The sequence below is a fragment of the Eleutherodactylus coqui genome, chromosome 4, assembly GCF_035609145.1.
Source record: "Eleutherodactylus coqui strain aEleCoq1 chromosome 4, aEleCoq1.hap1, whole genome shotgun sequence".
In the NCBI taxonomy this organism is placed as follows: Eukaryota; Metazoa; Chordata; class Amphibia; order Anura; family Eleutherodactylidae; genus Eleutherodactylus; species Eleutherodactylus coqui.
Window position 1 is genome coordinate 123991805 of NC_089840.1, and position 144179 is coordinate 124135983.

Sequence of the window (144179 nt, forward strand, 5' to 3'; positions counted from 1 at the left end):
GGGACAGGGCAGGGTTTAGTGTGCTAAGCTCCCGCCCCCTCTCTGCCCCTTGACGGCTGCAAAAAGACGACAAGAGGCGGAGAAGAGGAGGGAAGTGGGTGGGAGTTTAGCAGACATGCTGCTAAACTCCCTCCCACCTCCCTTCTTCGGCAGTTCACATAGGCTCCTATAGGAATCTATGGAAGCCGCCGCTATATTCAGGCCGAAAGATATTTCCTGATCTATCTTTCCTGTCCTGCATAAAAATGCCCAACCAGAATGTGCACCGCATGCATTATCTTTGCCAGCTGTTTTTACACCACCGGAATACGCCCACCACGGAAATATGCCCATTGTAAACCAATGCATCAGATGGGCAGCGTATTTCGGTCGGTGAAAACAGGGCCGATATACGCTCGTGTGAATGAAGCCTTATCACCTGGATTAAAAACTCTGCGGGCTTGGATACTTATAATCCCGCCACTTTATGACTAATAAGACCAGTTCTCAGATATGCCCCCATCTACGCTAATGGAACTATGGGGCAGGCATAGCTCTTCCAACTCTGGATGTAAATCGAGAGAAAATTTAGAGAGATTTTGCAGCTGAGCAAATAGGGATGGCTATCAAATGCTCACCAACCAGGTTGGAATTGCGTAATTGTGGATTTTGTCAATTGATGTGGATTTTATTGCATTTTTAACTGCAGTATATGTTTTGCAGAACATCTTGTGGAATTTCTTGCATTCTTTTAAGCAGACTTTTATTCAGGAATTACGTCTCCTGTATGTTAGAAATCCACAACAACAATTCTACAAGACGTCCTTAATTAAATCTTGTGGTTTTGAAGTAAAGATGCATGAAGTTTAACAAGTGCGGAATTCAAGCCCCATAGGGATAACATTGTGACGCAGAAATGTCCACACTGAATAATTCCCGTTCTGAGTAAAAGATCCCAAGCAAGTACAAGTCCAAGTGCAGCTCTGCAATTAGCGCTGAAACGCAACTGTTAGCAACGGCAGGTATCGCTTGCGTAATAGCACTCTTAATGAAATGTTCTTTATTCAAAAATGACTTTAATTGTATTAATTAAAAGTCTTGTAAAGGATGAGGACACTATTTATTGTGGTTGATAAGAGTATGTCTATAAATACATGTATTTTGTATCTGAAACATCCAGCTCTCTAATGAATTCACCAGAGATTCTAACATCGACATTGGCATCTAAATGCTAATTGAATTGCAAACTGGTTTCAATTAACTAACTAGCCAATTTTAAAATAATTAATTATATGCAAAATTAGCAAGTACACACAAAGATTTGAGGAAGAGAAAAATGAGAGCGAGAGAGAGAAAAGCAAAGCTCTACAGCTTTTTCTCTCCAATATTATTACAGTACAGGGAACTCAGAACAATTTGTGATATTTCTCAGTTGTACCGGGATATTTAACCTGGTAATTAAAGACATTTTACTGTGCAATCAATGGCAATGAGAGAAGAAAAAAATCTTGGAAAAGCTATGTTCCAAATAGCTTTGAATTAATTCTATGCTGTTTGCAAAACAACAAACTCTATGTAATATGCAGCATTTGCTGAGAGTGGCATTTTCTACAAAGGAAAAAAATAGCTGAAGCTGTTGCAAAGATTCAGTAATTGTGGCGAGTCTCAACAGAAGTATAAAAATATATGATTTAACTGAACTCTGTGGACGTTAGCAGCAGATTGAATCTGTAGCTGGAGATACTGAAAAGCAGCAACTGCAGAATGCCATAAAAAAATTTAAAAAATGAGATTCAGTGTGAGATGCATTGATTATGTAGTTGTAAGAAAAAGCCTCATGATCTTGGTTGTATCATGGATCCATGCCATACAAATCTGTAACATGGTGGTCTTAGCTCAAAATAGGTCCATATTTTACTTTGGTTTTAGACTTTATTCACACTATTCACCGGTGAAGACATTTTATTAAAACCTACTAACTTTATTGTAGATCCTTAAAATCAAAAAACTGGACAGACCAACATATATAGGACAAGATAGGGAGACTAGGGGTTTTGATATAGATAAGAATCAGATGCCCCCTAGTTCCAAGTGGTACCTGTTGTTTTGTGACCGTACCCCCTGTCTGGACCCGACCATTCAACCACTAAATTGATTTTTATGTGGTATATGGGATGGTCACCTTCAACCGCTAAATGGGTATGGTCCAATAGATGAGGGCGAGAAAACCTTACTATGCTTCTCTAGGAATCCCCCTCATCTAGGGACCCAGAGAGAAATACTCTTTTATTCAGAAAGTTAAAAAAAATGCGCAGTATGTACTTTTGTTACAGTAAAATATCCCTTGTATTCTTTTTTTTTAAACAATCTTTTTTTTTATTGAAAGTCATTAAAACAAGGGTTGAAGCAGTGGGTGAGAACAGAGTATACTCAGTACAGTGTATCATCAAATATAGGACACGCAGGTCCTGTGAACATTGTGTTTATGCAGTTTGGCAGTCACTAGGCTTATTTGGCTTGAGGCAGTAATAGTCTATGGGGTGTTTCGAATGTGTGTGTGTGTACAATATTATGTGCTCTATTCCATAGAGGGGCTGTGTGAGTAATGGCTCAAGTTGTGTGTACTTGGTGGTTGAGTGAGTTCGGAGTTGCTAAACTAGTAGCTCATATCGCATGAGCTGTGGGGAGTGCCAGGTGGTATGAGGTTGGCATTGACTTTCCAAGTCTTGATCGGTTCCAAACCGTTGATTGTAGATTGCTAGGTTTTGTTTAATGTTGAATGAGGAATCTCTAGTGTAGCCTAGTGTCTCCGTTACTGCCACAAGAAGTCATAGATAGTAAAATAAACAAATCAAATGAGTAGGAAAGGGGAAGAAGGAAAGGGGAGGGAGGGGGTGTAAACGGTGTAGATCTGTCAACGAGAGGTTACTGCTTTCGCTAATTAACTGCGTTACACTATTTAAGTGTGTGGTCTGCGAGCTTAAGTGGAGTAGACCTTTATGGTATGTTCTTTTGGGATAAGATCCATGGTGTCCAGGTCAGTAGGAATTTGTTTCTTGTGCCTGATTCCCATGCAGCGATCTCTTCGAACCGATATATTTGGGATACTTTGTCTTTCCATTGAGATATAGTAGGGACTGTTTTCTTTTTCCAGTGTAGCGGTATAAGAAGTTTTGCTGCCGTAATGAGTGTTGTAGGAAGGTGCCTTTTTGAGGGGATTAGCTGTCTGGAAGGTAGCCATAGTAGCACTTCCTCAGGAGTGAGAGTGAGTGAGGTACCGCATATTTTATTTATGTGAGTAGTGATCTGTTGCCAGAAAGATTTAATGATTGGGCAATGCCACTGTATATGCGTCATATCTCCTTTGTGTGATTCGCATCTCCAACACACATCTGTTGGAGTTAGCTTTGCTTTGAAGAGTGTGACTGGTGTATTATACCAACGAGTGAGAATTTTGTAAGAGTTTTCTTGTATTCTAACGCACTGAGAGAAACCATGTGAGCTATTAAGGACTCTTGTGGTGTCTTCCTTATCCAGGTTGATCCCGAGTTCCTTTTCCCAGGTTCTAAGGAACCATGGTTTGTCAAATGAGGTGTTTAATAACAGGCCCTTATATAGGTGTGTCATGAGCTTCCGGGGTTGTTCAGGTAGTGAAAGGTATGTTTCAAACCACAATGGGTCTCTCAGTCGTTCTCTATGTTGTGTTTGTAATTTTTTTAGTGAGGTGTATAAGCCTAGCCTGTCTAAGGAATTTAGGGGAGTGTTCGGAATGAGTGTGCTGATATGATCTAGGTTTGTGATTTTATCCCCTTTGATAATATCATATATCGTTGTAGTGTTTAGTTTTGTCCAAGGATTTAACATTCTTTTTGGTTTGTTGGCTAATATTGAAGGGGTTAATGCTGTGGGTGTCATTGGTGACAGTTTGGAGTGACCTCCCTTTTCGTTTCTTAGGTGGCATATGACTCTGATTGTTCCCCTTGTTGTTGGTCTAATTAATTTAGTTTTTGGTGATGGTGGGTCATTGGACCAAAGAAGATATTGTCCCTTCTGGTTTATCATGGATCTTTCTATCTCGATTGAGGGAGAGTTTATTTTATTATCTACTAGAGATAACCATCTGTCGATATGTATTGCTTTGTAGTAGTGGGATATATTCGGAAGTCCGAAGCCTCCCTGTGCTTTTTCTTAAATTTAGATACATGAGTGCCAGGCGGGGTTTGCGTTTGTTCTAAATGAAGCTTGTAAAAAGTTGATGTAGTTTGGTAAAGAAATGATGGGGAACATCTATTGGGACCGTCCGCAGAGTGTATAGGATGTATGAGAGAATGTAGGTGGATATTAAATTTTTCCTTCCCATCCAAGATATCAAGGGAACATTGAAGTGTTGCAGTTGGCTTTCAACCTTCTTGAGAAGGGGGATATAGTTTGCTTTGAAAAGTTGGGAGGGGTTCGCGGTTAGAGAAATACCCAAATACTTAATATTAGAAAGGGGCCATTTGAAAGGGTATTGTTTCCGTAAGGGCGTAATTATGTTGGTTGGGGTAGATATATTTAAGGCTTCTGATTTTCCAAGGTTTACTTTAAAATTTGATATCTTGCCGAATTGTTCAAAAATTTTAGATATTTCTGGAAAGGCCGTTTTTGGGTTGGTCATTAGTATGAGTAGGTCATCTGCGAATGCAGCTGTAGTATGAATGGTATTTCCTACTTTCAGACCTTGGATGTTGGGATTTTGTCTGATTTGCTGTAGAAGGGTCTCCATTACTAAAACAAATAAAGTGGGGGATAATGGGCAGCCCTGCCTAGTCCCATTCGTAATCGGGAAAGGATTTGAGAGGGTTCCATTTACTTGAATTCTAGCTGATGGTTTTGAGTAAAGAGTGAGAATGGCTTTAATAAATTGATTGGGAAAGCCAAATTTTATTAGCGTGTTTTCCATGAAGTTCCAACTTACCCTATCGAATGCCTTTTCGGCATCAGTCCCTAATAGTACTAGTGGTATTTTGTTGTTTCTGGCGTAGTGGATTGCATTTATAATGCGAGATGTGTTCAATTTTCCTTCTCTGTGTGGGACAAAGCCCACTTGATCTGGATGTGTAAGCTTATCTAGGAGCAGGGATATGCATTGGGCCAGGATTTTTGCCCAGATTTTAAGGTCTACGTTTAGTAGCGATATGGGGCGATAGTTGCTGCATTGCTCTGAGTCTTTACCCTCTTTTGGGATCAGGGTAATGAAAGCTTCCAGAGCTTGTTTGGGGAGACCTGAACCCGACAGGAGGGAATTACATAAACTCGTGAATTTTGGTAGTAGTTGTCTGGAGAATGTTTTGTAGTAGTTTATTGGTAGGCCGTCTGGACCTGGGCTTTTTCCATTGGGTATGGAATTGAGTACTTTTTCTACTTCGGAGATAGTGATAGGGTTAAGTAGAGTCAGTTTGTCCTCTTCAGTTAGTGTAGGTAGTCTGAGATTTTCCAGAAAAGCCGATGTTGATTTAGCGATATGGTTGTTGTCTTCCATTAAGTTATCAATGGAAAGGTTATATAGGCCTTTGTAGAATTCCTCGAACTCCTTGGCAATTTCCTTTGTTGAAGTTGCAGTGTTGTTTAGTTTCGTTTTTATTTTGTAGATAAAAGTTTTTTCTTTTTGTTTTTTTATTAGTTTTGACATTGTTTTAGAGCCTTTGTCTCCATGCATGTAGATCTTATATTTGGAGGAAAGAAGGGTTTTTGCAGCTTTTATATTAAGGCTATTTTTGAGTTTTTCTCTAAGATCCTTCAAGTCCTGGAGAGTATCTTTATTTAAGGAGTTTCTGTGTAAATTCTCAAGGCTTGCGATCTGCGCTAACAGGGAATCTATTTCCTTATCCCGCTGCTTTTTAACCGCCGATCCCAGGGCTATTAATTCTCCTCTGATGAATGCTTTATGTGATTCCCAAAGGATCGGGGGGGAGATATCTGGGGTGCTGTTTATTTCAAAGAATTCTTCGAATTTACTGGAAAGTTCGGAACAGTGTTTTTTGTTGCTTATTAATGTGTTGTTTAGTCGCCAGGACCACTCTCTGAAGGGGAGATTATGTGTTGGTGCTGATAGAGATATTGGTGCGTGATCGGAGATTGTAGTGGGACTGATAACGGCCTCCCTAACAGATTGAATGTGTTTTCCAGAAATTAACAGGTAATCTATTCTGTGATAAGTTGAATGAACGTGGGAGAAATAAGTATATTCTCTATCTTCAGGGTGTAGAATTCTCCAGGCGTCGTGGAGATTCATTTCCGTTAGAGTGCTTTTTAGTTTGCGGATTTGTCTGTGTGGAATTGTTTGCACAGATGAGGTAGTGTCTCTGGAGGGGTCTATTGCAACATTAAAGTCACCTCCTACAACCATCAGGCCTTCTGCTAGTTCTGAAAATTTACCCAGGGTGCGGATTAGCCACGGGATCTGATTTTGATTTGGTGCATATAAGTTTGCAAAGGATATTTTACTATTGGCTATTGTGCCTTTTAAAAAGATGTATCTGCCTCTAGGGTCGGTTATTTGGAGTGTGGGGGTGAATGGAATATTTTTCCCAATCGCAATGGAGACCCCTCTAGAAGCTGAGGAGTATGTACTGTGGAACCATTGATTGTAAATTTGGGATGGGAGTTTGGGTATGTGATTGTGTCTTAGGTGAGTCTCCTGGAGGAACACTATTTCTGATTTTAATTTTTGTAATAAAGAGAATATTTGGCTCCTTTTTTGAGGTGTATTCATGCCTCTGACGTTGAAGGATGTGTATTTAATGTTAGCCATGTTGAGTGTATGTCAGATGGTTGATGTGTCTTAATTTGCTCACAGACAGTAGTATTAATTGGCAGGTCAGCTCGTTGACAGTGAAAAAAAGAACTATATACAGTACTTGCCTCAAAAGACGGCAAGTAGAACATTGTAGAAAAACTCGAGCAGAGAAAGGTCCACACCGGGGGTAAGAACCTCTCAGCGCCTTTTTTTGCGCCTTAAAAAGAGGGGGCCAGTGAGGGCTCCTCTCCCTGCTCGTGTAAATGGGGGGTGGGTGGGCACACTCCATAACCTTCGAGCATGCCACCGAGACTTGCTTAGAACTATAATATCGTATTGTACTGAAGATTCGAGCTGACGTATGTGTAAGGAAGGGGGTTATCTGCTAACCCTCTCCTAGTCAACAAGACAAAGTCCAGAAGGCGGGTACCAGTGCTCGCTAAGGTGTATGCATCCCTCTCATCAGGGCCCCGACCTCCAGAGTATATAGAGGATTTATGTCCAATCAGGACCTAGGGATCCCAGCGAGAGGAAGGCCAAACAATCCTCCCGCCTAGCGAGGTAAGTCTTTCCCGTTCAGGGGTGAGTGTAGCGGGGTAGAAAAACCAGCAACAATGGAAACACAGCCCCTTGGGGGGGGGTACCCCCAACTCACAGTTCTGTTGGTCACCCGGTCCGTTAGAAGTACAGTGTCTCTCGTTGCTTGAAAAATTCTCCTCTGTAGACTTTCAATCTCTGTCTTGACCGGTGACTGGTAGAGATGGTAAATTAGAAAAAGAAAAGGAGAGAAAAAAGAAGAAATACAAGCGAGGGGATCGTAATAAACTTTTGAGAGTAGGATACTCCCATGTAGTATCTCGATCTTGAGTCGTAGTTACTCGCCGGGGGAGTTATGAGAGATTCCCAAACTCGCATCAGGCAGGATTCAGGTTTTTCTGGGCGTCTTGGCTTTTGATTTGAGGTTCCATCCCTCTGTTCTTGAGAGTTGAGGTATCTGTTGTTGTATGTGGACGGGCATCCAGGAGGGGATCTCTATGGGAGGGATTCCCATCTTTTTCCATGCAGCTTCCAGGTCTTTTGGGGATCTAATCGTGATCTGCTGTCCTTCTTTAAAAGTGGCCAGACCGAAGGGGTAGAGCCACTTAATGGGTAATTTCTTTGCTCTCATGGCGTCTGTGACGGGTTTTAGAATGCGTCTCTTGGCCAGAGTGCTGGGAGCTAAGTCCTGGAAGAGTTGGATTTTGTTATTTTCGAAAAGAATCTCTGATGTCTCTCTTGATTTTTGAAGAATAGCAGCTGTGTCCACGTAGCTCAGTAGTCCGCAGATCACATCCCGAGGGGGAGCCGATGGTGTAGGTCGTGGGCGGAGAGCTCTATGGATGCGCTCGATTACTATGCTGTCTAACCTTTCTTTACCTAGCAGGGATTGGTAAATCTGCATGGCGGTTGATTTAAGGGCTTCATTTAATATAGATTCAGGTAGGCCTCTCAGTCTAATATTCTTTCTCCTAGTTCTGTTTTCTTGATCTTCTACCATCAAAAGGGCTTGATTTAGGTGTTCTTGTTGGGTTAGAAGATTTTTTTGGACTGCTTCACTATGTTGAGTTAATTCTTGGTAGGAGGTTTCAAGGTCCTCTACTCTATGTCCAATATGCTTTACTTCGGATTTGATATCGGCGAGATCTTTAAGGACCGGTGAGAGCGACTGTGTCAAAATCTTTTTAAGAAAGGATAGGGAGATCGGGCCTCGGTCTTGGTCTTCGCCCTGGTCAGAGTTTACTGATGCACACTCAGCGTCGGAGTCTGTTGCGTCTTGATCCGGGGGGTTTGCGCATAATTTTAATTTTTGTGCAGCTGGAGAGAAATGTCTTTTTTAAGTATTTATCTATTTCTGATTGGCTTTTGCTTCTTTTTGGTGTGTCTTCAGCGTCTCTGCACTTATCACTTCCAGGTTTGCCCATCTTTTCTTTGTTTATGTTTAAGCTACGCTAGAATCTCTTTGTCTCGGTGGTCGTCGCAGGATGATTACTTGTGCATGTTGATTACTGCATTATTTCTCCCTGAGGAGGGTGTTTTTGGCTCCTTTTTGTTCTTTGTTGTTGTTTTTTTGTAATGAAGCTGGGTCTCAAATGGACCAAGGGCCTCCGGGGCCACGATGGCGGAGAGTATTATGGTGTTCTTGTTTTGTTTTTGTTTTTTTTCTTTTTCAGAGTATAATACTCTCTTGTCTGGTGTAATGGAGGGCAGGAGGAGGTGGGAGGGATTGTGATGAGGACGGACCCTCTGCAGGAGGGTCCTGAAAAATTTGTTGTATGGTAGAGCTTATTCTACTGGAGATTGCTTGCTTAGAAGAAAGAAAAGTTAAAGGCAAAATTGTTTGTTTAGAACTCCAATTCTGGAGTTCAGGAAAAATTAGAGCTAGGCTCTACAGATTCTTTCTTTATATCTTCTCCTACCTCTCACACCTCCCCGGGTGATGGCGGGAAAGAGAGCTCTAGAGGTGAAAGGTGGGGGGAGAAGGAGGGGGGTGTAGTATGGAGGATCAGTGCAGCTATGTCAGCCTGCACCTTGTTATAAACTAAGCAGTTTGTCCAGCCTATTCCTCCTCTTGTTTTAATCTTTATGATATTCTCTTTTATTCACTGCTTTCTTATTCTCCCCTCTCTCCTAGCTGCTGACTTCTCTGTAAATGCTGTGATTGTGTCTGCTCTCAGGGTCCTGAGTGTGATAGACTCAGTGCTTCTCAGCACACTTCTGTGAGGAGGGGGGCAGTGGGGAGCGTCGGAGCTTATCTTATCAAGCCTGCTTTGCAGATCTTAATGGCAGTGCACTTTCCCTTGCTCTCCCTCACAGCAGTCAGCTCCGTTCTCCCTTCTGTCAGCCCCCCTGCTGTGTGAAGTTCACTTATCTTGAGTGAGTTTGCCGGCAGCAGCACTTCTGTGTAGTGACCGCACTCTGTGCTCCTGGGGCTTCAGTGCAGTGCAGGGGTTCACGGACACCACTTCCAGCCTCCTTACCTCTACCTGATGTCAGTGCCCGGACAGGAGGCTCTGTTTCTCCCTCAGTAAGCTGCCTCTCCTATCCGCAGCCCAGCGCTCGCTACACAGCTTGTTTTCAGCTTTTTCTTTTGCAGTCTCCTCTGCCTCCTCCAAAATTTAGCCCCCGGCTTCCTGCCACGCTGGGCCCGCAAAGCTGCGAGTGTTCTGAGCAGCCGGGGAAGGTTTTAAGACTCTCTCCCTGTAGCTTGGCAAACTCTGGAGATCTTCTACCTTATCCTCAGTAGTAATTAGAGTCTGGGATACCTCTAAATATCAAGTTCCAGAGAGTCCAGTTGAGGTGCTCATTCCCTGCACACCTGACCTCCTTGCAGGCTTAGCCACGCCCCCCCCATATCCCTTGTATTCTGATAATTAGTCCACTCTTTATATTCAGAGATAGAAAACTGGGTATATAATGTTAGCCTTTTGAGTGTTATTATCAGTATGTAATAGAGTTTATAGAATTTCAGGGGCCAAATATGCATATAGAAAGCCTGCAGTCCAATGACACGGTTTGGTGGGGAAGGGGTTAAACTGCAAGTGGGGCCGCTAATGTATGTATAAACCTCGCATAGTCTCAATGTTGTGTATTTTCTGCAATTTTGCAAATGTAGCTTAAAGGGGTCCAGTACCCAGGGGGTTAATATTCCCTGTGCGTTAAAATACAGTAGATGTTGGTATATTTAGGAATCAGCCGGCTTCTAAACCCCACTGGTGATATATTTCCCTGACTTTTACTGAGATTGTAAAATATAGATGTATGATTATGCACAACTATATCCCACCAATTTCAGACAATTATGCAAGCCTCCAGTTTTTAGTAGACCCGAACTCTGAGTGAAAGGGTTAATTTACAAAAAGGACCTCTATGATAGGCACATGCATGGCCCAGTCAGGGATCCATGTTCAAGTCCAGTGCTTTAACAGTTGCACACTGTCAGTTTCTTAGGGCCAGCACACCAAGGGTTAATAATCCCCGTGTTCCCAAATCTCCATTTGGTATGCTTCTCCCTCACAGTTTGGAGTTAAAGTGTGTAATAGTAAGCTAGGTGATGGTCCCTGCCAGCTGTCATGATGCTAACCACCGTGATACTGGACTACCTATATCGGCATCATTGTAGCTGCCCAACAGATGGTATTGGACAGCCGGGTAACACTGCACAAACTGACAAAGTAATATATCTCACTGGTCTAATTCATCTACGCGTTTCCACAGTCCGTTAAAATCAGACTGCTTCATCAGGATGATTTTAAAATAAAGGATGAGGAAGAGAGCAGCCGTGATAGCTGGCGGCTCCCCAGTAGTGAGTGCCGCGCGCGTCTGGTTCTGGCAGCGCTTATATATGAGAAGTCCCTCCTTTCCTCTTTCCCCTTTAACCAATCCCAGATCCTGTTTGGGATTTATCTAGTCCTTCTGCTCTCACGATATGTCCTGCCTGTCTGTCAGCGTCTGCTGATAGCTTATTCAGAACTGGACAGCTCCTTGTAGTTGCGATCCTATTCAGCCATATCTCAGTACAGGGATCAGCACTGGACAGCTCCCTCCACATATCCAGGTGCTGTATCTCCTTTGAAAGCACCAGTTCTCCTGCAGGGGGTATTGTCAATGAAAGATCACTTCTAAATCTCTTCAGGATCAGTCCCAGGTTATATCCACAGGGGGAGGTATATGCCAAAGAGGGATCATTTTCAGTTAGTAATATTGGAAGCATTGAACTTCATGTGTATATCTCAGTGTTTGGTCAAAAGTAGCATGCAAAGTTCACATGTCCAGATCTCATAGGAGGAAGGTGGGGGTGTACCCCCTTCCCTGTGTTTTACCATCAGGACAAAATTCAAATGAATGAGGTGTAAGAGATCTGTTCGTTTAGGCCCATGGGGGAGCAGGTCCATAATCTATGGATCCAAATACATTCTTTTTGGAGTAATTTTTTATCAATGTTCCCCCTTCTACCATTATATCTAATCAATTCTATGCCCTGGAATTTGAGAACACTGAGATCATTGTCGTGATAGTCTTTCATATGGTTGGCCAAGCTAGTATGTTCATTTCATCGAACATTCCCCACATGGGCTAATATCCTTCTCTTCAGCTGTTGTTTTGTCTTGCCCACATATTCCAAAGGGCACGGACAGGTTGTTAAAAACACCACCCCTGGGGGCGTGGCCTGGCAGAGCAAGAAGATGGCAGCCTAAATCTTGTGCTCTGTTCCAGAACCCACCTAGAAGCGACCACACAGCATACAACGGGTCCCTTTCTTTCCCAGCAGTGTCGGAGGATTACCTAGTCCCTGAGCTATGTCCTGACGCAGAGCCTCCCGCTCACAGCCGAAGCACTTGGATGATTTCTTCTCATCATCCGGGTTCCGGCGCCGTCCTGCAGAGCACGCTCCAGCTTTCCCCGCTTCCGTAACAGAGCCTGATGAAGAAGCAGCTCCCCTCAGCACAGCTGACAGCTCTCCACCGGGACATCTTCAGCATGGACGGGTGAGTGTAAATACAACGCCCCCACCACACTCTCAGCTAGGAGGGAAGAGACACAATCCCCACTCACAACATGTCTCTAAAATGGCGCTGCCACCCTCCCCGCACATGTCACAGACCTCTTCTCCATCTGAAAGCCCCCTAAAGCAAAAACCAAAGTCTGACTCTACAATTCCTCCAAGCACCCAAATCTCCTCCCTGAGAGAATATGTCACTTCTCTGCCATCATCTTCACAGCCAGCGTCTGAATCTTTTATAAAGGACATGGTGGTAGCTTTGAGTGACTCTATCCAATCCAGCTTTAAATCTCTAAATTCCTCTCTTAAAGCTACTATTGAAGAGATAGGAGAAAGAGTATCACATACGGAAAACAAAATGGGCAAATTCTCTCAGTCCCATAATGCCCTAATTGACGCGCACTATGAGCTAGTAGATGAAGTGGATCAGCTCAAAACAAAGATTGTGGACATGGAAGACAGGAATAGACGCAATAATATTAAATTTCGTGGCATTCCTGAATCCGTCTCCTCCTCTGAAATCTCAAATTACCTAAAGCAACTCATGGCCACGCTGATTCCTGATGCTAGCACGCAAGACCTAATTATTGACAGAGCACATAGGCTGCCCAAGCCTAGATTTATCGCCGACTCTGTCCCGAGAGATATTATAGCATGCATTTATTTCTATCACACAAAAGATACCGTTATGTCAGCTGCTCGCAAATTAATTCAACTTCCAGCTCCTTATGAAAAAATACGCCTATTTACAGATCTCTCACAAACCACTATGCTGACAAGGAAAAAGTTCTCTACAGTCACTGCTGCTTTACGCCAGGCTTAAATTCCTTACAGATGGGGCTTCCCAACAAAACTCCTGATTCGCAGAGAAGACACTACTCATGTCATTCTCAAACCAGACGAAGCAGTTCAACTACTTAAATCCTGGAGAATTGACACACCTAGTCCCCTCGACCAACACCCATCCTCCAAGAATGCTCGAAATCACGCTCAAGACGGAATCCATGACTGAAGCTCTGGACCTACTAGCTCCTTAACCAGGTGGTCCCGGAAAGATCTATGCCAGACGAACTCTTTCCGCTCCCCACTACTGCTGTTCAGGCCTTCCAGCCTGTAATAGTCATATGCTTATCTTTTTTCACCCTAGCGTTAAATTTTTGAGCTTTATCACTCGCCCACTAAAAATTTCCACAGTTGGAATTTTTTCATCCTATTTAAGATGGAAAGGGCAATTTCTAATATGTTATGTAACTATGTTCTGTTACTTGTTCCCCTTTTACCACCTCAATTTTGGTCTACTGATCTTTATACAATACCACAATTACTCAACAGATTCTTAGTTTTCATAATGTCAATTAAGATATTGTCTATTAATGCAAATAGGCTAAATTCACCATTCAAAAGATCATCCATATGGAAAGAAGCACTCTCTACAAATGCTGATATTATATGTGTACAAGAGACCCACTTCGCAGCATCCGCCTGTCCAAAGTTTTCACACAAAAAATTCCCCCAAATTTTTCTAGCTTGCGCCCCCAGAAAACAAGCAGGGGTTATGATCGCATCCAGAGATTCTTTACAATTAGATATCACATCTCAAGATATAGACCCTAAAGGCAGATATCTCATATTATCTGGCTCCTTAAACAATAAACCCTTCACCTTAGTCAACTTATATGCTCCAAATCATGTCCAACTATGTTTCTTGAACAGAACCATAAAAAGGGCTAGGAGGTGCGAGGTGGGTAATCTTATCATTTGTGGAGACTTCAATGCTGTACCCGACAAATTTCTAGACTCCACAAAAGGTTCATCGAGGACGGCGACTTGTTCCCGTGGATACACAAAGAAGCATTATTTGACGCATTTAGATGCTTAAACGCCTCATCCAAATAATTCTCCTTTTACTCAGCAAGACACAAATCCTTTTCTAGAATTGACCTGATTCTAGTAAACAGAACCACTCTCCCCCTTGTCAAGAAGGCCCAGATAGGATTAGCCACCTGGTCAGACCACTCCCCTGTGTCAATTACCATTTCTCTTGATGTTGAAAAGGAAAGAGCCAAATCCTGGTGGAACAATGTCTTCCTGATGAAACTGTCAGGGAAATTTCTGCGTACAGCACCAATCAGGCCCACCCCAATGCCCCGCTGTCGGCGGTAAAGAAGAGACACCACACACAGAGGTCTGGTATAGTTCCTCACACGAGGACATGACTGTGCACTTTATTACAGATTACATGGGATCTTATACCCTTTGGTCTCATCACTAGGAATGGGTGATGGTCTCATTGGCTCAAATTCACCGCATAACCATATATGTAAAGTCCGGATTTCCGGATGAGGCACTGAAAATCATATACGTAGTTGAACAGTCATTATCTAGATACAGCGTTTCTGGGAAAACAGCCAAACATGCGGCCTTCATGTCCGGTTCTTCCTTGCGGTGTTTAAGATACATTTTGTCTTCGCCTTGCAAGGCCTTTGGAATATCTGATGTAAGGCGACATATTAAGTTTTTCTCATTTTAACTTTGAATAGAACTTGCATACAGGTATAAAAGCATAAAAAACATATGGCAATATACACATATACCCTCACAAACCCCCCTAAAAACTTAATATGGAGATCAAGCACCAGGCCTTGCACTCTTCCTCGGTCGCCTCTCCCTTGCATCAGGGTTTCCCCACTGCCCTTAAGTCCCTACTCCTAGGAGGGGGGATCCCTACCTCACCTCAGAAGGAGGCCATGGATTCCCTGGGCTCATTTCCGGGCATCCATACCCTTTATCTGTACAAGTTAACACCCCACAGGGTGCGCCCTCGCCGGAACCTAAGGTCTTCTGCACTATCCCTAGGCAAATGGGAATTCCACTGACAGTCCATCTTAAGAGATCGGGGCAGGTGCAGTACTGGTACATTTCTCTATTCTTCTGGTAATGTACGTGGTTGGCACTATCGGAACTGGCTCTTCATCTTTTTAAAACAAGGGAAACGTTGGTGTCACATTGTCCAGTCCCTTACTCATACTCTTTGATCAAAGGGATAATACACGTACAGGAAGTTACATACCCCACCTCTTTCTGCTAAAATCATATCCAGGGCCACTCTGTTTTGGAACGCCATGGATGCAGTGGGCCCTAACTGGTCAGCTAACCCTTGCAAAGCATCTCTGATGTAGTTTACAAACCTCTGCTGGTTGTAATAGATATAATTCATCCAATCTACATTATTATTAACAGTGACAATAGCAAATAAGGACTCAAAACCTGCTTTAAACTGATCTCTAGAATTAAATTAATCTGGCACCCTCCTTGGCACTCCTATTGCATCTATGTATACATGTGGATTAAAGTTACCACCTGGAGCGTCAACTTCTCTCTTAGCACGATGCAGTGTTAGATTCTCACCCTCAGTGTAGTCTTTATATTGCACATTTCATTGTATTAATTTGTTCTGATCCCTGAAACAGGGGGCTAGTGTACAGTAGTCAAAGGTGTGTGTTAGAGGAATTGTACCACATTATAGCATGTAAAGGATATGCAGGATCATGAGTTCTGTGCTCCGGGACCCAGGGCCTTTTTGCAGTGCGAGGTATGGATCCAAGTGGGCTTTCCTTCAAGCTTGACTGCAGTTGGGGTGGTGAGCAACATCTGGTAGGGACCTTCAAACTGGGTTTGTCTCTCAAACTTTTTTACATAGACCCTGTCACCTGGTTTCAGATTGTGACACTCATCTGTAGGACCTGGGAGAAAAGCAGAGACTGCAGAATGCGTTACTGACAATTCCTTGGAGAGGCCTATAACAAAATTAACAAGAAAATCATTCCCCAAACTCTGCTACTGTGGCATGTATCCACCTGAAAAAAAACTAATGGAAGACACTCAATTCAAAATTTGCCCGTTTTCTTCATTGCCTTTTGTATCTACTTTCCCACTACTCTGTGGATGGTAGCGTGTGTGAAAGGTCTTGGATATACCCAAAGCAGACATGATGTATTGCATTATTTCACCTGTGAAGTGTGTACCTTTGTTTAACTCCATCACTTCCGGTGCCCCGTATCTGCAGATTACCTCATTCATGAGCTTCTGTGTGGTTACCTGCTTATTTCCTTTGGCAACAGAGTAGGTCTCCAACCTGAAAAACATCATCAACAACAAGCACATATTCATACTTCCCAACAAGTGGGAGCTGAGTGTAGCCAATTTGCAATCCCTGAAATGGGTAGAGTGGCCCCGGCAAGTGTTATGTGGCAAATTTTACTTCTGCCCTGTTGCTTACGGCAAAGATCATGCAAAATTGGACAAATGATGCAGCAGCTACAGAAAACCCAGGAGCCACCCGTCCTTGTTCAAGCATCGACATCATTGCTGCTTTGGGAGGTGCGTCTTTCCGTGCGTCAGCTTGGCCATCATGGGGCACAGGGACCGTGGTAGGCAAGTTCTGTTGACTGTTCACCATACGCCGTCCCGTTTCTGCTGTTCCCATATTTAGTCCATTTGTCTTTTTCTTCCTTGCTGGCTTGTAACTGTTAAGTCTTTAGCATATCAAAGTCCAAAGTTTTTAGTCAAAGTCCAAAGTTTTTAGTCAAAGTCCAAAGTTTTTTAGTCAAAGTCCAAAGTTTTGTCAAAGTCCAAAGTTTTGTCAAAGTCCAAAGTTGTTGTTAAATTCTTCTTTTCTTCCTTGGCTTGAGGTCAGCTGCCTTTGCTGTGTGGTCTGTGATGGCGTTGCCTCTTGCTTCTCCGGTGTAGGAATTGGTGTGAGCTTTCCACTTTGTTGGGTAGAAGTAGGGCCTCCGTGAGACTCTGCACCTCTGCACCATTCTTAATTGGCTGTCCTGCTGAGGTAAAAAACTGTCTGGCCTTCTATATTGGGCCGTAATCATGAGCTATGCCAAATGCATACTGGGAGTAAGTGTAAATGTTTGCCGTCTTACCTTCTGCCACTCTACACGCCTCAGTGAGAGCCTTCAGTTCCGCTTCTTGTACTGAGACATGCGGAGCAGAGCTTTTGCTTTTAGGAAATCTTGTTGTGTGACCACTGCATATCCAGTGTTGAGTCGTCAATCACCCCTGGTACCATCTATGAAAAACAACTCAAAATATGCATTGTTAACAAGGGCTTTTAAAAACTTAAATTTTTTTGTTGCATCAATGCTGGACAATCATGCTGATATTCTATTTCAAAAAGATCAGAATCATGTTGCAAAAACTTTTAAAAATGGCTGATTTGCAATACCTAGATCACCTTTGCCTTCTCCTCCCGCCCTTTGAACCAGGGTACTCAATTGTAAGAAGAGTAGCCGGGTTCAAGGTAGTACAACATTGTAAAAAGATTTGATGGATGCAGATAAGGCCTGTAAGATGGTAGCACCAATAACAGAGACATGAGTTACATCGGGGCAGAATAGTCTACAAACATCTATCCATATTGGAAATGTGATACCCATTAAGCAAATTCATTATTAATCTGATCCTGCCTGCAATGTCAAATTTGAGAGAGAGAGAGAAAAAAAAAAAACTTTTACTAGCTGCTCAAGATTCTCACCCCCTCCCTTGTGGACAAGAGGTTACGTACTTTTACATCATCTAGCTCCACCCCCTCGATAATGGCCACTTGCTTCTTTCTACACACCTTCATTTAAGCTCCACAGTCTAAGCATTCACATCTCAAACAAGCAAAGTCTTATGCATGGGGGGGGGGACTTTTATCCCCAGTCAATATCTGCATCACACATTTTACATTCATCACAGCTAGAGATGAGCAAGCACCAAAATGCTCGGGTGCTCGTTACTCGGGACGAAAATTTCGCGATGCTCGAGGGTTTGTTTCGAATAACGAACCCCATTGAAGTCAATGGGCGACCCAAGCATTTTTGTATATCGCCGATGCTCGCTAAGGTTTCCATTTGTGAAAATCTGGGCAATTCAAGAAAGTGATGGGAACAACACAGCAACGGATAGGGCAGGCGAGGGGCTACATGTTGGGCTGCATCTCAAGTTCCCAGGTCCCACTATTAAGCCACAATAGCGGCAAGAGTGGGCCCCCCCCTCCCATCAATTTTTACTTCTGAAAAGCCCTCATTAGCAATGCATACCTTAGCTAAGCACCACACTACCTCCAACAAAGCACAATCACTGCCTGCATGACACTCCGCTGCCACTTCTCCTGGGTTACATGCTGCCCAACCCCCCCCCCCCCCCGCACGACCCAGTGTCCACAGCGCACACCAAATTGTCCCTGCGCAGCCTTCAGCTGCCCTCATGCCACACGCTGGCCTCATGCCACACCACCCTCATGTCTATTTATAAGTGCGTCTGCCATGAGGAGGAACCGCAGGCACACACTGCAGAGGGTTGGCACAGCTAGGCAGCGACCCTCTTTAAAAGGGGCAGGGCGATAGCCCACAATGCTGTACAGAAACAATCAGAAATATAATCCTGTGCCACCGCCATCAGGAGCTGCACACGTGGGCATAGCAATGGGGAACCTATGTGCCACACACTATTCATTCTGTCAAGGTGTCTGCATGCCCCAGTCAGACCGCGTTTTTTTATAAATAGTCACAGGCAGGTACAACTGGGAATCCCCAACTCCGCAATGGGAATTCCGTGTGCACCCACAGCATGGGTGGCTCCCTGGAACCCACCGGCTGTACATAAATGTATCCCATTGCAGTGCCCTGGACAGCAGAGCTAACGTCAGATTAAATGCAGGTGGGCTTCGGCCCACACTGCATGACCCAACCTGACCGGGCTTTTTAATTCATAGACACAGGCAGGTACAACTCCCTATTGTGAAGTCCCTGTGGACCGACAGCATGGGTGAGTGCCAGGAAGCCACCGGCGGCACATAAATATATCCCATTGCATTGCCCATCACAGCTGAGGTAATGTCATGTTTAATGCAGGTGGGCTTCGGCCCACACTGCATGCCCCAGTCAGACTGGGGTTCTTTAGAAGTGGACACATGTAGTTACAACTCCGTGTGGACCGACAGCATGGGTGGCTCCCTGGAACCCACCGGCGGTACATAAATATATCCCATTGCAGTGCCCAGCACAGCTGATGTAACGTAAGCTGTAATGCAGGTGGGCAAAAAATTAATTGGATTACACTGTAGGCGAGGGCCCCAAAAAATTGGTGTACCAACAGTACTAATGTACCTCAGAAAAATTGCCCATGCCCAACCAAGAGGGCAGGTGAAACCCATTAATCGCTTTGGTTAATGTGGCTTAATTTGTAACTAGGCCTGGAGGCAGCCCAGTTAAAATAAAAATTGGTTGAGGTGCAAGTTTCTACGCTTTAATGAGCATTGAAACGTATAAAAATTGTTTAGAAAAATTATATGACTGAGCCTTGTGGGCCTAAGAAAAATTGCCCGTTCGGCATGATTACGTGAGGTTTCAGGAGGAGGAGCAGGAGGAGGAGGAGGAATATTATACACAGATTGATGAAGCAAAAATGTCCCCGTTTTTGATGGTGATAGAGAACGATGCTTCCATCCGCGGGTGCAGCCTACGTATTGCTTAGGTATCGCTGCTGTCCGCTGGTGGAGAAGAGAAGTCTGGGGAAATCCAGGCTTTGTTCATCTTGATGAGTGTAAGCCTGTCGGCACTGTCGGTTGACAGGCGCGTACGCTTATCTGTGATGATTCCCCCAGCCGCACTAAACACCCTCTCTGACAAGACGCTAGCCGCAGGACAAGCAAGCACCTCCAGGGCATACAGCGCGAGTTCAGGCCACGTGTCCAGCTTCGACACCCAGTAGTTGTAGGGGGCAGAGGCGTCACGGAGGACGGTCGTGCGATCGGCTACGTACTCCCTCACCATCCTTTTACAGTGCTCCCACCGACTCAGCCTTGACTGGGGAGCGGTGACACAGTCTTCCTGGGGAGCCAGAAAGCTGTCAAAGGCCTTAGAGAGTGTTCCCCTGCCTGTGCTGTACATGCTGCCTGATCTCCGCACCTCCCCTGCTGCCTGGCCCTCAGAACTGCGCCAGGGTCCTGTGGTATAGCATCACTCTCGAACCCCTTTCCTCTTCGGGTATCAGAGTGGAAAAGTTCTCCTTATACCGTGGGTCGAGCAATGTGTACACCCAGTAATCCGTTGTGGCCAGAATGCATGTAACACGAGGGTCACGAGAAAGGCATCCTAACATGAAATCCGCCATGTGTGCCAGAGTACCTGTACGCAAAACATGGCTGTCCTCACTAGGAAGATCACTTTCAGGATCCTCCCCCTCCTCCTCAGGCCATACACGCTGAAAGGATGACAGGCAAGCAGCATGGGTACCCTCAGCAGTGGACCAAGCTGTCTCTTCCCCCTCCTCCTCTTCCTCCTCATGCTCCTCCTCCTCCTCCTCAACGTGCTGAGATATAGACAGGAGGGTGCTCTGACTGTCCAGCGACATACTGTCTTCCCCCGCCTCTGTTTCCGAGCGCAAAGCGTCTGCCTTTATGCTTTGCAGGGAACTTCTCAAGAGGCATAGCAGAGGAATGGTGACGCTAATGATTGCAACATCTCCGCTCACCATCTGGGTAGACTCCTCAAAGTTTCCAAGGACCTGGCAGATGTCTGCCAACCAGGCCCACTCTTCTGTAAAGAATTGAGGAGGCTGACTCCCACTGCGCCGCCCATGTTGGAGTTGGTATTCCACTATAGCTCTACGCTGCTCATAGAGCCTGGCCAACATGTGGAGCGTAGAGTTCCACCATGTGGGCACGTCGCACAGCAGTCGGTGCACTGGCAAATGAAACCGATGTTGCAGGGAGCGCAGGGTGGCAGCGTCCGTGTGGGACTTGCGGAAATGTGCGCAGACCCGGCGTACCTTTCCGAGCAGGTCTGACAAGCGTGGGTAGCTTTTCAGAAAGCGCTGAACCACCAAATTAAAGACATGGGCCAGGCATGGCACGTGCGTGAGGCTGCTGAGCTGCAGAGCCGCCACCAGGTTACGGCCGTTGTCACACACGACCATGCCCGGTTGGAGGCTCAGCGGCGCAAGCCAGCGGTCGGTCTGCTCTGTCAGACCCTGCAGCAGTTCGTGGGCCGTGTGCCTCTTCTCTCCTAAGCTGAGTAGTTTCAGCACGGCCTGCTGACGCTTGCCCACCGCTGTGCTGCCACGCCGCGCGACACCAACTGCTGGTGACGTGCTGCTGCTGACACATCTTGATTGCGAGACAGAGGTTGCGTAGGAGGAGGAGGGTGGTTTAGTGGAGGAAGCATACACCGACGCAGATACTACCACCGAGCTGGGGCCCGCAATTTGGGGGGTGGGTAGGACGTGAGTGGTCCCAGGCTCTGACTCTGTCCCAGCCTCCACTAAATTCACCCGTCTGTGCTTGTCCACGTGTCTGTTGTTAAGTGGACCTTGGCAGTAACCGCGTTGGTGAGGGCGCGTACAATGTTGTGGGAGACATGGTCGTGCAGGGCTGGGACGGCACATCGGGAAAAGTAGTGGCGACTGGGAACTGAGTAGCGCGGGGCCGCCGCCGCCATCATACTTTTGAAAGCCTCCGTTTCCACAACCCTATACGGCAGCATCTCCAGGCTGATAAATTTGGCTATGTGCATGTTTAACGCTTGAGCGTGCGGGTGCGTGGCGGCGTACTTGCGCTTGCGCACCAACACTTGCGCTAGCGACAGCTGGACGGTGCGCTGACAGACATCGGTGGATGGGGCCGAGGACAGCGGAGGTGAGGGTGTGGGTGCAGGCCAGGAGACGGTAGTGCCTGTGTCCTGAGAGGGGGGTTGGATCTCAGTGGCAGGTTGGGGCACAGGGGGAGAGGCAGCGGTGCAAACCGGAGGCAGTGAACGGCCTTCGTCCCACCTTGTGGGGTACTTGGCCATCATATGTCTGCGCATGCTGGTGGTGGTGAGGCTGGTGGTGGTGGCTCCCCGGCTGATCTTGGCGCGACTCAGGTTGCACACCACTGTTCGTCGGTCGTCTGCACTCTCAGTGAAAAACTGCCAGACCTTTGAGCACCTCGGCCTCTGCAGGGTGGCATGGCGCGAGGGGGCGCTTTGGGAAACAGTTGGTGGATTATTCAGTCTGGCCCTGCCTCTACCCCTGGACACCGCACTGCCTCTTGCAACCTGCCCTGCTGCTGCCCTTGCCTCCCCCTCTGAAGACCTGTCCTCAGTAGGCGTAGCAAACCTGCTGGGGTCAGTCACCTCATCGTCCTGCTGCTCTTCCTCCGAATCCTCTGTGCGCTCCTCCCTCGGACTTACTGCCCTTACTACTACCTCACTGATAGACAACTGTGTCTCATCATCATCGTCCTCCTCACCCACTGAAAGGTCTTGAGACAGTTGCTGGAAGTCCCAAGCCTCATCCCCCGGACCCTGGGAACTTTCAAAAGGTTGGGCATCGGTCACGACAAACTCCTCCAGTGGGAGAGGATTCGGAACCCTTGCTGCCCATTCTGGGCAGGGGCCCGAGAACTGTTCCTGGGAGTCTGCCTGCTCCTCAGAATGTGTCATTGTAATGGAGTGAGGAGGCTGGGAGGAAGGAGGAGCAGCAACCAGTGGATTCAGAGTTGCAGCAGTGGACGGCGCAGAACTCTGGGTGTTCGATAGATTGCTGGATGAACTTTCTGACATCCACGACAGGACCTGCTCACACTGCTCATTTTCTAATAAAGGTCTACCGCGTGGACCCATTAATTGTGAGATGAATGTGGGGACGCCAGAAACGTGCCTCTCTCCTAATCCCGCAGCAGTCGGCTGCGATACACCTGGATCAGGAGCTCGGCCTGTGCCCACACCCTGACTTGGGCCTCCGCGTCCTCGGCCGTGTCCACGTCCTCTAGGCCTACCCCTACCCCTCAGCATGGTGTATTACCAGTAGTGCAGAAACAGAACGCTGTAATTAAATGTGCCGCTTATTGGCCTGTGGTTGGAGGCTGACTTCGCTTACGGAACGCACAGCAGAGCCAGGAAAGAATTTTGCGCAAGCCTGCTGTAACACTTAGCTGGCTGCGTATGAATTAGGACAACTGCCCCCAGCACAGACCCAGTACACTGAGGACGGTCACAGGCAGCCCAAATAGATTTTTTTTCCCAAATGTTTTTGGAAAGGCCCACTGCCTATATACACTGTATATGTCTTCTCTCTCTGTGTCACCCTACTGGCCCTGGAGTATGTAAAATAACTGCAGACTGTTGCACTGTGGACTGGAATATAGCGGTGATGTAACAGCCAACACAGAGCCAGGAAAGAATTTTGCGCAAGCCTGCTGTAACACTTAGCTGGCTGCGTATGAATTAGGACAACTACCCCCAGCACAGACCCAGTACACTGAGGACGGTCACAGGCAGCCCAAATAGATTTTTTTTTTCCCAAATGTTTTTGGAAAGGCCCACTGCCTATATTCAATAAATATGTCTTCTGTCCCTGCCTCACCACTACTGGCCCTGGACTATGTATAATTACTGCCGGGCGCAATGCTCTGCACGGCTGATATACAAAAAAAAAAAAAGTGCAACACTGCAAAAAGCAGCCTCCACACTACTGCACACGGTTAGATGTGGCCCTAAGAAGGACCGTTGGGGTTCTTGAAGCCTAAAATACTCCTAACACTCTCCCTATAGCAACTCCAGCAAGACAGCACTTTCCCTGATCTCTGTCAGAACGCATCTGTGGCGAGCCGCGGGAGGGGCCGATTTATATACTCGGGTGACACCTGATCTCGCCAGCCACTCACTGCAGGGGGGTCGTATAGGGCTTGAACATCGCAGGGGGAAGTTGTAATGCCTTCCCTGTCTTTCTATTGGCCAGAAAAGCTCGCTAACGTCTCAGAGATGAAAGTGAAAGTAACTCGAACATTGCGTGGTGCTCATTTCGAATAACGAGCATCTCGAACACGCTAATACTCGAATGAGTATCAAGCTCGGACGAGTACGTTTGCTCATCTCTAATCACAGCCTGAACACTGGGCATTAACTCTCATTGATCCATGCGCTCAAGTCTGCCCCGTCACCCCCCATTGAAGGTGTACCAGTACATACAGATGCACAGACAAAAAGTGTGACAAACAAACATACATCAGTTGAAAAACATTGAGGTGAGTGCTATAATGTTATAAAGTACATGATTCTATTGAGATGAGATTGTGAATGAGCGCTATTTTTGACAAAGTATGTGAAAAAAATTTGCTGAGTGACTGAGACATTCTATCTTTCTTATTTACTGAAGCCATTATATGCTATATTGAATGCTGATATATTTTAGAATGCGTGGGTATCTTTCAGCCCCCCTGCCTTTCCTTCTCGGTCTGTGACCCTGAACAAAAAGTGAAGTCTGAAAACCCCCACCTTTGCAAAATAACTGTTATCTCTCTATGAATATGCATTCACCGGCTGAACAGAGTTGTTTTAGTTTAACTATTCCCTGCATTTGAACTCATAAATAACACATATGCTGGGACCTTCTGACAGCGCAACGTGTTCTGCACTTTCAACCCCTGTATTCTTAAAAGCCCCCAGAGGATGTGAGTGGGGTATAACTTTCTTACACCTGTATGAAAGAGACCAAGACATGTCCATTTGTGACCTCAGAACCCAGTAAGAATATACCTTAGAAATTGCTATATTTCCTGCCTTCTAAGACAAATGTTATAATTCATTAGATTCATTACAAGCTTCCATTCCATTACAGCAAGCAAAGATAGTTTTCAGGGTTAGTATTGCATTCTCTCTGCTTTGTTATCTCTTGACCTTGAAAGCTAGACACAAGCTGCAGCTTCAAGTAAACAATCCTTCTCCCACTAAAAGCGAGCTCAGTTAACCATTTGCACATATATACATATATACACACACACACATACATATATATATATATATATATATATATCCACCTAGTATTATACACATTTTCCTCTCTCTCTCTCTCTCTCTCTCTGCCAATACATCACATGCTATGTAACTTTCCTCTCAACTTTGCTTGTTCCCCATACTTCTCTCCCTACCTAACTGCCAATGTAACCTTCAGTAGACACTCTGCCGACACCCTCTTGATCACTTACTGTACTTTCCAACATTTCACTTACAGATACTTTCTTAATACGTGTACATACTTAACTTTCTCTGACTGTCTCTCTGCTCCTCATTTTAGCACTTTCTAGTAAACCTTGGTCTTTCAAGGCGCCCTTCTTGGTCCTAAAGACCTCCTCCCAGCCACCATACTGTAATCTACCGTGCGGGTCCTTGTCATACATTTTCATAAGAGTTTTCTTACATTTTACAAATTGGGACCCTTGTCTCTCCTCCATCAATTCATCCGCACGGCGGTGGCCCTTGAGGGGCTCCGTCTTCTTTAATAAGGTCTTACGCATATTAGAGCAACAACAACAACAATAATAATAACACTCTCCATAGAGTGCATCCTTCTGACCCGAATTGTTAGCCCCTTATATACGGCAAAACAACCAAATGCATCTCCTTCTATGGAACCAGTCCCATAGAATGCATCTCCTCCTCAGCTAAACCATCAACAACTAACTAAACTAAAACTGAGGGTCCCTTCTTCTATGGGACCTATCTCACAGAGTGCATCCCTCTCTGCTAAACCATCAACAACTAACTAAACTAAAACCGAGGGTCCCTTCTTCTGTGAGACGAAATGAAAAGAGAGAGAAAAAAAATTCTGCAGATACAACAAACAACCTCCACTATTGCTAAAACGCTACGGACTTCAGAGTACAAATAGACTACAGACTAGTTCCTGGGTGAGCGATTGGTGCGCTTATCACAGTCAGTGGTCCGTGACGGCAAACCCGAAGCCCACGGGTTACCGTGTAGAACTCTTAACCCAACCCATCCGGTCACAAAACACAGATAGTCCCTCCTGCTGCAAGACTCTCAGCGTAAAACACAACATAAATATATGCCGGTCTTACCTGGAGTTCTGTGAGTTGATCAGGCTCAGTTTGCAGCAGGATGGCTTCCCCGTGGCGTGGATCCGGGTGGACTGCGCTGCACGGCTCCGGTTTTACCGCCCCACATTTGGGCGCCATTTGTCAGGGAAATTCCAAGTACAGCACCAATCAGGCCCACCCCAATGCCCCGCTGCCGGCGGTAAAGAAGAGACACCACACACAGAGGTCTGGTATAGTTCCTCACACGGGGACATGACTGCGCACTTTATTACAGATTACATGGGATCTTATACCCTTTGGTCTCATCACTAGGAATGGGTGATGGTCTCATTGGCTCAAATTCACCGCATAACCATATATGTAAAGTCCGGATTTCCGGATGAGGCACTGAAAATCATATACATAGTTGAACAGTCGTTATCTAGATACGGCGTTTCTGGGAAAACAGCCAAACACGTGGCCTTCGTGTCCGGTTCTTCCTTGCGGTGTTTAAGATACATTTTGTCTTCGCCTTGCAAGGCCTTTGGAATATCTGATGTAAGGCGATAGATTAAGTTTTTCTCATTTTCACTTTGAATAGTACTTGCATACAGGTATAAAAGCATAAAAAACATATGGCAATATATACATATACCCTCACAAACCCCCCTAAATACTACACCAATATTAGACTAGCTTTGCAAGAATACTTCATAAATAATACTACTCCAGACGTTTCCCCTCTGTCTATTTGGAATGCCCATAAGGCTTTCATTAGAGGTGTTCTCATCAAGATTAGTGCTCAACATAAAAAAGAAAAAGCTCGCCAACTCGATACAATTTTATCACAACTTTCCATCATTGAAGGCCAACTAAACAGCAACCCCTCAGATTCTCTACATAACCAACTATTTACCCTTAAATCTTAGATCCACCCTGATGGACAACTATGAGAGAGAAATGAAGGCAATGCGCACAACTCTATATGCCTCAAATAATAAGCCTTCACGCATGATGGCTAATCTTGTAAAGAAAAAAATACAAAAAACCAAGATACCATATATCATATACTCACACAAACCAACCATAAAACTTTATCACCCATCACAAATCACAGAAGTCTTCCTCCAGTACTATAATAAACTTTATAACTTAAAAGATGACGAATCTACCCCTCAACCTACCATCCAATCTATCGAAAACTTTCTAAAAGAGACAAAACCTCCATCTCTTTCACCACCTCAACTTACCTTTCTTAATACCCAAATACAACCAATAGAAATAATAAACACTATCAAAACTCTAAAACCACATAAAGCCCCAGGACCCGACGGCTTTTCCAATGATTATTACAAACTTTTTTCCGGCCCTCTCGCTCCGCATATGTCTCAGGCTTTTAATCAAGGCATAGAACAAAGCTCCTTCCCTAAAGAAATGCTAGAAGCCACAATTATAACAATCCCAAAACCAGGAAAGGACCCAGTGACACCAGCTAACTTCAGGCCTATCTCCCTTTTGAACTGTGACATAAAAATATACGCTAAAGTGTTAGCTGAAAGACTCTTAAAAATCTTGCCTGACATCGTACATTCGGATCAGGTAGGCTTCACAAAGAGGAGACAGGCCTCAGATGGGACTAGAAAAATCCTAAATCTCCTACACAAATCCGAGTCTACACGGGTCCCTTCAATTCTGGTTGCCCTCGATGCTGAAAAGGCATTTGATAGGCTACACTGGGGTTTCGCTTTCTCCACATTAAACAAATTTGGCTTTTCAGGCAACATCTTCAATGCTATCAGAGCCTTATATTCCTCTCCCTCAGCAAGAATCCTGGTGGACGGATTGCTGTCCAATCCCTTCTCCATTTCTAATGGAACCCGCCAAGGCTGTCCTTTATCACCTTTACTATTTACACTAGTAATGGAGCCTTTGGCGGAACTTATAAGAATTCACCCAGACATTCATGGAATAACTGCAGGTCTCCGACAACACAAAATCAGCTTATTCGCTGACGATATCCTACTCACACTCACAAATCCAACCCTTTCTCTGAGAACAGTTCAAAACATATTGTCCAAATTTGCTGCCACATCCTATTACAAACTAAATATTACCAAATCTCAAATTCTAGGCATCAATAATAAAAAAGATCTTAAACAAGATGTAGAAAAAGAATTCCCATTCCAATGGCAGACTAAAAGCATTCCATATCTAGGCATTAACTTATGCTCCCCTACATCCGAACTAATCTCGGTTAATTTCCCCCCACTCCTTGCCGATCTTCAGAAAGAATTAGACTCCTACCAGTCTCACCCTGTTTCGTGGGTAGGACGAATTATCATATACAAAATGCTTATTCTGCCAAAAATTCTTCATTACTTTCGGACTCTCCCAATACCAATTCCGAAACAAACCATCTCAAGCTTTCAAAGACAACTCTCCAAATTCATTTGGCTAAATAAAAGGCCTAGAGTAGCCCTCTCTATTCTATCACTTAATAGATATCAATGAGGTTTGGGTCTTCCTAATTTAGAATCTTATCTTAAATCTACCATATTAAGTCAACTATCATCCTGGACACGCCACAACCAACAAGTAAGCTGGCTAGCAATAGAAACAGAATACAATAATCAGTCACCACTAAAATTTCTGCTGATTGCTCTAGTCGTTGCTATGTCTTCCCCCACACTTATGTCATGCTTTAATACTCCAAATCTTTCACCTCCTATGCTAGCCTCTTTAGAAGCTTGGAAAGACTTAATTCAAAATGCCGATAAAAACACAACAAGATCTCTTAAAAACATTCCTATCAGAATATTAGAATACTTTGTTCCCCATCTACATCTCAACTCATGGGTAAAAAAAGGCATTCACTATGTATCAGATTTTCTCTCTCCGCAAGGTCCCATACCCTTCCAAACATTACAAACCAAATATCACTTGACTAACCTAAAGCTTTTTAAATACACGCAAATGTGTTCCTTTCTCCACAATCATCAGATTCGAGAGCTCAAAATTCCTGAGATAATCTTTAACACACTGAACACCATGCATCCCAAATTGCCCACACGCAGTTTCTAGGATAATATGATGGGTGTACTAAGGCCAGCTGGAAAAAGCCACCTGTTGAACTGGGAAAAAGACCTCAACCAAAAAATCCCCATTGATCTATGGCTTAAAGCTTTCAGATGGGCAGGTCAGGCTTCGCAGGGAGCCAACTTAATCGAAACACACCTAAAAATAATTACACGTTGGTATTTCACTCCAACAATTCTAGCTAGAAGAGGATTGTCCAGCAATAATCAATGCTGGTGAAACTGTGGGCAACAAGGATCCTTGATTCATATTTTTTGGTCATGCCCTCATATTCTCCCTTTTTGGAAAGTCGCTTACAATCTCATACTCAAAGTGACGGGCATAAAGGTTCCATACACTCCAAAAACAGCACTATTACTCTTGGATCCTGGGAAGATTCCCCCCACACGCAAAAAATTAATAGGCCACATCCTCCTATGCGCAAAACTGTTAATAGCCAGAAAATGGAAGTCTAACTCAACGCCTAATCTGAGAGACTTAACACAACTAATCTCTGAACACAGCATATATGAAAATATTCCAGCCCTTCGAAACAACAATATCCTTGAATTTAATGAAACCTGGAATCCGTGGTTACTTCTTTTCCCAAATCTGAAGTAAATCTCAGCCATTGTAGACCTTGTTCAATGTTGTTGCTGTTATGTCATTCTCCTATATTTACTTCCCTTAAGCCCCTCCCCCCTCCCCCCTCCCCTACCATCCCTTCCCTTTCTTTTCCCAACCAAAATCTAGTTCTTCGTCACATACCTATTGAGGAGACTGATTGTGCTGGTTTGTTTTCCTGCGCACTTTATGTTTCTCCAAGCTGTTTCATAATACCACATGTCAAAATATATGTACTTCTGAGATAAATGTTCTAAATCTGTAACTTTTTTCAATGCATAAGAACAATAAAAACTTATTGATAATAAAAAAAAAACACCACCCCTGATATTTTACAATTAATGTAATCCTGGATCTCATAGGTCTTCCCAGTATTCACACTTGCAAACGTTGGGCCTCTCCTTATATACCCACAAGCTCTGCAGTCGGAGCAAGGGTATGTGCCCCTGATTTTTTTGAGGTTAGCCACGTTTCTCTTGGTACTTTGGGGGTGAAATGACTATGAACAAGATGATCCCTTAAGTTTCTACCCCTTCGGTAGGTGATGGAAGGCCTACTTCCCAGGCACTCTACCAGGTTCTTGTCATTCAGTAGGATGTACCAATATTTTTGTAGGATCCTATGCACGTTTCTTGATTGATTATCATAGGTACCTATTATCCTTACTTGGTTTTTGGACTCTGGTTTTTGCTTGACATTCAGTAATTCCTTTCTATCCAGGATTTTGGTCTCCTCAAGTGCCCCTGTCAGTATATTGCTAGGATATCCTCTTTCCTTGAATCTTCTTGTCATGTCACTCGCCTGTGCCTCAAATTCACCTTCCTCAGAGCAGTTTCTTCTAGCTCTGATATATTGTCCCTACGGAATTCTTTTTCTTAGAGGAATTGGGTGATAACTCTCCCAATGCAAGAGACTGTTTGTTGATATCAGTTTCCAGTGAATAGTTGTTTCCAACAGTTTGATCCATGCCATACAAATCTGTAACATGGTGGTCTTAGCTCAAAATAGGCCCATATTTTACTTTTGATTTTAGACTTTATTCACATGAGCATTTTATCGTGGCAATTTTGCCGCAATAAAACGCTGGCTAGAAATTGCGACCATCTGAAGCATTGGATACCACTGCACTTGTTTAGTTGGGTGATTTTTTTTAAAGTGTAAAATTAGCGAGTCAGAAAAGATAACACACACGGTGTGCATTCTGGCCAGACGCTTTTATACTAACATGAAGAGATGGATCTGGAGCTATCTTTTGATTGGAATATGCCATCCAGTCCCATAGACTCCCACGGAAACCTATAAGAGCTGCCAGCAAAGGGAGGTGGTAGGGAGTTTATCACCGACTCTGCTATACTCCCTCCCACTCTCCACCCCTTGCCAGATGCCTGCAAAGGGAGGGGGCAGGAGATTAGCACATTAGCTCCCGCCCTGTCCCACCCCCTCCTTTTGCAGCAGATACCAAGGGGTGGAGAGGGGGAGGGAAGGGGGAGGGAGTTTAGCAGAGCTTAACTCTCTCCCACACGTCCCAATGGTATTCTGGCCTGTGGTGCATAAACACTACAGCCCCGGCTGTCTTAACGGGCAACAAAATGAGAGATGCAGCCATGACTTGGCTCTCGTTCTCGAATCCCCTGTGTGAAGGAGCCCTTTTACGGGATGCTGTCTAAAGCTTCACTCAGACTTAGGCCTCATTCACATGAGCGTTTTTAGCTGTGATAAAACATTGGCCAATAATCATAGCCATGTGAAGAATTGGATTTCAATGCATTCATTTACATTGGTGTTTTTTGGGCATGTGAAAAAAAATCGCACAATCAAAACTTGAAATCAGTCACCGCTTTTTCATGCTGAGTCAAAAGATAGGTCTTGACCTATCTTTTTGCCGAAAAATGCTGGGAGCTCCCGTAGACTCCCATGGGGCTGAAAAAAGGAGGGGGATGGAGTTTACCTGCATTCAACGCTTGGGAAAGTAGACAGCTGGCTCTATTTAAGCATTACAAGTTATTCCGAGGATTTATGCTGACCGACAGAATTCTGTGCTGCAGTATTTTTTTCACACAATACGTCCGAGTGAATGAACGAGAAAACGCTAATTAATCTCGGGACATGATTTCAGCTCTTCTCCATTGTTGCAATTTTTGCCTGCGAGGCAGCCAGCATAAAATTGCATCACCCATGTGAATAAGGCCATAAAGGGAATCTCCAGTTCTGGACAACAAATATGACCACATAGTTTCTCTGACTACCTGATGCACACTGTGCTTTATTATGCATCAGTAGTCTAAGAAACGAAGAGCGGCTTCTGACGAGTATAAGTGCAAATACACTTGCTTCAGGGCAACATATTTGCGCAGTGAACTAGGTTGATTTTCGCGCATAGTACTATACTTTTTGTGCACACATTGCCAGTTCATAAAAGTGCAACACCTCCATTCCATGGTTTAAAAGGCTATTAAGCCTAATGAGGTTCAGATATGTACTATTTTTCCACTGAATTGCGCAGCTTATTGCGCATTTGTGCACATATTGTCTACGTATTTGCCCACCTCCCATAGACTTGTATGGGGCCCTTGGTGTGCAACTATGCAGGAAAATAGAGCAGTCCCTTTTTTGTTTGCACGCGCACGTAATGATTGTGAAAAACATGCTCATTAGTACGTGCCCATATTTTACACTCGCAAAACATGTGCAAATACAGTTGTCCGAAGAAGCCTTTAATGCTGTTAAGACTGGCCACTGCTGCTCACATGAGCAATCCTAGCTGCATGTAGTGTTTTAGATTAATGATGCATACTAATGCACAGTGCGTCAGATAGGCAGAAAAATTGTGCAGCCATTTTTGTTTGTCCAGGAATAGAGGGTCACTTTAATATTTTTATTTTTGTGGTGTTTTTTGAGACTTGAAAAATGTTATGAATTTCACGCATTTTTTGGGTTGTGTGTTTTTAATAGCACATGTCTTTGGGGGCTTCATTTTCCTAGAGAAAAAACAATGGGAAAATGCTGATAAAATACTAACCCTGGATAATGCTGCGTTTTAAAAAGATGCCATGGACCACAAAGAGATAAGTGAAGGTTAACACTAGAAACATAAAAGCATTGTGTGAGATAAGTTTCATGACTTAAAGGGGTTGTCCCGCGAAACAAAGGGGGGGTATACACTTCTGTATGGCCATATTAATGCACTTTGTAATGTACATTGTGCATTAATTATGAGCCATACAGAAGTTATTCACTTACCTGTTCCGTTGCTAGCATCCCCGTCTCCATGGTGCCGTCTAATCTTCAGCGTCTAATCGCCCGATTAGACGCGCTTGCGCAGTCCGGTCTTCTCCCTTCTGAATGGGGCCGCTCGTGCCGGAGAGCGGCTCCTCGTAGCTCCACCCCGTCACGTGTGCCGATTCCAGCCAATCAGGAGGCTGGAATCGGCAATGGACCGCACAGAAGACCTGCGGTCCACCGAGGGTGAAGATCCTGGCGGCCATCTTCGCAAGGTAAGTCAGAAGTCGCCGGAGCGCGAGGATTCGGATAAGTACTGGACGGTTTGTTTTTTTTATGCCTGCATCGGGTTTGTCTCGCGCCGAACGGGGGGGCTATTGAAAAAAAAAAAAACCCGTTTCGGCGCGGGACAACCCCTTTAATATTGGTCTGCAGCTCATCGTTCAGAAAAAAAGACTGTAGACTTCCTTTAGACTTTTTTTTCTGGTATTTTTGGGTGGAAAGAAGGCCAGAGAAATTGCATGGGTTTTTAGTATTTAATCTTTCTACAAAGAAGTCTATGTGGAAGCAGAGAAAATGCTTTTTGTGGAGTAGAGTGTTAAAGCAGCAGAATTGCAGTCCCAAGCTCTTGTTCATGACCTGAAGGTTGCCAAGTTAATCCCCACGTGGGTCAGGTAGCCGGCGCAAGGTTGACTCATCCTTCCGAGGTCGATTACATGAGTAGCCATATAAGCAGAAAATAGAGATGGAGGGGAGCTGCTACCGTTAAAAATTTCCTTCTTTATTGAATAAAATAAAGCATACAGCTCACAAGTGCACGCTGAACGCGTTTCGGCAAACGCCTTTGTCAACAGCCTGTTGACAAAGGCGTTTGCCGAAACGCGTTCAGCGTGCACTTGTGAGCTGTATGCTTTATTTTATTCAATAAAGAAGGAAATTTTTTAACGGTAGCAGCTCCCCTCCATCTCTATTTTCTGCTTATATGGAATCTGGCCGTTTGCCGTCGGCTACTTGAGGATGGAGCTCCTGTTGGATCCCAGATCTTCCTGCAACATTAAAAGTTACTGCTGGTGAGGTGAGCCCACATCTCTCTTTTTTGGCTTATTTACATGAGTAGCCAGCTTGCTGGGGAGGGGGGAGGGTAATAAGTAAATTACCTGAAAGTGGTACAGAATAAAAAGATTTTTTTTCTAAACGCCAGTATGTACAGGAATATGTTTCTGTCTCTGTATATATGTAATAACCTACCACTTATACTTTTATAAAGTTTCCACCATTCATTTACTAGTCCTGGTTTTTCAACCATCGACAGTTATTTGGTCCACTCTTGATTTCATCTTGGTGCTGTTTTCACACTTGGGACACTACGAGCGCAGGAGTTCTATTCTTCTTCACTTTCACAGTTCTTACTGGGAATATTGTGATGAGGCCTACATGCTATGGTGGCCAAGGGCACCCCTCAACACTAATGTACTTATCTATTGAAGACTGGACCTGGAATTGGTGCTGCATAAAAGGTTGGTATATAAAATGAGAATGCTTGGTCTGGGGTCGAGAATGTGTGCAAGTGGGTAAGTAACTGGCTCAGTTATAGAAAGCAGAAGGTGGTTGTAAATGGTAGATACTATGATTGGGTCACTGTTAGTCGTGGGGTACTACAGGGGTCAATTTTGGGCCCCATTCTTTTTAATAAATTTATTAATGATCTCATAGAGGGATTGTACAGCACAATATCAATATTTGTAGATGATACAAAACTATGTAAAGTAATTAAAGAAGGAGGTATACTGACGATGGTCCATTTTTTTTTTCAGATTTCATCCATACACTGCATGGGTGAAAACTGTGAGAATGATGGGACTCCAATCTCAGGGACCCACACCAATGCCGAGAATGGGTGACTCATGTCCCCCCATTTCATAGTTCATAATCAGCGCTCCAATTTCAGTAGTGTAATTGGAAATGCAGCCGTCGGTTGCACATGTGCTGCAGCGGCTCCATTCCTGTCAATTGCGCAGAAAGATTAGGCCCTAACATATCTGATTGTTGCTGGTATCACTGCTGAGACACATGCCCCTTCTCAAGATTGGTGATTGTCCTCATGTTGAGACCACCAACGATCAGATATTTTCCGCTGTTGACAGGGGTTAACTTGTTATCTTGGGACAACCCTTCATAGCATTTACCAGCATTGTTTGGTTAATAGTGATACTTCAGTTAACACCAGCATTCATTTGAATGTGAGAATGTTCTAACTTGGATTTCAATGTCTCTTGAGCAAGCTGGGGTAAACTCATTACAGCACGCATTACGAGTGACCTCGTTTTTTTAAGGTTAGCAGAATTTGACTTTTCTTTCAAACTCATTCTCTCTGATACTGGGTAAATACATTTTGCAATAATTTGAGTTTCTGGCTTTGTACCCTGAAGTAGGGAAACATTCCTCATGTTGTTCATTTATCCTGATAGTTCCTTTTTATATATATATATATATATATATATATATATATATATAATGGAAAAGAAACGATTCCTTAAAATTTGTAAGGCAGGTTGTGAATGTCAATTTGCTAATTTTGTTAATATTTTAAAAATAAAACCAGCGATACCTTTTCACAATGTTTCATTGGCATTTCACGTTTTATGTAGAGTGTTTTCACTAACTTATGATACAGTATCATAGCATGTGTCCACGAATAGCAACCTGGAAAAAATATGTCTTGGAGATACACCATATACTATCTAAAGACCATGTTTATCTGTTAATAACGTATTTTCTCAGCATTGCTGATCCAAGCACGCCCAACTCTAAATACATATGTCACTCCAATACTTGCTGGCTCAGCATATTTCATTTGATAAATGCCTTAACTTTTCAATTGAAATACAGCTGTATTACAAGAGCAAAACACTTTTGCTTTACTCCTGTAAGACGGTGCCAGTCTTTCATAGAAAACAGTTGGTGATGGTATGCATAGCCATGAACGCCTGCTAAGTATGCTTTTAAAATATAGAAATGCAACCATGTTAGACTTATTGTTTCTGTTGTTACTTGATAACCAACTGTTCTCAAAATTACTGATTACTTTGGAAACTTGTTTAAAAATATAGATTATCTAGGTCACCCAAACCTAGAACGCAATAGCCCATGTGACTTAATTCTGACTATAGGTTCCTAATCTTGACTTTTAGCTGAGCTCCCAGGTCTGACTGGCTTTTTCTTGCCTACAGAATGCAGAATGCCAGCTCTCTCCAATTTTAGCTTTCTGTTGAGAGCTGACACTGGTTGATGTGGAGAGTTCACCTACTGGGATCTCTATTTGACAGACTTAGCTGCTACTCCTACTTTGCGAATCTTGGTTTTTTTCCCCTTGACTTTCCAAAAAGAAGTTGAAAGATTGCAAAATTACCAAAAAGGAACAATATATCATGGCTGCTCAAAGTCTTGCACTTTAGCTGCCATTGCTCAAGTGTTAGACATTATGCATGATTAGGTTCTGGCACTCACAGACGTCTGAATCCATAAAGGAATCATTGCTGAGGGATATGAATAGCTGTGTGGTCACGGGAACAATGCATGGCATATATTCACACACTACTTATTCCTAAAGTGGCCACGGTGCACTGGTGATATCACTAAATGTGTCCTTCATCTTGCATATGGACAAAAATGTCATTGGGTGCCTGCATCACAAGGCCTAGCCCTATATAACATAGGCACAGTGTAACTGTCACGTCCATGCGGCACAAACGCCCCACACTCAGCACGGGCGCAGGGTGATGTTTACACTGAATGCAAGTATAATACACCATGTACTGCAGGACAGTGAGCATCACTCCAGGTAGATGGAAAAGAACTTGTCCCTACCAAACAGGGAAGTGAGGAGTCCATGCCTGCAAGCAGAGTTATTGTCCTGATAAGGACAGCTCCACTTTCTTTCTCTGGGCCCTGACTATCCCTATAAGAAACTAAAAGAATAATGAATCCATCAGCCCAAATAAAACCCAAATTATGAGGAGCCTTGTGGGTGCACGCTCACAGATAGATCCAGACTTCCCAAATCAAAGTCCATGCAAATAGAAAAATATAGAGCAGCACATGGATCGTTTCAAAAAAATGTCTTCAGCATCACTACATGCTTCCTTTATTGCATCTCCAACAACATAGCAAAACGACATTTCTGCCTACCAACTTGACAAAGGCTGGGATATGGCCGAAACGTTGTTTTGTTGTTGGATATGCGATAAAGGAAGCATCTAGTGATGCTGAAGACATTTTATTGAAACTATCTCTATCCTGCTCCATATTTTTTTACCCCTATAGGAACCCCTGGAGACATAGACTGCCACAGCAATGCAAACAACAAAGGTAAGCAAAAACAATAGAAATGATAAAGCAGCACTTAACCCCTTAGTAATGAAGCCTGTTTGCGCCTTAGTGACGAAGCCAAATTTTAGAAATCTGACATGCGCGGTTCAACGTAGCATAACTCCGTAAAGGCTTTACATATCCAAGTGATTCTGACACTGTTTTTTCGCCACATGTTGTACTTTATTTAAGTGGTAAAAACAGACCGATAAAATTTGTGTATATTTATTAAAAGTACCAATATTGGAAAAATGTTGAAAAAAATTGTCATTTTTTTACATTTTCAACCGTAATATCTCAAATATGTCCAAACATACTGTACAAATTTTTGATAAGATATATATTTCCATCTGTTTACTTTATTCTGAATGCACATTTAAAAAAATATTGTGTTTTTTTTAACCATTTAGAGAACGTACAAATTTAACATTACTTTTCAGCATTTTGAGGAGCACTTTGTTTTCCAAAGACAGGGGTAATTACGGAGGCTGGTTGGGATGGGTACATGGGGCAATAAAACCGTGTATCCCCCCTCCTCTCATGCTTTTTGGGGGTATTTCGTGACCTCAGTAGCGGGTATGGGGTGTAAAAAGTGGCGCTCTGTGAGTCTCCGTAAGCTTGCTGAGGTGCGGCGGTCTCACACAGAAGGTGCTCAACAAGCTGCTCCTGGAACTGCATGAAGGCGAATGTTCCCGGGGCTTCTTGTAAATTACAGATTACAGGTAGCGGTCTGAATAACGCCGGGCTCACGCAGCCGAAGGCGGAATCCGCTTGCGGAGGCCCACAGCAGATCCCAGCTGTGAGCCGGCCATGACCCTGCATACGGCCATGTAATGTACTGCGCATAACTGCCTACTCACACAGGCGGTCATGCGCAGTATATTTTTTTTGTTGTTTGTATTTCCCGCACCGTCACTTAGTGATGACACAGGTACCTGCAGCCCGTATACAAGGTAGTTGCGTATGGGCTGCGGGTATATCCGCGACCATGGAGCACAATGGGCTCTATGTTGCGGATATCCGCGGTAAAATAGAACATGTTGCGTTCTCTTTTCTGCGAGTGGATTACGCAATTACGACCCGCTAATGTGAGCGGAATTGTGTAATCCAATGCGATTGATCTGCGTAATACTGCGGATCAGACGCATGCGGAATCTGTCATTCCTACCCGGTCATGTGAGACCGGCCAAAGGTAGATCGCTACCTTTTTATCACGTCACTGCTCCAGGCTCTCGGCGACCATTGGTCGCTTGGAGTAAGGAGATTTTAAGTTTCCTGGGCTCCCTGACTCCTGCACATGTGTCCGGTGTTTTGCCGGCGGTCACATGTGCAGAATCCGGGAAAGTTCACGGAGGAGGATCGCGTCGGTGTGCAAATACGGTGGCCTCCGGTTAAAAGTTTCATCTCATCTGACCGATCGCATCGTTGAGGGGAGATGAACCTTCACCTTTTTTTTACTTTTACGTGATCGCCATTATCCATTGGATAATGGCGAACACGTGATCAGGAACCGCTCACCGCGGCCCCCCGTGAAATCTCCAGGCTCTCAGCTAAGTTTTGTAGCCAGGAGCAGGGAGATTTTAAATTACCACAGCTTTTACGCATGCGCTTGCCATTATGGCGACAGGCGTGTGCGTAGAAGCTAGGGGGAGGTCCGTGGATAAATCCACGGGCCTTAGGTACGTCATTTCATCCTCCCTCATGGATATGATCCATGGGGGGAGATGAAACGCAAGCTTTTTTAACTTTTTAAAACTTTTTTAAACTTTTTTTTTTACTTTTTACACTTTTTTTTTTTTTACTTTTTACACTTTTTTTTTACTTTACATGATCACTGTCATCCATTGGATGACAGTGATCATGTCCCCAGTGACATCCCTCTGCTCCTGGCTACACATGGCAGCCTGGAGCAGAGGGATTTTAAATTTCCCGGGGCTCGAGCCCCTCTGTGCACGCGCCCGATGTCAATCATCGGGCGCGCATGCGCAGACGGGGACTTCGGGTCCCGGGACATCGGGGAGGACAGAGGTGAGTATTTTCACCTCCCCTCATGCATCCGATCCATGAGGGGAGGTGAAACTTTACTTTTTTTTAACTTTTTCGCGATCGCTGCTATCCAATGGATAGCGGTGATCGCGAACCCGGGGACCGCTCACAGCGGGGAGCCGGGAGTCAGGAGATTTAAAATTTTCCGGGGGCTCCCGGGCTACTGCGCATGCGCGTGACGTCATTGTCTGGCGCGCATGCGCAGAAGGCCGGAGGCAGGTCCAGGAGGACCAGATCTCCGGGGGACACCGCGGACAAGCCGGGTGAGTATTTTCAGCTGCCCTGATGGATCCGATCCATCAGGGCAGCTTAATATCTGACATTTTACACTGTTTTGTTTACTTTATTGCGATCGGCGCTATCCATTGCACCGACAGCATGGAGCTGTCACGTCCAGGGCCTGCAGGGCTTTAATCCAAAGAGGATGCATAAAACTACATCTTCTAGGATTAAAGCCCACTTTGGCAGGACGTAGTTTCCCGATGGGGCAGTCATTAAGGGGTTAACTGAAATGGGAACTTATCATCCAGGCAAGAGGATCTCACCCACTCCAACCTCTCCTCTAGTGAACTGAATAACCACCAAGGAGGAAAGGACAGGGTATGAATATAAAGCTCTGAGTCTCCACACCTGCCGATAGGAAGAGCAACTAGAGAATCACACCCCGAACCCTCTCCCAGGTATGACTAATAGTCAGCCTGCAACTATGCTACATAAAAATAGATAGCAAAGCAATCTCTGCACAACATGCATTAACCCCCATCCTGCATAGCAATAGGGCAAAAGGTCTGACCCTGCATTGCAGCCACCACGCCATGACACTGTCGCGACCGTCAAGCCACGACAGTAGCCTGCAACCATTTTACAGTTGAAAAAGGACAGAAAAGCTGCATCACATTTATATGCCTATATAGCAAGTGGTCTGTTGTACACAAAAAACAGATATTGTACAGTGAATATAAATTGTTGTTGGTGTGAAAGCTTATTTGCATATTTCCCAGAGGAGCATGAATGACCTTATAAGTCTCCTCACTCACTCACCTTCTAGGTGCTCTTCCTAAGGAGAAAAAATAGCATTCCTGAGCTTGTATACTAGTATAGAACTTGAATGGGGTACTATTGGAGGGAGCAGAGAAAGTTGCTGCATTACATTTATATGCCTATACAAAACATTGTCTGTACATTGAGAGACAATATATTTCTTCTGTTGTCAATGTATATAGTAACAAAACAGACAGACAAAATGTGCTTTGGCATGGGGAATATTGCAGTTCTCTGTTTGCGGACTCAGACGCCAGTTCAGCACTACAAATTATTTCCAGACCTTACAAAGCTGTCAGTGGGGTTTGGGGAATTCAGTTACGCTGCACCAAATAGGCAGCTCAGAAAGATACATGCTATACTATGTGGCCTTCTATTTTCACATATCATGCCTCCCAGGGATTGCGGCTTTTTTAATTGCTTGTGTTTTTTTTGTTGTTAATATAAAACAAAAACAAACAGGGAAATGGCAGATACACACAGTGTGTGCATCAGACGTTGTTCATAGTTACCAGTCCAGCCACTATGAAATATTTGACAGGTAAGCATATATGTTTGGTGGGCGCCTTGCTACACTTACCAGAATAGCTTTAAACTAGAACAATATGGGAAGGCAAGTAAAATGCCAGTCAAAAATATACAGCTAATGACTACAATTGAGAACATTTAGATGTGAAAAGAAAGAACAAGGACAAAAAATTCAGAAGGAAAGTAGAACTAAAATGTTTCTACACAAATGCTCACAGCATGGGAAACAAACAAGTAGAATTGGAGCTCCTAACACAGGAAGAGAAATATGATGTCATAAGCATCACAAAAACTTGGTGGGATGATGCACATGATTGGAATACAAGGCTTGAAGGATACAACTTATTTATAAGAAATAGACTTAATAAAGGGATGAGGTGTTGCATTGTACATTAGAAAAGCATACATCTTCACAGAGATTCAAGCTTCAGAGAATGCTAGTTCTGTAGAAACTGTTTGGGTAAGATTACAAGGAGAGATTAGCAAAAAAAGACACCATTATAGGCATTTGCGAAAGGCAGCCTGGACAAGCAGAAGATATAGATGAACTTTTTCTACATCAGATGGCCAAGTTTTCAAAAACTATTACACAGTGATCATGTCAGATTTTAACTATCCAGCCATTTGTTGGGAATCTCTCTCAGGCAAAAGTAATGGGTCCAACAATTTTTATCCACTCTTGCTTATAACTTAATCTCCCAAAAGGTAGAAGAGAAAACGAGGGGATCAGCTATCTTGGACCTAATTCTTGCCAACAAGGAGAAAATGGTTGAGGAAGTAAGGGTGGCTGGGACCTTAGGAAGAAGCTACCATGTTTTCATTTTGGATAACAAGGGGAAGAAGACCTGAGAAGACTCAAACGTTAAGTTTGGATTTTAGAAAGGCAGATTTTAATGAACTCAGAGAGAGGAGTGGCCAACCTTACCTACAACTTCCTCCTGGACCCAGGTCCAGAGGACCAAGTCACCTACGTCCAAAAACATGCAGGACTATCACTAGACATGTAAATATGTCAGAAAATAATTGTCAGAAATATATAGTGCTTGACATCAGAGAGCACTTTTTACGCCTCGGATGTGTTCTGTTACCTATGGGACTAAGAAACTATATGCATCAAAGTCCTTATTTGGGACTTATTAATTTCATTTCTTTCAGAGTTCTCTGGGTACTCTTCTTTTGATTAAGCATTCTGTATTTCTCCAGCTATATGTTTTTTCCTTTTATGCAAATGGGAAAATGCTCAATTATTATTTGAATATGTTTAAAATATGGCTATAGGAGCTGTTCCGATCTTTCCTTTCCTTTCTCCTTCTCTCCATTCATCTCACACTCATTTCTCTTTCCCCTTTCTGTCCTCCCCTGTTCCCCCACTCCACCCCCATCTATCCCACACCTCCCTTACCTATTTTTGTTATTCTAATGTTTTGCAGATTGTTCTCAGACATGCTATTTTTGTGGTCTGGGGAGGTCTGTAAGATATTTCTAAGGTTCCCAATGATGAAATTATGTTATTGTGTTGAGGTATTGGTTTATTTGTTGCAGATATTATGCAGTGCTTTGACTGATGACGTGGTTCCTCCGAGATGATGAGCCCAACACCAAACTTGGTCTCCTTTAACATCAATGGAGGCAACGCCCCCAAAAAAGAAATGGCATATTTCAATGATTAAATAGAGCGGAAGATGAAATCTTGTTTCTTCAAGAAACACGTTTTTAAAAAAAATCATGTCCCAAACCTGAGCCACTCTAGGTACAACAGGTGGTTCCATGTTACACATGAAGTCTCGGCATCTCGGGGTGTAAGCATCGGCTTTAAGAGAAATATCCCCTTTGTAGATTAGGATTCTGCAATTGACCAGGACGGTTGATACATACTCCTGAAGGGACAAATGGGACAGTGGAAAGTTACTTTTTGTAATTTATGTGCGCCCAACTAAGGTACCATCCAATGGCTGAAATCTCTACTGGGGAAAATTGCAGCATATAGAGAAGGAACCTTATTTGTAGGAGGAGACATGAACACTGCCCTTAACCCTTTAATGGATTCCTCCTGAACCATTAGGTATGACACATCATTTAGGGCCTTGAAAAGTCTACACTAAGTCCTGGCAAATCTCAACTTAGTGGACATCTGACGTACACTCCATGCGGACGATCGAGATTACACCTTTTTCTCAGGTGTGCACAAAATCGACTACATTTAATTATATTCAGAACGTGCTCGACTCTTCAATAGGGAGTATGACTATCGCAGAGCACACACCGGTGTACCTCAAGATGTCATTACAGTTAGAGAATGAATGTACATGGATATTAGGTGAGACTCTTATAAATATTCAAGATACCCTTGACAAACTAAGCAAGAGAAATAATATTTATTTTAAATATAACCAAGATACATCAGTAAGCAGCACAGCTATTTGGGAGGCCCATAGGGCATGTATGCAAGGGGAATTTATCTCTCTGGAAGCACATAAGAAAAAGCTCTGTATGGCGCAAATCTCAGTTATTCTCTCAAAAATAGCACATAAAAAAAACACTAGCTGCAGAGGCACAAATCGAAATAGCAGACCTAAGAAATCAATTCAAAAAACATATTAAACTACCAAGCTGCCAAGGCCTTGCTCCGTTCCAGATGTAAATATTATCCTCATGGAAATAAGAGGAGGAAGGTCATGTCCGCCATAATCAGGAAATCAAAAGCCAAAGCCTCAGAGGGTGGGTCTTTTTCCTCTTTCTATCCCGACCATTAGAACACATGTGGGATTGGGGGGTGGGGATCTGGTTGAAGGAAAAGACAGATCACAAGAAACCCAACTTTTCCTTAACATCACCCTTCCAAAACTAACACTGGAAGAACAAGAGGCATCTCATCAAATAAAATGAAGTTGGTACTTTACTCCATCCCTAGTGGACAAAGTCCTGGACCAGATGGATTCCCCGTCTCGTACTAAAAAATTGCTCCCATAATCTTGCAGCACCCCTGACCATCTTTTTAAACAACCTTTTAGAAGGTACCCCTCTTGCCAATCAATCATTAGAGGCCTGTGTCACCATCATACACAAAGAAGGTGAAGATCCCTCTTTCTGTGGTAATTACAGACCTATATCCCTCCTTAATAATGACATCAAACAATGGTCTAAACAAACAGCCAATCGCATAGCCACATTCTTACCTAAATTAGCACATCCAGATGAGGCAGGCTTTGTTAAGGGTAGGAAGGGAAGAGAAAATGTTTTAAAGGACCTCTCCACTATTCAACATATGAAAAACACTAATTTTAAACTCTAATAAGTACTAACGTGGAAAAGGTTTTTGAGCGAATTAACTGGTCATTCATGTAATCCGCACTACTTCAATTTAATTTCCCACAAATATTCGTGAATCTGATCTCTCTATTCCACACCTCATGCACGACTTAAAGTAAACAAAACTTTTTCCCCCACTTTTCAAATATGGAATGAAGTTAGACAGGGCTGTGCTCTTTCACTGTCTTTGTTTATTTCAATGTTAGAGACTGTAATTCAAAACATACGCCAAAACCCCTTATTTAAAGACAGAGTACGAGACAGACAACACAAAATAGCCGCATCTGCAGATGACCTTCTCTTTTTCCTATGAAAAAGGCAGAGCTTTTCACTCTGTCCTCCAAACATTTGAAACTTTTGGGTTCATCTCTAATTTTAAAATAAACCTATCAAAATGTGGAGTAATCAGAATCTCAATTATTCCAACAGATTGATGGTGGATGGAAAACAAATTCCTGTTTAGGTGGCAACATACTTCTCTGACATATCTGAGAAACAAAGGCACCTGTACTCTGGCGACTTCACACTTGCAATCTCTCTAGAGAGATCGACGAAGCTCTGCTGTGACACTTGGTCATAGCAGCAAGGCGCTCGGAACAGTTAATCTGGGACAAATCGGTACAGAGGCGGAATCTGACGGGTCTTCCCTCTAAAATCCATGACAAGCAGCACACTTGCTGTCTTATATGAAATTTCTGGTGGCTCTACAGTTGTCCCTTGAAATAAGCCCCTGCTTGAGTGTTTTGTTCATCTTGCAGAGTTTCTCTTTGCAAAATTTATGACATTGCTTTTAAAACAAGCAACATACCTGGTGTCTTCTTTTATGCAATTTGTGATGTAGAAGACTCTACGCGGGTCTTTTTTTGTTTTCAGTGACACCACTGTACTATGTTTGACCCTTACACTACTGTATACTATTTTGACCAATTCTTAGGAGGAGCACAGTGTTCCCTAGATGTGTGGCTATAGTTCCATGCATGCAATCTGAGGAGCTTTGGCTGCATTGTGGATCTCCTAAGGGCAAATCACTGAACCCAATTTTTACTCCAATTTACCTTACTTGATGATTTATTGAAACCGGCCTGATTCTGACGCAAACCAATTATTCCACTAATCACTCATCACAAATTTTAAGTCATGATTGCAAGAAGTTTCTGAACATTTTGACCAAGGATATTCTTCAAGTTATACTATATAAATGATGCGTGGTAGCACACAAAATGTTGTTCCAATTACCCTTACAGTTGTAAGTACAAACTTAGTGCACATGTTCCTGCGTGATCCTGTACTTAGTCAATCTAAGCAGCGTAACCTGTTATATAATTAGATTTCTGTTTAAAAAGCCTTGTTGCTAGTTATAGAGAAAAAAACAGTTTTACACATTATGTATGATTTCCATCAGTACTGCGATGAAATCTTTTTTATAAAAATGATATATCCGGAAGTCTCATGCTGATAATGTTTATTATTTAAAAAAATTATACCTAATAACAATATACATGTTTTCAAAAGAGACGTAACACTATTATATATATATATATATATATATATATATATATATATATATATATATATATATATATATATATATATACTGACATTTTACAGGAAAATAAAATCCAGTTCTTGTTTTTCAAAATGTCAATCTTCAGAGCGATGAAGATCGTACAACATGCTCAAATGCAGAACAGCAGGCAGAAGAGGATGACAAAAGCTGCAGTCAAGGCTGCAAACCACCAAAACAGGAGTATTACTAAGGCATCCTCACACGAGTGTGATTTTAGCGCAGTATAGGCGCGTGAAAGGACTGCGGCTATACTGCACTAAAAATAGCATGAATGGGCGATTTCCAGCTATTTAGTCTCATGCTTAATTTGCATTGAAATTGCCCGTTCACACTATCAGGAGCTGAGTGTAGCATGTTATCCATCTCCTATTGGAGTCTATGGAAACTCCTGCGCAGCACACACCAAAGATAGGTCAGGTCCTATCTTTTCTCACAGCACAGACCTTAGATGCGATCTTTGCACACGAATATCATACCTTTGCTAGGTGCGAGTTTTTTGTGCATCTAAAATTCCTTCATCTGAATGTTTCTATAGGCAACCATTGGTTTTATTAGATGCAATCTTTTCATGTGCCTATACTGTGCTAAAACAACGTTTGTGGAAACGAGTCCTAAGACACGGCACCTTCATAACTTGTGAAATCAGCTTAATACTCTCACATAGTTACCCTAAGCGGTGGGATGGTCTGGACCCCAGTTGATGGTTGTGTCAAAGGCAGAATGTGGTATCCCCACATCTACCTCCGAATTATATTTCCAAAGGTAGTTGTGGTGAACCCAACTTGCCTTGACAAACACATCAACTGTGGGCATCTCCACCTGGATGGGCATGGTCAAGACCCTCCATTGACTTAGCATGATTCCGACGGCACATGCCAACCACTCTAAGTGCCAAGCTCAGCCTAAAATTAAAAATGTTCTTCCAGACATTGAGTCCTCCTCACATGTGTGGATGCAGCAGGTCTGGTATTAGAGGAAAAGCTTCATCTGATACCATCATGAAGGGAATTGGATGTGTGGTTCCCGGAAGAGTATAGATAGGGAACAGCACTTCCAATATAAGTCCAAAAATGCACTTACAGGCTTTCAAAGGTGCACGATCCAAAGCAAAAGTCTGGACCCAGAGACCAGAAATAGCAGGACATCTATATAGGTTGTGTTGAATCAGCACTCCAACCCTTGGAGTGCTGATTCAACACAACCTATATAGATGGTTCCTGGAAGAGGTCTGGTGGCTGGGAGCATCACGCCATCTTTCAAAATTTGCATCTAAATCTGAAATTTGCATCACCCAAGAGTCCCCAGTGCTGCCATAAGCATTGACATCTTTGCAAACAAATTTGTAATGTGCATTAGCCACCATCATCAGGACCCCCACAAAAAACTTCTTTAATTGTAGAAGCATAATCTTGAATGGGGTGGCTGAAGCACCATTACATGTTTGCCATCGACTGTGCCCAAGTAATTGGGGAATTTGGCTACTTCCTGAAATCCTACTATGACACATAGCAATGTCTCGTTGGTAGGTCAAGGCACTAGGATGGGCTACAACTTCTGCAAGATGACATTGCATATACATCTCACAATTTTTAGAGATGGTAGAATTGCAAACCCAAAATTAAAGATGCAGTGATGCATAGCTCTCTCTTGTTGCCAGAAATTTGGAAAAAAATGAAAAAACTGAACTGCAATGGGGCATATTGGTATATTTAGCTTTATGTCACATATTAACCCCTTAGTGACGAAGCCTGTTTGCGCCTTAGTGACGGAGCCAAATTTTGGAAATCTGACATGCGTCGGTCAACGTAGCATAACTCCGTAAAGGCTTTACATATCCAAGTGATTCTGACATTGTTTTTTCGGCAAATGTTGTACTTCATTTTGGTTGTAAAAAGAGACCGATATAATTTGTGTATATTTATTGAAAGCGCCAAAATTGGGAAAATTTTGAAAAAATCAACATTTTTTTCACATTTTCAACTGTAATATCTCAAATATGTCCAAAAATACTGTACAAATTTTTGATAAGATATATATTTCCATCTGTTTACTTTATTCTGAATGCACATTTGAAAAACTTTTGTGTTTTTTTAACCATTTAGATGACGTACAAACTTAACATTACTTTTCAGCATTTTGAGGAACACTTTGTTTTCCTGCACCAAGCCATGTTTGCCAAGGCTCATGAGTGTCAGAATAATAGATACCCCCCCAAATGACTCCATTTTAAAAACTACACCCCTTAATGTATCCACTGAGGGCTGTCATGAGTATTTTGACCCCACCGTTTTTTTTCAGGAATTAATTAAATTTAGAGGAGAAAAAATACAATTCCATATTTTTGCAAATATGTCATTTTAAAGACATATTTTTTTCCTATAGTGCCCATGAAAATGATGATTTACACCACAAAATGGATACCCCCATTTCTCCCGTGTTCAGAAACATACCTATTTTGGCCCTAATCTTATGTCTGGATGCACAACAAGGCCTAAAATGAAAGGAGTAGTTGGTGTCTTTCAGAACATAAATTTTGCTTGAAGACATTTTAGGCCCCATAGCACTTTTGTAGAGCTCTTGAGCGGCCAAAACCATAGAGAACCCCCACAAATGACCCCATTTTGAAAAGTAGACCCCTAACGAATTTATCTAGGGGTGTACTACCTATTTTGATCCCACAGTTTTTGAATGAATTCTAGCAAAGCAAAAGGAAAAAATTGTGATTTTCGTTTTTTTGTCAATTCTGTCATTTTAAAAACAGCTTTTTTTGTACAGCACACACATGAATGAAGCCTTGCACCCCAAAATGGATACCCCTCTTTCTCCCGTGTTCAGAGACATACCCATTGTGGCCCTAATCTTATGTCTGGATGCACAACGGGGCCCAAAATGAAAGGCGTAGCCAGTGGTTTTCAGAACTGAAATTTTCCTTGAAGGCGTTTTAATCCTCATAGCACTTTTGTAGAGCTCTTCAGTGGCCAAAACCAAAGAGAACCCCCACAAATGACCCCATTTTGAAAACTAGACTCCTTAACGAATTTATCTAGAGGTGTACTGACCATTTTGACCCCACTGTTTTTGAATGAATTCAAGCAAAGCAAAGGGGAAAAATTTGATTTTCGTTTTTTTGCCAATTCAATCATTTTAGAAACTGCTTTTTTTGTACAGCACACACATGAATGAAGACTTGAACCCCAAAATGGATACCCCTCTTTCTCCTGTGTTCAGAGACATACCCATTGTGGCCCTAATCTTTTGTCTGGATGCACAACAGGGCCCAAAATGTAAGGAGTAGTCGGTGGCTTTCAGAACTGAAATTTTCCTTGAAGGCGTTTTAGGCCCCTTAGCACATTTGTAGACCTCTTGAGCGGCCAAAACCAAAGAGAACCCCAACAAGTGACCCCATTTTGAAAACTAGACCCCTTAACAAATTTATCTAGGGGCGTACTGCCCATTTTGACCCCACAGTTTTTGAATGAATTCAAGCAAAGCAAAGGGAAAAAAATGTGCTTTTCGTTTTTTTGGCAATTCAATAATTTTAAAAACTGCTTTTTTTGTACAGCACACACATGAATGAAGACTTGCACCCCAAAATGGATACCCCTATTTCTCCCGTGTTCAGAGACATACCCATTGTGGCCCTAATCTTTCGTTTGGATGCACAATGGAGCCCAAAATGAAAGGAGTAATCGGTGGCTTTCAGAACTGAAATTTAGCATGAAGGTGATTTAGGCCCCATTGCCCACTTGTAGAGCCCTTGAGCGTCCAAAACGACAGAGAACCCCAACAAATGATCCCATTTTAAAAACTAGACTCCTTAACGAATTTATCTAGGGGTGTACTGTGTATTTTTACCCTACAATTTTTGAATAAATCTAAGCAAAGCAGTAGGAAAAAATTAAAATTTTCATTTTTTTGGCAGTTGTATCAATTTAAAAAGTGCTTATTTTGAACAGCACACATAGGAATGAAGACTTTCACCCCAAAATGGATACCCCTGTTTGTCCCGTGTTCAGAAACATACCCCTTGTGGCCCTAATCTACTTAAAGGACACATGGCTAGGCCTATAATGGAAGGAGCACCCGCTGGATTTCAGGGTACAACGGAATAAATTCCAGGCCCCATTGCCCACTTATAGAGCCATTGAGCATCTAAAACGATAAAGAACCCCCTCAGATGACCCCATTTTAAAAACTAGCCCCTTAATGAATTCATCTAGGGGTGTATTGCATATTTTGACCCCACAGTATTTGAATGAATCTAAGCAAAGCAGAAGGAAAAAATTACAATTTTCATTTTTTTGGCAATTTTGTCAATTTAAAAACAGTTTTTTTTGTACAGTGAACATAGGAATAAAGACGTTCACCCCAAAATGGATCCCCCCGTTTGTCCCATGTTCAAAAAAATTCCTGTTATGGCCCTAATCTACTTATAGCACACATGGCTAGGCCTATAATGGAGGGAACACCTGTTGGATTTCTGGGCACAACTGAATAAATTCCAGGACCCATTGCCCACTTGTACGGAATAAAAATTGACTCCCTAAAAATATTTTCCCCCCCCCTCGCCCACACACACTCCGTGCCCTTTTCGGCGTTGCCCAAATCTTAGATAAAAGTAATAATGTGAACTGTGTAGTATTTCCGAAGACAGGGGTAACAGAGGCTCGTTGGGATGGGCCTATGGGGCAATAAAACCGGGTATCCTACCTCCTCTCATGCTTTTTGGGGGTATTTCGTGACCTCAGTATCGGGTATGGGGTGTAAAAAGTGGCGGTTTGTGAGTCTCCGTAAGCTTGCTGAGGTGCGGCGGTCTTACACAGAAGACGCTCAACAAGCTGCTCCTGGAACTGCATGAAGGCGAGCGTTCCCAGGGCTTCTTGTAAATGACGTATTACAGGTAGCGGTCTGAATAACGCCAGGCTCACACGGCCGTAGGTGGAAGCCGCTTGCGGAGGCCCGCAGCGGATCCCATCTGTGAGCCTGTCTGTGACCCTGAGTACGGCCGCGTAATGTACTGCGCATAACTGCCTACTCATGCAGGCGGTCACGCGCAGTATATATTGTTTTTGTTGTTTGTATTTCCCGCACCGTCGCTTAGCGATGACACGGTTACCCGCAGCCCGTATACAACGTAGTTGCGTATGGGCAGCGGGTATATCCGCGACCACGGAGCACAATGGGCTCTATGTTGCGGATATCCGCGGTAAAATAGAACATCCTGCGTTCTCTTTTCTGCGAGTGGATTACACAATTCCAAGCGGAATTGTGTAATCCAATGCGATTGATCTGCGTATTACCGCGGATCAGACGCATGCGGAATCCGTAATTCCTATCCGGTCATGTGAGACTGACCAAAGGTAGATCGCTACCTTTTTATCACGTGACCGGGGACCGCTCAACGAGGCCACCCGTCACTGCTCCAGGCTCTCGGCGACCGTTGGTCGCCGGGAGCAAGGAGATTTTAAATTTCCTGTGCTCCCCGACTCCTGCGCATGTGTCCGGTGTTTTGCCGGTGGTCGCATGCGCAGAATCCGGGAAAGTTCACGGATGAGGATCGCGTTGGGGTGCAAATACGGAGGCCTCCGTTAAAAAGTTTCATCTCCCCTCACCGATCGCATCAGGGAGTGGAGATGAAGCTTCACTTTTTTTTACTTTTACGTGATTTTCCAATGGATAATGGCGACACGTGACAAGGAACCGCTCATCGCGGCCCTCTGTGAAATCTCCAGGCTCTTGGCTACGTTTTGTAGCCAGGAGCAGGGAGAATTTAAATTATCCTGGCAATCCACTTTGGCGACGGGCGCATGCGCAGAAGCTGGGGTAAGGTCCGCGGATAAATCCAGGGGCCTTAGGTATGTCATTTCATCCTCCCTCATGGATATGAACCGTGGGGGGTGATGAGATGTAAGATTTTTTAACTTTTTTTAAACTTTTTTAACCTTTTTTCTTTTACTTTTTACACTTTTTTTTACTTTACATGATCACTGTTATCCATTGTCCCCGGTGACATCCCTCTGCTCCTGGCTACACATTGCAGCCTAGAGCAGAGGAATTTTAAATTTCCTGGGGCTCGAGCCCCTCTGTGCATGAGCCCGATGTCAATCATCGGGCGCGCATGCGCAAAGGGGGACTTCGGGTCCCTCCATGAGGGGAGGTGAAATGGACACTTTTTAAAAACTTTTTAAAACTTTTTCACGATTGCCGCTATCCAATGGATAGCAGCTATCGCGGGCCCAGGGACACCTCCTGGCTCCCGGCTACCTTCAGGAGCCGGCAGGCAGGAGATTTTAAATTTGCCAGGGGTTCCCGGGCTTCTGCGCATGCGCGTGACATCATCGTCTGGCGCGCATGCGCAGAAGACCACCGGCGGGTCCGGGAGGACCAGATTCATCGGGGGCAGCACGGAGAAAGCAGGTGAGCATTTTCAGCTGCCCTGATGGATCCGATCTGAATCTTTACTTTTTTTTCACTGTTCTATTTTCTTTTTTGCGATCGGCGCTATCCATTGGATAGCGCCGATCGCAATGCCGGGGGGGACTGCCCGCATCCTGGGATGACAGCTCCATGCTGTCGGCTACCTGCAGGCACCGACAGCATGGAGCTGTCACGTCCTCAGGCAAGTGGGCATTAATCCAAAGAGGATGCATAAAACTACCTCCTCTAGGATTAAAGCCCACTTACTGAGGACGTAGTTTCCCGATGGGGCAGTCATTAAGGGGCTAAATAGTCTTCAATGTTAAAGCAGTTGCTTTAGTAGAAAATCAAGTACATAGAAAAGTCCACAGTTATGGACATTTTACTTCAGACAAAACCAATTTGCCAACAGATGTGGCAACAGTACTAAGAAGCAAAACAAAAATATACTGCTGGGCTTCTCCTTCAAATAGCTCCCAAATGTACACTTAGAACATTAATCTGCTCAGTGTACAGAATTCCAAGTGTCTGACCCACACCAATCACTTACCTGGTTCACAGGAAACCAATTTTGTCCAAAAAATACAGAATTGCCAAACATTTCGCCCATTCCCACTGAAGACCATGCTCTTAGGTACGTTATTTAATGACCAACATAGGTAACGTAGAAGAGAGTGTGCAACTTAGCATCTTTGGCAGCTTAAGGGCTCCAACCCACTTGCGTTTTTTTCACGCGTTATAGCTTGCCTTTTTTTCATGCTATATTGCTGCTTTTTTTACGCGATTGTCAATGGGACTTTCTAATGTTAAAAACGCACCAACTTGCAAAGCGTTTTTAACATGAGAAAGTCCCATTGACAATCGTGTAAAAAAAAAAGCAGCAATATAGCATGAAAAAAAGGCAAGCTATAACGCGTGAAAAAAACGCAAGTGTGCAGGAGCCCATATGGCATGAAAAAAAGGCAAGCTATAATGCGTAAAAAAAAAACGCAAGTGGGTTGGAGCCCTTATTCAAAGCACGTTATGTAAACAGTAAATCCCCTTTGAAAATTATTGTGCTATATAGTATTTCCATAATATATAGTTATGTGCTAATTCCTTTTTCTATACTCACCACAATGTGATCAGCAGCCTCTCTTCTATAGATATGGCCCTCCTCATTATCGTATCTGCATAGGTAATATAAGAACGCAAAAAAATTCAAGTAACTGATCATTCTGATTACTCTTTTTTGCACTATGCTCTATTTTTGTGCTCATTTGTGCACAGAAGGTTCCCATAGATACCTATGGAAGGTGCGCAAATGCGCACTCAATACGCGCACAAATATGAAATATGATGTGTAGAGATGAGTGAGCATACTCGTCCGAGCTTTATGCTCGTTCGAGTATTAGGGTACTCGAGATGCTCGTTACTCGAGACGAGCACCACGTGGTACTCGTCTCGATTAAACGAGCACTGACCATTGAATTCAATGGAGCCGGCAATTCAGCCGGCTCCATTGAAAGCAATGGGCTGCCGGCGAGCACGGGATGAATTGTCGGGAAGGGCTTAAATATATAAGCCCTTCCCTGCAATTCATCCAGAAATGTGTAAAAAAAAAAAAAAAATATACTCACCTTGTCCCGGCAGAACGATGTTAGCCCATTGAATTCAATGGAGCCGGCAATATAGCCGACTCCATTGAAAGCAATGGGCTGCCGGCGATCGCGGGATGAATTGTCGGGAAAGGCTTAAATATATAAGCCCTTCCCTGCAATTCATCCAGAAATGTGTAAAAATAAAAAAAATATATATACTCACCTGGTCCCGGCAGACGGAGTTCAGCGCGGCCGGCGGCAGTCCTCCTGAACTGCTCTGAACAGCTGTGAGTAGTATTCAGCAGCCGGGGATTTAAGCCAATGAGAGGCAACAGTCACTCACCCATTCATAAATTCATGAATGGGTGTGTGAGTGAGATCTGCCTCTGATTGGTCAGGCTGTGACCAATCAGAGGCAGCTCATTCAGCAGGCGGGGATTTTAAATCTACTACTCACAGCTGTTCAGAGCAGTTCAGGAGGACTGCCGCCGGCCGCGCTGAACTCCATCTGCCGGGACCAGGTGAGTATATATATATATTTTTTACACATTTCTGGATGAATTGCAGGGAAGGGCTTATATATTTAAGCCCTTCCCGACAATTCATCCCGCGATCGCCGGCAGACCATTGCTTTCAGTGGAGCCAGCTGTATTGCTGGCTCCATTGAATTCAATGGGCTAACATCGTTCTGCCGGGACAAGGTGAGTATATATATTTTTTGTTTTTACACATTTCTGGATGAATTGCAGGGAAGGGCTTATATATTTAAGCCCTTCCCGACAATTCATCCTGCGATCGCCGGCAGCCCATTGCTTTCAATGGAGCCGGCTGTATTGCTGGCTCCATTGAATTCAATGGGCTAACATCATTCTTCTCTGCCACAGCTGTTACAGCTGTGGCAGAGGAGAACGATCTTTATGCTGACAGTGTGGGGGGGGTCTCACTCTTGCCACTATTGTGGCTTAATAGTGGGACCTGGGAACTTGAGATGCAGCCCAACATGTAGCCCCTTGCCTGCCCTATCCGTTTCTGTGTCGTTCCCATCACTTTCTTGAATTTTCCAGGTTTTCACAAATGAAAACCTTAGCGAGTATCGGCGATATACAAAAATGCTCGAGTCGCCCATTGACTTCAATGGGGTTCGTTACTCGAAACGAACTCTCGAGCATCACTGAAAGTTCAACTCGAGTAACGAGCACTCGAGCATTTTGGTGCTCGCTCATCTCTAATGATGTGCAATTCCGTGGTAAAAAGGACGTATTGAGAATTCATTAGGCTTAGTAACCTTTAAAATCATGGAGGTGAGGTGTCCTACATTTATGTGAACTGGCCCTGCAAGCGCAAAAAGTACAGAAATGTGCGCAAAAATGTGTGCAAAAGCTTATCCTTCACAGCGGAAATGGATTTCGCCTAAGTTCTTTTATTAATTAATTGCTATCAATTTCTCCCCTTGTAAATCAGTAGTAATTCTGTGGCAGAATCACATAACAATCCTCATGTAAGGTATATAGATTTTGCGATGGACATCGCCAAAGAAAAAATGCATGTGCAACTAAAGATGAGGTTACAGAAAGAATGCAAAGATCATTCAAAAAAACATGCAATTTCTCTGGCAGTTTTTTCACCCAAACCAAGACCAGTGAGGAACGACAGTTTTAAATGCAGTGGTACAATGCTCCTGGTGCTGTGTATTTTTTTTCTACTGGTTTTTCATAGACCTCTCTGCAAAACTTCAAAAATCTCAGAAAATAATGCATGCTTTAACTATCTAAAAAAGCAACAAAAACTGTAAAGCGGTATTAAAAGAGCTTGAAACTGATGGCTGTCTGAACATTGATTGGTTGCCGTGTTGCTAAAGTTTTTAAAACATTCTTTCTTGACAACCTAGTTGACTTTAGTAAGAGACTATAAAATGAAAGTGTTTCAGTGTAACTGCATTGTCAATATAGGGGTAATTGTGTTCTATGGACTCATTTACAATGTGTGTGTGACCTCTGTCCTTCAAATCAAGAGACTATTTCATTTAATGTAGTCACAGCTGAGTCTTGATGTATTTAAAGAAGCATTGATCAAGACGTGAGCATGTCCCACATCACCTAAGATATGCTTGGCTGTGTATTTTGTTGCCTTCATCCAGGTCTGCAGTATACATACATATTCTCAATAGACAGTCATAGGGGTTGTTTGCATTCATTTACTTCCCAGCAAGAAATACTAATGGTTTTATTTGCACGGAATGCTGTATATTTTGTGCCAAAAACTGGATTGAATGTCATAAAGGAACAAGTAGGTAACCTTTCCCAAATATTTCCTAAAGTATGAAGACATGAAAATATTTGGAGAGAGCTACAAAAATCTACACTATCCTATCAAAAGTAATTGAACACTTGAGCAGGAATCAAAAGTGATATTTACTTACATACAGTATGTTAATACTTTGTGGGACCTCCTATGGCTTTAATGACATTGAATACTCTTCATTCTCCACACCCAGGTACGTTTATCTGATTTGAAGATGGAGTACTGTTATCCAACACTTCATAGAATGTTCTTCCATTGCTCAACTGTCCAATGACGATGCTCCTTGCACCATTACAGATGGGCCAATGCATCTTCTTTGAGAGAACTCAACAGACATTTGCAGATTGAGGGAAATGCCAGCTAAAGTATCCAATGTTATTAGGGCCGAACGAGCCCCAATAAGTCTTAATATATGTAAAGAAATACTACTTTTGATTCCTGCTCAGTTGTCCAATTACTTTTGGTAGGTTAGTGTACCTTTAAGACAATAAAGAGGATATACAGGATTTAAAAAAGGGAATTGAAGTAAATGAGGCTAAACTATAGTACCACATACAATCCGTTGACAGGTTGGCACTACGTTTGAAGAAATCAGCCATGTTTTCTAATTCTGTGCAACTCTTTTAAGGCTTAATATCTACAGGAGATTACAGAGTGATGTGGGATCTATGGGAGAGACATCAGGTGAAAACAAGCTGGTTTGTGCAGAGATTTTGCGACTTTTTGTCAAGTACGTGCCTACCCATAAGGCCACTGTCATACATGCCTTTTTTTTTTAATTGTCAAATGCTACCACTGATTTCAATGGTGCTACTCAGACATGCGCTTAAATGCAGTGTTTTTAGCGCAGAGTTTTTCAAGCGCTGTCCGTTCTATTTTCATGCATTTGTGCATCTTAAAATGCGATGCTTTGCCCACTGAAACAAATTGTGTGTTGATGAAAATAGGGTAGAATGTGATTACCGTGTTTTTGACTGCGTTTTTTTAGTTCTGACATTACCAGCTTGCTTGGCTGTGTTTATAACTGTGCTGAAAACGTAGTCAAACGCTGTAAAAAACGCCTGTCAATGCAGCTAGAAACGTAGTAAACACTGTGTTTTTACAAGCACATGTGTGAGAGTGACCTAAGACTTTCCGGAAATAGGGTATGACTTGTCTGAAGACAATGTAGATTTCTGTGTAGGCACAGGGACTGCATGAGATGCACATAATATATGAAGAGGTGTATGCCTCTTTGTGTATTAGGCGCATTTTGTGTCAGCAGGGACTATATAAAGATTGGCATTTGAAATGCCCTATGCGTCACCCTTCATGGGCATAGTTGGAAGGATTATTTTATCACTTTTTCTGTAGAAAGTAAAAGATCCTACATAATCTGACTTCAGTAGAAATTAGAGATGAGCGAGCACCAAAATGCTCGGGTGCTCGTTACTCGAGTCAAACTTTCAGTGATGCTCGGGAGTTCGTTTCGAGTAACGAACCCCATTGAAGTCAATGGGCGACTCGAGCATTTTTGTATATCGCCGATGCTCGCTAAGGTTTTCATTTGTGAAAACCTGAGAAATTTAAGAAAGTGATGGGAACGACACAGAAACGGATAGGGCAGGCGAGGGGCTACATGTTGGGCTGCATCTCAAGTTCCCAGGTCCCACTATTAAGCCACAATAGTGGCAAGAGTGAGACCCCCCCCTTTAAGCCCTTCCCGACAATTCATCCCGCGCTTGCCGGCAGCCCATTGCTTTCGATGGAGCCGGCTGTATTGCCGGCTACATTGAATTCAATGGTCAGTGCTCGTTTAATCGAGACGAGTACCGCGTGGTGCTCGTCTCGAGTAACGAGCATCTCGAGCACCCTAATACTCGAACGAGCATCAAGCTCAGACGAGTATGCTCGCTCATCTCTAGTAGAAATCTAATTATCAAATAACTGTATTAGCTAAGTGGTTTTCCAGGAGCATACTATTGATGACCTATTGTCAGGATAGGTCATCAATAGTTGATCGGCTGGGGTCAGTCGCTGGGAACCCAGACTGATTAGCTGAGTGAGTGCATGCAGTCAGCGCCGCAAATACACAGAGATCAGAGGGGAAGCCTCTGCGCTGACCCCTGTGTAGTGGCTGGCACTTGTAACTGCAGGCTTGGCTTTCATTGAAATCAACGGAATGAGGTGAGTAGCAGGTGAAGGTACATAAAGGGCATTTGGTGGGAAAGACACATTGACAGATGAAAGGGAAGCAAACACTGTAGGGGCTCAAAGGGGCACATCATCAGTGTATGGGTCCACACATGGGGACATAAATACTGGGGGGGTATGAAAGGGAAAAATGAACATTGTAGGTCACAAAAGAGGACACCAGCACTGAGCAGTAGTACAACGGATGACATAACTACTTTGTGGGGATAAAAATGTTGGCATAAATACTTGGGGTACACAAAGGGAGACATCAGCGCTGTGTTAGGCTCCCCTTTGTGATAGATAGAGAAGGAAAAAGTAAATTAATGACTACAAGGAATGCATCACTCATAACTCATTGGTGTTGCGATGGTTCTGGGATCGCTTCCTTTTAGTATTCTGGTTTTGTATGTGTTTCTCCATCTTCTGGCTCTGGTGAAAGTGGTATTAAGTAAGACTTGTTTGCATGAGTCTTCTGAAAGCTAAGTACAGCGGTTATTATCTTTTACATCTTGTTTTCTGTGGTCTTCTCCTATACTATGTAGGGTCTGCTAGTGACCTAGTTACGTGTTCAGGTTCGCCCTTATTAGGGGCGATTTTTTGTGCATATGCAGGTTCCTTCCTTGGGTAACGGTCTTTAGGGACAGTGTTTTCTTTGTGGCGGTTTTCTTTATTTACCACAGTTTGGTGTGCAATTGCATAGTATTTACGGATCCAGTACATCCATCTTGGACATAACAATTTGCTTTTACTATTCTGTATTAACTGCAGAGTGCCTGTCCAGAGCTAATATTCTTCTAATAGTAACTTTTGTATAGCTTTTTTTAGTAACAGTAAGGTAATCTTATTCAGTCACTGTGGTGTCAATATGTGCTCATGATGTGGTATTAGCAATATTCATCCTTGCACAGTGTTTTTTTTTTTCATTAACAAAATAGTGGTACTATTTGGCCCCTTTAATATTGACATTATGAATTCTTAAAGGTATATTGTATTAGTGCTTTTAAAGAAGAACATTAATTTTAGGTGATGCAGCTATAGATATAGGTACCAGGCACTGCAGTACTCATTATAAAAGTGCACTGTTGAAGTAGTGTATCAAAAAAGATCGTTGTGAAAAAGTGTTATATGAGCAGAAGCTGAGTAGAACGTCAAAAACCAAAAAAAATTGTTATCTTCAGGAGAAAATTCAGGATGCAACAAACTACAGCATGACAAGAAGACGTAACCAGAAGACGGGCCAGAGGTCAAAAGCATGAGCTTGAACTACAAGTACCAGGTGAGAAATCCAAACGCCAAAGGCAGAATCTGTAGACGGGGCTAAGGTCAGGATCAGAGTCAGTGTCAAGCGCAATAAACTAGCCTAATAGAAAGTACCTTTATCCACAGGCAATGGTGCCAGATTAGATTGCTCCTTAAATATATTGGCGGCTGAACATAGAGAAACTGTGACGGTAAACAGGAGATTCTACCTGATTGGGGAGAAATGAGGAACATATACTTTTTACATACATTTTTTTTTAAATTTCTTGCTATTGTAAGTACCATTTCATTTTTTTTACATTGTAGAGTGTTTCTTGCTTATCACATATATCTCAGATATAAGAGGTCTAGGGTTATGAACTACAGCTAAAGAGATAGTAGTAAGCATAAGGTGAAGATGACATGGTAAATGAGAGATGTATATACACATAGGGAAGCAATAACATGTAATTATATGGTAGAGCAAAGAATTAAATCCACTCATGCAGAAACCGCTTCCAGTGAAACAGTTCAGGCAGGTTAAATTAAACTTGGTCTGGTATCCAAAAGGACGAGTGAGATTAAAACATCTGTTGAGGAATTAATTCAGGACAGAGACCATTCTGAATTTCATCGCTGGAAGGATACTCAACCTTTTCCAAATTAAACGGAATGAAAAAATCTCTACCTTTGATTGCAAGACATTTTTTTTCCATGCCTTTTTTATTTCAAAGTACTACTGGTAACTTAATCTTGCTCATTTATTCATCCCGTCAATATTGGTAGCTGGCCATTAAAAGCTCTTCATAATTCATTGGCAGAATCAATCTGTAATTTTGCCTTAAGACCGTTTTCTTTTTTTAACTATTCTTATGTTTTTGATGGTTCAAGTTGTATTTACTTATTTGTGAGACTTTTTTGTATCCAAACTTCAGCAAAATAATGTTGTTTCTATCTATCGAGCGGGTTAAACATCTCTGCATATTCTGCAATGTATTATGCAAAACATTACAGCTAGGTATAATGAAAAGCTATAAAACTGATCAATTTCATTGAGAAGCTAATGTTGTAAAAAGGACACTTCTAGAGAATCTAAACATCCTAGGAATAGTTTCCTCTTGATATATATCCTAAAACAGACTATATCTAATCAATCTTTTCCACAGAAGAATTCATCCCATCTATATACTCCAATTTGCATCTGTTTATGCATACAGTATGTACAGCAGTGGCAAAACTTGAATACATGGGTCTCAATGCAAAATGTGTACCGGGGCCCACATAATAATTATGTGCTATTGTAACAACAACTCTTACAAAAATGTTTTACGCCTTAGTGGCGGCCAATACACCTTTTTACTGACCTCACTAATGGGCTTTAAACCTGCTCTTACAACTTTTTAAGACGGTGGCTTGGCGGACCACTGACAGCCAGGCTCCTGCTCTAACAGCCATGAGCAGAGAAACCTCAGATCCTGGCAGTTGAACCCCTTTCATGCCACAATCAATAGCAACTACAGCAAGTAATCAGATGACAGGGGAAGGGGGCTCTTTCAACCATTGGCACACTGCAGTGTGATTGGAAGGTACCAATGGGTTCCCAAGGCAGCTGGAAGCCCGACAAAGGACTCCATATCTGTCACGTAACTCAGCCACGTAGACCCCAACTTCAGCAGAGTCTAACAGGCTGCTGTTATGGACATAGTAGAATGTAGTGTACTAAAGGAGTAACTTGAAGCTCCTGGGACCCAATGCAAAACCTGTAACATGGCCCCAAACTATATTTGATTTATTTACAGTACTAGGCTCCCTATATGGAGAAGAGAGGCCTTAGGGGCCCCCTAAGGCTCCTGGGCCCGGGTGCAACTGCATCCCCTGCATCCCCTATAGCTACGCCCCTGCAGTGTACTATCCTAGTGATCGAACGACCGCATCTTCAAGTCCCCTTGAGGGACTAAAGAAAGTGAATCCGCGCTAATGCCGGTGGCTTCAAAAAAGATTTTCCTCCCGGAAAACTATTATTCAATAGTGCCCACAGCACATTTATTTAAAAAATACCAAACTGACAATAACAAGGCAGTAATGAAACTGTCATGAATGAGAAATGCAACGCGTTTCGGCGTCTTAATACGCCTTTTTCAAGCATGAACAAACACTATTTGCACCCTCTATAAATAGTAAAATATAAAATATAGGGCTGTACTTACCGTATGGAGCTGGTGACGAGGATGTCCTGTGTCTGGCGCCAGCCCGAGTGTCTGCGTCATTACGCTCAACACGTGCCGACGTCATCACACTAAACGTGTGACACGGCTCTGCGAGGACGTAAACCCTCCTGCGCATGTGTGGGGGAATGACACTCAAGTTGCGTTTCATTCTCCCAAAAGTCCATACTGCGCATGTATGAAAGGTAGACAGTGCTTATAGCAGGACATCCTCGTCACCAGCTCCATACGGTAAGTACAGCCCTATATTTAATATCTTACTATTTATAGAGGGTGCAAATAGTGTTTGTTCATCCTTGAAAAAGGCGTATTAAGACGCCGAAACGCGTTGCATTTCTCATTCATGACAGTTTTGTTACTGCCTTGTTATTGTCAGTTTGGTATTTTTTTAATAAATGTGCTGTGGGCACTATTGAATAATAGCTTTCCTGGAGGAAAATCTTTTTTGAAGCATTAGCGCGGATTCGCTTTCTTTGGTTCCATTTATCCCCCATTTGGTAATTTTTTTCCTTTTGGGGGTACAAACAATTTTTTTCTGCCGCTTACCGGACTTCAGAAGATTTCAAGCACCAGTTACAGGTGAACCAGGACTTCCGGTGCAAGCGGGTTGCCCTTTCCATCCATAGGGCTCCCGACGAGCACCAGGTGAGTTCATTTGATTCTATTTTTCATTTTTATTGTATCTTTCCATGTTGGGTGGCGCGGATCATTCTGCCCCTTTCTTAAGGGACTAAAAAAATAGGCCCAAAAAAGTGCAAAAAAGTTAACATTTAAAGAAAAAAATCCAGTTTATGAAAAAATACCCATTTTTCCAGACAAAAACCCTTTTTAAATGGATAAAATCTAAAACACATCATAGATATTACCACATTCGTAACGACCCAGACAATGAAAATATTTACCTATTTATCTGACATCATAAATACTGTAGAAATCATTTTAAAAAGTAATGCCGAAATTGCTAGTTTTCTTTTGTTCGCCTCCCAAAAAACACAAAATAACAAGCAACCCAAAAGTCAGATGTGCTGAAATACATATTGACTACTTCGAGAAAAAAAGCAAAAACATTGATACGCAACTACACTCTGTATTAGCGAGCGTAGTTGCGCATATGCTGTGTGAAGAAGTCCTCAGGTCGTGCTTAAATGGCTGAGAGTAAGTTGCGCCCAAGATTCTTGGTTACAACTCGCATCGCATGGCACACGGACATCTCATCCATGCGATGTGTGATGTTCTGGAGACTCACATGCTGTGATTTTTCAAACTAGTACTAGCATTAGTGTGAGTGAAAAATGGCTCATGAGCATTAACCCATTCAAAATTATGGGTTATTAAAAGGCACAAGTTCTGTGCGTCTCACAACCCAACAGAAATTGTGCTTTATTTATGGCTGTGTAAATACGGGCTAATGTGTGGATTTGGCCACTGCAGATTTGGTGTGCCTTCACTGCAGATTTTCTACCTGTGAAAGCCCGCAGCGAACGCACCATGTGTGAAAACAGCTTTACAGGGGTTTTTATTTTTTTCCCACTAACATTTCAGCGAATTGTGTATCGTGACTCTCCATCAGGACTGCTGCACATGAGCGTAATCTGCTGCATGTTGCCCACATGTGACAATCGTGTGGCATGCAGTCAATATGCAATGACATTGCATACTGGCTGTGGGCCGCCGCTCACCATGCAGTATCTTGGCATTTATGCTCACGAAAAATGCGCCAAGATAGAGCATGCTGCAATCTTTATTGCACATATATTTGGCACAATGGGTGTGGTTTGCAATCTGGGAGCCTATGGCAGATTGGTACAGCGTATTCCATGTGAAAATCTCACACGCGGAATACGCTGTAACAATACATTTGTGTGAAGGAGCCCTCACAATGCAAACTAGGGCCATAAGAAAGTGAGCTGCTTCATAAGGGAATAGGACATAGGTGAAATAGGAAAAGTAAGAAAACAAATATGCACGGTATTTAAGGAAGGGTAACAAAAGATCAAGGCAACTTAAAGGGCTACTCCAGTATTTTTTTTATTATGTTACCTTGGTCAGTTATTCCTGTCTGTCTGAAAGTTTCTCCTCAGATGGTCATGTGATCTCAGTTCTGAGCAGCTCAGATTTACTTGGGGTTATGTGTTCAGTTTCTAGACAATTTGTCAGTCTGTGTGATGCTGTCACACAGTTATACTGAAAGAGATCACAGCGCATCCTCCTCACTGTATACGTATGGTCTATAGATTATTTAGGTGGATATAGCAGGTAATGAATTAACCCCCTACCACAGCAGGCAGGAAAGGCACAGCCTCTAGCTAATGATGTGCTGATGTGTCATGGGATCAATTGAAAGTAAAAGCAAATTTGTCACCATGAAGATGGTGGTTGATAAGTATCAGAAAGGAGGCTGCACAGCATTAAAGTGGCTGCAATACACAAAGGAGACCAACAGGGTGTGAGAGGCAATCAGGTGAGGAAGGCAAGTATGGGAAAAGGTGTTTTCGCTGGAGTGGCCCTTTAAGATTTAGAGAATTCTTCAGCAGTTTATTACGTAAACAGGAAAACACTGGTATATATTTTGACTTTTTGCATGTAAGTGTTTCATGATATTCAGGATTCTTACTATCTGGACATATTTCTGTTTAATATTAAATGCCCCTCTTTGGACAGATGAGGCAGCAGTAATGTTATATTGCCTGTCAACAATATTACATTTCATGTAAAATGTTGCAACCAAAATTAGTTTGAGACATAACGATCGATACGGCGAAGCAACATAACTGTGCCAAAGTCAGTTCTTTGTTATCTTATATTGCTCCGTGCAGTCATTTCCCAAATTGCTCATTTAAATAAACAAGCAAATTGAATGCAAATTACTTGGGGAGCTGACACTAAGAAGCTGGTTTCCAAATGTCTTTTGGCTTTGATCAAGGAATGAAGTATCTGTTTTAACAGCTTATTACTTTCTTCCGAAAAGAAATATTTCTCATCACCATTTCTTTAAAGCACATTTTAATAACATTTTAGTTTATTATCCAAAACATTTTCTTCTATTTTTTATAAATTTGTAAATAATTTTGTACCTCTTCATAAAACAAACTAGAAGGATAATGGAAATATAATGGAAAGCAAAGTTCATAACTTCATGAAAATTCTCAGTAATTATTAGTTCTGGAGAATAATAGATTCTGTAGATGCTGATAGACGGATAAGATAAATAGAAAGACAGAGAAACAGAAAAAAGTGCAGCAAGTATGGCTGCTAGAGTGACATATTAGTGCCATTAAAATGGTATAATCAGGTTGTGTGCAGCAGAGAAAGAGGCATTTTTCTACATTTGCTTGGAGTTAGAATCCAGATTGGACCAAGTTGTTGGAGTTGGGAGTAGACAAGGGTGGGCTCCTACTCCATTCCATCCATACAGGACAGTTCATGTCTTAGGTTATTTGAGTCTAGTTAGGAGCAGCTGATAGAACTTCTGAAAAGCAATATGAGACAGTCCCCACCTGCATAACCCATGTAATGCCAGCCTGAAGGAGTCAAGAGTTATGGCATGAACTATGTATTGTTTTTTAGCTACTCTGCAGTAAGTCTAGAACCTTGAAAGCTAGAGACACTTCAGCATGTTTAGTTAGAGGGCAGATGGCCTGGAATTTATTTTGATGTCCGAGATGTAATTTTTTCTTCTGTGAAATAAAACTGGCAGAAACTAGTTTTAACTAGTTCCCCTGTGTAAAGTGAAAACTATTCATGTGTCAAACATCCTGGGGCTCTTTGACATGAAATCAATCGCTGGATCGTGAAAATTCGAACGCTAATCGCACAGTTCACTTTCATTCACTGAACAATTATCACTCCTGTATGAAAACACAGCAACAATAATCACTGGGAGTACTTAAGTGCCCAACAATCATCCTGTCTAAAAGGGCCTATAGGCCGATCTTACACAAGAACGCGTTTTCAAACGGGGTGCTCTGCCTTATTTTAAACGCGGTGCTTTGCTGTGATTTTACTTTCGCTTTTTGTGTTTTAGTGCACCCCATCATTGTGATGGGTGATGAGGTGCACTAAACGGACAAATATAGAACTGATTACTTGAAAACTGCGGCGCTGGAAAGCGACGTCCAGCGCCATGATTGAGCACATGCCTGCGAGGCCCCATTGATTCCAAAGGGAATGTTATATTGCAATTAACGCAGGGTTACAAACGCCATGTTAATCATGGTACAAAGCGCCTGTGTGAGAGAGGCCCTACTCAGGAGCTGGGGAATCTCTGAGTTAACTTGCCCCTGAGTTATCACACAAGGTAGTGAGAGAGGTAAAAGACTAGCTTGAAATATAGAGAAATGAGATGTGGCTGCAGTAGCTAGTCATAAAATAGACATAAGCTGGATAGACCTAAATCACACACATATGATAATCAATAATTAAGAAATCAATCCATTGCTTGAACAAATGCTTGAGAAAAGCTGTTGAGATAGTTGAAATGTTACATGAGTTAATAAAGGACCTTACTGGTGGTGTCATGCATGGATCTCTCTTTATTTGCATTGCCATCAATTATTATTGCTCCTAGGCATCTACAATAGCTTTGCAGATAGCCTTGATTAATAATACTGTACTGTTTTGCATATACAACAAACTTGTAATGCAGAACTAGAATCTTGTTGGTTGCATTTTAAAAACAAACCATGCATATAGGTGGATCTTGAGGCAATATGACAATTATAACTACGGGACCTACCATGATTTCTGTAGGTTAGCTAGAAGGAGTCTAACCAAACAATGTTCATCTAAGTTTTCACAGTGAACTACTGTAACTGCTATTTAGCAGAATTTAGATTTTAGCTTTTTCTCTGAACAGAGTTATAATATCTTCAATTAAAGCAATTCAAGCATTTCCTTGGATCCAAAATCAACTGCAATGGAAAATCAGGACCCAAAATAAAACTGACGAATTGCACTGATTTGCAGCGCAATGTTAACCCTTTGCAATCCAATTTTGGATTTAGGGTTTCCTAGGGGGCTTTCTCTTTCTGCCATTATACAATGGTGCTATCTGCTTGCTAGAGCCAGCACTGCGGTGTGGGACATGAGGCCCCCTGACAATAGAGCGTCCAGTAATGTACAGTAAGAATACCTTGCCGGTTGTCTTCCGACATCAGAGCTGTACAGCCTTCAATTAGAATGTCTTCAGACGTCAGACAGTGCATTGGAAAGGGTTAAGTATGGACAAGACCAGGAAAAACAAAGACATAAGCATTGCACCAAAATACCATAATCATCTTCCCAATCACTACAGACGGCTGCAAAGGTTGGACAATGAAGAAAATGGATGGGAGGAAGATTGATGCCTTTCAACTTTGGTGCTGGAGGAAACTCCTACAAATTCCTTGGATTGCCAAGATCATGAACAAAACAGTCCTAGACCGCATCAAACCAAAGAAGTTTTCATTGGAGGACAAAATTATGAAGCAGAGACTCTAATATTTCGGCCATGTGATGCGAGCTAATTCATTAGAAACATCAATAATGCTTGGAGAGGTCAGCAGCAAAAGGAGACCTGGCTGCCAAAGAACATGCTGGCTTGATACTATCAAAGTTAACACCAACATGCAAATGATCGAACTGAAAGAAGACGAACAAAACAGAACCGCATGTAGAGGGTTGATCCATAAAGTGTCCAAGAGTCAGCCTCGACTAAATGGATAAAGATAGATGGAAGAATATCTTCAGTGTGTTGTGTAAAAGTTGACTTTTCTATTATGAGAACATCTTGTGATTGCAAGAAAAATGCACAGGGAGTATGCTACAGGTAAATAGATGACAATAAAGAGTTTTATTAGGTCATGATACATTGTCACTGCAGCCATTTTGGCTCAGCTGCTCCTGTTGCTGCTGCCATGGTTCCTCACCATTCACTCCTCTCCTTTATCGGCAGTTGCAGTCATCTTTTTCAGCTCCTAATCTGTAGTCTCTGTCCATAGGGTGTGCACAGGACTACTCCCATATTTAAAGGGCCAACACTAGAGATGAGCGAGCCTACTCGGTAAGGCAGTTACTCAAGCGAGCATCGCTCTTCTCGAGTAACTGCTTAGTGTTCCGAGCAGGCTCGGGTGGGCTGCGGGGGTAAGCCGGGGAAGCGGAGCGGAAGGAAGAGAGAGATCTCTCTCACTCTTCCTCCTGCTCCGCTCCCCCCTGCCCCCCGCGCCCACCTGAGCCTGCTCGAAACACTAAGCAGTTACTTGTGAAGAGCGATGCTCGCTCGAGTAACTGCCTTACCGAGTAGGCTCGCTCATCTCTAGCCAACACATGTCCTGCTAATCTTTCCCCCAACTATCCCCACACAGTCCTAGCTATATTAAACATCCTCCCCTCTCAGTTGGATGCCTAAGCAATTTGGTTCCATGCTATTTTGTAAGCCTGATCAGTTGTTTGTGGGTTCGCCTGGTTTCCTGACTCCTGCTTGTTCTTGACTATTCACATTTCTCCATCCATGACCTCAGCTTCATTTCTTGGACTACCCAAACTTGGACTGTTTATTACATTGCAGCTATTCTGCCAGCCCTAACCTCTTGCCTGACCCCCGTACTGACATTTATGCTGCCAGAACCCTACCTTGTAGTGATGGGAAACAAAAAAACAGCTGTGTACAGATCAATCACTTGGCTGACATCCTCAGTCATGTGTCAAGACTCTATTATGGCTTGTACATGGGTTACCAGAATATCTACTAGTAGATGACACAAGAGAGCCAACTTGCGTCCTTTTGGAGGGGAGCTACTTTGCATACCTTTCCCAGGGAAGATTCACTGAAAGACACCCTAAACCAACTAGGTTTTCAAGGAGAAAGCAGTACTTTGGAAAGGTATATAATATTTTTATTTTATTGATTTATATAGTGCCAACATACAATATTTTGGAACACTACACAGAGACTGTCATCATTCACATCGGTCCTGGCCCTTATTCATTTCCAACCTAAATTCCACCTTAACTTTATCAGTATATTTTAGAGAGCGCCTAGTACAAAATATAGCATGGGGAACATATTATGTCTGTAGCTTGGAACTATATGAAAGGTTGGAAAACTAGTGATCATATTAATCAAAAAACTCGATTATTGAAACATATACATAGACATAAGAGCAGATCGACTGACTATATCACTGATCGGTGTTCCTTACAGGCAATTTATCTGATTTTACAAAAGGACTCATACTTACTTCATGATATCCATGTGTCCTAATAGGAGATGCCAATATGTCCTAATATAGAAAATACATGAGTTGTTTTCAGGAAGACTCTCCATATGCCCTATTAATGAGATAAAACCTTCAAGAGAAAATAAGGTGTACAGGATTTTTTATTATTACTACTGTACCTAGCACAGCAGATTACCTGATTAAACCTGGTGCTAATTATATGGGTTTCATCTCATCTATAACTTTATGCTGTTTTATTTTATAATTTTCTGATTTACACACAGCATTAATGTATCTACAATTCTACATTTTTTAACGTTGCTCTTCTCAGTGCTGCTCTCACCCATATAATCTCTGCCAACTTTTACTACACTCAGCAATAACCTGGCCGTGAAGGGCAACAGCACATTAAATAGTGATGATTACAGTGTATGCAGGACACCAGTAATAAAAATGTTTGCAATTTAACAATAGTCTTACCTTTCAGGAAAGACTGTCATTTAACTACTCCCTATGATAAACTTTTGGACAGCCATCATTTTGTTTCACTTGAATTGATATTTTGGTTTTGTAGACTGAGCTAGATGTTAAATGAGCCTGTTCTTCTCCACGCTGTAAGCCTACGTTTGTCAGAAAGTCCTTCACGGGCTCTTTAATTTTTCCACTTTGTGATATTTGATTCTGATTTGCAATCACCTTCTGCAACAGGATAGCTTGATGAGCAATCAGTCTGGTTTTCCTTCTCTTTTATTCTGCTCTTCCAAGATTTCCTTTGTTAAATCAATGGCAAATGCTTTTCTCCTTCTTTCTTTAGCTGCCTTAATGAAGAATTTCATATCTCATAGTTTTTACAGTATACAATACGCATTCTGGTAAACATTGCTGGTTAATACTCTACTGAGGTGGACAAACTATATATGCAACCTGGAGAATCACAATTCAAAACATGGACAGCACTTTGTATAAATATTATATGATATGCTAAAAAAAATGATAAGCACTCAGCCGGAGTTTTGATGATACCCACTTGGGGTTCACCCTGTTGCACCCAATAGTCAGTAGAGTCTTCAAAATATCAATATACAGTCACCATCCACTGTATGAAATGGACATCCAACCTGGAGGTTGCTGGTCTGATTCCAAGGTACCCCTAAAGTTATTGGTATACAAAATATTACAGAAGAGAAAAATACCAGCACTCAGGGATGTGCTGAATGTTATGCAGAATAACCAGTGCAGAACTAGGAATTGACTTACTTTAGTTAGGAGGAAGTGGAATTGTCTATGTCCTTCCAGGATCACCTGTCAATATCTGGGACCTACGGGTTTCATCACTTGTATCCCTTTCTTTTACTTATGATTTGTTTGGAGTCTATATGTGGATTGTCCAAGTCATCTACAAATAAAAATAACTGTACTGCAATTGTAGAATGCAAAGTTGTTGTTTTTTAATTGTGTTACAGTAGAGGGCATAAGTAGCAGTCTGTGAGAGAGATGGGGTATTGTCAGCAGTTAGTGTTAGAGGGAATGACCATGGAGAGTCTGAGGCTTTATTCACATGAGCATATAATGGACGCGTTTTCACGCCCGGACGATATAGGCGACCATCTCAGGCATTAGTTTCCAATGCATTCGTTCACATAGGCGAATATGCGGCGCATAAAAATGTTGCACCGTAAAAAATAGAACATATGCGACCGAAATACGCGACAGAGAATATATGGTGAGTAAAAAGATTCTTAGGTTCGATCTTTTGACCAATATACGGCAGTGGCTTCCATAAACTCCTATGGGAGCTGGGAAAAAAAGGGATGGTGAGGCATTTTAGCAGCATCCAACGCTGTAAAAAGCTTACAGGTCCCTCCCTTTGGGCATTTGAAGACATTCCGCGGACTTATGCCAAGCAAGGGCTTTCGGGGTTTGACGTATTTTTTCACTAAAAACGTTGCAGTGGGTCATGTGAATGGACGACAAAAGGCTAATTAAGCATGGGACTTGATCGTGGAAAATCGTTCAATTATGCAAATTTACAGCGCACCTGAGAGAATGTAAAAACGCAGAGGGGAGGTATGTCTATAATCCTCAGGAGACGGGATATGCAACATTAATCCTTTTTTCTTCCATAGACCACTAGGAATACTGACATTAATCCTTTCACTGTCTTCGGCATTTTTCCCATGAGCATATATCGGCTGGAGTTTTCACGGCTGGATGATATACGCTACCATCTGGGGCATAGAAACTCGTGAAGGGGGGCACAAATCTAACGTTTGTGCACCCGTTCACACGGCATGGGCCCTGGCGCATATACGCAGAATCTACCATGCCATCGCCCCTTTCCCCTCCCTCCACCTCGCAGGCTCACCTCTGTTCTCCTCCCTGCTCGCCCCTGTCCTACCCCTTGTCCACAGCCAGCAATTGGAGGAGGCGGGACGGGGCTGCACTTAGCCTCCCTCCCATTGCAAAGAGCGAGCGGGGAGGAGAGCAAAGGGAGAGAGTTTGGCAGCCACGCTGCTAAGCTCCCTCCCACCTTAGGCCACTGTCATGGGCTACCATAGGAGCCCATGCAGCGGCTTACGTATTCCGGCCCAAAAGATAGTTCCAGGACTATCTTTTGGGCCCGACGTAAAAACGCCCATCACTATAGTGGCTGGCCAGGCGCTTTTACATCTCAGGAATACGGCCATGTGAATCCACTGCATCAGATCACAGCATATATCAGCCGGACGTGAAAACAGACGGCTGATATATGCTCGTTGGAAAAAAGCCTTAGACCACTACAATCATTCCTTCTGTCCTAAAGCCCAGGACTGCTACCATAAACCCATTAACTACTTCAGCTAATTCTGGGAAATTATTCTATACTATTTGGCAATATTTATTTGATGCTGATTTGGATTGCCTAGTTTAGAAGGTGAAGCGCCCAGGTCAGATATTTCCTCTGTCACTTGCTACAAAGGCTTATCAGGAACATTTCTCGTCACTAGTTAAAGGTGCCCATGCCCCTTTATTAGCTGTTAGCCGACAACTTTCTTCAGTTTCCCCCAAATACATTAAAACTTTGTTAGACGTTCATGTGTTTTCTATGGATACACATAGAGTGAAGAAAACTAACTAACTAAACTAATGTTGGAGAAAATAAGAGGATGAGGTGTTAATATTCAACTTGCCCAATCTTTGTTTCTCCTGACATCAGCTGTCAGTGGAGAGTCAGAACGCTCCAAAGCAAATATTGCAGTCGGCTGGGCCAGCCAAAATGAGTGGGTATAGATGACTTTTTGCTAATTTGTATTAGGGCCTTATTTATTAAGAACAAGAATCAAACATAACCTAATTTGCCTTATTGATGATAAGTCAACTGTGTGCAATGATAACAACAAAGTTTTTATGATGAAATTAAAAGAAGGACATGCGCATGTTCTGTATAATTAGAGAATCATTTCTGTCGATGGACCCAAGTAACCCCACTCTGACACTGATGCTATACATATGGGATTTCACTGGCCCAAAGTTAACGGAGGCCTTTAAAAATGAATGGCCTGTTATCAGTGGTGGACAATTGCCTGGAACCCCCATCGATCAGCTGATTTAAGGGGCTACAGAGCTGATGTGGGTGCTAGAGCCTCTTCAATGCATATATCAGTCTGGTAATCTGCTCTTAACTGAACACTGTACATTTTGTAGCAGCCTTGACCCATGCACTTCAATAGGATAAGGCTAAAGTACTAGAGTACTCAGAATGCCACTATGAAAAGTACAATGTTATGCATTTGACATGGCCAAGAAACTCGCTTTAGATTTATGCATTGCAAGATGCACAAATATGAACTCCATTCTTTTGAATCGCTGCGTGTCCTATCTCTTTGTATTTCTCAGAAGGTATCGCCCATTGTTTTCAATGGAACCGTAAAACGCATTGCACGGCATGCAACATGTACTCAAGTGCAATGCGAGGATTCCCATTGAAAACAATGGGAAACATTTGCCAATCCTCCGACACAGCTGAAAGAAACTCTGGAGGATCAATGCCTCCAAAGGTAGTGACAGAAGGCGTTTATGCCATAAAGACGTCTTGTGTCTCAGTGAAAATGCACATTGGCGCGCGCCATATCGGAACAAGTTTCTCTGCCTTATATCGCGCTCGCCCGTGTGTAGGTAACTTAACAGTAGCTTACCAGACAGAGGTAAGCATTAAAATGGCCAGAGTACTTACATGAGTGCCTCAGCTCCTTCACTGGAGTGGACTTCCACCGATCAGATATTGATAGCCTATTCTGAGAATAGGCCATCAATTTTTAATAGTCAGATAAGCCCTTTAATACACAATACATGAATACTGAATGTTCTCACATTTCCAATGTAAGGTTATAAGTCACTTTGCAGCATATGCGGCAATCACAGCTGGTCTGTTAATAATGCATACTGTATATGTTTATTGGAAAATATTAATGATACCATTAATTAATGATATCAGTATCGGTACCGAGTTGTAAGGCTGCAAGGCTGATGTTATACCGTAACGCAGAGTGACTTTATGAAAACTACTGTAAATGTATACTATTATTCCCTGCCTATTTAATTCATGAGACATATGAGTAGTCTGATCCGCAGAAAAAAATAACTGAAATAAAAATTACCGCATCTCATGTAAATTGTATTTTGTCCCGAGAGTGTCTTGTCAACTACCTAGAGAAATCAAACAAGAATTGCAAATGAAGGAAGATGCAAGATGGCAATCACTGTGTTGCAAAATTGTAACAAGGTAGGGATTTTTGCATTAAATAAATAAAGTATTGCCAATGAAGAGTTAACTGCATTGTGCCGTACACAGTCTTTATAGAGCAGTAGTGTAGGAGAGATGTAGCAAACGTCACACATTGCAATGAGTTTTCCTCCACATAAATAATTCAAACATTGAAAAAATAATAGTATAAACTACAATAATTACCAAACTATTAAGTAAACTAGCAATATCAATGCTTAGCTAGTAGAGACGAGCGAACGTACTCGTTAAGGGTGATTTCGCAATCGAGCATCGCTATTTTCGAGTACCTGACTACTCGGGTGAAAAGATTCGGGGGGCGCCGGGGGTGAGCAGGGGGTTGCAGAGGTGAGTGCGGGGGAGAGAGAGAGAGCTCCCCACTGCTACCCCCCGCTCCAGCATGCCGCCCCCTGAATCTTTTCACCCGAGTAGCCAGGTACTCAAAAATAGCGATGCTCGATTGCGAAATCGCCCTTAACGAGTACGTTCGCTCATCTCTATTGGCTAGAAGTTAAATTAGTGTACAAATTATGACCAATACTGCTATCCTGCATCACTCTCATTTTGGCCTCCTTGACACGCTGGCCCCATCGCAGGCGAAAATCACGTAAAAAGGAAATAGCTGCAATCAAGCCCCGAGCTTAATTAGCGTTTTCTCGTCCATTCACACGGCTGGGTGCGACATATTAATGAAATAATACGCAGCCCAGAAATCCCTCACTCGGCATAAATCCTCGGAATGACTTCTAATGCTTAAATAGAGGCACCTGTAAGCTTTTCCCTGTGTTGAAAGCAGCTAAACTCCCTCCCCCCTCCCTTTTTTTGCAGCTCCTATAGGAGTCTATGGAAGCCATCAGCATATATTGGCCAAAAGATAGAGCAAGACCAATCTTTTCTGGCAGGGTATAAATTCGGTCACACATGTCTTTTTTTTCTGGCGCAATGCTTTTCTGCGGCTAAAAATTGGTCATCTGAATGAATACATTGAAAACCAATATTTCAGATGGTCGCAATTTTCAGCCAACGCATAAACATGGCTAAATGACTGAGTAAAAATGCTCATGTGAATAACGCTTTTCTTACAGTCAAGCTGGGCTCAAATGGCTGTAATTAGCTATGAACTGTGTGCAACAATGCAGCAAGTATGCAATGACATGTGTACTTGCTGCATGCCGCCAATCCACTGGCACTCTCTTGGTGTGTAAACACATGTAATATGCGCCAAGATAGAACATTTTTTCCACATATGTATTTTGCGCTGCTTATGTGAGTGGCAACATGAAAGTACATGGGAGATTGCCCAAACTGGTCCACATGGATTAGACTCCCAGTTCCTGATGTGACTCCTCTGGCCAACTTTCACTCTGGCTAGCAGCCAGCTTTCTTTCTCCTCTTGAGTGTGACAGGAACAGACTTTTCTGTTGCTTCCGGCCACACCCAGCAGGTGTTAACCCTTTCTTTTAGCACCAGAAGTCCTGTCTGCAACCCTCTGCAGGCCCCTCTATGTACTGCATTGCCACACAGCCCTTGATGTCAAGCTTACATGTTAAAGGGAACCTGTTGAAATGCTATCCATTCTGCAGGCCTCATATTACAGAACAGGAGGAGCTGAGCAAATTGATATATAGTTTTATGGGGAAAGATTTAGTATAAATTGTATTTTATTCATTTATCCCTACTCACTCTGAGCTTAAAGGTCCAGTGGTGTGGTCCCATCAGTGATTGATGGTTATTAAAGATGAGCGAACACCAAAATGTTCGGGTTCGCGTTATTCGTAACGAACTTCCCCCGATGTTCGGGTGTTCGTTTCGAATAACGAACCCCATTGAAGTCAATGGGCGACCGGAACATTTTTGTATTTCGCCGATGCTCGCTAAGGTTTTCATGTGTGAAAATCTTGGCAATTCAAGAAAATGATGGGAACGACACAGCAACGGATAGGGCAGGCGAGGGGCTACATGTTGGGCTGCATCTCAAGTTCACAGGTCCCACTATTAAGCCACAATAGCGGCATGAATGGGTGTGAGTGAGGGCTGGCCTCTGATTGGTCAGGCTGTGACCAATCAGAGGCATCTTATTCAGCAGGCGGGGATTTTAAATCCCCGGCTGCTGAATACTACTCACAGCTGTTCAGAGCAGTTCAGGAGAACTGCAGCCTGCCGCGCTGAACTCCGTCTGCCGGCACCAGGTGAGTATATATATATATTTTTTATTTTTACACATTTCTGGATGAATTGCAGGAAAGGGCTTATATATTTAACCCCTTTCCGACAATTCATCCCGCGATCGCCGGCAGCCCATTGCATTCAGTGGAGTCGGCTGTATTGCCGGTTCCATTGAATTCAATGGGCAAACATCGTTCTTCTCTGTCACAGCTGTTACAGCTGTGGCAGAGAAGAAGGATTTGTCTTCTATATGTTCTCAATGGGGTTGGCGCTGCTGCCGCCGGCCCCATTGAGCGCATATAGAAAAGATTTCTCAGGGAAGAAAGTTAAAGTAACCCGAACATCCGAACATCGTGTGGTGTTCGTTACGAATAACGAACATCCCGAACACCCTAATATTCGCCCGAGCATCAAGCTCGGACGAGTACGTTCGCTCATCTCTAATGGTTATATATTCTGTATAGCGGTCAATCACTGATAGCTCCGCCACTGGACCTTTAAGCTCAAATTGAGTACGGATATAAATGAATAAAATACAGGTTATACTGAATATTTTCCCCATTGAACTATAGTCTGCTCAGCTCCTCCTGCTCTATAACATGACGTCTGCAATTTGGACCGACTCAAGCTGACCGACTCCTTTTAAAGGGTAACTGATTGAGCAACGTATAGGCAGAGTATGCAGCCATACAAACAAGTCAGCATAATAACTTTGGCACGAATTTGTGTCTTTAAATCTAGTTTAGGTGTTTCAGGGCTGCTAACCGAGCCCAACTGACAGGATAGTAGATCACTCAGTTTTCAGCAGCGTACAGTATAAGAGTGCTTCGAGTTTTATTTAATAACCTCCTTCCCACTTGCCTTTGGCAGTTACTGAATCAATCTACCCGGTTTGCTATCTGCATGCTGTTATCTGTCTCTGGTATTATCGTCTCCTGATGATACGTGATTATGACATTGGATTTGCTTAACTTCCTGCTTGCTCACCATATTGTATCTTGTAGTACTCCTGGTTTTTGACCTTGCCCTATACCTGACTCTGATTCTATATCCTGTGACATTCCCTTTAACCTCCTGGTACGAATCCATGGTTTGTTTAACTTTATCGCCTGTTTCCGCCACTAATCAGTGGCTACTCTGGTGATGCACCCCAGGGATTTACAATAGCTGAGGACCACATCTTACTCGGAAGGATTCAAGGGTGAAAACCTGTAGTTTGGTGTTGCTATCCAGAGAAGTTTGTGCCACATCTAATTTAGGACGTGCATTTGCTAGATAGACTATTTCTCTCCTACTGGCAATATTACAACCAATAGCTTAACAGCCCCTAGCAGAGCTGTATTGTTCTGATTGCCCCACTCCCCCATCCCGGTCAAACTGCTCAGACAGAAACTGTTAAAGGGAATTTTGTATTACCTTTTATGCTGCCCTTTCTGAAGGCACCATAAGATAGAGGCAGGCCTGCTAATTGCACCAATATCTGTGAAACATATGGTTAGAAACTTGCATTTTATCAACAGCAGCACACGAATAGAGGACTACAGGAAGTAGTCCTTGATATTCATGAGTTGCAGGCTAGACATGTCCACACTCCAGCCACTGATTGACAACTGCCTGCCCATTACTGTGCATAGAGACACAGCTGTCAATAAATGGCTGGAGAGTGGAACGGATGTGTCTGTCCTGTAGCTCATGACTATCTAGGACTACTTCCTGTAGTCCTCTATGTGTGCGCTGTTACTGATGAAATTGCAGATTTTTTGATAAAATACCTTACAGATACATAAGGGCTCTTTAACACGAGGAACCAATGAACACCTAAATTCAGCAAATTCAGTGCATCAAAAAACCGTGGTTAACTGCACACAAAAACACTGAATGGGTGATTTTTGTGTGCACAAGTACAGAGCTTAATTAGCAGTAAAATCGCCCGTATACAGTGCTGCTTTTCACGAGTTCAGGGACACGAGAGAGAGCAGCCCTGAAGTTCTAAATATCCCACTGTTAGCTCCTGTTAGTATCCATGGGGCTAGAGGGGACTCCCTGAGGAAATCACCCATAGCTGGGAGAGAAAGGGCAGGGCTAGAGGCATGCCCCCCCTCTCTCCTTGCTATAGGGGAATCCCTTGAAGAGTACCCTTTAGCCATGCCCTCTCTCTATCCCCACCCATCTCTCCTTGCTATTTTCCCCATGGGGAGGGGGCCTCCAGCCCTGCTCTCTCTTTCAATGCGGTGGGGAAATTCCCTGTAGCGGGGAGAGAAGGGTTACCCTGCAGGAGGTAATTACACTGACTGTCATTATGCCTTTTAGCCCTTAAACTACCCATTAATGTCTGTGCCACTACTGGGTAGTTTAAGACCTAAGAGGCATAATGATAGTGTAATTACCTCCTGCACGGTAACCCTTCTCTCCTTGCTACAGGGAATCCCTTGTTCTCCCTTTGCTGGCCGACTGGCACAGGAGCATAGGTCAGGTCCTACCTTTTCACACAGCAGGGATTTGAAGCTGCTAAATTTCAGACACTGAGGTCCTTTTTTTTGGTGGAGCGCTTCTTGGGTGTAGCTAAAATTCCTCCATCTGCATGTTTCCATAGGAAGCCATTGGTATAGGAGAATGGCAGCCGATTTTATACGCAGGCGGAAAAGATATGTCTTGTTCTATATTTCAGCCAATATATACTGGCAGCTCCCATAGACCTCTATGGGAGCTGCAAAAAAAGGGAGGGAGTTTAGCAGCATTTAACACTGCAAAAAAATTTTAGCTGGCGTGGGATTTTCAGGCTGCGGCGTATATTTTCGCTAATACGCCACAGCCGCTGCTGTGAATGGGCTTTTTTCCGTTCATGTGGTGTTCGGCTGCAGTGCGGCCAGCGTAACACTCATTACCCGTGTGAAAGAGGCCTAATAGTCACATATTGTTCCTTGACATGTGAAAAAAATGACTGAAGTGCTCCTTTAAAAGACGTTGGCATGTTTGCTTCTGTAAGCACAATTCATATGACAATAAGTGCAATTACTGTGTAATTAAAAAGATAAATATATTAACTACATACACATTATTTTGATATCTTTGTTAAATCTAATTATTTGTTTCCTTTATTCTCTCTTCACATCCAGCCCTAGAGCTACTTCATATTCATTGTAGCTGCCTAATCAAGGATAATATTATGTATCCATGATGTTTTCATACCGTATGGAGTCATTTTAATTAGTAAGGAGGGGTAGACTGCACATTATTTTCATTGTTTGTCATCTCTCTAATGGTTTTGAATTAAGAGATTTTTAAAAGAGGATTTACCAATTATTTAAATATTATATTGGATATAGGTCATTTTAAAATATGCAGTTTAGCTTGGTATTAACATGGACTGAATTAAATTATAATTAAAAATGTGTGTCAGTACATGGGGGAAGGGAGGTGGGGGATTCTGAGATGTTGAACTGACTCAGAAATCCTAAAAAACAATGGATAATAAGTAGATTACTCTATGGGGGTAATACTGTAGTGTTTTTAAATTTGATATGTGTATATAGTATTATATGGTATTTCATGGTGCTCTTTATGGATACATGACCTGGTAAATGAAAACGAGGACAGAAAAATTATCAGTACCTTTGTTTAAAAGATTTTGAAGAATACATGGACTATAGATCTGCGGGGGTCGCCCACATGCAGGTGGAATAAGCACAGAAATCGAAAGCCAACAATAAACTTTTACTTGGCAGCTGTTGCAGTGATACAGTTATATACCTGAATTGGTGGTGGACTAACATGAACTTCAGATGCAGTTCGGAACTCTCTAGCAACTGTGTTATGGCTCACTGACCTTGGAGGAAAAAGTCACAGTTTTTAACACAAATAATGGCCGTTTGAAATTTGTCTTGCTTCTCAAACATGCATAGTCACTTAGTTATGTTGCCAACCTTGAAATATACCCAATCTTGAAATATACCCAATCTTGAAATATACCCAATCATTATCAGGCCTCTTGTTCTTCTGTGGGCAATTAACAAAACACTGAGTGTTTTAAGACCCTTTTTTTGGTCTCACATTCTCACAATGCAATAGTAATTGGCTGGTGCTTCCTAAGCTTCCATGTTTGACCGTCCTGTGACATGTGTAGAATATGACACTGGTTATGAACTGGCTTTACACCAGTTCAGATGAACAAACTATACTCTTTACAAGTCTCTGGTCAGAATATTGTGTACAGTTTTGGGCATCGGTACTCAAGAAGGACATATCAGAGCTTGAGCGGGTTCAAAGGTGGGCATCTAAAGTAATAAATGGAATGGGTGGACTACAATACCCAGAGAGGTTATCAAAGTTGGGGTTATTTACTTTAGAAAAAAGACGGCTGATGAGCACTTTAATAACTATGTATAAATATATCAGGGGACAATACAGAGATCTCTCCCATCATCTATTCATAGCCAGGACTGTGACTGTAATAAAGGGGCGTCCTCTACATCTAGAGAAAAGAAGGTTTCTACACCGACATAGAAGGGGATTTTTTACTGTAAGAGCAGTGAAACTATGGAACTCTCTGTCTGGGGACATGGTACGAGTTTAGGAAGGGCCTAGACACCTTTCTTGAGTGATCCAATATTATATGTTATAAAGGTAAAGTACCCTGGTGCAAGCACTGAGTCATGACCGAGTTATAACTGAGTCATTTTCCGTGTGTAAAAATGGAAGCCGACAACACTCAAATCAAACCTGTTAAGGCGAGGTGGCTTAGCATGCAGAGCCACAATTTAGAGACCTGAACCTTAGGTCTTTAGAACAGTCAAAAAATAATGCAGAAGAAGTGGCAGAAGAGATGGTGAAATTTTGCATTAGAGAGGCTTTCTTTATTCCATATTTAAAAAGTTAAGTTTCAGCCTGTCATGGCCTTTTTCAAGCTTGAAAAAGGCCATGACAGGCCGAAACGTAGCTTCTTTCATAAAGAAAGCCTCGATCCTGCTATTTCTTCTGCATTATTTTTTGACTCCTCGGGTGACGTCACATCATGACATTTTCTTGGCGGACTGTTTTTGTGAGGTGGTTTGCCATTTTCTTCCCCAGTAATCTTTTACCCCCTCAGCAAGCTGGGTACTCATTTTACCGACCTCGGAAGGATGGAAGTCAACCTTGAGCTGGCTACCTGAACCACGTGAGGATAAAGCCCTCAACTTTCAGGTCATGAGTGAAAGCTTAGGACTGCATTTCCACTGCTTTAAAACTCTGAACCACACAAGGGCCTATTACATGTTAAAATCACTTACAATTACGCCAGAAGGGTAGGTAATCCAGGGATTATTCCGGTTGCCAGATTGGATTCGGAAAGGAATTTTTCCCTTAAATGCTTTTGTTTTGCCTTCCTCTGGATCAACATTGGGGGGGAAATAGGCTGAACGGGATGCACATATGTCTTTTTTCGGCATAACATACTATGTCACTATGCACTACTGAATGTACAGTAAAAAATAATATAGCAAAAGTATACAAGAGTATTATTTGGATACAACACAGACAGTTTCTAATGTTCAATTAGCGCTATACCTCAGTCCGTAGTTAACAAATGGGGCACACAATTGTGCACGCAGTGTAGAATTATCACAGTCAATAAATGGTTTACCCTGACCAGATGTTGTTTGAAAATAAAAGTCTCCTCTGCAGTAACTTATTCTTGCACGAACTTTGGTTAACCAAATGACTAAATTCACTAATTGAAATTTGCAGTCACTGTCCTCTGAACAAATTATTAGCACAGTACCTTTGGGGAGGCTGTACAGTGAGGAAGTAAAAAAAAAATCACTTTTACAGGCAATGTGTCTGGGTGATAATACTCATGATTACACACCACCAAGACTTGAATATCTGGATACTAGCTGTAAGACTATTCTCTCTTGCTACTGGTCTCTCTCCCTCTGAAGGCGTACCACTTGCAGTTGGTAATTAGAACTCCTGTTTACTTGGATGATCAGCCGATCTCCCTTTGGCACTCACGTTGCAACAGCTAAGGAGCACATCTCCAGGAATCGGAGTGACACTTTCTCTCCCTCTCTGATACAGGAAAAAAACAGCTCTAAAGCAGCACTGAGGCAGCTAACTCAGCACAAGGCTCTCTGCTATTTGGAAAAAAAATTCCACCATAGCTGCAGAATCTCACAAGCCAAGCAGCAGGTCATTCTGCTCAGCTCTCACTAGCAGAGTCTCTCTTCTCCAAACTCTTTGAAACCTCTTACAGGCTGAACAGGAGGCACCTAGGAACTCTTGCACAGCTCACATGACTTTGCAGCCGATCTCTTGCACGACTTCCAACCTTCCTCCCCTACTTATGCTGCCTTGCACACTTCACTGTAGCAGCAAAACAACCCCAACAGCCATGGCACATATATAATATTCCGTTATTGGGCTTTGCTGCAGCAGACATTGAAAATACGGCATTTTACTATTAACAGTTAACACTTTACATTCTTTCACATTAGATTCTATTAAAAATGACAGCTTTCCTATTTTCAGAGGGTTCAATGGGTTAATGTTTCCCAACCCCCTTAATACAACAATGAAAACAGAGAAGCGAATGAATGACCAAATTAATCATAGTCTTCTAGTTGAAGCAAACATAACAGATAGAATGATAGAGAAATCAACTGTGAAAGACCAACACCTTATGCTGATTCAACCTCTCTACACTCATTGGAAGGGATGAAAGTTGTGAAACTGTAGAAGAGCATGTGCTAGACGTCACATCTAGAGAGTGCTTTCTAATACTTTCTATTCTAGAACATCGGCCCTATTGTACTTACACTACTTTAGCAAGGCTTTCCCGAAAATATCTTCTTCTGCGCCTAAACGTCCCAAACTCTCTTAACCCAATAAGGAACAAGCACTGTTAATTTAAAGTACTTGGTTCTGGGCTTTAATGCCGCCCAATGGTAAATAGAAGAAGTGGAATTAAAGCTCCAGCAATATAGCAATGTTAACAATAGCCGAGGACCCGGAGGACTACATAGCACTCAATGAGGGCTATGTGGTGAAAAGAAAAAGTGCAAGTGCTATTTCCACTATTCAATCCAATGATCACGTGACCACTGGGTGCCCCCTGCCACGGCAGAGCCATAGGATCCTATCAGACCCAGATCAGCCCTTTTAGTGACTACTCTTACTACAGGGAAATGCTTTTTTTATAACTGTGGATCCTCTGGATGCTTCTCCTATGGATGCCCCAGCTACAGTGGAAAAGTGTGAAATAAAAAGACATTGTGAATGTCTTATATAACATCATGGGGTATAAAGATGTTTAAAAAAGTTACAAAAATAAGTAAAAATAATGACAGAATAAAATAAAAAAATAGATATAAATAAAATGACTCACCTTCGATGCCAGCCTAAACCATCACCATATGTGCCCTGTAATCCGAGACAATAAAAGCTATAGATCAAAACGTCTGAAACCATTCCCATACTTTATTTTAGCGTAAATATACTAATTTTAAAAGCAAACAATTTTAAGTTTAAAAAAAATTGTTTTTTACCCCTGCTAAAGCTAAAAAAAGCGAGAAAAAGATTTAAAAAAATAACTCTATATGTCATGGAAAAAGAAAAGCACAGCAAAAAGAATTTTGGTAGCTGAAGAAAAAAAAATAGGACTGTAAAACCATCCCGTGGGTAAAATCTAGAGATGAGCGAACGTACTCGTCCAAACTTGATACTCGTTCGAGTATTAGCGTGTTCGAGATGCTCGTTACTCGTAACGAGTACCACGCGATGTTCGGGTTACTTTCACTTTCATCTCTGAGACGTTAGCGCGCTTTTCTGGCCAATTGAAAGACAGGGAAGGCATTACAACTTCCCCCTGCGACGTTCATGCCCTATACCACCCCCCTGCAGTGAGTGGCTGGCGAGATCAGGTGTCACCCGAGTATAAAAATCGGCCCCTCCCGCGGCTCGCCTCAGATGCGTTGTGACATAGCTGAGGGACAGTGCTGTTGGTGCCGGAGCTGCTATAGGGAGAGTGTTAGGAGTTAGTGTAGGCTTCAAGAACCCCAACGGTCCTTCTTAGGGCCACATCTAACCGTGTGCAGTACTGTGGAGGCTGCTTTTGGCAGTGTTGCACTTTTTTTTTTTTTGGTATATCGGCCGTGCAGAGCATTGCGCCCTGCAGTAATACTACAGGGACAGAAGTGGGGGTTAGGCAGGGAAAGTGTTAGGAGTGATTGTAGGCTTCAAGAATCCCAACGGTCCTTCTTAGGGCCACATCTAACCGTGTGCAGTACTGTGGAGGCTGCTTTTTGCAGTGTTGCACATTTTTTTTTTTTTTTGGTATATCGGCCGTGCAGAGCATTGCGCCCTGCAGTAATACTCCAGGGACAGAATTGTGTAGGCAGGGCCAGAAGACATATATTATTGACTGAATATATGCAGTGGTCCTTTTCAAAAAAATATTGGGCAAAAAATCTATTTGGCCTGCCTGTCACTGTGCTCAGTGTTCTGGGTCCGTGTGTGCTGGGTGTAGTAGTTCTACAAATAAATACGCAGGCAGCTAAGTGTTACAGCAGGCGTGCGCCAAATTGTTTCCTGGCGTTCCGTAAGCGAAGTCAGCCTCCAACCACAGGCCAATAAGTGGCACATTTAATTACAGCGTTCTGTTTCTGCATTACTGGTAATACAGCATGCAGAGGGGTAGGGGTAGGCCTAGAGGACGTGGGCACGGCCGAGGACACGGAGGCCCTAGTCCGGGTGTGGGCACAGGCCGAGCTCCTGATCCAGGTGTATCGCAGCCGACTGCTGCGGGATTAGGATAGAGACACGTTTCTGGCGTCCCCACATTCATAGCACATTTAATGGGTCCACGCGGTAGACCTTTATTAGAAAATGAGCAGTGTGAGCAGGTCCTGTCGTGGCTGGCAGAAAGTGCTTCCAGCAACCTATCGTCCACCCACAGTTCTGCGCCGTCCACTGCTGCAACTCAGAATCCTCTGGCTGCTGCTCCTCCTTCCTCCCAGCCTCCTCACTCCATGAAAATGAGACATTCTGAGGAGCGGGCAGACTCCCAGGAACTGTTCTCGGGCCCCTGCTCAGATTGGGCAGCAGTGGTTCCTCTCCCACCAGAGGAGTTTATCGTGACTGATGCCCAACCATTGGAAAGTTCCCGAGGTCCGGGGGATGAGGCTGGGGACTTCCGCCAACTGTCTCAAGACCTTTCAGTGGGTGAGGAGGACGATGACGTTGAGACACAGTTGTCTATCAGTGAGGTAGTAGTAAGGGCAGTAAGTCCGAGGGAGGAGCGCACAGAGGATTCGGAGAAAGAGCAGCAGGACAATGAGGTGACTGACCCCACCTGGTTTGCTACGCCTACTGAGGACAGGTCTTCAGAGGGGGAGGCAAGGGCAGCAGCAGGGTAGGTTGCAAGAGGCAGTGCGGTGTCCAGGGGTAGAGGCAGGGCCAGACCGAATAATCCACCAACTGTTTCCCAAAGCGCCCCCTCGAGCCATGCCACCCTGCAGAGGCCGAGGTGCTCAAAGGTCTGGCAGTTTTTCACTGAGAGTGCAGACGACCGACGAACAGTGGTGTGCAACCTTTGTCGCGCCAAGATCAGCCGGGGAGCCACCACCACCAGCCTCACCACCACCAGCATGCGCAGACATATGATGGCCAAGCACCCCACAAGGTAGGACGAAGGCCGTTCACCGCCTCCGGTTTGCACCGCTGCCTCTCCCCCTGTGCCCCAACCTGCCACTGAGATCCAACCCCGCTCTGAGGACACAGGCACTACCGTCTCCTGGCCTGCACCCACACCCTCACCTCCGCTGTCCTCGGCCCCATCCACCAATGTCTCTCAGTGCACCGTCCAGCCGTCGCTAGCGCAAGTGTTTGAGCGCAAGCGCAAGTACGCCGCCACGCACCCGCACGCTCAAGCGTTAAACGTGCACGTAGCCAAATTTATCAGCCTGGAGATGCTGCCGTATAGGGTTGTGGAAACGGAGTCCTTCAAAAGTATGATGGCGGCGGCGGCCCGGCGCTACTCAGTTCCTAGTCGCCACTATTTTTCCCGATGTGCCGGCCCAACCCTGCACGACTACGTCTCCCGCAACATTGTATGCGCCCTCACCAACGCGGTTACTGGCAAGGTCCACTTAACAATGGACACGTGGACAAGCACAGGCGGGCAGGGCCACTATATCTCCCTGACGGCACATTGGGTGAATTTAGTGGAGGCTGGGACAGAGTCAGAGCCTGGGACCGCTCACGTCCTACCCACCCCCAGAATTGCGGGCCCCAACTCGGTGGTGGTATCTGCGGCGGTGTATGCTTCCTCCAGTAAACCACCCTCCTCCTCCTCCTCCTCCTCCAACGCAACCTCTGTCTCGCAATCAAGATGTGTCAGCAGCAGCACGACGACAGCAGAAGGTGACGCGCGTCGTGGCAGCACAGCGGTGGGCCAGCGTCAGCAGCCGTGCTGAAACTACTCAGCTTAGGAGAGAAGAGGCACACGGCGCACGAACTGCTGCAGGGTCTGACAGAGCAGACCAACCGCTGGCTTGCGCCGCTGAGCCTCCAACCGGGCATGGTCGTGTGTGACAACGGCCGTAACCTGGTGGCGGCTCTGCAGCTCGGCAGCCTCACGCACGTGCCATGCCTGGCCCACGTCTTTAATTTGGTGGTTCAGCGCTTTCTGAAAACCTACCCACGCTTGTCAGACCTGCTCGGAAAGGTGCGCCGGCTCTGCGCACATTTCCGCAAGTCCCACACGGACGCTGCCACCCTGCGCACCCTGCAACATCGGTTTAATCTGCCAGTGCACCGACTGCTGTGCGACGTGCCCACACGTTGGAACTCTACGCTCCACATGTTGGCCAGGCTCTATGAGCAGCGTAGAGCTATAGTGGAATACCAACTCCAACATGGGCGGCGCAGTGGGAGTCAACCTCCTCAATTATTTTCAGAAGAGTGGGCCTGGTTGGCAGACATCTGCCAGGTCCTTGGAAACTTTGAGGAGTCTACCCAGGTGGTGAGCGGGGATGTTGCAATCATTAGCGTCACCATTCCTCTGCTATGCCTGTTGAGAAGTTCCCTGCAAAGCATAAAGGCAGACGCTTTGCGCTCGGAAACAGAGCTGGGGGAAGACAGTATGTCGCTGGATAGTCAGAGCACCCTCCTGTCTATATCTCAGCGCGGTGAGGAGGAGGAGGAGGAGGAAGATGAGGAGGAGGGGGAAGAGACAGCTTGGCCCACTGGTGAGGGTACACATGCTGCTGGCCTGTCATCCTTTCAGCGTGTATGGCCGGAGGAGGAGGAGGAGGAGGAGGATCCTGAAAGTGATCTTCCTAGTGAGGACAGCCATGTGTTGCATACAGGTACCCTGGCACACATGGCTGACTTCATGTTAGGATGCCTTTCTCATGACCCCCGCGTTACACGCATTCTGGCCACTACGGATTACTGGGTGTACACACTGCTCGACCCACGGTATAAGGAGAACCTTTCCACTCTCATTCCCGAAGAGGAAAGGGGTTCAAGAATGATGCTATACCACAGGGCGCTGGTGGACAAACTGATGGTAAACTTCCCATCTGACAGCGCTAGTGGCAGAAGGCGCAGTTCCGAGGGCCAGGTAGCAGGGGAGGCGTAAAGATCAGGCAGCATGTACAGCGCAGGCAGGGGAACATTCTCCAAGGCCTTTGCCAGCTTTATGGCTCCCCAGCAAGACTGTGTCACCGCTCCCCAGTCAAGGCTGAGTTGGCGGGAGCACTGTAAAAGGATGGTGAGGGAGTACATAGCCGATCGAACGACCGTCCTCGGTGACGCCTCTGCCCCCTACAACTGCTGGGTGTCGAAGCTGGACGCGTGGCCTGAACTCGCGCTGTATGCCCTGGAGGTGCTTGCTTGTCCTGCGGCTAGCGTCTTGTCAGAGAGGGTGTTTAGTGCGGCTGGGGGAATCATCACGGATAAGCGTACCTGCCTGTCAACCGACAGTGCCGACAGGCTTACACTCATCAAGATGAACAAAGCCTGGATTTCCCCAGACTTCTCTTCACCAGCGGACAGCAGCGATACCTAAGCAATACGTAGGCTGCACCCGCGGATGGAAGCATCGTTCTCTATCACCATCAAAAACGGGGACATTTTTGCTTCATCAATCTGTGTATAATATTCCTCCTCCTCCTCCTGCTCCTCCTCCTGAAACCTCACGTAATCACGCCGAACGGGCAATTTTTCTTAGGCCCACAAGGCTCAGTAATATAATTTTTGTAAACAATTTTTATACGTTTCAATGCTCATTAAAGCGTTGAAACTTGCACCTGAACCAATTTTTATTTTAACTGGGCTGCCTCCAGGCCTAGTTACCAATTAAGCCACATTAACCAAAGCGATTAATGGGTTTCACCTGCCCTCTTGGTTGGGCATGGGCAATTTTTCTGAGGAACATTAGTACTGTTGGTACACCAATTTTTTGGGGCCCTCGCCTACAGTGTAATCCAATTAATTTTTTGCCCACCTGCATTACAGCTGACGTTACATCAGCTGTGCTGGGCACTGCAATGGGATATATTTATGTACCGCCGGTGAGTTCCAGGGAGCCACCCATGCTGTCGGTCCACACGGAGTTGTAACTACATGTGTCCACTTCTAAAGAACCCCAGTCTGACTGGGGCACGCAGTGTGGGCCGAAGCCCACCTGCATTAAACATGACATTACCTCAGCTGTGATGGGCAATGCAATGGGATATATTTATGTGCCGCCGGTGCCTTCCTGGCACCCACCCATGCTGTCGGACTTCACAATAGGGAGTTGTACCTGCCTGTGTCTATGAATTAAAAAGCCCGGTCAGGTTGGGGCATGCAGTGTGGGCCGAAGCCCACCTGCATTTAATCTGATGTTAGCTCTGCTGTCCAGGGCACTGCAATGGGATACATTTATGTACAGCCGGTGGGTTCCAGGGAACCACCCATGCTGTGGGTGCACACGGAATTCCCATTGCGGAGTTGGGGATTCCCAATTGTACCTGCCTGTGACTATTTATAAAAAAACGCGGTCTGACTGGGGCATGCAGACACCTTGACAGAATGAATAGTGTGTCGCACATAGGTTCCCCATTGCTATGCCCACGTGTGCAGCTCCTGATGGCGGTGGCACAGGATTATATTTCTCATTGCTTCTGTACAGCATTGTGGGCTATCGCCCCGCCCCTTTTAAAGAGGGTCGCTGCCTAGCCGTGCCAACCCTCTGCAGTGTGTGCCTGCGGTTCCTCCTCATGGCAGACACACTTATAAATAGACATGAGTGTGGCGTGGCATGAGGGCAGCTGAAGGCTGCGCAGGGACAATTTGGTGTGCGCTGTGGACACTGGGTCGTGCAGGGGGGGGGGGTTGGGCAGCATGTAACCCAGGAGAAGTGGCAGCGGAGTCTCATGCAGGCAGTGATTGTGCTTTGTTGGAGGTGGTGTGGTGCTTAGCTAAGGTATGCATTGCTAATGAGGGCTTTTCAGAAGTAAAAATTGTTGGGATGAGGGGGGGCCCACTCTTGCCGCTATTGTGGCTTAATAGTGGGACCTGGGAACTTGAGATGCAGCCCAACATGTAGCCCCTCGCCTGCGCTATCCGTTGCTGTGTTATTCCCATCACTTTCTTGAATTGCCCCGATTTTCACAAATGGAAACCTTAGCGAGCATCGGCGATATACAAAAATGCTCGGGTCGCCCATTGACTTCAATGGGGTTCGTTATTCGAAACGAACCCTCGAGCATCGCGAAATTTTCAACCCGAGTAACGAGCACCCGAGCATTTTGGTGCTCGCTCATCTCTAATCTGAACACCAAGCTGTCAAGTGACCGGTCTCAAATAAGTCTGTGCGTACTTGATGGACCTGTGGCCATGACTAGTTGACCTGCATAGGGCGGTACACACAAGATGCCTTTGCAATCTGATAGATTTGAAGCACTTTTACAAAGGTAGAGTGGGCAAAGATTGCCAGGTCAAGATGTGCCATGCTGATAGACACCTGCCCCAAAAAACTGAATGCTGTCGTATAAATAAATAAATAAATCTGGAATGATTCATCTTTGTTAGACTTTTTACAGGACAAAAACCTGACATTTTAACAGGAGTGTGTAGACTTTTTATAGCCACTCCATATACATTGTTAATTGTGATCAATATAGTTATTTCTTATTTTCAAAAGCTTGTAAAAAATGGAATAATGACAAATACATTGATTCCATAAAATGTATACCAGAATCTATACTAAATGTTTACAGTGGAGTGCTAAACGAATGGAAACACAAGTGGTCTTGACTTTCAGGTTAAACAGGCAGTAGGTAGAGCGCCAATCTATCAACTGTGCTGATAGTCCCTGTCTGCTCTGAATAAACTATGAAATATTGTAGTGTCAATAAAAAATTGGCAGGTCTGCTTTGTTGATTTTATGGCATATTTACCTGCAATGTCCTTTAATCTCAACACAATAGCAACAAGAGAATCCTGGCTTAACAGAGAAAAGGCAGTGATATGTCAATATACTGGAAACTTCTGTTGCACAGTGGTAAAGAAAAGTTACTTTCTTTGCACATTGTTCATGTTCTTGGTTCTATGTTGGTAGTTACATTTATGTAAATATTATATTTTCTTCAAATCTAATGGGGTTAGTGTTACTGCTTGATCCCATGTATGATTTTTGCTAAGAGTGAACAAGTGAAAAATTGAGAAAGTGATTGAGACACAGAGAAATATTAGAATATCTTGTCTCTTGATTGCAATGCATTCTTCCCCAGTAATAGGATAGTCTGCCCTAGAAATTCTACAACTGATACTAGAAAACTATCCAGTTATATTTGGATCAGGTACATCATATGCAAGTGCACTGTGAACAAAGATGGCTTCTTTTGACAGCTAAAAAGTGTGATTTGTTAATGGATGATGATCTTGATAATTCTGAGGATATAGTTGACACGGTCTGTGGTCCACAATGAGGTTGTTGCATGGGTGTCTCAGCATGTAGATGGGCTGGTGGCACTATTCCAATCTGTCCTATAAGTTAATGTTTGTGTTTCTATGGTTTGTCATTTTTGTAGGTATTACTTGGGTCGTCCATCTGTATACCCTCAGTGGTTCCCCCTGTCATTGATTTTGCCCCGGTGTTTGTGGAACTTTGTCTCACCTATTGCATTTCTTTGGCCACTTTATGACCGCTTTTGGGTTTGGTTTGTTGAAATTGTCTCACCTCTGGTGGAGTGAGGTTGTGTTCTTTGGAGCTCTGCTGCTAAGTTAAGAAGCATTCTTTATGTTTATTTCTGCTTTAATACTAAATGGTGCTTTTGTTGTCCACTTATGTTTTCTTTCCGTTAGGTGTAAGAGTCAGTGGCTGAGGCATGGGATTTGGGGTCACCTTTTTTGCTGCAACAGCCTTGCTGTTAGGCAGGGCTATTCCTTCCTAGAAGTGAGGGTGAGGTTATTCCTTCCTTCTTTTGTTTTTATTGTATTGTTTCTTCACTTCCTGCATTGGTCAGTTCATTGTGTGAGTACAGCTACGTGCTTGTTCTGGGTTTTGCATTCATGGCGAACATGAGAAAAGTACAAATCATTTTTGATGTCGAACAAACCTAGCTCGATTCATACATTTAGAAGAAAAAGTAAGGTGTGCAATTACAGTAGATGCTTTAACTCCTTAAAGACTTGGGTGTTTTGGTCCAAAAGGACTAGACACTTTTTAGGGATTTTACCCATGTGGTGGTTGTACTGCTTTATTTTATTTTCTTCAGCTACCTAAATTATTTTTACAGCACTTTTTTTCCATGACATATAGAGCTAATTTTAATATCTTTTTTTTTACTGATTTTCTTTTTACGTTATTTAGTTTAATCAGGGGTAAAAAGCTAAAAAATATTTAATTTTTAGTTGTTCATTTTTAACATTAGTATATTTATGCTAAAATAAAGTACAGGAATGGTTTCCTTATTTTGTTCTGATATATAATTTGTATAGTCACAGATTACAGGGTGCATATAGCGAAGTTTTAGGTTGGCGTTGGTGATGGATTGTTTTATATATACAATTTGTATTTTATTCTGTAATTTTTTTTACTTATCTTTGTAACTTTTTTTAACATCACCGTTCCCCATGACATTATATAAGACATCTGGGGATCATTCATATTGCCTTTTTTTTTCCTAATTCCACACTTTTCCTTTGTAGCTGGGGCACCCGAAGGGCCTGAGTTACATGGGAAATCATCTCCGTGTAGTGACAATAGTCACTAACAGAGCTAATCTAGGCCTGCTAGGATCCTGCAGCTCTGCTGTGGCAGGGGGCATCTGGCAGTCATGTGATAGCTGTGTCAAATACCCAAAGTGACACTTCTGCTTTTTCTATTCACTACATAGTGCTCACTGAGCACTATATAGTCTGCAAAAGAGAAGCCAAAGCAGTTAAAAATTGTTTCTGCCTTCGCCTTCAGGTCCTCCGCTGTGACTAACAGCTGATGAACTGACTTGATCCTGCTACATTGCTACAGAAGCAGGAGATTTAATCAATCAGCCAACTTTAAAGTGCTGCAAATTTATGATGCTTGCTCCTTAAGTGTTCAAAGGAATTTCCTAAGGCCCTTTTACACGAGACAAGTGTCAGGCAAACGATGCCCCACACTCGTCTTTGCATATACTCGCTCCCGTGCTATTACACAGGAGCGAGTATCGCTGGATTGCTCACAGCACGGCCAGCAGGAAGGTGGGGCGGCTGGAGGAGAGCTCTCTCTCCGCTCCACCCCCGCATCTCTCCATTCACTACAAGCAGCGTCCGTTCAATAAAACGGCTGCTGTTTACACTGAACAATGGTTTTCGGATTTTAAGCATGCTTAAAACTGAACGACTGGATGACTCTCATGCAGTCATTCAGTTTCTGCATGCTTTTACATAGGATGATTATAATGCAAACCCCTGCGGGAGCATAAACAACCAGAATGATAATTGTTCCGTGTAAAGGGCCCCTACTACAAAAATATTTTACATATCCTTTATCTATAATAAGCAAAATAGGGTTAGCAATAAGCCCTAAAGATGATTTACTTATCTACCTCCAATGAAATAAAATCTCCATAGTGCTCATGTATGCTACCTTTGTGAACTCTTTCAATTTTAAAGTTCGACTGTTTGTGCTTCACACCTCCACTTTTTCCTGATTCACTAACATGATTACAGATACACTAGAGTTGTAGCCTGGTCATGGTCACTGTTTATAGAAGCCTAATGGCTAACATTACATTTTCCCTCCATTCTTGTACTGCAATGAAAGAAACTGACTGCTTGAATTATTGCTGGTGCAGTAATAGCAGGACTTTGTTGGCTCTCCATTATCCTTTACAAACACAGAGCTTGTAGTTTTCTGCTGTAACACATAGGGGAAACAGCTGAGATCTGTCAAGAGGCAGAGCAGTCTCTTATAGAAGCTGCAGCACTTGCTGTTAACCCTTTAGTGATGGAGCCAAATTTTGGAAATCTGATGTTACACTTTAGCATAGAATAACTCCGTAAAGGTTTTGCATATCCAAGCGATTCTCACACAGTTTTTTCGCCACATATTCTACTTCATTTAGGTGGTAAAAATAGACCAATATAATTTGTGTATATTTACTAAAAGTACCAAAATTGGGAAAATTTTGAGAAACATATAAATTTTTCACATTTTTAACTGTAATATCTCAAATATGTGCAAACATACTGTACAAATTTTAGATAAGATATATATTTCCATGTGTTGACTTTATTCTGAGTGCACATTTGAAAGACGTTCGGTTTTTTTTAACGATTTAGGAGACGTACAAATTTAACATTACTTATAAACATTTTGAGGAACACTTTGTTTTCCTACACCAAGCCAAGATTACAAAGGCTCATAGGTGTCAGAATGATAGATACCCCCACACATGACCCCATTTTAAAAATAACACCCCTTAATGTATTCACTGAGGGTTGTAATGAGTATTCTGACGCTACAGTTTTTTCAGGGGTCAATGCAATTTAGAGGAGAAAACATAAAATGTCATATTTTTGCAAATATGTGATTTTAAAGACATGTTTTTTTCTAAAGTGCATATGAAAATAAGGATTGACACCCCAAAATAGATACGCCTGTTTTCCCGTATTTAGAAACATACCCATTGTGGCCCTAATCTTATATCTGTATGCACAACAGGGCCCAACATGACAGGAGCAGCCGGTAGCTTTCAGAACAAACATTTTGCTTGAAGGTGTTTTAGGCTCCATTGCAGACTTGTAGATCCCTTTAACAACCAAAACTATGGAAAACACCCACAAATAACCTCATTTTGAAAACTAGACCCCTTAACGAATTTGTCTAGGGGTGTGCTGCGCATTTTTAACCCCACAGGTTTTAAATTAATCTAAGCAAAGCAGAAGAAAAAAATTAAAATTTTCATTTTTTTGGCAATTGTTTCATTTTAAAAACTGTTTTTTTATGTACAGCACACATTAATGAAGACTTACGCCCCAAAATGGATTCCCCTGTTTGTCCCATGTTCAGAAACATACCCATTGTGGCCCTAATCTAATGCCTGTAGGCATAATGGGGCCCAAAATGACAGGAGCAGCGGATGGCTTTCAGAACAGACATTTTGCTTGAAGGTGTTTTAGGCCCCATTGCCCACTTGTAGAATCCTTGAGCGGCCAAAACGATGGAGAACCCCCAGAAGTGACCCAATTTTGAAAACTAGACCCCTTTATTCATCTAGGAGTCTTCTGCGTATTTTGACCCCACCATTTTTGAATAAATCTAAGTAAATATGATTTTCATTTTTTTGGTAATTGAGTCATTTTAAAAACAGTTTTTTTTGTACAGCATACATATAAATAAAGACTTGCGCCCCTAAATGGATTCTCCTGTTTGTCCCGTGTTCAGAAATATACCCATTGTGGCCCTATTCTTATGTCCGTATATACAACGGGGCCCAAACTGAAAGGAGCATTTCAACTTAACTGTTTTTAACTTTTACGTGAACGCCATTATCTGTTGGATAACGACAATCACATGACCGGGGACAGCTCACCGCAGCTCTCGGTCACGATTCCAGGCATACAGTGGTCCTCAGTGAAATCTCTCTGCTCCCAGCTACCCATGGTAGCCGGGAGCAGAGGGATTCTACATTTTCTTTGGCACGAGCCCCTCTGAGCACGCGCCCGATGTATGACATCGGGCGTATATGCGCAGGAGGGAAAATCAGGTCCTGGAAGACTGGGACATCGCAGAGGGCGGGGGTGAGTATTTTCACTTCCCCTCATGGATCCAAACCATGAGCTGAGGTGAAACTTTAATTTAATTTTACTTTTTTATACATTTCTGTGATTGCTACTATCCATTGGACAGTGGCGATGACGAACCCAGGGCCCGCTCACTACGGTCTCTGGTTCCCGGCTACGAAGGGAGCAAGGCGATTAAAAATGTCCCACGTCGGTCTTCTCTTCTGCATATTTGCCACCATTTTTCCTTTAGCGCACATGCGCAGAAGACGGCAAGGGATCCGTTCCGGACCAGTTTATCGGGGGGAGGGGGGACATCGCGGAGGATTGGGGTAGGTAGTTTCATGCCCTACTCATGGATGCGATCCGTGAGGAAAGCTGAGACTCTAACTTTTTTAAACGTTTTATTTACTTTAATGCCAATCGCATGACCGGGAAGGGCTCCCCGCCATCCCCCATGACAGCTCAATGTTGTCGGCTGCCTCTAGGAACTGACAGCATGGAGCTGTCATGTCCTCAGCCCATGAGGCTTTAATCCTCAGAGGATGCATGTTTTTACATCCTTTAGGTTTAAAGCCCACTTAGCTAGGACGTAAAAAACCCTGGTGCCGTCACTAAAGGGTTAATCCACTGAAATGTTACAGTAAAATGTAGGTTACTTATGGCTGTACTGCCCAAGCTGTGATATTGTGTGTAGTGCACCTCAATAAAGACCAGGAGAAAGACGTATACACACAAGCGTTGTGTTGCTGGACCTTTTTTACTCAAGGTTATGACTGTGTCTACCACACTACTCAGACCCATGAGCGTAACTATAGGGGATGCAGGGGATGTGGTTGCATCCAGGCCCAGGAGCCTTGGGGGGCCCATAAGGTCTCTCCCCTACATATAGAGAGCCTAGTACTATGAATAAAGCATTATAGTTGCGGCCCAAGAGCTTCAAGTTATGCCTCTGTTCAGACCTTCTCCACACAGCAAGGAACCCTGGTCAGGTCTTTGCTTGCTCTCTGCACTTCACGGAAACTGTTCCCCATGACCTTCTTGCAGAATCACTATGTATGGTCATGTTGAGTACCTGTAGTGTTAGTACCATGCAGCTATTCTTCTGCTCCTGCTCTCACCCATTCTGCCAAACAAGCGGTTGTAAATCTACATTCTGTCTGTTCTGCTCAGATCAATCACTAGGCTGCACTATCTAGCTCTTGCAGGCCAAGTCTGTCTTAGGACAGGTCTCACTACTTATGTAAGCTTACTGTTACGTTCTTGTGGTCAAACAAGCACCAGGCTCACACAAACGTGACCACAGGACAGAGATTAAGGACAACTGACATACCAACAGACTGGGGAAAACGACATAACTGGCATACAAAACATGGACGAGGAAACTGATCCTATGTTGAAGGGAAGATAGCGAGACCCTACCTAACAAGCAGAGCGATCACCTCAATAAAGGCAGCCCCACACTGGAACCTTGGTCCTGGCTCTCCCAGTATAGGTGGTACACGGAACCAGGATAAGAACAGACAAACCAAATTCACAAACACACTTATCACTCAACCTTGCACACTAAAGCTGAATATAAAAGCAAGGGATTAGTTCATACGTTGGCCAATGAACTTAAGCTGCAAGGCTGAAATCAAGGCTCCTCATGTCTTGCAGTCCCTACTCTAGCAAGACACAAAACAGGCAGCACAGGACACCAAACACCCAGCAAGCTGACCAGGCACTACATACACCAAGCTACTAGCTGACATGACACAAACACAGGCAGACAAGACTGAGGAAATACAGCTTTCTCTTGCAGAGGGGCTGGGGTATATATATCTACCCACAAACCCAGGAGATTGGCTGACCAGAACAACCACACCCAGACAGCTTAATTAACCTTCACCTGTGCAGGTGTGCTCCTGGAACCCAGAGTACTACAAGTCCCAGAAGCACAACCTAGCATTTACTCTGTTCTGAGTCTGACATGCAGAGGTGCAAGCTACAGTATGTTATGTTTACTCCACACCCTTCTTTGCATAAAATGCTAGTCAGTCAGGAGGACTTACCTACCAATTCACCTACATGACCTTGAAAAGGTGCAGTACATCGTCCTCATTGGCAGTGAAGAGGAAGCTTCCTATTCGGGAGGACTGTGATGCTGAGAAAAATAAATACTTACGTCCTCTTGTTACATATTGAAGGGCTATTTACAGAAAAGGGTTGTCCAAATGGCACTATCACTCATGCAGAAGAATTCTATTCCAGAGCTGTTAGAGTCTCTCACCTTCTTGCACTATAAAAAAATTTCAAACTGATCTCAACATTCTACTGGCATTGTCTAAAAAGTCCCAGCATGCCATGCTCAACTTCATGTTGTTGTGGTTGTTAGCTGTTTAGTCGTTCACAACCCTTGGCAACCCTGAAGGCGAGCTCCCTCCATGTTCTTTGTTTTTGTACTGCTTCCTTCAGTTGTGTGATATTTATGCCAGTATCAGCTTTTACAGTATCAGCCATCGTGTCCTTTGGTGGCCAGGTCTTCTTTTGCCTCTGATCTGTCCAAGCATTGTAGATTTTTCTAGTGACTCTGCTCGCGTTACATGGCCAAAATAATTGAGTCTGAGTCTGGTCATCTTGCCCTCCAGTGATATATCGGGTCTTATACAATTCAGGACTTCTCTGTTTGTTACTCTCGCCGCCCAGGCATACGCACCAGCTTTCATCAGCACCACAGCTCAAATGCATCTATCCTCCTTCTATCAGCTTTTTTTGCAGTCCAACTTTCACATCCATAAATGGCTATTGGGAAAACGATGGTTTGCACTATCCTGAGTTTAGTTTCTATACTGATATCCCTACTTTTCCCAATTTTGTCCATGTTTAGCATTGCACTTTGCCCCAATGCTATCCTATGTTTTATTTCTGAGATAGATCCTCCAGCCTGGTCAATTTTTGAGCCAAGGAAGATGAACTCTTGCACGCATTCTATGACTTAATTGTCGATTTTGATTTGAATTTGGCCATTTTTTGCAGTTGTAATAATTTTATTTACATTCAGGTAGAGGCCCATTTTTTTACTTTCAGTTTTAATCTTCCAGATCAGCTGCTTCAGACCTGCTTCTGTTTCTGCAAGCAGAGTTGTGTCATCTGCATAATGGAGATTGTTAATGTTTATTCCACCTATTTTCACCCAGATTTCCAATTGTCTAGGTCCATTTTCCGCATGATCACTTCCGCATATAGGTTAAACAAGAAAGGTGAGAGGATGCCCCTGTCAGATGCCTTTGCCGATCCCAAACCAATCTGTGTCCCCATACTGTGTTCTCACAGTATGGGGACACTGTGTTATTCTTGATTGGTATAAAGTGATTTTATTAGCTTGACTAGATGTGCCGATATGCCCAGCTCTTGTACGGCCTGCATAGCTTGTCATGATCACCGCAGAGAAAGGCCCTGATGTAGTTGATGAAGAACATGTGAATATTCTTTTGGTATCCTTGAGCTTTTTCCATGGTCCATCGTAGGTTTGCAATACATCGCGGGTGCCGCGTTCTCACCGGAATCCTGGCTGCGCATCAGGGAGTGTCACTTCAACTATTGATCAGTCTTTCCTGTATAATTTTGAGAAGGATCTTGCTTGAATGCAGAATGAGGGCTATTGTTTACAGTAGTTGGAGTAATTCTAGGGGTTGCCTTTCTATGGTAGAGGGATGAAGACAGATATTTTCCAGTTCTGTGGCTATTGTGTGGGGGCCCATACTTCATGAGAAGTGAGCAATTAATGATGATTATCTGTCAATCTTCGGTCATTTTATGGATCATCGTTCTCCATGCTTTCCTATCCTTGTCTGGCTGTGATCCATGAAGTATTTTGGCAGAAATGGGGGAATAGTTTGCCATTGCTTTCTCCACCCCTCCCTATTTATTCAGGCTTGTGACTCGATTGAGCAAATAATAGGTACTCATTTTCTCCAATAAACTGTATGGCCAATAGTTGAGGATCACTTTAAGAATGCCTGTGACGGGAAATATATTTATTGAAGATTCTAATGGCCATGTAGTCATTTTGCCCCTATACATATTCCGTATGTACCATTTTTGCATAAATCCCACTTGACGATTCTGCTCAAACAAATAGTAGTGGAATGTTTTGAGGTTGACATAAGTTCTTCAAGTAAATAACATACAGCTAATGTAGTTGTAACAGCTCCATGCCCTAGTTCATTGAGTTTTCACTGCGGACATTACTAGGGGACGTATTAAATATTTTGTCTGGAAGGAGTCTAGCGCCAAATCTGCAGGTAAATTGCTTTATGTCTTTTTCTGTAAAAATGATGATGAAGCCCTCATTAGTCAGATAAACAGAAGCCGAAAATAACATGAATTCAGATGAGTCAAATGAAAACAAGCAATTTATTTTTAACAGCGTCTATAGAGAAGTTCTGCTTAATGATTTTACAGGTGCTAGCTTATACTGGACACATTTTCAATGTACTTTTGTTCGTCTGCCTTAGGGCAAATATCCCAGTCATTCCTGATGTCCCCCCCAGCTTTGCCAGCACATAATCACAATGCCATAGCTGTGCCCTCGTTCCTTAATACTATTACAAGCTGTGAGAAAACAAACCAGATGCTTGCTGCAAGGAATTCAGAACGCATGTATGTGTTTCTGTCCACATTTTCTCGATGTGTTACGATACAATAGTGAATTATGATTCTTTCTGGATGTGTAATTAGAGAACAGAGCAGATGGCAGAAGGACGGTTTACAGTGTTGTAATGATAATGAGCAGGGATGGCTGAGCGAGCTGTGGTCTGGATGCTTGTAACACATTTCACACCATTTACATTCTGCAACAGAGAACAGAATTATGTTCTATTCAATGCACTTACAGGTGAATGCCGTAACATGGCTTACTGGAGTTCAGATGTTACACTGGTAGATTTTATTGGCCTCGCATTGAAATGTTACCCCCCAAAGAGACACACAGATTGTAATTTCTGCATTGTATACAAGATAGTAAATGCAAACATATTGAACAGACATGACAAAGAAGCATTTTAGGCAGTACAGGATTCCAAAATTTCAGATTTTCAGTTCACGAATCGATAAATCTTGGATTCATTCTTTCCCCATGGAAGTCCATGAAGTCTAAAGATACAGATCTAAAATTCCATCCATACAGACTATAGAGATCTATATTTTAATTCCATTGCAGATTATTATTTTCCTCATTCAACATTGAGGGCAGTTTTCGACAGCCATATGCGCAACTATGCAAGGCACTATGGAGCAAAGTGGCACCTGACCGATGATCATTCATATTCCTGCTAGATGTGGGCATCTAAACGATTTATTGGCCCGTGTAAAAGGGCTAGCCGGTATGGAGTGTAGTTGTGCATTAGCGAGGTTTTTTTGTTTCCGGTCAGCCGTTTAAACCCTGCGCAATTGTGCAGTTTGAACAAAAATTGCAGGAAGATAGGTCCTGTCCTATTTTTCCAGCACATAGTTAATACTGCATGCAGAAAAGATAGTGAATAGAAAACCACAGAAATCAGTTGTTTCGTTTTGCCCCATTATTAGGCAAAGATTATCACAAGCACATAATGGGACTAAATCATGTTCATTTGATTAAGCCCTAAGGCCAGATTCACACAGACGTATTTGCGATACGCAGCGTATAGAAAGCATAGATTTCATTGGGTTCATTTATATTTCTGTATTCTGACGCGCACAGTTTGGTCACGCAAATACAATTAGCGCATGTTCTATTCTCTGCATATTTACTCACCATAGGTGTCTGTAGATGTCAATGGGGGGAGGTGGGTGGTTGGACCAATGTAGATGCAATACACAAGGCGATGCATGTAATACTGTGTAATTCCACTTGAAGAATAACACATTTGGAACTCGTTTGACAAATTAGCCATCTCAATCAGTGTGCTTATATTTCATTTGCAAAAAAACCAAACCCTGTGGGCAGGAAAAGTCTGTGAAACATGCCAACACGTGCCAAAAAAGCCTCATTCATAGCAAAAGGCATAAAAAGCTAAGGCATGCGCAATTGCACTTATCCTCATGTGAATTGGGACTAAAGGTTCACACACATGGGCGTATGGGGGCTGTGTATAATGTGCATATTTTTCATTCATATAAAGCCCACAGTCCTAAAAGCCCATTGATTTACATTAGGTCAGACAGTCAAACGCAACCTGTCCTATTTTGGTCCGTATTACGCACATAATACACAAGGCAATGGAGGTTTAAAATATACAGTAAATAAGTATGCTGCATGTGTAGTTGACTATGTACTGCGTATTTTGCCCCTGAAACGTGTATGCGTAATATACAAACTCCCATTTTTACCTGTGTGAGCGAGCCCTTAGTATAAAATATAGATCAGTTTTTTTTAAACACTATTGAATTATATGTCTTACATTGGTGCCGGACACAATAATAATTCCTGAAAAGATGATAATATACTCTTTAATACAGACGTATATAACACAAAATGTATAGAACAAAACGGGGATAAAGGGGAACTGACCCTGTTCTCCTAAATACAGAAAAACCCTAGATATTAGGGTAGCCTCATGTCCAGTACTTGGGTGACCCTGACTCTCCCCAGATGGCAAAATAGATTATGGTAACCATTAGATGCAAATATAAGAACTATAATTATCTAGGAGCTAAGATATAACAAACACCCAAAATATAGTAAATGAACAGCAGATTTAGATTTAACTTGAGACCCAGATCAGCCAGAGAACCGCAGACCAGATCAGATAAACCTTCAGACAGAGAGTCTACAGCTGAATCAGACAGGAGTCAGGCACAAGTCAATCATACAGGAATTCACAGTCCAAACCAGATCCTCAATAACGTGATCAGACAGAGAGTCAGGCCAGGCCAAGTGAGTAGACCATACTAAATGAATAAGCATCCCCTGTGATGAGGAACTAGAAGAAATTACATAAACTAATGCCAATTGGTTGGCCAGGTTGGCCCACCTCTCAGTCAAGCAAGCTGTCCACTCACAGGAGGAGAAATATCACTGTTAGCCTTCAACGCTGAAATGACAGTGTGCATGCACCATTATGAGGATTCCATGGGCCACATAGTGATGTCACCCTCGTCCCAAGCCTCGTTAGATTTACTTAAATTAGCATTTTATTCACCAGTCTATGTAAAGTTGGTGCTGGCATGAAATTCACCAAATGTAATAGGAGACATAAGCCGCTTAATGCATTTGTCATATCTTTTAAACATTCAAGTGCCAAATCTGAAATCTATGCCATCTATGAGCTGATGTAGATTTCAGCTATAATTTATGCCAATTTCTGTCATAAATTCAGTAAATTTAATAAACCATAAGTGCCCAAGCCCCCAAAAGCTAAGCTCCACTCAATTTTTTAAAAAGTGATGAGGCCGGTGAAAAGTGGGAAAAAAAATTGCACATTTTTGTGCACAATGTGCCTTGTCCAAAAATGTGCAAATTGTATAGCCAGAAACCTGTTGTAAAAGGTATAATATATGTGCCCCTTTGAGTCTTCTATACGGAGAACAGGAGAATTATGCAGCAAATCTGAAAAATAATAGAGCATGCTGCAGCTTTTAAAATTCAAAGCATGTTCTCAAATCTATTCTGATTTTTTGTGAAGAACCTTAAAATGAATTCATGCTTCATAATATATCAAGCAATTTCTGAGAAACAGAAATCTGATTGATACAAAGCTCCAATGTTATAAAGTGTAAATACAATAGCAAAACTGGGTTCAATAAGGTCCATGTTTAGATATTAAAGGATCAACAAACCTAGCGACAAGTATCCAAAATGTTTAGATTTTACTGAATTCTTTGAGTCTTCTATAGGGAGAATATTATTCTTCAACTCAATGGGAACCATAGCAATCTGTATTTAGTAGATGCTAACCTCAGGCTACTTGAATGTTAACATTTTTAGAAGCAGCTGCATATAGAGCAAACATGAATTGTCAGAGAAACTTAGCCCTGGTTATTGTTAAAATACATTGATCAGAAGAACATGTATCATCCATTTCTGCAAAAAATATGATAGTTACTCTTACAATTAGTGGTCTCCCCCTTTTCCAATTGTTACAAATCTGCTACTCTCATCATTCTCTGACAGCCACATGCCGACTGGTCAAAGTGAAAGTTGTATTTTTTCAAGAGCTAGAGAGTCACGACCTAGACACTACCACTAGAGCTGAGCGAGTATACTCGCTAAGGCACATTACTCGAGCGAGTAGTGTCTTAGCCGAGTATCTCCCCGCTCGTCTCTAAAGATTCGGGCGCGGGTGACAGGCGAGTTGCTACGGGGAGTGGGGGGTAGCCGGGGGGAGAGAGGGAGAGAGAGATCTCCCGTTCGTTCCTCCCCGCTCTCCCCCGCCGCTCCCCACCCCCCGCCGGCCCCCGAATCTTTAGAGACGAGCGGGGAGATACTCGGCTAAGGCACTACTCGCTCGAGTAATGTGCCTTAGCGAGTATACTCGCTCATCTCTAACTACCACTCTTTACATTTACTGGTATTTTTTTTTGAAGTTTGATGAATTTTCATTCAGTGTTTTACATACTTACACATGCATTATTTATTTTCAGCTTGAGAATGAAATTGTAATTTAGAACACATTGCCCTAGTTGAGTTTTCCAGATTCTTATCTGGAATGACACATATTTTGGTGAATCAATGAAATTTTTAGAGATTATCAATTCTATAAATGAATTATCCAAAATAATCGTTGAATAATTGAGTTGAGGTGAAAGAAATATTTTTTTAAGTGGTTAATGGACAAAGGTGACTCAAACTTGGTATATTTGTCTACTCGTATGTAAGAGAGTGTGAGAGGCCCCCATAAACAGTATGTAATAAGCTCGTATTCTAGCTAGTGGTGAGAAATTAGTGGAATGATGGGTTCGGGCCAATTTCACTAAAGTCATCATGAATTGGAATGGCAAATTCCAACTCCCATTAAAATCAATAGGAGTAAAAATCCTATTGAAATTTCAATAAGTTGCCCTCCAGAATGTCCCTAATGCAGTCAAAGCCCCACATATTGCATGGGAATACATCCACATATCTAAGGAACACTGTGCTGCTCCCTAAAATTGGTAAGAAACAGTGTACAGGAGTACATGGATTTGTCACTGAAAAACGAAAGAAGGCCTTCATAGGCTAAGAAAAACTACACCAAAGAAGACAGCATGTGTTGTGCTTGTTTTAAAAGCAATTTCATAAATTTTGCAAAGGACAAAGTCTACCAGGTGAACAGAATACCCAAGCACAGAGCTACTCCAAGGAAAGCTGTAGAGCTACCAAAAATTATGCCAAGCAAGACAACAGGTATGGTGCTTGTTTGCAAAGCAATGCTTTAGATTTTGCAAAGAACAAAAAGTCTACAAGGTGAACTGAACAGCAAAGCACTGCTCTCCACCACCTCCTCCAAGGAAAAGTTGTTGGGTCGCCTGAAATAACACAAGGGTATGAGTGGAGTTTCTCAATAGAATAAACAACCCTTTTTGAAATGCTGGATGACCTGCTTTAGAGGCATTATTGCCATAATTTAACTTTTTTGCTATGACACTGAGTTGGTATGAGTGCCAGTAAAATCACATTACCGCTAACATTTAACATACTTTATTTGCCAGGGAATTAGTAACATAAACATAGAATTTAGTAATTCCCTTGTTGTAGTGCTCAGCAAAACCTGGACATAATATTGTCTTAGAAAAAAAAGACGAAACATTTCTGCAAATCTCCACGGAGCAAAATGTATCACATCCCAAGAGAGAAAGTCATATCCCTGCAGTATTCCTGAGAGTGACCTGCAATAATACTGTATTTATGCAACCATCTGTAACCAACAACTGACAGAAATCCCAGTAGGATTTCATGAAAGAGATAGAGAATGCAATGAAATGATCAGGTATGGATAGACTCCAACTTGCTAAGAACATAAAAACAGGACATGCACGTGCCTGTTTCTATCTATCTACACGCACATATATTATATATATATATATATATATATATATATATATATATATATATATATATATATATCATTTAACCCCTTACACGAGCAAAGTAGTATAATGACACCTTAATAGAGATGAGCGAGCACCAAAATGCTCGGGTGCTCGTTACTCGGGACGAAATTATCGCGATGCTCGAGGATTCATTTCGAGTAACGAACCCCATTGAAGTCAATGGGCGACTCGAGCATTTTTGTATATCGCCGATGCTCGCTAAGGTTTCCATTTGTGAAAATCGGGGCAATTCAAGAAAGTGATGGGAACGACACAGCAACGGATAGGGCAGGCGAGGGGCTACATGTTGGGCTGCATCTCAAGTTCCCAGGTCCCACTATTAAGCCACAATAGCGGCAAGAGTGCCCCCCCCTCCCAACAACTTTTACTTCTGAAAAGCCCTCATTAGCAATGCATACCTTAGCAAAGCACCACACTACCTCCAACAAAGCACAATCACTGCCTGCATGACACTCCGCTGCCACTTCTCCTGGGTTACATGCTGCCCAACCCCCCCACCCCCCACCCGCACGACGCAGTGTCCACAGCGCACACCAAAATGTCCCTGCGCAGCCTTCAGCTGCACTCATGCCAGACCACCCTCATGTCTATTTATAAGTGCGTCTGCCATGAGGAGGAACCGCAGGCACACACTGCAGAGGGTTGGCACGGCTAGGCAGCGACCCTCTTTAAAAGGGGCGGGGCGATAGCCCACAATGCTGTACAGAAGCAATGAGAAATATAATCCTGTGCCACCGCCATCAGGAGCTGCACACGTGGGCATAGCAATGGGGAACCTATGTGCCACACACTATTCATTCTGTCAAGGTGTCTGCATGCCCCAGTCAGACCGCGTTTTTTTATAAATAGTCACAGGCAGGTACAACTCCGCAATGGGAATTCCGTGTGCACCCACAGCATGGGTGGCTCCCTGGAACCCACCGGCTGTACATTAATGTATCCCATTGCAGTGCCCATCACAGCTGAGGTAACGTCCGATTAAATGCAGGTGGGCTTCGGCCCACACTGCATGCCCCAACCTGACCGGGGTTTTTAATTCATAGACACAGGCAGGTACAACTCCCTATTGTGAAGTCCGTGTGGACTCACAGCATGGGTGGGTGCCAGGAAGCCACCGGCGGTACATAAATATATCCCATTGCATTGCCCATCACAGCTGAGGTAATGTCATGTTTAATGCAGGTGGGCTTCGGCCCACACTGCATGGCCCAGTCAGACTGGGGTTCTTTAGAAGTGGACACATGCAGTTACAACCCCCTGTGGACCCACAGCATGGGTGGCTCCCTGGAACCCACCGGCTATACATAAATGTATCCCATTGCAGTGCCCATCACAGCTGAGGTAACGTCCGATTAAAAGCAGGTGGGCTTCGGCCCACACTGCATGCCCCAACCTGACCGGAGTTTTTAATTCATAGACACAGGCAGGTACAACTCCCTATTGTGAAGTCCATGTGGACTCACAGCATGGGTGGGTGCCAGGAAGCCACCGGCGGTACATAAATATATCCCATTGCATTGCCCATCACAGCTGAGGTAATGTCATGTTTAATGCAGGTGGGCTTCGGCCCACACTGCATGGCCCAGTCAGACTGGGGTTCTTTAGAAGTGGACACATGCAGTTACAACCCCCTGTGGACCCACAGCATGGGTGGCTCCCTGGAACCCACCGGCTATACATAAATGTATCCCATTGCAGTGCCCATCACAGCTGAGGTAACGTCTGATTAAAAGCAGGTGGGCTTCGGCCCACACTGCATGCCCCAACCTGACCGGAGTTTTTAATTCATAGACACAGGCAGGTACAACTCCCTATTGTGAAGTCCGTGTGGACTCACAGCATGGGTGGGTGCCAGGAAGCCACCGGCGGTACATAAATATATCCCATTGCAGTGCCCAGCACAGCTGATGTAACGTCAGCTTTAATGCAGGTGGGCAAAAAATTAATTGGATTACACTGTAGGCGAGGGCCCCAAAAAATTGGTGTACCAACAGTACTAATGTACCTCAGAAAAATTGCCCATGCCCAACCAAGAGGGCAGGTGAAACGCATTAATCGCTTTTGTTAATGTGGCTTAATTTGTAACTAGGCCTGGAGGCAGCCCAGTTAAAATAAATATTGGTTCAGGTGAAAGTTTCAACGCTTTAATGAGCATTGAAACGTATAAAAATTGTTTACAAAAATTATATGACTGAGCCTTGTGGGCCTAAGAAAAATTGCCCGTTCGGCGTGATTACGTCAGGTTTCAGGAGGAGGAGTATGAATATTATACACAGATTGATGAAGCTAAAAGGTCCACATTTTTGATGGTGATAGAGAACAATGCTTCTATCCGCGGGTGCAGCCTATGTATTGTTTAGGTATCGCTGCTGTCCGCTGGTGGAGAAGAGAAGTCTGGGGAAATCCAGGCTTTGTTCATCTTGATGAGTGTCAGCCTGTCGGCACTGTCGGTTGACAGGCGGGTACGCTTATCTGTGATGATTCCCCCAGCCGCACTAAACACCCTCTCTGACAAGACGCTAGCCGCAGGACAAGCAAGCACCTCCAGGGCATACAGCGCGAGTTCAGGCCACGTGTCCAGCTTCGACACCCAGTAGTTGTAGGGGGCAGAGGCGTCACGAAGGACGGTCGTGCGATCGGCTACGTACTCCCTCACCATCCTTTTACAGTGCTCCCGCCGACTCAGCCTTGACTGGGGAGCGGTGACACAGTCTTGCTGGGGAGCCAGAAAGCTGTCAAAGGCCTTAGAGAGTGTTCACCTGCCTGTGCTGTACATGCTGCCTGATCTCTGTGCCTCCCCTGCTACCTGGCCCTCGGAAATGCGCCTTCGGCCACTAGCGCTGTCGGATGGGAATTTTACCATCAGTTTGTCCACCAGGGTCCTGTGGTATAGCATCACTCGCGAACCCCTTTCCTCTTCGGGTATGAGAGTGGAAAGGTTCTCCTTATACCGTGGGTCGAGCAGTGTGTACACCCAGTAATCCGTAGTGGCCAGAATGCGTGTAACGCGAGGGTCACGAGAAAGGCATCCTAACATGAAGTCAGCCATGTGTGCCAGGGTACCTGTACGCAACACATGGCTGTCCTCACTAGGAAGATCACTTTCAGGATCCTCCTCCTCCTCCTCCTCAGGCCATACACGCTGAAAGGATGACAGGCAAGCAGCATGGGTACCCTCAGCAGTGGGCCAAGCTGTCTCTTCCCCCTCCTCCTCATGCTCCTCATGCTCCTCCTCCTCCTCCTCAACGCGCTGAGATATAGACAGGAGGGTGCTCTGACTATCCAGCGACATACTGTCTTCCCCCACCTCTGTTTCCGAGCGCAAAGCGTCTGCCTTTATGCTTTGCAGGGAACTTCTCAAGAGGCATAGCAGAGGAATGGTGACGCTAATGATTGCAGCATCGCTGCTCACCATCTGGGTAGACTCCTCAAAGTTTCCAAGGACCTGGCAGATGTCTGCCAACCAGGCCCACTCTTCTTTAAAGAATTGAGGAGGCTGACTCCCACTGCGCCGCCCATGTTGGAGTTGGTATTCCACTGTAGCTCTACACTGCTCATAGAGCCTGGCCAACATGTGGAGCGTAGAGTTCCACTGTGTGGGCACGTCGCACAGCAGTCTGTGCACTGGCAGATGAAACCGATGTTGCAGGGTGCGCAGGGTGGCAGCGTCCGTGTGGGACTTGCGGAAATGTGCGCAGAGCCGGTGCATCTTTCCGAGCAGGTCTGAGAAGCGTGGGTAGCTTTTCAGAAAGCGCTGAACCACCAAATTAAAGACGTGGGCCAGGCATGGCACGTGCGTGAGGCTGCCGAGCTGCAGAGCCGCCACCAGGTTACGGCCGTTGTCACACACGACCATGCCCGGTTGGAGGCTCAGCGGCGCAAGCCAGTGGTCTGTCTGCTCTGTCAGACCCTGCAGCAGTTCGTGGGCCGTGTGCCTCTTCTCTCCTAAGCTGAGTAGTTTCAGCACGGCCTGCTGACGCTTGCCCACCGCTGTACTGCCGTGCCGTGCGACACCGACTGCTGGCAACGTGCTGCTGCTGACACATCTTGATTGCGAGACAGAGGTTGCGTAGGAGGAGGAGGGTGCTTTAGTGGAAGAAGCATACACCGCCGCAGATACCACCACCGAGCTGGGGCCTGCAATTCTGGGGGTGGGTAGGACGTGAGCGGTCCCAGGCTCTGACTCTGTCCCAGCCTCCACTAAATTCACCCAATGTGCCGTCAGGGAGATATAGTGGCCCTGCCCGCCTGTGCTTGTCCACGTGTCCGTTGTTAAGTGGACCTTGGCAGTAACCGCGTTGGTGAGGGCGCGTACAATGTTGCGGGAGACGTGGTCGTGCAGGGCTGGGACGGCACATCGGGAAAAGTAGTGGCGACTGGGAACTGAGTAGCGCTGGGCCGCCGCCGCCATCATACCTTTGAAAGCCTCCGTTTCCACAACCCTATACGGCAGCATCTCCAGGATGATAAATTTGGCTATGTGCACGTTTAACGCTTGAGCGTGCGGGTGCGTCGCGGCGTACTTGCGCTTGCGCTCCAACACTTGCGCTAGCGACGGCTGGTCGGTGCGCTGAGAGACATCGGTGGATGGGGCCGAGCACAGCGGAGGTGAGGGTGTGGGTGCAGGCCAGGAGACGGTAGTGCCTGTGTCCTGAGAGGGGGGTTGGATCTCAGTGGCAGGTTGGGGCACAGGGGGAGAGGCAGCGGTGCAAACCGGAGGCGGTGAACGGCCTTCGTCCCACCTTGTGGGGTGCTTGGCCATCATATGTCTGCGCATGCTGGTGGTGGTGAGGCTGGTGTTGGTGGCTCCCCGGCTGATCTTGGCGTGACAAAGGTTGCACACCACTGTTCTTTGGTCGTCTGCACTCTCAGTGAAAAACTGCCAGACCTTTGAGCACCTCGGCCTCTGCAGGGTGGCATGGCGCGAGGGGACGCTTTGGGAAACAGTTGGTGGATTATTCGGTCTGGCCCTGCCTCTACCCCTGGCCACCGCACTGTCTCTTCCAACCTGCCCTGCTGCTGCACTTGCCTCCCCCTCTGAAGACCTGTCCTCAGTAGGCATAGCAAACCAGGTGGGGTCAGTCACCTCATCGTCCTGCTGCTCTTCCTCCGAATTCTCTGTCCGCTCCTCCCTCGTACTTACTCCAATTACTACTACCTGAGTGATAGACAACTGTGTCTCATCGTCATCAACCTCCTCACCCACTGAAAGCTCTTGAGACAGTTGCCGGAAGTCCCCAGCCTTATCCCCCAGACCCCGGGAACTTTCCAAAGGTTGGGCATCGGTCGCGACAAACTCCTTCAGAGGGAGAGGATTCGGAACCATTGCTGCCCATTCTGGGCAGGGGCCCGAGAACAGTTCCTGGGAGTCTGCCTGCTCCTCAGAATGTGTCATTGTAATGGAGTGAGGAGGCTGGGAGGAAGGAGGAGCAGCAGCCAGAGGATTCAGAGTTGCAGCAGTGGACGGCGTAGAACTCTGGGTGGTCGATAGATTGCTGGATGCACTTTTTGCCATCCACGACAGGACCTGCTCACACTGCTCATTTTCTAATAAAGGTCTACCGCGTTGACCCATTAATTGTGAGATGAATGTGGGGACGCCAGAAACGTGCCTCTCTCCTAATCCCACAGCAGTCGGCTGCGATACACCTGGATCAGGAGCTCGGCCTGTGCCCACACCCTGACTTGGGCCTCCATGTCCTCGCCCGCGTCCACGTCCTCTAGGCCTACCCCTACCCCTCAGCATGCTGTATTACCAGTAGTGCAGAAACAGAACACTGTAATTAAATGTGCTGCTTATTGGCCTGTGGTTGGAGGCTGACTTCCCTTACGGAACGCACAGCAGAGCCAGGAAAGAATTTTGCGCACGCCTGTAGTGAGACGTAGGTGCGTATGACTGAGCTAGTGGAATTCACAGCGCAGCACAGTCAAGTGGCCAAAGGCCAGTAGTAGGCCTTAAGTATTTTGCTTCTATTTTTTTTAAATGCTGAGCTGATACAGCAGACAGATACTGTAGGCAGCGTATAATATTAGGTATACTGTTTCCCTCTGGCAGGATGACAGCGCTGATGTAACAGAGACAGCAGATCCAGGAAACAATTTTGCGCAAGCCTGCTGTAACGCTTAGCTGCGTATTAATTAGGACTACTACCCCCAGCAGATAGATACTGTAGGCAGTGTATAATATTATGTATACTGTTTCCCTCTGGCAGGATGACGGCGATCATGTAACAGAGACAGCAGATCCAGGAAACAATTTTGCACAAGCCTGCTGTAACGCTTAGCTGCGTATTAATTACGACTACTACCCCCAGCAGATAGATACTGTAGGCAGCGTATAATATAATGTATACTGTTTCCCTCTGGCGGGATGACGGCGATCATGTAACAGAGACAGCAGATCCAGGAAACAATTTTGCGCAAGCCTGCTGTAATGCTTAGCTGCGTATTAATTAGGACTACTACCCCCAGCAGATAGATACTGTAGGCAGCGTATAATATGTATACTATTTCCCTCTGGTGGGATGACAGCGCTGATGTAACAGAGACAGCAGATCCAGGAAACAATTTTGCGCAAGCCTGCTGTAACGCTTAGCTGCGTATTAATTAGGACTACTACCCCCAGCAGATAGATACTGTAGGCAGCGTATAATATTATGTATACTGTTTCCCTCTGGCGGGATGACGGCGATCATGTAACAGAGACAGCAGATCCAGGAAACAATTTTGCGCAAGCCTGCTGTAACGTTTAGCTGCGTATTAATTACGACTATTACCCCCAGCAGATAGATACTGTAGGCAGCGTATAATATAATGTATACTGTTTCCCTCTGGCGGGATGACGGCGATCATGTAACAGAGACAGCAGATCCAGGAAACAATTTTGCGCAAGCCTGCTGTAACGCTTAGCTGCGTATTAATTACGACTATTACCCCCAGCAGATAGATACTGTAGGCAGCGTATAATATTATGTATACTGTTTCCCTCTGGCGGGATGACGGCGATCATGTAACAGAGACAGCAGATCCAGGAAACAATTTTGCGCAAGCCTGCTGTAACGCTTAGCTGCGCATTAATTAGGACTACTACCCCCAGCAGACACGCAGTAAACTGAAGACAGTCACAGGCAGCCCAAATATAGTATTTTTCCCCAATTTTTTGGAAAAAGCCCACTGCCTATATAGCCTGAATATCTCTTTCCCTGCCTCACCAGTACTGGCCCTATACTCTGTACAATGATTGCAGACTGCGGACGCAATGCTCTGCACTGCCGATATACAAAAAAAAAAAATTGTGCAACACTGCTAAAAGCAGCCTCAACAGTACTGCACACGGTGAGATGTGGCCCTAAGAAGGATCGTTGGGGTTCTTGAAGCCTAAAATAACTCCTAACACTCTCCCTATAGCAGCTCCGGCACCAGCAGCACTGTCCCTGATCTCTGTCAGAATGCATCTGTGGCGAGCCGCGGGAGGGGCCGATTTATATACTCGGGTGACACCTGATCTCGCCAGCCACTCACTGCAGGGGGGTGGTATAGGGCTTGAACGTCGCAGGGGGAAGTTGTAATGCCTTCCCTGTCTTTCTATTGGCCAGAAAAGCGCGCTAACGTCTCAGAGATGAAAGTGAAAGTAACTCGAACATCGCATGGTACTCGCCTCTAGTAACGAGCATCTCGAACACGCTAATACTCGAACGAGTATCAAGCTCGGACGAGTACGTTCGCCCATCTCTACACCTTAACTAAAAAGATCCGCACAATAGACCATTTTCTGAGGATGCATTCCCTTGACACAAGTCTTTGTTGTTGCTGTTAATGCTACCCAAGCATTTCTATTAGCTGACTTCCTCCATGCCTCTGCTTGCTTGTGATCAATAGCCTGTGCTACATTCTATAACTATTATTTAATCCATCTATCTCTTGCTTGTAGACAACAGCCTCGGTTTACATAAAATTATCCATATACGGTAAAGTGTAATATATTACTGATATTTCTGTGTGGCATTCTGAGAATCTTTCTATCCCTGGCCAAAAAATTCTTTTTGAATTCCAATTTTCTTCCCTATGCTTTGCCTAGTCACCAGTTTATCATGATGCATTTTCTACACCAATTGAATATGGTATAATTATACCACCTCGGAAGATTATCTTGAATATTCTTAGTTGTGACAGTTTCTTATGACTAAAAGCTCACTAGACATCTTGTAATTTTGCTTTGCAAGAAAATTCCCGATGCACAAAGAGCATTTTAAATCAGAAGTTCACATAAGGCAGACTCTTCAAAACAGCGACTTTGGTTAAAGAGAGTAGACAAATTTCATGATAGTGAAGTTTAACATAAGCTTTAACCTTCTATTTAAGTTTTAAATCTGAGAAATATTTTTACTAATATTAAACTACAACATTATCTAGTTTTGCCTATAGCTTGGTCATTAGAATGTGTTGTATGTAGAATAAGTTTCAGAATAGAAAGTGAAACAGATGTATAAAACCCACATATTAATGGGTAGAGCCAAAACAGTCCCATTTTACAGCTGATATTGTATATATCTTACAGGCAATGTGCGAAAAGCAGACATGTATCAAATGCTTAAAGGGGTTGTCCCGCGCCGAAACGGGTTTTCTTTTTTTTTAAACCCCCCCCCCATTCGGCGCGAGACAACCCCGATGCAGGGGTTAAAAAAACCACCCGCACAGCGCTTACCTGAATCCCGGCGGTCCGGCGTCTTCATACTCACCTGCTGAAGATGGCCGCCGGGATCCTCTGTCTTCATGGACCGCAGGGCTTCTGTGCGGTCCATTGCCGATTCCAGCCTCCTGATTGGCTGGAATCGGCACGTGACGGGGCGGAGCTACACGGAGCTACACGGAGCCCCATTCAGAAAAGAAGAAGACCCGGACTGCGCAAGCGCGGCTAATTTGGCCGTCGGAGGGCGAAAATTAGTCGGCACCATGGAAACGAGGACGCTAGCAACGGAGCAGGTAAGTATAAAACTTTTTATAACTTCTGTATGGCTCATAATTAATGCACGATGTACATTACAAAGTGCATTATTATGGCCATGCAGAAGTGTATAGACCCACTTGCTGCCTCGGGACAACCCCTTTAAGTAATCTATAGTATGTGTGAGATTAGTAGGCAAAGTACGAAATGTGTGTTTGGTTAAAGATGTTATATACTTTCATTAAGCATTGTATAGAATACCCAAGGCATTACACAGAACAATGAGCATTGTGGTCTCTGGGGTCTGGACTGTCTGTCAGTTGGAGTGCAATGGAGGAGAAAGAGAGCAGGGAACCCGGGCTGGCTCTGCCAGTGGTGACCAAGTGCAGAATTGTAGTAGTGCACCTTGGAGAAGGATGAGGGTTGGATTGTGGGTCATTAAAAAACAATAGGGTTTAATTGTGGGACATGATGGGGGTTGGATTATGACATTATGAGACATTGGAAAAAAAGGTAGGGGTAGATGGTTCAAAGGGTAGAATTATATATTTTGATGTAGGGAAAAATGGGGTGCCCGGGGAAATGCGGGGCCCAGTTCACTGCTGTCGGTGGTATTTTATACTTTGACAGTCTGCCTTTTGGTATTGCATAGAATGCCAAGGAAATCTCTGACATATGCATCACGTCATACTTTGACAGCCATTTTTGGTATTCTATGGAACGTCTGGGCATTCTATGCAATTTCACACATTGTCTGTAAAATAAACAATATCTGCAAAAAGAGTAATCTTGCAAATACATTGCTTTGATCCGGTTCTAGCTCTCAGCTCTGAGCTGTTGGTTGCAAAACGCAAGTGTGGCCGCTTGTCTTTTGCATGCAGCCGCTCTCAGCTCTGAGCGGTTGGTTGCAAAACGCAAGTGTGCATACTTGTCTGATAGGGGATGGATTATGACATTATGAGACATTGGAAAAAGATGGTAGGGGTTGATGGTTCAATGGGTAGAATTATATCTTTTGATGTAGGGAAAAATGAGGTGACCATGAAATGCTGGGTCTAGTTCACTGCTGTCGGTAGTATTTTATATTTGACAGTCTGCCTTTGGTATTACATAGAATGCCAAGGAAATGTCTGACATATTCATCACGTCATACTTTGACATCCATTTTTGGTAGTCTATAGAAGATCTGGGCATTCTATACAATCTTTTATTTCACACATTGCCTGTAAAATAAACAATATCTGCAAAAAAGTTGAGTGATCTTGCAAATACATTGCTTTGATCTGGTTCTGATCACGTGTTATAGACTATATTTTAATTCAGAACCATATTTACATTTCCTGTGGCTTACTGAGAACCGTCAATAAGCCTGCCATCAGGCACATCCCTAAGGGTGGCTTCACACAGTTTCTTCTGTGGTAGTTTCTCGTGCAATTCTTTTTTAACTTTTTATGGCAGTTTCACACACCGGACTGTTTCTTTTAGTCACAGTTTTTGATCTGAGACAAAGCGAGGAGTGGATTTCAAAGGCATAGGAAATAAAGAAAGGATTCATACTTTTCCTTCCTGCTGGATCTACTGCTGCCTTTGACTAAGCAAATGCCAAGAAAATTGATGCTTTAAAAAAAAAAAAAAGATGTATGTGAAACCACTCTGCCAGTATGAAGTTGGTCTACAATACAATAGGACATATTTTTGCCTAAACCATATCACAGCACCTGATGTAAAGAGGATACTTTCCAGAATGCAAATCATCAGTAAAAGCTTTAAGCAGCAGGGTATGTTGAAAGATTTCAACTCCGAAACTGAAATTGTGAATACAAAACGTGGAATTTAACACTGGGCATTAGAGATGAGCGAACGTACTTGTCCGAGCTTGATATTCGTGCGAATATTAGGGTGTTCGGGATGCTTGTTACTCTTAACGAGCACCACGCGGTGTTCGGGTTACTTTCACTTTCCTCTGTGAGATGTTAGCGCGCTTTTCTGGCCAATTGAAAGACAGGGAAGGCATTACAACTTCCCCCTGCAACGTTTAAGCCCTATACCACCCCCCTGCTGTGAGTGGCTGGGGAGATAAGGTGTCACCCGAGTATTGAAATCTGTCCTTCCCGCGGCTCGCTACGGATGTATTCTGACATTAGTTCAGGGAAAGTGGTATCGTGTTGGAGCTACTATAGGGAGAGTGTTAGGTGTATTGTAGGCTTCAAGAACCCCAACGGTCCTTCTAAAGGCCATAAATCGTCTCTATATGCGCTCAGTGGCGCCGGCGGCAGCAGCGCCGACCCCATTGAGAACATATAGAAGACAAATCCTTCTTTTCTGCCACAGCTGTAACAGCTGTAGCAGAGAAGAACGATGTTTGCCCATTGAATTCAATGGAACCAGCAATACAGCAGCAATACTGTCACTCCTTCCTGGTGTTCTGCGGTGCTCCTGCAGGCTCTTGCTCCCTCCTGGTTCCCGGCAGAGCATTGCTTTCTCTACGAAAGGCTTTAAATCCACGCCTCCAGAAACACACGTGCCTTCAGCCAATCACAGCCAATGACAGTGATGTCATTGAATTGCTGTGATTGGCTGTATTTCTGGAGGCGGGGATTTCAAGCCTTTCATAGAGAAAGCTTTAGTCCGTGGACCAGGAAGGAGTGACAGTCTGCAGGAGCGGCGCAGATCGTCTGAAGAAGTAAGTAATGCTTTTTATTCTTTGCTCCACTGTATTGCCGGCGTATAAGGTGACAGTTGGGGGGTTGTCTTATACGCCCCGTCGCCTTATACGCCGGTATATATTTTTAGTGTATCACATTTCTGGATGAATTGCAGGGAAGGGGTTATATATTTAACCCCTTCCCGACCATGCATCCTGCGATCGCCGGCAGCCCATTGCATTCAGTGGAACCTGCTGTATTGCTGGTTCCATTGAATTCAATGGGCTAACATCGTTCTTCTCTGCTACAGCTGTTACAGCTGTGCCAGAGGAGAACGATCTTTACGCTGACAGTGCGGGGGGGGGGGCCCACTCTTGCCGCTATTGTGGCTTAATAGTGGGACCTGGGAACTTGAGATGCAGCCCAACATGTAGCCCCTCGCCTGCCCTATCCGCTTCTGTGTCGTTCCCATCACTTTCTTGAATTGCCCAGATTTTCACACATGAAAACCTTAGCGAGCATCGGCGAAATACAAAAATGCTCCGGTCGCCCATTGACTTCAATGGGGTTCGTTACTCGAAACGAACCCTCGAGCATTGCGAAAATTACGTGCCGAGTAACGAGCACCCGAGCATTTTGGTGTTCACTCATCTCTACTGGACATGAATCAGGAATAGTAAAGGTTTAAGCAATGGAATGCAAATAAATTTTGCATTGATTAACTGTAAACAGTAAATGTAAATGGTATTCAAAGGTAAATATACAGTATACTTTAACTCTATGGTTAGTACGCAGCCTAGTTTGTTACTTAACCCCTTAGTGACCGGCCCATAGTGATTTCACATCCTGGCTTTGTGGGCTTTAATCCCCAGGGCCGTTAAAACACGCCAGCCCAGGGGATTAAAGCCGCGTGGACTGTGGATGTGACAGCTCCCTGCTATCGGCTGCCAGAGGTAGCCAACATCCTGGAGCTGTCGGGGGGGGGGGGGGGGGCAACGATATGCGACCACCAGTCACGTGATTGCCATTATCCAATAGATATTGATTGCATGAAAGGAAACAAAAGGTAAAATAGAGTTAAAGTTTCAGCTCCTCTAACGGACCAGATCCATGAGGGCAGCTCAAACTACTTACCTCCATCCTCTGCGATGTTCCATGGCATTCTGATCCTGCCAAGATCTCGCACCATTTTCTGCGCATGCAGATCATATCCATGCGGGGAGATGTAATCATGTACCTAAGGCCCCCGGATTTTTCCGCAGACCTTAGTCCGGCTACTGCGCATGCACCCAATGCCAGAATGGCGGACAGATGCGCAAATGCAATGGATTGCCAGGATAATTTAAAATATCCCTGCTCCTGGCAACCAAATATAGCTGAGAGCCTAGAGATTTCATGGGGGGTCGTGGTCCTTGGTTACGTGATCACTAGTATCCAATGGATAACAGCGATCATGTGAAAGTAAAAAAAAAGTTTGTTTTATATTCCATCAGGGATCTGATCCATGAGGAAAGGGGAAATTCCTTACCTAAGGCCCCTGGTGACATCCCTGATGGTCTCCTTACCCAGCTTCGATGCAAGCGCCCGTCGGCAAAATGGTGGACACAAGCACAGAAGCCGGGGAGGGCTCAAGAAATTTAAAATCTCCTTGCTCCTGGCTACTAAAGGTAGCTGAGAGCCTGGAGCATTAACTGAGGACTGCGGTGAGCTGTCCTCGATCATGTAATCGCCACTATTCAATGGATAATGCGATCACGTAAATATTAAAAAAACAGTTGAAGTTTAATGCTACTTTCGGTTTGGGCCTTGTTCTGCAAACGGACATAAGATTAGGGCAACAATGGGTATGTTTCTGACCACGGGGCAAACAGGGGTATCCATTTTGGGGTGAAAGTCTTCAGTCCTATGTATGCTGTACAAAAAAACCTGTTTTTAAAAAGACACAAATGCTAAGAAAAAGGAAAATCATAATTTTTTTCCTTCTGCTTTGCTTAAATTCATTCAAAAACTGTGGAGTCAAAATACACAGTATACACCTAGAAAAAAGCATGTCTTTAAACTGACATATTTGCAAAAATATGACATTTTATTTTTCCTCCTCTTAATTGCATTAACTCCTGAAAAGAAACCATGGGGTCAAAATACTCCTGACACCCCTCAATAAATACATTAAGATGTTTATTTTTAAAATTTGGTCATTTGTGGGGGTATCTATCATTCTGACACCTATGGGCCTTTGCAATCTTGGCTTGATGTAGGAAAACAAAGTGTTCCTCAAACTGTTAATAATCAATGTTAAATTTGTACATCTCCTAAATGGTTAAAAAAATTAAGTATGACTAATGTGCTTCCAGAATAAAGTAAACAGATGGAAATATATATCTTATTAAAAATGTGTACAGTATGTTTCCACGTATTTGAGATATCACAGTTGAAAATGTGAAAAAAAGGAAATTTTTTCAAAATTTTCCCAATTCTGGCACTTTTAAAAAATATACACATATTCTATCAGTCTATTTTTGCAACCTAAATGAAGTACAATATGTGGCCAAAAAATATTGTCAGAATTACTTGGTTATGCAAAGGCTTTATGGATTTATTCTATGTTAAAGCAACACATGACAGATTTCCAAAATTTGGCCTGGTCATTAAGGCACAAACAGGCTTGGTCACTAAAGGCCCATTTACATTGGACGGGTGTTGGGCAAGTGATGCCCAACACTTGTCCCTGTATCCCCTCGCTCCCATGGAGCTAGCACAGCTGGCTCGCACACAGAGTGGCAGTGCAGGAGATTTCTCTCCTCTTGCTCCCCCGCCCCTCTCCATTCACATAACACAGGCGCTGTTCACTATGGAACGGCAGCTGTTTAAACTGCACTATGAGCGGTGATCGTCATCACTCATCTTTTGGGCTGCAGTTTAAACAGCCGCCGTTCCAAAGAGAAAATCTCCTGCACTGCCCCGCCTCCCTGCTGGCCGCTCCATGTGCGAGCCAGCTGTGCCCGACACTCGTCCAATGTAAATGGGCCTTAAAGGGGTTGTCCCGCGCCAAAACGTTTTTTTTTTTCAATAGCCCCCCCCCCCCTCCCTTCGGCGCGAGACAAACCTGATGCAGGGATAAAAAAAAAAAAACGGGTAGTACTTACCCGAATCCCCGCGCTCCGGTGACTTCTTACTTACCTTGTGAAGATGGCCGCCGGGATCTTCACCCTCAGTGGACCGCAGGTCTGTGCGGTCCATTGCCGATTCCAGCCTCCTGATTGGCTGGAATCGGCACACGTGACGGGGCGGAGCTACGAGGAGCCGCTCTCTGGCACGAGCGGCCCCATTCAGAAGGGAGAAGACCGGACTGCGCAAGCGCGTCTAATCGGGCGATTAGATGCTGAAGATTAGACGGCACCATGGAGACGGGGACGCTAGCAACGGAACAGGTAAGTGAATAACTTCTGTATGGCTCATAATTAATGCACAATGTACATTACAAAGTGCATTAATATGGCCATACAGAAGTGTATAACCCCACTTTGTTTCGCGGGACAACCCCTTTAAGGGGTTAAGGAGACAACAATTTTTTTGTCATCGTCATCTCCACTTTTCAAAGCCATAACTTTTGTATCTTTCTATAAACATCGCCATATGAGTGCTTATTCATTGCCTGGTGAGCTTTAGTTTTTATTGGTACCATTTTAGGGGACATATAATATATTGTACAACTTATATTAATTTTTTTTTTGGGGGGGGGGGGGTGGACAGGATAAAAGAATGCCTAATTTTGTCCTTAATGGTAAAATAAACTATTTTTTTCCTAATGGTTTTCAATATGTGGTACAAATGACAAGATAACTTTTTTGGGGGTGGAAGGGGGTGGTAAAATGATACTAAAATTATATTTTTATTAGCTTTTCCCACTTGTATCATGAAACTTTTTGGGGGGAAATAATTTTGTTTTTGGCATTGCTGCATTCAAAGATCCATTACTTTATTTTTCCATCAACAGAACTGTGGACTTATTTTTTATGTGACGAGCTGTAGTTTTTATTTGGCACATATGACTTTTGATTGCTTATATTATGGTCTTTTGTGAGGCGAAATGAACAAAATGTATTTTCACTCCTTTTTTGCTTTTTTCTCTTTTATAGTATTTGCCATGCCATGTACATGCCATAATTGTACCGCAATCCATGGAATCCCCTTCACTCCCGTGATGACATGTGTAATTAAGAGAGGGTGCCAGCAGCTCAATCTTCCTGCTTGAAATAGCCGGACAGACACCACACAAAGTCAAGAAAAAGACTCGGAGGAGTTGAAACGTTGTACAATTTGTTGTTTGGAGGAATAAAAGGAACCTTTTAAATCTCACCATGTATGCTGTCATGCCTACTCTCTGCATGATGTACATGCGTGGCATGGGACAGAAAGGGGTTAAATTGGTCCCTTTTGGCTATTCTCATCATCATATAATATACATATATATACCACTATCATGATTGTAAAAGAAACATATTTATGGATGTCCTGAGCAGAAAAAGTAGGACAGAGTTGTAGCTAGGCCTTCATTGAGCAAGGCTTCCTGCCCTGTTGCTACATGTAAATGCCCTGTCCAGAGCAGAGTGTCTTATTTGTTTTTTGACATTTGTGATGGATGTGATGAGATGTCCATACCATCTGTATTAGTTAACCATTGTTGCACTTAACAATTTCTTTAATTAGTGATTTTACTCCTTTTATACCACCTCACTACAGTCTTGTTGTTTTTCCATAACCCAAGCCTATTGTTAAAAATGATGATTTCAATGTTTCTGTCATCTAGGAAGGCTAAAATGCCTAAAATTCTTGTATACAAGAATAAATGTTTCTAAAAATGTATGCCAGCAATCCTGAATGCATAATTAAATCAATTAGGTTAATAAAAACAAATTGTCTGCAATAGCATGCCATTAGAAAGAGGCTGCACAAATGACATCTCTATTGGAGATGCGCCAATTGAAAACTGATAGGAAAATACATCGAACACCTAGACAAATACAAGGACATTGGTAAAAGTAGGGAAGATTTGCTAAGCTTAATCCACCAGAATTCGGGCTCAGTTTGGACCAACAAAACTAGGGAACATGCTTTGAGCCAAATTGATGATGTATTTTTGTGCTTCAGTAGACAGTTTTCAAAAGAACATAGAAATAGGGTGCAGCTTAGAAAAAGTGTGAGGTCTATAATGTGTCAAACGTTTGAGCAAAATATTGGGCTATTGTAAGCCATCAAGAGGTGGTGTCATCTAAAATATCTAGCCATGGAGGTGGACATGTCATGGTTAAGGTTTGCTTTGTTTAATCAGGGCCTTGGCACGTCATTAGATTCACTATAATTTAATTGTACCACAGGGTGCTTAAGAATATTATAAGATCAAAACTATTCCTTTGCAAGGGCAAAAATAAAAGGTTCTTAAATCCTCAGACACATTCTCTGCACAGTTTCTTGATCTATTACCTACGGATTGCTCTGTATGTGACCCTTTATAGAAGTGGAAACTCCCATAATCCTTTTTAGGGTCTCTATAAAATAATTGAATTGCTGTTGGTCTGCCTCTTATAGCTTCAGAGCAGACATCCTGCCGCAGCTCCACCAGTGCAGGTAAGTGATATTAACACACAAAATATATTGACACATTTTCTTTGGGTCATTTTCTTCAGTTGTAATACATGGCTCCCAGGTGGCAAAACCAAAAAGAAAGAAATAGATAGAGCAATAGATGACTAGCCTAATGACAAAAGGCAAGGTAAAAGAAGAATTCACAAAGAAGTTTTGTTTAAGCAGGGCAACTTATGCACTACAACTAAGGTTACAAACATAACTCCAATGTCAAACAAAGAAAAAACTATTTACTTCTTCACATTTCTCCTTCTTTAAGAGGATGTTTGTCCTTCCTCAGACATCTTTATCTCTGCACCATACCTACATAAGTGATCCATGTTTTGGTGCTCCTGGTATTAATGTATCTTGATGCCAGGCGCCGTATACTGAGGTGTCGCCAGGGGAGCTTCCATGAGGCAGAAGAGAGAGACGGACACTGACAGACACAGCTGTCAGTCAAGCCCCTGCACATAGGCGGCCGCAAATTTTGGAGCGGCCGTCACCCAGCACAGAGACAGCCATCGCAACACACTACAGTCACTCGGCCCCCTGCAGGGAGCACAAAGCCGGTGGCCCATACGGAGGAGTCAGGGGACAGACAGCAGGGAGCCTTCAGCCACCGCAATGGGGGGTAAGCATGCCCCAATTGACGGGCGGCACACAGCACACACAGGCAGCAGCACACTGTGCATTGATTTGTACGTGCCCTGCATTCAGAAATCAATCCACACTGTGCTGGCAAGATCTTACAACGTTGACCCTATCCGGAGCGAGGGGTGTGACAAAGGCTTAACTCCTGTCAAACCCCTACCATCCGGTGGCGTCAAGATACACTAATACCAGTGCTCCTCCCCTGATTTATGTCTTATCTGTAACTTAAATGGCTGCAACAGTAGATATCACCTTGTAATTCTGTCATTTTTGTCTTTCTTAGTATGCATCAAAGTCAGACAATGGTGATCAGTTATTAAAGTGAACTCTTTTCTTAGTAAATAGCAACGCAATGCCTCCAAAGCTCAGTTAATCACTAGTCCTTATTTCTCTATAGTGGAATATCTTTGCTCATAGGGAAATAGTTTCCTACATAAATACAGAATAGGGTGCTCCTCATCATTATTCTCCTGGCTAAAGACTGCACCCAGTCCAACCTCTGAGGCATCTGTCTGTACAATAAATGGCTCGTCAAAGATTGGGCTTTGCAAAACTGGCTCTTTACACAAAATTCCCTTTATTTCAATTAAAGCTAGTTCACATTCTCTTGTCCATACCACTTCCTCTCTCTCTTGCTCTTTTAGTTGGTCAGTTAAGAGAGCAACTATGATGGCAAAATCTGGAATAAAAAGTCTATAGTACTCAACAAGACCCAAAAAAGATCAGACTTCTATTTTAGTGGTGGGAATACCAGCAATTGAATGGCCTGTACTTTTCAAATTTCTGGTTTAACTTTACTATTACCCACAAAAAATCCAAGGTACTTTGTTTCTTGAAATCAATTTCCCAATTGCATATAGTCGTCCCATAAGTTGCTAAAAATTACAAAATCATCTAAATAAGCAGCACTGTACTCAATATAGTCTTTTAATAGTATGTCCATGGCACTCTGTAATGTGGCTGGAGCACAATGAAGACCAAATGGCATGTTTCTAAACTGGTGCAAACCACTAGGCATAACAAAAGCAGACTCTCTTTTGATTTCTCATCTAGAAGAATTTTCCAGTAACTCTTACATAAATATACGGTAGAAATATAGGCTGAATTTCCCAACCAACCAATAAAATCATCAATGCAAAGCAATGGGTAACTGTGAAAGCTGGATTTTATAAAAAATTATGCAAAACCTTTTTATTCCATCTTTTTTACCGACTTTCACTACTGCTGAAGACCAAAGACTTTTAGACAGTTTAATAAGTCCCAATGTAAGCATTTCCTGAACTTCATTTTTTTGCCTAGTCCTTTAATTTTCCTGGTATTCAATAAGGTTTTTTTCTAATTTGAGCCTAGCCTCTAGTATTTATTTCATGACAAATTAAAGACGTGTAACCAGGCTTACTGCCAAAAACATGTGAACTTGACTTAGGTTTCCCAAGTCACAATCTTGCGCCTCAGAAATGTAGGATTTAAAGCAACATCTGAACGTTCTGTATAATTTTTTAATAAATCATAATTCTCTTCAGACATATCCTTAAATGACTCTGTAATACTGGTACAAGCAGTATGACTGTCTGGATTCCCCCTTGGTTCAAGCCATCATTTAAATTAATTTACATGACCTTACTTTTTTGTATTTTATCTGGGGTTTCAATTTAAAAGTCTGCAGGACCAGTTTATAAGGTCCTTGCAATTTTTCCAACAACTTATTTTCACTGCTAGAAAGTAAGATGAGAACCTTATCACCTACTTTTATTTATTTTTGGCATGTTAATAATTATGTAATTTCTTCTGGTACACTTTGGCTTTGTGTACATTATCATAGGCTACCTTGATTGGGCTACCTCTCATTTGTAACACATGTTCTACCACATTTTTCTGATGACCAGTTTTACCTTCTTATACCTTTCTGATAACATCCAAAAGTCCTCTGGGTCATCTGCCACATAACTATTCAAATGGGCTAAACCCCGTAGACTTTTGTGGGACCTCACAGTAAGCAAATAATACAAAATACAGCCATTTGTCCCATTGTTTTCTATCATTATGTACAAATTTCCTAAGCATACTCTTTTGTGTTTGGTTATATCATTCTGCCAGCCCATCTGTTTGTGGATGGTATGGGGTAGTTCTCAGGGGCTGAATGCCAAGAAGTTGATACACTTCTGACAGGAAAGAAGAGGTGAAATTATTACCTTGATCAGTCAAGATGCTTAAGTAATCCAACCCTACTAAATATATTTAAAATTTCCTCAGCAACCCTTTCAGCTGTAAGTGTTTGCATAGGGTACTTTATGCAGTAATTTACTATGGTAAGAATAAAATGGTTACCTTTAGAACTTTTCTCTAGTGGACCGATGATAACCATACCAGCAGTATTAAATGACTCATCAATTACTGGAAATAGTGTAAGCTCTACTTTAGGAGGGGCAGAAGCAGTGTACTGGCACACAGGGCAACTACGAAAATAAAGGGTTACTTTGTCATAAACTCCAGGCCAATAGAATTGATAAAGTTTAGAGATGAGCGAACGTACTCGTTTCGAGTAATTACTCGATCGAGTACCGCCATTTTCGAGTACTTCAGTACTCAGGGGGCGCTGTGGGTGAGTGGGGGGGGTAGCAGCGGGGAACAGGGGGGAGCCCTCTCTCTCTCCCTCTCCCCCCCACTCCCTGCTGCAACCCCCCACTCACCTACGGCGCCCCCTGAATTTTTTCGCCCGAGTACGGTAGTACTCGAAAATCGCTGTATTTGGGCGAAAAAGGGGCGTGGCCGAGCACGTTCGCTCATCTCTAATAAAGTTCCCTTGCCAAAGTCTTTTTTATAATCCAAAAGACCAGCAATAGAAACATCATGTGCCAATTTCAAAATATCTGATTTGAATATCCTTAGCACAACCAACTATCGTACTTCCTCTCCAGCATTTGGATGACTACACACTCTATACAAAATCTTATTTTCAACTAGCAAGAAAGGTGTAGCATGTTGCCCACTACACTTAACCACTTTACAGTTAGTTAAACCTTGCTCATACAATGGATGTAAATGAATGTACTGTTTTTGCTCAAATGCAATATCCATGTCCCACAGTCCAGCATTTATATACTTGCCTTCCTTGGAAAGTCTTTCTTGAAGACTTCCTGCTGTTCTGGAACACTAGGATGCTTCATGAAAAGGGAACATTTCTTGCAAGATTTCATCTTTATCCTTTGTCTTTGGCCGGTTGCACATGATCTGGTTGGATTTCGGATGTGAGATCCTGCAGTGCAATCCGACCCTGTGCTTGGATGGTGACCTGACATACCTGTCTTCTTTACTTCTTATCTGTACTGCGAATGGTTCGGCCAGCGAGCCATCGGACAAATGCAGTAAAGATTTTCATTTGCTGATGCTAGGCTATAACGTGGAATCCATGACCTGTCTGCAATGTTAATTGCAGATGCGCCGCGGGTCGAATGATTTCCATTTACTTCAATGGAAGCCGTCTGAGCGGAAACTGCACTAAAATAGAGCATGCAGCAATTTTTCCTCCGTTAATAGAAAATCACAATTGATTTCCACTGGTGTGCAGGAAAAAGTGCTTTTTTATAGCATACTATGGCGTTTTTTGCTGCGGAATCCAGAGTGGATACTTGCTCCAGATTCTGCAATGCAAATATGCCTGTGTGCAGCTGGCCTTAGCTTGGGCTTTGGTAGTCATAGTAGACAACTAGAATTCTATCATTAGCAAGTGCTTAAATCCCAGAGTGGTTCTGCTAAGCATTACTGGTACTTGTAGTTCACGAACAAGGGCTGTTGGCATTGTAAAACATTTTTCATCCAACTGCAGTTTAATATTTGATGTGGAGTAATGTTTTTGTATCTCCATGAGAACAAGTAATAGGTACTTTATGAAACTCCATCTTCTAGGTTACCAAGTCTTCCTTTACCAGGCTTAGTTTACTGCCAGAATCTAGCAAAGCATTGAGAGTCTGTCCATTGTGAGGGATTAGCGTTTAGGGGCAGTAGCAGCGTGGGCATCCGCGGCCAGAGACAGTGACACCGGGCAACAACGTTCTTTAGTCCAGGCTTTGCCTGGGTTTATTGCAGCAGAAACAAAACCAAAACGGAAATAAACACCTGCTCGTCTGAGCACTCACTATACATATGCTTGTTCCTGACTACTCACTGTCAGAATACTTCTTGCTTGCTGCACACAGCCAGTCCGGTCCTCAGACCTGTGGAGGTCTCACCACACCCTCCTGGGTGTTGAGGTTAGGGGCGTCACCCTGTCAACCTCGCCTTTGCTCTCTCAGCCCACACGCTGGGCTAGCTGGGCTCCTTGCTCCACAGAGCCCTCTCTCTGGCTCTCAGCCAGACGCTCTCTCTCTGGCTCTCAGCCAGATGCTCTCTCTCTCTCCGACCTGCAGGCCCAGGCTTTATAAGGCCTGGTACCAGCCTCACCTGGTACGTGGGAGTGGCCATCCCACCCTTCGCTTTGACCACTCCAGGAGAAGCCGGCCCGGACTATGCGGCTTGGAGCCACTTACAAACTACAACGTGTCAGTAACATAGCGTTACCGACACAGAAATGCTGGCTTCCTCCACCGAGCCCAGGCCGCTCGGTGGCACGTATCCACCCTCCAGCACTTTGTCTGTCACTGTCTCACACCATATATTTTATTTGGGCAGATAAAGTCAATGGAAACAAAGAACGTTGTTGGACTTTTACTGCTTTTACTGAGGCAAAATTTAGCTATATGTCCCTTCTTTTGACAAATATAGCACATTTTGCCTCTGGTGGCTGTTTTTAATGGTTTTTAGGCATGTTGACCTCTTCCTTTCTAAGATCATTATCATTCTGAATGGTCTATAGGAACCAGTTACAGATGTGTTTATGTGTGTTTTGGGAAGGATAGAATAATCTGTCAAAGATATTGCTTTATCAACATTTTTGGGTCGATGTTTTTTAGCTGAGGCATGAACATAAGCTGGAAGAATGTAAAAACAGTTCAAGTATTATTGCTTCACGGATTTGTTTAATCATTTTGGGGTCTGGTGTCATACGTTTTGTATATAAATCTTGCAGATGGGTGAAAACTTCTCTTGGGCTATCAGTGTGGCAGTAATTAAGTTTCTTCATAGGTAATGAATACTCAGAGGTGCTAGCTCCCGATTCTCACTGTGACATACAGTCCACTCAGGAAGAAAAGGGTGCTGAAGAGGTAGAGGAAATGGAAGAGGATGAAGTGCTTGACCCAACATGAACATACAGTCCATGATAGTAACTCACAAGGGGAGGAGGAAGAGGAGGACATTCCATGGCAACACCATGCTAAGACAGGAAGTAGTGTGTTGCAGACAAACATAAGGGCAAATACACAGAATAGAACAGTCACAAGTAACTCTTATCGAAGGTGGTACAAGAGTATGTCAGCATCTTGCATGGCTGTTCTCATACACAGCATTGGCCCCTTTGACTTCTGGGTGTCTACGCTGGATAAGACCCCAGAGCTTGCACAACATGCTTTAGAGGTGCTTACCTACCCTACTGCCAGTGTCCTATCAGAAAGGGTGTTCAGCACAACTGGGTGTGATAACTGACAAACGCATCCACCTGTCTACAGACAATATGGATTGTCTGATGTTTATATAAATGAACCAGGCATGGATTTCACCTGACTTTTGCACCATGTTGGCAGATTCCACTGATTAGTTAGCAAACTAACAATTTATACTGGTATGTTGCTGAGCATACATTCATATCAAACACCACACTCTGCCCTCAAGGTGATGCTGGTGCTGCTGCTCTCCTTCTCCTGCTTCCAACATGTTTCTTCCTCATACTTCCCTCACAAATGAAAAATATGTCACTCTGCCCTCAAGGTGCTGTTCCTGCAGGTGTTGCTGCTAGTAGTGGAAGTGCTGCTGCTCTGCTTCTGCTTCCATCATGTCTCTTCCTCCTCCTTGTCCCAAAACACACATTTTCTAAAACACAAGAAACAGCTGTAGCTCTACAAATTTTCCTTGGAAAAGGTCCATGCGTGGCTGTTCTGTTCACATGGCAGAATTTATTCTCCACAAACTTTATGGCATTGCTTTTAAAAGAAGCACCACATCTGCTGTTTCCCTTGGTGTAATTTCAGTAACTTTACTGCTTTTTCTTGGAGGAGAAGGAGGCCGTGGTTAAGTGTCATGTTAACCTGGCAGAATTTGTCCTTGTAAAATGTATGGCATTGCTTATAAAGTGAGCAGCACACCTACTGTCTTCCTTGACACCATTTTTAATCTAGAAGACCCTATGTGGGCCTTCTTTTGTTTTCAGTGACACCCCTGAGTTACAATTGACCCCTACACCACTGTAATTTGTTATGACAAATTTTTGGAAGGAGCACAGTGTTGACCAGAAATGTGGTTGCATTTTCATGTATTTTGTGGAGCTTTGGCTGCACGGGGGACATCTGGAGGGCAAAATAGTGAAACCGATTTTTGTTGCCCTTGACTTTAATACGGCCCATGAACTGCTGCAGGGTCTGACAGAGCAGACCGACCGCTGGCTTGCGCCGCTGAGCCTCCAACCGGGCATGGTCGTGTGTGACAACGGCCGTAACCTGGTGGCGGCTCTGCAGCTCGGCAGCCTCACGCACGTGCCATGCCTGGCCCCTGTCTTTAATTTGGTGGTTCAGCGCTTTCTGAAAAGCTACCCATGCTTGTCAGACCTGCTCGGAAAGGTGCGCCGGCTCTGTGCACATTTCCGCAAGTCCCACATGGACGCTGCCACCCTGCGCACCCTGCAACATCGGTTTAATCTGCCAGTGCACCGACTGCTGTGCGACGTGCCCACACGGTGGAACTCCACGCTCCACATGTTGGCAAGGCTCTATGAGCAGCGTAGAGCTATAGTGGAATACCAACTACAACATGAGCAGCGCTGTGGGAGTCAGCCTCCTCAATTCTTTACAGAAGAGTGGGCCTGGTTGACAGACATCTGCCAGGTCCTTGGAAACTTTGAGGAGTCTACCCAGATGGTGAGCGGGGATGCTGCAATCATTAGCGTCACTATTCCTCTGCTATGCCTCTTGAGAAGTTCCCTGCAAAGCATAAAGGCAGATGCTTTGCACTCAGAAACGGAGGCGGGGGAAGACAGTATGTCGCTGGATAGTCAGAGCACCCTCCTGTCTATATCTCAGCGCGTTGAGGAGGAGGAGGAGGAGGTGGAGGAGCATGAGGAAGAGACAGCTTGGCCCACTGCTGAGGGTACCCATGCTGCTTGCCTGTCATCCTTTCAGCGTGTATGGCCTGAGGAGGAGGAGGAGGAGGATCCTGAAAGTGATCTTCCTAGTGAGGACAGCCATATGTTGCGTACAGGTACCCTGGCACACATGGCTGACTTCATGTTAGGCTGCCTTTCTCGTGACCCTCGCGTTACACACATTCTGGCCACTACGGATTACTGGGTGTACACACTGCTCAACCCACGGTATAAGGAGAACCTTTGCACTCTCATACCCGAAGAGGAAAGGGGTTCGAGAGTGATGCTATACCACAGGACCCTGGCGGACAAGCTGATGGTAAAATTCCCATCCGACAGCGCTAGTGGCAGCATGTACAGCACAGGCAGGGGAACACTCTCTAAAGCCTTTGACGGCTTTCTAGCTCCCCAGCAAGACTGTGTCACCGCTCCCCAGTCAAGGCTGAGTCGGCGGGAGCACTGTAAAAGGATGGTGAGGGAGTACGTAGCCGATCGTACGACCATCCTCCGTGACGCCTCTGCCCCCTACAACTACTGGGTGTCGAAGCTGGACACGTGGCCTAAACTCGCGCTGTATGCCCTGGAGGTGCTTGCTTGTCCTGCGGCTAGCGTCTTGTCAGAGAGGGTGTTTAGTGCGGCTGGGGGAATCATCACGGATAAGCGTACCCGCCTGTCAACCGACAGTGCCAACAGGCTTACACTCATCAAGATGAACAAATACTGGATTTCCCCAGACTTCTCTTCTCCACCAGCGGACAGCAGCGATACCTAAGCAATACGTAGGCTGCACCCGCGGATGGAAGCATCGTTCTCTATCACCATCAAAAACGGGGATCCTCTGCCACAGCTGTAACAGGGAATTCTTTCATCCCCGTGGGGAGTCCCATCATCACTGAACACTGTGACAGTGTTTAGTGATGAGGGGACTCCCCGCAGGGATTCAATATGCACAGCACGGACATTGCTGGTGCATGCATGTCCTATCTTTTGCAAGTGCAAAGATTCTGCACCTTTAAAATATGGACATGTGAACACCGCATAGGAAACCAATGGTTCTATCAGGCGTGCCTTTTTGCGCACATAGGTGCGTGCAAAAAAAACGCTCATTTGACTTCGCTCTAAGGGTGGGGTGACACAAGAAAGTTTTTGTGCATGCATATGCATGCACAAAAACACGCTTGTATTTGCAACATTGCATTGCCTATGATGTGTGCACATGTCCGTACTTTGCAGGTGCGTGCACCATTGGGAATGCACACATTGTTTTCAATGGAGCTCCATTGAAAATAATGGTCTGACAGCACCCCTGCATTCTTTTTCAGGGAAGGGCTTTACATATAATCCCTTCCCTGAAAAAGAAACATTTTAGTGTAAAAAAAAACAAAGTAAAAAAAAAAAAACTTACCTCTCTGCCGCTGCCATGTCCCACAGGTACACAGAACACATCTGCCATGTGCGGCAGATGTTTCCTGCATCCCCACAAGGAAAAAGAATTCCCTGCTGCATCTGCCACATCTGTGACAGATGCAGCAGAGGAATTCTAAATCCCTGCGGGGAATAAAGGATTTAGGTGGAGGATCCTGCTGCCGACACCCCAGAAATGTTTTTCAGGGAAGGGCTTTAAATATAAGCCCTTCCCTGAAAAACAAAGAAAAGTGTTTAAAAAAAAACAAAAAAAGTACATACTAACCTCCCTTTGGTTGCCGGGATCAGACATGTCATCTCCTGGCTGTTTCCCCGACTCTGTAGATCTCAGCTATCAGCTGGTGGGGATTTAAATCCCCGCCTGCTGGTAGCTCTGATTGTGATTGGCTGAAGCGCTTCAGCCAATCACAAGCAGAGCTACCAGCTGGCAGGGATATTAAATCCGCGGCTGCTGATAGCTCAGCAGCGCTACAGAGCCGGAGACGGCAGCAGAAGTCACCACTGAGCCCCGGCAGCCATCAATGGCTTGTCAGGGAACGGCTTCATATGCCGTTCCCTGAAAAGCCATTTCAAAAAGTGTAAAAAATAGAAAAAAATATTCACCTCCATTCGGCTGCTGGGGCATAGCCGCAACTTCTCCTGGCTGTCCCCGGCTCTGTAATTCTGAGCTACCAGCAGGTGGGGATTTTAAATTCCCGCCTGCTGATAGCTCAGCAGCGCTACAGAGCCGGGGACAGCGGCAGAAGTCGCTGCTGAGCCCGGCAGCCATCAATGGCTTTTCAAGAAAGGGCTTCATATGCCCTTCCCTGAAAAGCCATTTAAAAAAGTGTAAAAAAATAAATAAATCATACTCACCCGTCGGGGCTCAGCCGCACCTTCAGCAGCTGTCCCCCGCTCTGTAGTACTGAGCTATGAGCAGCTGGGGATTTGAAATGCTGGTAGCTCTGATTGTAATTGGCTGAAGTGCTTCAGTCAATCACAATCCGAGCTACTAGCAAGCGGGGATTTTAAATCCCTGGCTGCTGATAGCTCAGCAGCGCTACAGAGGCGGGGAGAGCAGCAGAAGTCACCGCTGAGCCCTGGCAGCCGCCAATGGGTTTTCAGGGAAGGGCTTTATAAGCCCCTCCCTGAAAAGCCTTTTAAAATTGTGTTAAAAAAATAAATAAATAGATATTCACCTGCCGGGCTCAGCCGTGGCTTCTGCAGCTGTCCCCGGTTCTGTAGTTCTGAGCTATCGCAGATCCCCGCCTGCTGGTAGCTCAGAACTACAGAGCCGGGGACAGCGGCAGAAGTCGCCGCTGAGCCCCGGCAGGTGAGTATTTTATTTTTCTTTTTTTTGTACACTACTTTAAATGGCTTTTCAGGGAAGGGCTTATGAAGCCATTGATGGGGATGCCGGCAGCAGGATTCTCTACCGCAGCTGACATGTGTGACAGCTGCGGGTGAGAATTGAAGAATTCCTCTGCTGCATCTGTCACAGACATGGCAGATGTAGCAGCAGGGAATTCTTTTAACTAGCGGGGATGAAGGAAACATCTGCTGCTTGCAGCAGATATGTTCTTCATGCCCGCGGGGATCACGGCAGGGGTGGAGAGGTACATTTTTTTTTACACTAAAATTTTTTGTATGTACGCACCAAAGCACCTAAGTATGCACAAAAACACGCTTGTGTGAATCCACCCTACACATGTAAAAAAAAAAAATACACACCTCAAAAAAGGCTCAATTCAAATTTCTTTATTTCACCCCACCCGTTTTTTTAAACGTTATATAGTACATTTAACAGTAGCATTATAAAATATAATGCATCCTGCAAAAAAATAAACCTGCTTGTGGTTACATCGGCAGAAAAATAAAAATATTATAATTTTTGGAACACGGGCATAAAACAAAAACAAAGAAACAAAAATGTCTTAGTCCTCAAGAGTTTAATAAATTCTAGCTAGGTCAATTCATTATTTCTCTCACTCAGTTACATCACATTTATTTTTATATATTGTTTGAAAGAGGAAGACCAAATATTGGAATGTCTACAAGTGTTAAAAAAAAAATCTATAAAAAAAAAACAAAAAACTTTACACGTAACTATCAGTCCACTGGCTATGATAATCTTTGCAGATATCTTTCTACCCATCTTTCTTGTGACACGAAGAGTGTATTCTTCTAAAGACATTTGCATGGTCTGCTCTTTTTTGTTTCTCATCTCATAAATTTGCCTAGATTTCTAGGTCAGCCCCCTAGTCCTTCTGAATGTGTACCTGAGGAAGATACGCTTCACTTGCTGTAGCACACAATTTATTGTCTTGATACAGCCATGAATTATTCATCCATGCCTTATCTCGTGGAATATTGTGTGTTACAAATAAACATGCACTTGCTGCTCCAGTAACCTCATGTAAAATCTTCCCACGAGATAACCCGGTGAAATTCAAAGCAAATACAATACAATAAGGCACAAAATCAACATCACTAACAATAAGATCTATGTAACAAGGCTGCGGTTTTTCTCATGTTTGCTTGAAGATTAACTTGGAAAAGAGAATCATGGTGGGTGTCTGTGCAAAGTTTTGATCTTAGTGTTTGGCTGGCTTACAAAGAATTGTTTCAGTTTTCTTTTTTCCCCAAAAGGCTTTTCTCCAGCTCATTCTAGGCCCTAATCTCTAAACAACAAACCACCCTCCAGTATTAAAAATTCATAAGACAAAAAGCCTGGAGTATCTGGTAAATCTGCTTTTCCAGTCTGCAGTGCTTTCATTGTTTACCACTACATGCTGTAATTCAGAAACCAATCATTCGTGTTTAAGAAGCATCCATTGTCTTATTATCTAGGATCCATGGACCACTCAACCTTTCCACTTGCACCGTAAGGAGAACCTCATGTCAACTGTTTTCTATTTCTGTATTTTTAGGCAGATACCAAATAAATGACATTGTAGTTACATGAAAGAATGCTTCCGTAATGTACTTGAGGTAACAAAGACGATGCTTGAACTGTACTTGAACAGCAATGGTACATTTGAAGCCTATTAGGTTCTTCCGCCTTTTAACTGATCGTGTGGACCACTACTGGGTATAAATGTGTTTCTTTTTGTCTCAGTACTCCATTGTGCTCATTGTCTTCCATTTGTGCAATTCAAAATGAGCTATTTATCAAAGGTAAATCCTAAATTTTAATATGCCTATTGTGTAATGCACATCAACTGAATCTATCCCATTGAAGTGTATGCAAAAAATAATATATTCAGATGCACATCAGAATCTGCTGATTGCACAATTCTGCATAGTCATTGGATACTACTGTAGTACATCCCGACTCTGTAGAAGCTATTTGTCACAACCTCTGGACACATTAATGTCTGGCTACTTACATGTATCTAGCAGGAATAGTAGTGAAGGAATGGAGAGGATGTAAGAATTATTGGCTAATCTACTTGTTCATCTGCGTCTGGTACTTTTTGCAAGTAAGGGAGATGGAACAATACCTCTGCAACGCTTCCTATTAGAAGGTAGCATTCCTGTAAGTCAATGTCAGACTCTTTATACAAGCCTTGTAACAATTATTAATATTGTATCACTCTCGCTAATATAAATGTGCCTTAGGGCGTATGGACATGACCATATTTTCATCACGTATTACAAAAGGGATGTATGGCCGCGTGAAATGGAGTCAATGAAAGTAAATGGACTTTCATTAGAGATGAGCGAGCACCAAAATGCTCGGGTGCTCGTTACTCGGGACGAAATTTTCACGATGCTCGAGGGTTCGTTTCGAGTAACGAACCCCATTGAAGTCAATGGGCGACCCGAGCATTTTTGTATATCGCCGATGCTCGCTAAGGTTTTCATTTGTGAAAATCTGGGAAATTCAAGAAAGGGATGGGAACGACACAGCAACGGATAGGGCAGGCGAGGGGCTACATGTTGGGCTGCATCTCAAGTTCACAGGTCCCACTATTAAGCCACAATAGCGGCAAGAGTGGGCCCCCCTCCCACGCACTGTCAGCATAAAGATCGTTCTTCTCTGCCGCAGCAGTAACAGCTGTGGCAGAGAAGAACGATGTTAGCCCATTGAATTCAATGGAGCCAGCAATACAGCCGACTCCATTGAATTCAATGGGCAAACATTGTTCTTCTCTGCCACAGCTGTTACAGCTGTGGCAGAGAAGAATGATTTCTCTTCTATATGTTCTCAATGGGGTCGGCGCTGCTGCCGCCGGCCCTATTGAGCGCATATAGAGAAGAGAACAGGAATCGCAGATCGCAGATAGGTGCGATCTGCGATTCCTGTTCTATAATTTATCAGACGAGCGCATAAAAAGCGCTCATGTGTCCGATAAAAATTTGCCGGATGCATGCGCAAATCGCGCGAAAAACGCCACTCTGACTAAGGCCTTAGTCAGACGGGGGTTTTTTCGCTCGATTTGCGGATCGCATGACGGATGCGCATCCGCAAATCGCGTGACCAGTGCCCGAAAATCGGGCGGAGCTGTCCAGCGCATTGCATTCAATGGAGCCGGCAATACAGCCCGCTCCATTGAAAGCAATGCGCTGCGGGCGAGTGTGGGATGAATTGTCGGGAAGGGCTTAAAGGGGTTGTCCCGCGCCGAAAGGTTTTTTTTTTTTTGCAATCCCCCCCCCCCCCCCCCGTTCGGCGCGAGACAACCCCGATGCAGGGACTTAAAAAAAAACCAGCACAGCGCTTACCTTAATCCCCGCGCTCCGGTGACTTCTATACTTACCGGTGAAGATGGCCACCGGCATCTTCTCCCTCCGTGGACCGCAGCTCTTCTGTGCGGTCCATTGCCGATTCCAGCCTCCTGATTGGCTGGAATCGGCACGTGACGGGGCGGAGCTACACTGAGCTACACGGAGCCCCATTGAGAACAGAAGAAGACCCGGACTGCGCAAGCGCGTCTAATTTGGCCATTAGACGGCGAAAATTAGTTGGCTCCATGGGAACGAGGACGCTAGCAACGGAGCAGGTAAGTAAAAAACTTTTTATAACTTCTGTATGGCTCATAATTAATGCATAATGTACATTACAAAGTGCATTAATATGGCCATACAGAAGTGTATAGACCCACTTGCTGCCGCGGGACAACCCCTTTAAATATATAAGCCCTTCCCTGCAATTCATCCAGAAAAGTGTTAAACTAAAAAATATATATATACTGACCTGCTCCCGGCAGCCGGAGTTCCGCACGGCCGTCCTGCAGTGGGTGTGAAGGGGGTGTGAGTCAGACCTGCCCCCTGATTGGCTCAGCGCTGAGCCAATCAGGGGGCAGGTCTGACCCACACCCCCTTCACACCCACTGAATGGGTGTGAGTGAGACCTGCCTCTGATTGGCTCAGCGCTGAGCCAATCAGGGGGCAGGTCTGACTCACACCCCCTTCACACCCACTGCAGGACGGCCGCGCGGAACTCCGGCTGCCGGTAGCAGGTCAGTATATATATATTTTTTAGTTTAACACTTTTCTGGATGAATTGCAGGGAAGGGCTTATATATTTAAGCCCTTCCCGACAATTCATCCCGCAATCGTCGGCAGCCCATTGATTTCAATGGAGTCGGCTGTATTGGCGGCTCCATTGAATTCAATGGACAAACATCGTTCTTCTCTGCCACAGCTGTTACAGCTGTGGCAGAGAAGAATGATTTGTCTTCTATATGTTCTCAATGGGGTCGGCGCTGCTGCCGCCGGCCCCATTGAGCGCATATAGAGAAGAAGGACCGTTGGGGTCCTTGAAGCCTAAAATCACTCCTAACACTCTCCCTATAGCAGCCCCGGCATCAACAGCACTTTCCCTCAGCTAAGTGAGAACGCATCTGTGGCGAGCCGCAGGCCGGCAGATTTTAATTCTCGGGTGACACCTAATCTCGCCAGCCACTCACTGCAGGGGGGTGGTATAGGGCTTGAACGTTGCAGGGGGAAGTTGTAGTGCCTTCCCTGTCTTTCTATTGGCCAGAGAAGCGCGCAAATTTCTCAGGGAAGAAAATGAAAGTGACTCGAACACCGCGTGGTACTCGTTACGAGTAACGAGCATCTCGAACACCCTAATACCCGAACGAGTATCAAGCTCGAACGAGTATGCTCGCTCATCTCTAACTTTCATTGATCCATGCACATTTGGGTGTAGATATGCAAGGGAAATAGATTGCAGCATGCTCTATTTCTCAACGTACCACGCCGCAAGAGCCCTACTCTTTTCTATGGGCAGTGTATGCAATGCTGTCCATAGTCAATGCATTGTGTATCGGCGCTAATTCATACGCTACCCCGCTGTGAAACTGAGTGGGTGAGATACACAGCCATGCGCAGTACATTCACTGCCATATGTGGACTCTGTGACTCTATGCCAGCAGAGCCGGCATCACACGGACCAGTAAGACGCTGCGGGACACCAGTGTACTTGTACTTTATGATTCATGAATTTACTTTTTATTTATTGTAGTGTTCTTTATTTATGTATTTTTTTGGATGGGGAAGATTTTATATATATAATTTTTTTCGTTCACTTTATACTGTATATGAGGTGGATTTTGCACTTTCTTTGTCTGCATAATCTCACCTTTATGTCTATTTTCATCTTATTTTGTGTATTGAAAAAGAAATATATAACAATATTTTAATATGTATTTTATAATAATAATTATAATTATTGTCCAGCACACTTTGCTCTTAGGATAGTTTTGTGTGTCATGCTATGGGACTTGTTGGTTTACATTTAAGGGACCTTTTTCATTGGTGTTATCAAGGCAATGAAAGATTCTAATGACCACTGGTTTCAGGCTAAGAAGTATGTTAATTTGATGATTAATGATAAAAAGCTGTCTAAAAGTAAAAGGAAATCTGTCCTTACTTTAGCCACATATTGGATTGTAAAGCAGTCCAGGACGGTGTCTGCACAGAGAGAAGAGTCGCAGAATCAGATAAGGGAATTAAATAAACATATTGATTCTTTGTAAATTTGTGCTCAAACTTCTGCACCTTTAGGTATGGGCAATCAGAAAAACTTGGAAGAGAATATTCAATTGCGTAAGGTAAAGGATTGGTTAATGGAAAATGTAAGAGATGCAGAGGCTGCCATTGAAGTGTTAGCTGCATCAAGCAATCAGTCTAGTGCTGATCGTTCTCAGTGTTTGTCTCAAATAGAGGATTGAAAGGCAGTAAGACAGACAGAGCACAGTAGTTGCCACATTGATGTTGCTATGTGTAGGGTTGTTGGGGGCTACAGCAATGTAGAGAAAGAAAATGTTGATATGGGTTGTGATGATAACTTTAAAATGGCTCTTATCAAGCACTGAACATCAATCAGATTTGATGGGAATAACTATTTCTGGAACTACTGACTAGTATTGAGGTACAGGGTTTGAAATAGGGACTTTTTACACTAGATGACCTTGTTGAGAGTAGATGCCTGACAGGTCATCCCAGAGATAATTGTTCCTGTGTAAAAGCATTACTCAGTGAATGGAGGTGGAGCACGTCAGGGCTCATTCCAGCTGCTCGCTTCCATTCACAATATACAGGCAGTCGTTCATAAGTGAATGATTGCCTGTTTACATTGCTGATGCAGAAAACTGAATGATAAATGGGAAGTGAAAAAATTCTCATATATCGTTCAGTTGGGGGATGCCTTTACACGAAACGATTATCATTCAGATTCCTGCTGGATGCGGGCATCTGAATGACTTATTGGCCCATGTAAAAGGGACCTAAGAACCTGGGGCCTATTAGCTTACGTGATTATCCTGATGAAGTAAGGGCAGTTTCAAGTGGCCATAGGTGTAACTATGCTTGCTGGTACAGAGCGTAGTTGCACATGAACAAGGTTTTCTTTATCTTACTGGCCATTCAAACTCTGTGCCATAGTGCAATCCTGATAATAAAATTGAAACTATTGAAATCAGTTTAGTCTTGTCCCGTTATGCGGTCATGATTATCATGGCCGCATAACAGGTCAAATCACGTTTGTCTGCTTAAGCCCTAAAGATGATAATTGACCAGTTTGAATTGAATACAAATAGCAATGGCTTTGAGGGTGCGGGCAGACGAGCGCATAAACGGCGCGTTTTTGCGACCAAATTTATATACGTGACCATCTGAGGCAATGGTTTCGAATGTATTCGTTCACATGGGCGATTTTACGGCGTGTAAAAACGGCAATTCGAAAAAAAACTGAACATATGCGACCGAAATACGCGCCAACGCATATTCGATCGCCGAAAAGACCGTTTGCAAAGTAGGAACAAACGAAAATACGCTTTCTAGCTCTGGTCGTGATCGGTGAAAAACGACCGCTCGGGCGATTATACGTTGCGCTCGTGCGAACGTAAATACGCCTACGCTCGTCTGCCCGCACCCTGATGTGATTGTTGCCAGCTAAGATAGCACTTTAAGAGCTCCTTCAAACAGACATATTTTGCATCAGTATTTTGTGCGCCAAAACCAGGAGCAGACTGTACAGAGAGAACGTATAATGGAAAGATTTGCATTTCTTTCATATCTTGGACCCGCTCCTGGTTTTGGCTCACAAAAAACTGATGAAAATTATGCCTGTGTGAAGGAGCCTTAAGGGCCAGTTTGCCTCCTTATATTTTTACCTAGCGCAGGATTCAACAATACTTAGTGGATGAAGTACTAAAAGCGTTGAGCATTGAGGAAACCGATCATCATACTAATTTTCAGAACTGTAGACAGAGAAAGGTAGAGTCAATGCGAAGTTTTGCTGATCAAATTATTTGTACATTATGAGTTGACATTACCAACTAGTACAAGGCTCGCAAAATGATCACATGTATAAGCATGCATTAATGAATAGGACATTACTGGATATATGCCAGTTGTAGAAATGAGCGAGCATACTTGCTAAGGACAATTACTCGATCAAGTATTGTCCTTAGCGAGTGTCTCCCCGCTCGAAAGAAAAGGTTCGGCTGCCGGCGCGGGTGACAGGTGAGTTGCGGTCATGAGCAGGGGGGAGCAGGGGTAGATCGTTCCATTTCCATCTCAAGCACGAAAGAAAAAGGCATTACGAGCAACGGGATGCGTGTTCAACTACAAAATGATGCATCCGACGAACGTATCGCAAGACAATTGCTGGATATTGGGAATGCCGAGGTAACATGAAAGCTGTGCTGTGATTGGTTGCTATTTCTTATACTGCTGAGGTAAAATGAAAGCTGTGCTGTGATTGGTTGTTATATATTATATTGCTGAGGTAAAATGAATGCTGTGCTGTGATTGGTTGCTATTTCTTATACTGCTGAGGTAACATGAAAGCTGCGCTGTGCTTGGTTGCTACTTTTTATACTAATGGGGTAACATGAAAGCTGCGCTGTGATTGGTTGCAGCAACGCGCGACGGGTAAGCTAGTACACAATGAAATAGAGCATGCTGCAGGGGTTTTTTGCATGCACAAATGCAGGACTGAGATTGAACTCTTTGAAAACAATGGCTTCTGTTCACTATGCATTGCAAGCACAGATTTTGTGTGCACAAATATATGAAATCTGCGCTGTGACTGGTTGCTACTTTTTATACTAATGAAACAACCAGTGTCAGACAGCTGATGCCAAAGCATCCAAAGAGGTATTGGGGCACATAATAAGAAAATTGTGCTTCCTCTTTACAAGTCACTGGTCAGACCACACATGTAATATTGTGTATAGTTTTGGGCATCGGTACTCAGGAAGGACATATCAGAGCTTGAACAAGTTCAAAGAAGGGCATCTCAAATATTAAATGGAATGGGTGGACTATCAAGAGTTAATGCAAAGATCTCTCTCATCATCTATTTATACCCAGAACTGTAACTGTAACAAAGGGGTGGTCTTCACGCCTAGATGAAAGAAGGTTTCTACATCAACATAGAAGGGGGTTCTTAACTGTAACAACAGTGAGACTGTGGAACTTTCTGCCTGAGAATGAGGTGATGGTGAACTTACTAAAACAGTACAAGCGAGGCCTGGAGTTTCTTCAGAAGGGTGTTGATTCAGGGAGTTATTCTGATTGGCAAATTTGGAGTTGTGAAAGTTTTTTTTCCCTTAAAATGATAAAAATTAGCTTCTACCTCATGGGAATTTTTTCCTTCGTCTGCATCAACATTGCAGGATAATAGGCTGAACTGGATGGGCATGTTTCTTTTTTCAGGCTTAGGCTTCATTCAGATCAGCGTGTGTTTTGTATGCACATAATGCACGCTTCTAAAAGAACCAATGGGTTCCTATAGAAGTGTTCATATGCGCATAATTTGAAGCGCATAACACCCCACACCTGAAAGAGATAGGATATCGACTATCTTAGGTGCGCATTTTGCCAGAGTTTCCATTGACTCCTATGGGAACAGGAGTTAATGAAATATCCATTAATCTCCGCAGGGGTCCCCTCAGCACTGTCACAGTGTTCAGTAATGATGGGACTCCCTGTGGGGATGAAAGAATTCCCTGCCACAGCTCTCACAGCTGTGACAACTGTGGCAGAGGACAGTGATGATATCCCCTTGCTTTCAATGGGGCCATTGAAAGCAATGAAATGAAGGCAATGCTTTTTTTTTTTTTTTTGTGTGTGTGTGTGGGGGGGGGGGGGGGGGGTGAGATATAAGCCCTACCACAAAAATCATTCCTAACTGTAGAAAAAAAATATCTTAACTCGCCTACAACCGCTGGTCTGGCTCTTCTCCCCCATCCCCGCCAGTCTTCTTTTTTTTCTGGTTTTCCAGGGATTGAAAAGTCTCTGCCTCCTGAAAGTGCTGGCTTTGATTGGCTAAGTGCTGTGACTAATCAGAGGAAGCACTCAGCCATTCATTGAATGACAGCTTAGCACTAAGCGCTGCCTCTGATTGGCTGAGTGCAGGGACCAGTCACAGCCATTCAATGAGGCAGCACTTCCAGGAGGTGGGAATGTTTTAATCTTTGGCCAGAAGAGAATGATGCAGAACATTTCTGGGGTCTGGAGAAAAGATGCGCCAGAGCCCCGACAGTGCTGTAAGTTGAGTTAAGATTTCTTTTTATTTCCAGCAGCTAGGGGTTGTTTTGGGGCTTGGGCGTATATTTCAAGCCCTTACAGGGGTTGCTGTCATTCCACTGCTGTCAATGGGGTGGCAGCAGCGCCAGCCCAATTGAAAGCAATGGGATAGCATCGTGGTCCTCTGCCACAGCTGTCACAGCTGTGGCAGGGTTTTTTTTTTTATTCCTGCTGCAGACCCCTCATCACTGAACACTGACAGTGCTGTCACAGTGTTCAGTGATGAGGGACCCTTCGTGGAGCAGCTGCTCCAGTGAACGGGCAAAGTCTAATGCACAAACTTTTCCCGTTCACATGTTTTTACCACATAAGCAAGGAGTACATTTTTTTTGCGCAAATAGGACATAGGTTTTAAAAAAAACATGCTTGTCTGAATGAGGCCTTAGGGTACACGCACACAGACGATTGGAAAGTAGTAGCTTAGATTCTCGGATGCAGCTCGCATCAGACAACACTGGAACATCCCCTGCATGTGCTGTCCGATGTGCTGAACATAGCACATTGACATGTATTATTCTCGACTAAAAATCAGACAAGAATAGGACATGCTGTGATTTTTTTTTTAGACTATCAGTTCAAGGAAAAAGAAGCCTGTGTGCATACACCCATTCAACATGGCATACCATAACAGGACATTGGTTGCTAGTTAAATCATTAGTAGTTATAGTTGAAGTATATGGTTTGGTAGAAAAGCGTGGTTATATGATCCAACTGTCCTCATCAAAGCACATACTTAAAACTGCATGGTACTGATTTTAAAGTACAGTATAAAGTTATTATAGTTGGAAACTACAGTATAGCGTGAGCTACAGTATACAGATGGTCTTAAAGTAGAGAGTAGTTAATCTCAGCCAGGGACTGGAAGATAGTCCTTCAGGCTATTCTCCTGCTTACAGTACTTCTACAAAGAACTGAGAAAACGTCTTTTTCATAGCTTTGTGTTTTACTGTGTCTATCACTAGTCTTTTTTAGTGAAAGGCTCATTGTTGAATCATATAAGGATCTGTGAGTTTCAACCAGCACTATTAACTGGTAAGGAACTCAGAGTCCTCTGGAAAGCTAATTTAAAAGGGACTGTCTAGTTGTATGCTATTAATGACAAATCCTCAGGATAGGCCATCACTTGTAGATTAGCGAGGGTCTATTGCCCAGCATCACTGCCGATCAGCTGTTTGGCAGGCCAGTGCACTTGAGCACTATGCTGATTTATGCAGGAAGCAGACAGCTCCGTCTCACTGTAGTGATCAGGCTTGGTATTACAGGTTAAGTTCTCATTCACTTCTATGGCAGTTGAGCCTATAATACCAAGCCTGACCACTGCAGTGGGAATGGAGCTCACTGCTTCCCTCAGAAATCAG